This window comes from Sarcophilus harrisii, chromosome 6, assembly GCF_902635505.1.
Source record: "Sarcophilus harrisii chromosome 6, mSarHar1.11, whole genome shotgun sequence".
NCBI lineage: Eukaryota > Metazoa > Chordata > Mammalia > Dasyuromorphia > Dasyuridae > Sarcophilus > Sarcophilus harrisii.
Genome location: NC_045431.1, coordinates 170,747,526 through 170,891,704, shown reverse-complemented (window position 1 = coordinate 170,891,704; position 144,179 = coordinate 170,747,526). Strand labels below are relative to the sequence as shown.

The 144,179-nt window shown below is 36.2% G+C and overlaps 1 protein-coding gene and 2 pseudogenes across 1 annotated transcript; 1 reads left to right on the top strand and 2 right to left on the bottom strand.

The window, feature by feature from the left end:
* The first annotated feature begins 47,300 nt into the window (after window positions 1-47,300).
* Window positions 47,301-49,001, top strand: LOC100918416 (annotated as a pseudogene).
* A 1,842-nt stretch (window positions 49,002-50,843) lies between these two features.
* On the bottom strand, window positions 50,844-103,358 carry ANXA5 (annexin A5). Its single transcript, XM_012553040.3, has 13 exons — window positions 103,131-103,358; window positions 102,404-102,443; window positions 78,848-78,932; window positions 78,008-78,102; window positions 76,646-76,759; window positions 72,052-72,142; window positions 68,680-68,759; window positions 67,539-67,595; window positions 59,472-59,565; window positions 57,194-57,289; window positions 54,902-54,960; window positions 51,828-51,950; window positions 50,844-51,258 (listed from the first exon to the last, which is right to left on the bottom strand). Exons 2-13 carry the CDS (start codon window positions 102,404-102,406, stop codon window positions 51,196-51,198), a joined length of 960 nt encoding a protein of 319 aa, XP_012408494.1. The 5' UTR covers window positions 102,407-102,443; window positions 103,131-103,358; the 3' UTR covers window positions 50,844-51,195.
* Window positions 103,359-105,709: 2,351 nt separating this feature from the next.
* LOC100917891 lies at window positions 105,710-107,807 on the bottom strand (annotated as a pseudogene).
* Between the last annotated feature and the right edge of the window lie 36,372 nt (window positions 107,808-144,179).

The window sequence follows — 144,179 nt, the reverse complement described above, 5'->3', positions numbered from 1 at the left end:
CACTGGTTGCCAATAGTCAAGAACTTCAAACAAAATGAGCCACTGCCCTGTTTTTAAAGACCTGGCATTTTTTTAGTTGTACAGTCAGTGAAAGAAAATTTCCCCACCCAGGTAGTTGGGGATAAGAAGCTTTTGTGTTAGGTGAATTCTGTGTTTGTGCATACAAACATCCTCTTAGACCTTTCTCTCGTTGAAATTTGCCAGCAACTAGACAGAGGTGCATTTTTTTAACAAAATTCTCATTTAAATCATTTTATGAAAAATATTTGAGACAAAATGTTTTATAACTGAAAAAAGAAGCCATTTGATATTAGTCTATTGAACTATGAATGCTTGAAGTGATACTGAGAGCAAGGAAATCAATTCAATGGAGAAAAAAAGAAGAGGATTTGTTTTTCCCACTACAAGCCTGATCAGAATGGGGCCTCTGAAAGGACATGCCTATGTTATTAATAATTTTCCAGAATGTATTTGCATATATAAATTCTCAGATCAAACCCTATATTTTCACTTTTGAATTTAAGAAACAACAAAACTTATTAGAAAAAAAAATCAACTTAAACTCACCAGGTTTTAAGAATTGGTACCACTTTTACCTGAGGGCAATTGCTGAAGTAGTTGAAGCTTCTAAGTATAACTAGTTTGCCCAACATTAGAAAAACCTAGAACAAAAGTACTTTAAGGATGCTAAGAATTGCAGTCCTTGGCACACATCATACTGCCGGGTCCCTTTCTAAGAGGTTCTACCCAATTTACTATGGGGGCTTTACATAAAGAAATCCATATTGATTTTTACTTTTTCTTACACAAAATGTTTTTTGGATACCAGGAAATAACACCTTTTACCAACTATTTCAATGTAGGGCTATCTCACTAAAATCTTATCATTTCCAGTGAAGTGGTATTCTCTTCATTGAAAGAAAAAAGTAAAATCTTGCCAGTGTTGCTTTTAGGAGATATTTTTAAATTCTATTTCCTATAATTGCAGTTGTTTATGCCCCATTCAGCTATCACATTCCATAGAATCATAGTTTTAGAGCTAAAAAGGTTCTTCAGGGTCATGGAGTCAAAATGGCAAAATAGAGGAAGCACCAATTAAGCTCTACCAAACTCCCCTCCAAACGGCTCTAAAATAATATATCAAATAGAATTCTGGAGCAGCAGAACCCACAAAAATTTAGATGAAACAATTTTCCAGGACAAAACAGTTTAGGAGGACTGCAGGAAAGGTCTGTCTCACATGGGTGATGATGGGTTTACTTCTCTCACACCAGGTCACACCTGTTCTTAAATCATGCTACCTTGCAGGCACTGAACACCATGGGTTGCTAGAGATAGTTCTGAAAACAACAGCAATAAACAAATGTGCTTCCTCTAGCCCAGGAATGAAGTCCAAGTTTAACATAAAGTTAAAAGTCAAGAAATAGGCTGAAAAATGGAAGAAAAAGAAAGAGAAGAAGAAAAAGGAGGAAGAGGAGGAGGAGGAAGAGGAAGAGGAGAAGGAGGAGGAGGAGGAGGAGGAGGAGGAGGAGGAGGAGGAGGAGGAGGAGGAGTGAAGCTGAGTGTACAAAGTTCAAACTATTGAACAAATTATATTAAACATATATGCCCCAACTGGTATAGCACCCAAATTCTTAAAGGAAAAATTAAGTGAGTTAAAAGAGGAAATACCAGTTTTGCTGGTATGGATATCCATGATATACCCACCATTGTGGGTAGTTAAGCAGAGAAAATCATTAATGAACATTTAAATAACAGAACACAGCAAAGTTCAAAATGTATCAAGCAATTGGGGTAATTATGCTGTTCTGTTCAATTTAATAAAACTAAAATTGTTCATAATTAAAATTTATATTTCCATATAAAAAGAAATCCAAATTAATAGAAGAGGAAATAGAATATTTAAATTACCCTAAGTTAGACAAAGAAATTAACAACCCATCAATAAGGTCCCTGAGAAAAAAATTCCTAGGACAAGCTGGATTCACAGATTAAGTTTACCTTAAACTTTTATATATAAGTAATTATATTATATAAATATAATTATGTAAATTATAATTATATTATATAAATTATATTAATATATAAATATATTTAATTGTATACATTAATTTATCTAAATATAACTTATTAAAATTCTATAATTTATATAAATCATATAATTATATAAATAAATATGAATGAATTATATAAATTATATATTTTATGTTATATAAATATATATAAATTATATGTAAATCATATAAATATATAAATTAGATTAAAATAAAATTTATATAAATTATTATATAAATAAAATGGAGAAATAGGAAAAGAAAGAACCCTGCCAAAATCCTTTTATGACTCAAACATAGTGCAAATACTTAAACCAGGAGGAGCAAAAATAGAGGGGGGAAGAGGAAGTAAAGACCAATTTCCCTAATGAATATTGATGCAAAAATTTTAAATAAAATACTATGATTAAAGCAATATATCACAAAAATTAAACACTTGCATAGATAGAATTTATACCAGAAATTCAAGATTGGTTCAATATTAAGAAAACTATCAGTAAAATTAACCATATCAGTAATAAAGTATCTCAATGGATGCAGAAAAAGCTTTTGACAAAAGAGAACATTCTTTCCTATTAAAAAAAAAACATTAAAAAGCATAGGAATAAATGGAGCTTTCTTAAAATGATAGGTCAATCATCTATCTAAAACCAACAGCAAGCATTATCTGCAATGGGTTTAATCTAGAAATTTTTTCAGTAAGATCAGAGGTGAAGCAAGGATGTTCATTATCACCATTATTATTCAATATTGTGCTATAAATTCTGGTTTTAGCAATACAAAAAGAAAAGGAAATTAAAGAAACTACAATAGGCAATAAGGGAAGAAAATTATTGCTCTTTGCAATCTTTGCAGATGACAGGACAATATATTTAAATAATCTAGAGAATCAACTTTAAAAATCAGTTGAAGTAATTAACAATTTCAGCTAAGTTGTAGGATGTTTAAAAAACACATAAATCATTACCATTTCTATATGCTACCAGCAAAACTCAACAGCAAGAGATAAAAAGAGAAATTTCATTTAACAGAATTGCAGACAATATTAAATATTTGGGAGTCTACTGGCCAAGATGAACCTAAGAACTATATGAACAAAACACTTTTCACACAAAAAAGTCAGTTCTAAACAAATGGAAAAATAGCAATTGTCATGGATAGACCAAGCAAATATAATAAAAATGACAATTTTTCCTAAATTCATTGACATATTAATCAAAATGAAAATGTCCTGTTGGTAAACTGATCTAATCATTCTGGAAAACAGTTTGGCACTATGCCCAATGGACTATAAAACTGTGCCTACCCTGTGACCTTCCTTTCCCTTTCTCTCTTCTTGTCCCTCTCCCTCTCTTTCATCTTAGTTTTCCACAGGACCCTCTAGTCCTGTAGTATCATGTCATGGTTTCAGATCCCCTCAAAAAGGAACTGAGTTTGGAGCTGCCAAAGAAGCAAATTTAATATTTGGAGGAATCCTAATTTATCCTTACCTAATTTAACTTAATTTAGGATTTGCCATATATTCTAAGGGTTTAGATTCTTTCCAGAAATGAAATTCATCTGGGACTGCTAAACAAATCTACCATGTATGAAAAATTATTATAACAGCAGACTGCAAAATCCAGGTCCTTTGCTTCCCCACTTCACTTCTTTAGTCCCTTATTACTGATCCTTTAAGCAGTGTGAATATGTGTATGGTCTTCTCTCTTCTGGCGGCAAAAGAGATTCCCATTTTCTTGATAGAAGACTGAAATCCTGCTAGAAGTCTACCCTAAAGCAAATGCTGAGCCTGGTTTTATAGTAGGATTTTGTAGAAAATTTCCCCTTTCTAAATAGTTTTTTATAGAATATTGTTCAGGAACTGAACAGTCAGGCCATGTAAACAATTGTAAGCTGACCTCTCCATGTGTTTATGACAAAAATAATCAGTCATTAAAGATTCTTAGCTGGGAATGAATCTTTCCTTCCCAACCCATCCCACATACACACATATTGATCCTGTAGATTCAGGATATCTCTGGGGAAAAAGTGGCAAAGGGAATAGGAAAATGATGAAAGCAGTCTATCAACCACCTATTTTACCAGCCAAAGGGATGGGTCCTCTCACCAAAGTATGAGCTAATAAGTTCATCTTGGAGGCAGCCAGAACCAGTCATTCTTTAGCAGAATCCTATGGGTTCATCCAAACCACCGAGTCTGAGACATCACTTTGGTCAATCCCCTCTACGAATTTCTCTCTGGTAGTCCCACTTCTCTCCCAAGGATTCTAGGGTCCCTCTTATCCCCATGAGTCTCTTGCAGAATCTCTGTCTCTAGCTCCAGGAACAATCACAGCTTCTTGTCATTAAAATTTACATAGAGCTTGGCAGTTGTCACTGTCTCTCCCTAGCTCATGATGCTCTCTGACTTCTGTAGCACACAATAAATAAGAGACACAATATAAGGGTTTTTTCCCATTAGTTCTAGCTCTTCTAATTTTGTCACTTTCTAAATGATCTCATCTTTCTTCTTAATGAGTAAGATAATGCATCATAGAATTAGGAGTCATGAGGAACATTAGATACTATTTAGCCCAAGCCTTAATTTTCCAGAAGAGAAAACTGAAAGTAGCAGAGCCAGGATTTGCCTCTAACCTTACTCCCTCCAATTCACATTCTTCCCCCAATATTTGTATTCTAGGTATCCTAAGTCTTCTGTGGCCTGAGCTTTAAACATGGTGTGACATCTGTTTTGGGATCTCCTGTCTTATGCATAAGTTGTCCATAAAAACTAATAATTTTGTTCTCAGTTTTTATAATATCATCTGTGGCCCAAAAAAGTCTTTAAAATTTTATCCTTAGGTGAGGTAGCTAAATGGTTCCGTATATAAAACACCAGCCTTGGAATCAGGATGACTAGAGTTCAAATCTGGCCTCAGACACTGGACACCTACTAGTCGTATAACCCCAGGCAAGTTACTTTACCCCAATATCCTTGCAAAAAAAAAAAAAAAGATTTTATCTTCAACAAAAATGTGGATACATGCAGACAACAGAACAGCAAGCTACACCTAGGAATAAAATAACCTTAATAAGCAGCACCTTCCTTTCCCCACCATAGAAAATGTTGTAAAGGTTTGTAGAAAGCAGTCCTCACAGCCATTCTACTAAAACTAGGAGGATAAGGCATGATATGCTTTCAAAGGATAATTTTCCACCAGCAATATAAGTAAAGATGGTAAAGCTGAGCAAGCTTCTACCCAATATCTGGTGACTCAACATTTATATTCTGATAACAGGCTTACAACAGCCACCTTCTCTTCCAGATTCTTTCAGAACTAAAATTACATGGAATGAAAGAATAGTTTTCAGATTCACATATTTCCTGAGTCCCTTCACAGTAGAAGAAACCCAAGTTTGAAAGCACTATTTCAAAAGATAAATTATCGCTGTAGTGTATACATTTCTACCCTAAACCATTATAATAGCTATAGAAATTCTAACTCAAAGTAAATATGGACACATTAGATGAAGTATCATACTCCAAAATAGCTTCCATACAAAACATAACAATTGAAGGAAAATAAGATGGAGGGTGTATGCCTTTAGAAGGATAGGAATTAAAATGTTTTCTTTTAAAACTAGTAGCCCCCAAATAACCAATAGGCTCTCCTGAGAGAGCTCTTTCTCTCTTCTGTTCCCTTGTCTCCAGTGGAAAGTTTCCCTGAGTAGGATTAAGGGAGAATACCCCAGTAATTTACTTAGAAAACCAATAAGAATTTGTCATGCATAGTTGGAAGTGGCTTTATTACTTCAGTGAGTCTGTGATCTCACTGACATCAGAGTTCCCCCTTATGACAAATATATATTATAATATGTTATATATTATGATTGATAACATTATGTTAAGGGGACCAGTTGTTAATAGGTCCAGATTCAGTACCTCAAGACAAACATGTGCATTCCAGATTCATTTTCTCCACCTTGCTGAGTGGAAGAACTTTAACCCTTCAATTCTTTTGGACAGAGAAATGATCAACAAGTGTTTAAAAATCATTCCTATCACAAACAAGTTCTTTGTAAGAATGTCATCCACTTGGGGGGGAAGTACCACTGTGAGAGAATGTGAAGCATCCACTAAGATGTGTTCAAAACCATGATGTTATTTATTCACAGGGCATGGAAATGGCAGCATTTGAATGTCGGATTTAACAATTACCATAGATGTAGTTAACAAAAGTGAAGATAAAGTGGTAGTCAGTCCAACTGAAGAAGAACTACTTAAATTAACGATCACTATAATATGAGCATATCTCAATGTGCTATTCCAAATATTAACCCGGCAGCTTCTTTAGTTCAGTATAGCCATCAGTGTGAATCAAATTCTAATCTTCAACTTCAGCATCATGAAACCATTCATGAAGTAGCTACTTAAGGTTCAATGAGGTCTTCAGAGAAAGTCATTTGTAAACAAAGGCAAAGAGAACTCAAAGTTTTCACAATTATAAAAATTTTCAAACTTTTAATTTGAACAAAAATTCAGTGGGAAAAGTTGTCTCTGAACTATCCAACTGTGCATACTCTTTGATCCAGCAATGTCTCTACTGGGCCTGTGTCCCAAAGAGATCATAAAAAGGCAAAAGGACCCAGATGTGCAAAAATGTTTGTGGCAGCCCTTTTTGTAGTGGCAAGGAACAGGAAATTGAGTGGATGCTCGTCAGTTGGGGAATGGCTGAGTAAGTTATGGTGTATGAATGTTATATAATATTATTGTTCTATCAAAAACGATCAGCAGGATAATTTTAGAGAGGCTAGAAAGACTTAGATGAATTGATGCTAAGTGAAGTGAGTAGAATCAAGGAAACATTGTACACAGCTTTAGTAAGATTATACAACAATCAATTCTGACAGACATGGTTCTTTTCTACAGTGAGATCCATTAGGGCCAGTTTCAATGTGATGAAGAAAGCCAATTACACCCAGAGAGAGGACTGTAGGGACTGAGTGTTGATCACAACATGATGTTTTCACTTTTTTGTTATTGTTTACTCGCATTTTATTTTCTTTCTCATTTTTTTCCTTTTTGGTCTGATTTTTCTTGTACATCATGATAATTGTGAAGTAAGTATAGAAGAATTGCACATATTTAACATATATTGGATTACTTGACATCTAAGGGAGGAGGTCGGGGAAAGGGAGGGAAAAAATTTGAAACACAAGATTTTGCAAGGGTGAATGTTGAAACTTATCTATGCAGCATGTTTTGAAAGTAAAAAGCTTTGAAAATGAGCAGAGCCAAGATGGCGGAGAAGACACACGCGACTTTCTAAGCTCTTCTCTTACCCTCTTTATCAATATTATATCGAGCCTCAAAAATAGTCTTGACTGCTACAATTCGTAAAGATAAGAAGTAGAACAACTCACCGGCCGAAGAAAATCTCAGTTCTCGCCAAAAAGGTTGGTTCCGGGGCCAGGGGGATCAAGCAGACAGGGAGAGAAATTAGGTCCGAGGAGAGTCTCAAACCCAGGGTGAAGGCACAGATCTCAGCACAAGCGCCGCAGCCCCAACCTGCAGTAATGGGGCTTCTCCCTGGGCAGTTGTGGATCCTGCACGGCAGGAGGACGCAGCCGGTTAGCCTCCAATCTGCACAGTGGGGAGCTCGGCTTGGAGCCAAGAGTTTTTCCAGGGCCGATTTGCATCAGGCAGAGACGCTTGGCAGAGTTTGGCTGTTCTGCTTCTGGTCTGCGCCAGCTGCTAATACCATAGTCCCAAAGAGGCTCCGCCCGGGCAGTGACACTTTCACCCCTTAGCTTCAGCCGAGGGCAATCGCTAATCCACCAGCCCTACTAAGCAGTTTGATAGCTCGGCCAGTGCTGAATCCACTCCTGTTGGGGGAAGGGAAAACCTCACTCAGAGCACTCCCATACCTCGGAGCTGGAAATCGGTTTAAATCTTTCCCTGCTCTGCAGAGGAAGCTGGTAACCCCTTGCCTAGGAGACCACCCTAAAGGCTTTAAAACATGAATAAAAAAGATGAAAAGAACGATCGACAGCTTCTATGCAGAAAAGAGCAGGTCAGCAAACCTGAAGAGACCCTCAAACAGCAAAATGCATCAGACTGTCCTCCTTACATAATGTCTCATAGAAGAGACCATTAAAAGTCTCAAAAGAGAGTTAGAAGATAAATGGGGAAAGGAAAGAGAAGCCTTACAAGAGAGCAACAATTTCCTGAAATACGAATTGAAAAATAAAGAATTCACTAGAAAGTAGGATTTGTGAATTGAAAAAGACAAAGAACACGCAAGAAAGTAGGATCGGAATTGAAAAGAAAATAATTCACTAAAAAAATTAGTGAAATGGAAAAATTCCACAGACCAAAACAATAATTCAAAAACTCAATTGGACATATACAGAAAGAAGTAAAAAGCAATGAAGAAAATAATTTTTAAAATTAGAACTGAATAAATTGAAACTAAGATTCATTGAGACAGCAAGAATCAGTCACAAAACCAAAAAAATGACAAACTGGAAAACCATGAATTATCTACTTGCAATGACAGACTTGGAAAATAGATCTAGGAGAGATAATCTAGGATTATTGGACTTTCCGAAAACTATGATGAAAAAAAAGAGCCTAGATACTATTTTACAAGAAATCATCAAAAGAACTGCCCAGATGTAATAGAATCAGAAGGTAAATAGGCATTGAAAGAATTCATCGAAACACCTTCTGAAAGAAACCCTAAAAAAAAACCCAAGGAATATTGTGGCAAAATTTCAGAACTATCAGATTAAGGAAAAATTTTACAAGCAGCCAAAAACCATTTAAATACGAGGTGCCACAAAGGATCACCCAAGATCTGCTGCCTCTACATTAAAGGAAAGAAGGCCTGAATATGATATTCGAAAGGCACAAGCACTTGGGATGCAGCCAAGAATAAACTACCCAGCTAAGTTGAGCATTTTCTTCCAGGGAAGAAGATGGAATTTAATGAAACAAGAATTCCATTTGTTTCTGAAGAAAAACCAGAACTAAACAAAAATTTGATCTCCAAGAATAGAACTCAAGAGATGCAGAAAAGGTAAAATAACTCTTGAGAATTGTATTTCTGTTGTGGATATACAAAAGAATACATGTAAAATTTGATTGTACTGATATAACATAAAAAGGGAAGTAGATATGGAAAGGGATGATGGCAAAAAGGTGGGAAGGAGGATAAAAAAGGAAACCACATCCCACAAAGAGGCTAAGGAAACTTATCATATCTGAGGGAATTTAGAGAGGGGAGGAACATTGTGGAATCTTACCTCATCAGAGTTGGCTCAAAGAAAAATAATTGACATTTGTTTTAGAGAAAATTCTCTCGCCTCATTAAAACGGGGGAGAGGAAAAGGGAAAAGAAAAAGAGTAATAAGGGAAGGAAGGGGGAAAGACTCAAAGGGGGGGAGGGAGGGATTATAAAGAGGATAAGTATCGTGATACAAGAGGGGTAATAAGTTTAAAAGGGGAAAGAGGGTTGGGGGAGGCAAGAATAAGTAAAGCACAATCTGGGGTTATTAGGATGGCAGGAAATACAGATTTAGTAATTCTAACCGTAAATGTGAATGGGATGAACTCCCCATAAAGAGGAGGCAGATAGCAGACTGGATCAAAAGTCAGAACCCTACAATATGTTATTTACAAGAAACACATTTAAAGCAGGGGGATACATATAGAGTAAAGGTAAAAGGTGAGCAAAATCTATTATGCTTCAGGTGAAGTCAAAAGAGGGTAGCCATCTTATCTCAGATCAGCAAAAGTAAAATTGATCTAATTAAAAGAGATAGAAGGAAACTACATCCTGCTAAAGGGCAGCATAAACAACGAAGCAATATCAATATTAAACATATATGCACCAAGTGGTATGGCAATCAGCTTCCTAAAGGAGAAGTTAAGAGAGTTGCAAGAAGAAATAGACAACAAAACTGTAATAGTAGGAGATCTCAACCTTGATCTCAGAATTAGACAAACCAAACCACAAAACAAATAAGAAAGAAATTAAAGAAGTAAATAGAATATTAGAAAAATTAGGTATGTTGGATCTTTGGAGAAAATTGAATGGAGATAGAAGGGAATATACTTTCTTCCTCAGCAGTTCATGGAACCTATTCAAAAATTGACCATATATTAGGACATAAAGACTGAATTAAATGCAAGAAAGCAGAAATAGTAAATGCTTTCTTTTCAGATCATGATGCAATAAAACTACATTCAACAAAAATTAGGGGAAATAGACCAAAAAGTAATTGGAAACTAAACAATCTCATCTTAAAGAATGATTGGTGAAGCAGCAAATTTAGATAATTAATAATTTCATAAGATAATGACAATGATGAGACATCATACCAAAATTTGTGGGATGCAGCCAAAGGGTAATAAGAGGGAATTTTATATCCTTAGAGGCTTATTGAATAAAACAGAGAAAGAAAAGATTAATGAATTGGGCTTGCAACTAAAAACTAAAAAGACCAAATTAAACCCCAATCAAATACTAAATTGAAATTTAAAATTGAAAGGAGAAATTAAAATATTGAAAGTAAAAAACTATTGAACTAATAATAAAACTAAGAGTTGGTTCTAGAAAGCCAAAAAATAGATAGCCTTTGGTAAATCTGATTAGAAAAAGGAGGGAGGAAATGAAATTAGTAGTCTTAAAATGAAAAGGAGAACTTCCACCAATGAAGAGGAAATTAGAGAAATAATAAGGAGTTATTTTGCTCAACTTTATGCCAATAAATTTGATAACCTAATGAAATGGATGACTACCCAAAATATAGACTTCCAGACTAACAGAGGAGGAAGTAAATTGTTTGAATAGTCCCATTTCAGAAAAAGAAATAGAACAGGCAATTAAACAACTCCCAAGAAAAAATCCCAGGACCAGATGGATTTAATGGGAATTTTACCAAACATTTAAAGAACAATTGGCCCAATGCTTATATAAATTATTTGATAAAATAGGGAATGAAGGAGTCCTACCAAATTCTTCTATGACACAGACATGGTACTGATACCAAACCAGGTAGGTGAAAAGAGAAAGAAAATTATGACCAATCTCCTAATGAAATTGATGCTAAAATCTTAAATAAGATATTAGCAAAAGACTACAGAAAATCATCTCCAAGATAATACACTATGATCAAGTAGGATTTATACCAGGAATGCAGGGCTGGTTCAATATTAGAAAACTATCAATAAATGGCCATGTTAATAACCAAATTAACAAAACCATATGATCATCTCAATAGATGCAGAAAAGCATTTGATAAAATCCAACATCCATTCCATTAAAACACTTGAGAGTATAGGAATAAATGGACTTTTCCTTAGAATAATCAGGCAGCATCTATTTAAAACCATCAGTAAGCATCATATGTAATGGAGACAAACTGCAACCATTCCTAATAAGATCTGAGGAAACAAGGTTGCCCACTATCACCGTTACTATTTATATTGTATTAGAAACACTAGCTATAGAATAAGAGCTGGAGAAAAGATTAAAGGAATAAGAATAGGCAATGAGGAAGCCAAATTATCACTCTTTGCCGATGACATGATGGTATACTTAGAGAACCCCAGAGATTCTCTAAAAAGTTATTAGAATAATCCACAACTTTAGCAAAGTTGCTGGTTATAAAATAAACCCACATAAGTCATCAGCATTCTTATATATCACTAACAAAATCCAACAGTCAGAGTTACAAAGAGAAATTCCATTTAAAGTAACTACTGATAATATAAAATATATAGAATCTATCTGCAAGGGAAAATCAGAAACTTTATGAGCAAAATTACAGACCACTTTTCACACAAATTAAGTCTGATCTCACCAATTGAAAAATATTAAATGCCTTGGATAGGGCGAGAAATATAATAAAAGATGACAATATTCCTAAACTAATCTATTTATTTAGCCATACCAATCAGACTCCCAAAAACTATTTTAATGACCTAGAAAATAACAAAAAGTTCATATGGAAAACAAAAGGTCAAGAATTTCAAGGGAATTAATGAAAAATCAAATGATGGTGGCTTAGCTGTACCAAAGATCTAAAATTATATTATAGAGCAGCAGTTACCAAAACTATTTGGTATTGGCTAAGGAATAGATTAGTTGGATCAGTGGAATAGATTAGGTTCAAGGGACAAAACAGTCAACAAATATAGCAACCTAGTCTTGAAAACCCAAAGTTCCCAGCTTTGGGATAAGAACTACTGTTTGATAAAATTGTTGGGAAAAATTGAAACTAATATGGCAGAAACTAGGCATTGATCCATACTTAACGCCGTACACCAAGATAAGTCAAAATGGGTTCATGACCTAGGTATAAAGAATGAAATTATTAATAAATTAGAGGAACATAGGATATTTACCTCAGACCTGTGGAAGGGGAAGGTCTTTATGACCAAAGCAGAACTAGAGATCCTTACTGATCACAAAATAGAAAATTTCGATTATACCAAACTGAAAAGTTTTTGTACAAACAAAACTAATGCAGAAAGTAAAAAGCTTTAATAAAAAAAGTAAAAAAGAGAAAAGCTGTCCCTGAAAATAGTGCCCAGTACAGAGAGAAATGAAGTGGGTAGCAGGAGAGTACATTATCTTGGGGGGAGGGAGAGCATGGGAAATCTCCTGGAATATAAATAAAAGGTTCAAGAATATTAGATGATGAAATCAAAATTCAGAAAATAGTTGATGACTTGTCAGAATCCAAGAAAAGAAACTTCAAAGTTGAAATCAAAAGCAAAGATGAAGAAGAAAGATGTATTTGAAGAGGGGGTTCCCTTAGAAGAAAGTTCTCCAACTATAATAATCACCAAGTATTTCCGATGGAGAGACTGACTCACCTCGTATATCATTACCATCCTCTATAAAGACCACCACATCTCCAAAGCATACAAAAAAATGATTCTTCTGGTCAGAATTATAGCTTATGAGAAAACACCAGTCAGTATGTCCTTGAATATTGATGAAAGTTAATTTAACTGGATTTCAGTCCTGTTAATTTTCACACTAAAACTTCATAATTTAAAATGGGTTTCATTTCAATTTTTTTAGAAGGGATTAACTGGGGGAAGGAGGTTGTTAACACTCTTGTTTTTTATATTGCTTAGTAGCTCTTTGGATTTAACAACACAATAAACAGGGACATTTTTAAAAGCTAGAATCCAATTTTATGTTTGCATGTCATTTTGTGAAAACAAAGTCATTATTTAAGAGAGCAGTGGTGCCAGATCTAAAACTATATTATAAAGCATCAGTCATCAAAACCATTTAGTACTAGCTAAGAAAGAGAGTAGTCGATCAGTGGAATAGGTTAGGTTCACAGAACAAAATAGTCAATGACTATAGTAATCTCATGTTTGACAAACCCAAAGACCCCAGCTTTTGAATTGGAAACTAGTATGGTAGAAACTAGGCTTTGGCCCATACCTAGCACCATATACCAACATAAAGTCAAAATGGGTTCATAATTTAGACATAAAGAGTAATATTATAAGCAAATATCTGTGGAGAAGAAAGGAATTTGTGGCCAAAGAAGAACTGGAATTTATTATTGAACAAAAAATAGATATTTTTGTTATATTAAGTTTAAAAGTTTTTGTACAAACAAAAATAATGCAGGCAAGATTATAAGGGAAGCAATAAACTGGGAAAACATTCAAAAGTTCTGATAAAGACCTCATTTCTAAAATATGTAGAGAACTGACTCAAATTTATAAGAATTCAAGCCATTTTCCAGTTAATAAATGGTCAACAGATATGAACAGGCAATTTTCAGATGAAGAAATTAAAACCATTCCTAATCATATGAAAAGTCTAAATCGTTATTGATCAGAGAAATGCAAATTAAGACAACTCTGAGGTACCACTACACACCTCTCAGATAGGCTAAGATAATTGGCTAAGATAAAATAATAAGAAAAGGTAATGACAAATGTTGGAGGGGGATGTGGGAAAACTGGGACACTAATACATTGTTGGTAAAATTGTGAACAGATCCAGCCATTCTGGAGACATTTAGAACTATGTCCAAAGGGCTATCAAATTGTGCCTACTTTTAATCCACCAGTGTTTCTACTGGGATTATAACCCAAAGAGATCTTAAAGGACAGAAAGGGACCCACATGTTCAAAAATGTTTGTGGGCAGCCCTTTTTGTAGAGCAAGAAAGTGGAAACTTGGTGGATGCCCATCAGTTGGAGAATGGCTGAATAAGCTATAGTATATGAATGTTATGGAATTTATTGTTCTATAAGAAATAACCAGCTGGATGATTTTAGAGGCCTGGAGAGACTTTCACAAACTTATGTTAAGTGAAATGAGCAGAACCAGGAGATCATTGTACACAGCAACAAAAAGACTATATGATGATCAATTCTGATGGACATGGCTCTTTTCAACCATGAAATGATTCAGGTCAGTTCCAATGATCTTGGGATGAAGAGAATCATCTGCACCCAGAGAGAGGACTGTGGGAACTGATTGTGCATCACAGCATAGCATTTTCACTCTTTTTGTTGTTGTTTGCTTGCATTTTGTTTTCTTTCCCCTTTTTTCTTTCTAATTTGATTTTTCTTCTGCAGCAAGATAATTGTATAAATATGCATGCATATATTGGATTTAACACATATTTTTACCATGTTTAGTATATAGGATTACTTGCCATCTAGGGGAAGGGATTGGGGAAGGTGGGGGAATATTGGACACAGGGTTTTGCAAGGGTTAATGGTGAACAATTACCCATTTGTATGTTTTGAAAATTAAAAAGCTTTAATTTAAAAAAAAGAGCTCCTTAATAAATAAATAAATAAGAGAGATCAGTGGTATGCTAAAATAGCATGAGTGCTCCCATAAGGAATAGAAATTGGCAAACTTTGATCTTCCAGTCTTTTTACCACTAACTTGTATTGAGACTTTGGGCATGTCAGTAAAAGGGGTTTTTTGTAATCTTTGTTTCCTAATCTGTCCAATATTTGAAAAGTACTTTGAGACCTTTACTTGAAAGGTACAATCATCATGGAAAAATATGACAGTAATATTCTAATTATAAAACACTTGTGATGCCAAGTAATACAATCTAGTATGTGGAACTTCTTTTAAAGGGATAAAATGATGGTTCTTGTGAGACTTATTTTTACTACAAATAATGAATATTTGCAACCCACCTAAAGACTCTTTAGAACTGTGTTTATGATTTACAGTGATTTGGAGTTAGTTTTAGTCAATATTTCTCCTCGAGTTTTATGAAACATGAAAACTAACTCAAGGGAAGGGAGGTACAAAAAGTACCTCTGTGGGAAAGCTCTTATTTTTTCTGTTTTGTTTATAAACTCATCTACAAATCTAATAAAGCTAAGAGACTTTTTAATGTATAACTGTTCTCCTTGTCCTTCCCACAAGTCTACCAAGTGTACAAACTATTTGACAATCTCCCTGTTTGATAATGACATAGAAAAACTGAAAAGCAATTGAGGGAGGGGAGTCTTAGAGTAGCATTTTATACCATATGTCATATAGGCTCCTTATAAATGATTAATACATAAAGATCACATAATTTTTTAAAAATAGAGAAAAATAAGTAGATATCTTTAATAACTGTACATAAGAAGGAGATCTTTTTAATAATTTTTTCTAATTATATGTAAAAACAATTTTTAACATTCATTTTTTTGAATTGCAAATTTCTTTCACTTCTCTCCCTTCTCTTTTCCTAAAATAGTAAGTAATTTTGTAAAGATTATATATGTGCAACCAGATAATATATTTCCATATAACATTTAGTCATGTTGTAAAAGAAAAAACAAACCAAAGGGAGAAAAAAAAAAATGAAAATAGTATGCTTTGATTTGCATTCAGACTCTATCAATTCTTTCTCTTGCTGTTTTCCATCAGAAGTCCTTTGGAATTCTTAGAGCATTACATTGTTAAGGAAAATTAAGTCATTCACAGTTGATCATCACACAATGTTGCTGTTACTGTGTACAGTGTTCTCCTGATTCTGGTCATTTCACTTTGTATCAATCCATAAAAATCTTTCAAGCTTTTTCTGAAATCTTCCTGATCATCATTTCTTATTGCACAATAGTATTCCATTACATTCATATACCACAGTTTATGCAATCATTCCCCAATTTGGGGGTATCAATAAAGGAAATTGTTAACTAAATAGGGGAGAAGGCAAATAAAAAATTGTGATTTTGATAAAATTCTGAAGATAAGAAATTGAAAAAATGCAAAACAAAATCAGTATAGTTAGGATAATAAAGGAAATGGTTAATTGGAAGAAAAGTCTGCATCAAATATCTCTGAAAAGTGGCTTATAATTAATACTGATAGGAAATTAATACAAGAATTATTCATTATTTATTATTTTTATTATATTATTAAATTTTATTTATTATTAAATATATATTAAATTATTATGATAATTTGTTATTGATTATTAATAAGATCCATTCTCTCAGTGAAAGTGGATAATCAATTCAATTCAATTTAATTCAAGTCAGTTACATATGCTTTTATTATCAAGAGTTTTCAAAAGAAATTTTCCAAATCACTAATAGTAAGAAAAATGCAGCCTAATTAGAAAAGATGAGCAAAGATGGAAATAGCTCATGTTGAGGGAGTTGTAAAAAAAGAAGTATACAAATACAATGTTAGTGGATCAACTTGACCCAACTAATCTGGAAAGCAATTTGGAACCACATGAAGAAAGTAATTAAGATGGAAGAGCCCATGGCTAGACATATCTCCCCAAGGAGGTCAAAGTTAAAATATAAGGTCTCAGAAAACCAAAATGATTATAGGAGCACTTTTTTATGGTAGGAATAAACTCAGGGGAAAAGTAGTTGGGGGAAATGTCTAAACAAAATACAGTATGTGAATGTAATTTTAATCTTACTTCATTGCATAAAACAATTCAGAGGTGTGAGGGATAATTTGTATGAATTGATACAAAGGAAATAAATAGAATCAAAAACATGTAAATAGAAAAATTAAAAGACAAAAACTGAATGCTCTGAAATTATAAAAACTAATATTGTCTAGAGAAGAATTTAAATATATTTTTTTTCATTGTAGAGATGGGGAATAATGTGTGTGAAATATAAACTCTCAAGCATGATCAATGTGATAATTTTGTCAACCTATTTTTTCTTTCTCCCTTTAAATTTTTGTTTGAAGGGAAATTTCAATAGGTTGGAGAGGAGTATACTTTGAAATTAACATATCCATATATGTGTATATTTATGTGTATGTATATGTATACATATTTGTAGATATACATCTTTGCTTCACTTACATTCATTCACATTACATTCCTCTTTTATAGAAATGAAAAACTCATTAAAATTGCCTTCCTAAAATTATCCCCAGATTGGTCTAGAAAATCCAAAGATGAGTCAAAGAAAATTAGTGCTAAAAATGAGAGAGGGGGAAAAATAACATCATTTCTTATTATTTCATTTGGAGGTCAAAGAAAGCAAGATGATTTTTTCACAACTTGTACTCATCTACTACAAGGAAATCATGTATTTTCAAGTTTTTATTTAAAAAAAGAAGATAATACCCAACTTTACCGTATGTTCCTTGTAGCACTATGAGCCATGACATACTGTCTCTGTGATTCATTAGTCATAGTGTCAAACTTTCAACTTGAGGTCCTAAATATGGCTCTCCACCCCTTCAAACTCTCCCAAACTGAAGCTTTGAGCTATTTTATTGCAGTGCCTCACCATGTGTCATTCTCCCTCCTTTTTTCAGGAATTGCGTATCTGATTCATTATCTCCCTTTCCATCCCAACACCTATCCTTAATCTAGGGGGATTTCAATAAAAACTGATATTCCTTTTCACTTCTTCAATCTCAGTCTCTACAACCTGCTCTATCATGCCATTTTACCACACATCCATACATTTACAACCCTGTGACAACACACAGCATTGTTCAACTTTCATAAATGAGAATTCTGAAGTTCCTTTATCCAACCATAATGTCCTGTTGTTCCATATCACCTTATGTTTCACTCCTAAACATATTCTTTATTCTCTACATGAACCTACCTACAATTCTCCGGACTCTCCCAAGTCAACACTCCATGATTTGATTTGACTTTCCCTCTTTCATAGCCTACAATTAAATTTATCAGTGGTATGTTGTCCTTTACCCTCAAATTCTTTTTCACTTGTCCTATCATCCTTCCCAACTTATCAAACTACACAAGCTTATTCCCAACCTCTATCTTGAACCCTATTCATGTGCTGGTACACAAACATGGAGAAAGAAGCATGCCTAAACTAACATCCACTACAAATTTGTGTTGTCTAATTCCAATGGGGCTTTCACTGCAGCAAGTAGTTCTTTGTACCCCCCCCCCAATTGACTCCCAATAGTGATTGTTCTAAACCTCTTCTTTATTCAAGCTTCCTACAATTCTTCCCCCACAATCTCAGCAAAAGACTTTATCTCGTATTTTTCTGAGAAAATAAAGGATATTTCCCATGAGCTCCTTCTTGATAACAACCCCTATTTTTTCTTCCTTATTACTCTCTAGTGAAGAGGTACTCTTTCTCTTAACCAAGGTACTCTTCTCCATTTGTATCCTATATCTGTCACCTTCCATTTTCTCTGGCAGATTGTCCCCAAAATATTTTTTCCTCTCTAAGTCTTCCAACTCACCTTCTTTACTGTCTCCTTCACTGCTGCCTAAAAATATACCCACAACTCCCCTAACCTTTAAAAAAACTCATTAGATTCTACTATTCCTACTATCATTCTATTTCCTTCATTCTCAATAAAATTTCTTTTCAAAAAAATCATCAACATTTGCTAGCTTCTTTTGTGACTCTGAGCAAGTCACATAACCCTATTTGACTTGGTTTCCTCATATAAAATGAGTTGGAAAAGCAATGACAAAACTACTGCAGTTATCTTTACCAAGAAAACCCCAAATGGGATAATGGAGCATTAGATATGACAGGACTACAATTACCACCATTCATTCTTTTATGCTCTCAGAAGGAAAAAAAAACAAGAGTTCTTAAATTTAACATGTTACAGAATGATTTTCCATAAACAAAATTCTGATAATAAAGTGACAAATGATCACAATAAAAAGAGGGAAATAGCTACAGAAATAAATGTGATAAATAAAATTCACTAGAAGAAAGCAGGATCCTAAGGAATAAAAAAAATGGTCCTCTGATAAAAGTTTGATACCCAAGATATACTGCAAATATATAAAAACAAGAGCCAGTTCCCAATAAATCAAAATCAGTTCCCAACTGATCAAAGGATATGAACAGGAAGCTCTCAAATTAAGAAAATTAACTATCAATAACCAGATGAAAAAATGTTTCATATCACTAATAATAAAGGCAATACAAATTAAAACATCCCTGGAGTTCCACCACAGTCAGTCAAAAGCACTTACTGAAAAGTGAATATATTCTAGGCACTGTTAAAAAATGATTTGGGATGGCTATTTGGGAGAAGAGGGAAGAATATTTAGGAATACTATAATAATATAAGAAGACATCAATACAAACATTTTTAAAGAGGAAAAAAAGTGGGAATGAATCAGGTTGTGAAAGGATTTAAATTCTAAGCAGAGAACTTTACATTTTATCCTGAAGTAATAAGAAAAGTGTGGAGGTGAGGGTTGGATAGGGGATTATCAGGTTAGATCTGTGCTTCAGAAAAACCAATTTGGTAACAGATTAGAAAATGGATGGACTGGGGAAATGCTTGAGACTAGGAACAAAATTGGAAGGCTATTGGGAAACAATTCAGTATTCCACTAAAAAATTCACTAAACTATGCATCCCCTTAACTCAACAGTATTACTGTTAGGTTTATACCCTAAAGAGGCAAAACATAAAAGGAAAGGACACATATGTATAAGAATGTTTATAAAAATAATTTTTTATTGTAGCAAAGAACAAGAAACTAAGAATATGATGATTCCTTGTGAAATGGTTGAACAAAAATGGTATGTAAACGCAGCAAAATATTATCATACTTAAGAAATGATGAAAAGAGTGGAAATAGAGAAAACTAGGGAGAATTATCTGAATTAATGCAAAGTGAAAGAGGAGAACACAGAGAACAAGTTCTATAACAACCTCAGTATTTTAATAAACAACTGTGAAAAACTTAAGAACACTGAGCAACATAATGATCAATCATAAATCCAGGAGATTGATAATGAATCAAATTTTCTACCTCTTGACTAAGATGTGATGGAACAAAAGTTCAGTGTAAGACATCCTTTGCAAACCAGCCAATAGTTAGATTTGTTTTACTTGATTATACTGACTTGTTACAGTTTAAATGCACATCTCATCAGTTGGGGAATGGCTGAATAAGTTATGGTATATGAATATTATTGTTCTATAAATGAGGAACAAGTTGATTTCAGAAAATTCTGTGAAGAATCGCATGGATTGATGCTGAGTGAAGTGAGCAGAATCAGCAGGATGTTGTACATAGTAAAAACAAGATTATGTGATGATTAACTATGATGGACTTGGCTCTTTTCAACCATGAAAGGATTCAAGGCAATTCCAATAGACTTGTTATAGAGAGAGCCATCTGCATCCACAGAGAGAATATGGAGATTGAATGTGGATCAAAGAATAGTATTTCCACCTTTTCATTGTTGTGGTGGTGATGGTTTGTTTGCTTTGGGGTTTTTTTTTTGTCTCATAGTTTTTTCCTTTTGATCTGATTTTTCTTGCACAACATAACAAATATGGAAATATGTTTAAAAGGATTGCATATGTTTAACCTATATCAGATTGCTTGCTGCCTTGGGAGCGGGGAGAGAAGTGAGTGAGAGAGAAAAATTTGGAACATGAAGTTTTACAAAAATGAATGTTGAAAACTCTTTTACATGTATTTGGAAAAATAAAATACTATTGGGGAAAAACACAAGGAAAGTTCATTCAGTTTTCTTTCTTTGGGAGAAAAAAGGATAATATATGGGGAAAATTGGGATCTAATCACAGTGACACTACATAAAAAGTGGGGAAAGAAAAGATAACAAATCATTAAAATACACAAAAGAGAGCAAAAAAAAAGTTCAGAAGGGAACAAAGACATGTAGGGAAATGTTGGCATCATCATGATAATGTTGAATTATACAAAAGAAAAACAAAAAAATAATATGTACTAACAACTTCTGGTTATCTCAGTTTCCTCATCTGTAAAATAAAAGAATTGGATTTGAAGACTTCTAATTTCCCATCCAGCTCTAAATCTGTGATCGCAAAGAATGAGTTTTGAAGGAGTAAGATTTTCCCTTAGAATAATGCTGTAATGTTAACAGGTTACACAGAGACCTCAGGAAGACTAGACCCAAATTTTATTTCCCCCTTCCCTAGGAAAATGAATAAACTTCAAAATGAGAAAAGCAATACAATATAGTTAATGTGAAATTGAAGTCCAGGATATATGAGGAGATAATAAGAGAGCATTAAGATGCTTTCAAATGGACTCAGGTCCACAGGTCAAGAGAAATTTTACAAGTCTATTGTCAAAAGTATCTGATAAATTATTTCCGTGGGAAATGTGTTCAGAGGGGCAAATGTCTCAAGAGAGAAAAACACCAATTTAGTCTGAAGTCAATACCCAGGAAAAAATTTGAGTAGGTTAATTGCAAGTAGTTATGCAAGGAGCAAGTACCATCAAAATGCAGCCAAGCACAATCAAGCTAAGAATGATCCATAACAAATTAACTCTGTTTCAATTTTTGAAGATAATATCAGAATAATCTTGTGCTGCTGTATGTTTCATTAGTGACAAGATGAGTCATCTCAGAACACAATTAAATTTGAAATAAATGTTCTAAATTTTAGTTGTCTAAGGGTGTCCGAGAGATCCAAAGCAGGAACTGGTTCTGACCAAATAAAATAACCATAACTATCCCTCCAACTAGACAGTTAAGTCTGCAGAGCCCCTCTCCCTTGACAATAAATTAGTCAGCCAAAAAGAATTTATAATAATAATAATAATAATAACTAGCATTTATAAGCACTTTTTTAAGATTTGCAAGGCATTTTGCATATGTTAACTCATTTGATCCTTATAATAATCCTGTGAGGTAAGTGCTATTATTATCCTCATTTTACAGATGAGGAAACTGAGGCACAGAAGAATGACGTGTCTTGGCCAGGGTTATATCACTGATAAGTGGCAAAGACAAGATTCTAATATTGATTCCAAAATCTGATTGCAAATCCTGTCCTTGATCCTTTGTACTACCTACCTACTAAATATAAGTAAGTATTCTTCCTGTCAGGCTCTATACTAAGCATTGGGAGGAGACATCATGCAAACTATATTCTTACAAGTTATATATAGTACAGTGAAAATGGAAAGCAATTTCAGAGGAAAGGGATTAGCTTCTGGAGGACCATAGAAGTCCTTTTACAGAACCTTGAAGGAAGCTTAGGAAACCAGGAGACAGAAGGAAAAAGGGAGATTATTACAGGTAAGGAGGAAAGACAGTGCAAAGATGCACTGTAGTATTAGAGAAATGGAGAGCAGGCAAATGGAGTGCATGGATGAAAGGAGATCTATCCAATGAAAGATGACCAAAAGGTAGGAAGAGGACAAATTCTAAAAGGCATCAGAAAAGCCAAAGTGAAACTTATATTTTGATCTAAGTAGCAAAAAGGAGCCACTAGAGCTTACTATATTTGTACTAAGAGGAATTTGTGACATGATCAGAGCCATTCTCATTACTCTCCTCATCTGTTAAATTCTCTAATTCTATCCATTTTCTAAATCTTAACTCAAATGCTACCTTCTCCAGACAATCTTCCCTGATCATCCCAGTTAATAACAACTGAACTCTCCTGCTCAGACCTCCATCAGGACTCGATTTTGTTACTCTCTGATACATTTACATAAAAGGGAGAATAGTAGGGATTGGAAACCTGTAATTTCATTGGTATACTGAGCCCCCAAATGAGGAAATTCCTGCTTCCATAGAGATCAGCATCTTCTCTTCAATGTGTAGTTTTAAAAATCAATATAGAGCATTTCCCTGGGGTTCCACAGCCAGGGTATGCCAGAGGTGAGATCTGAACTCATTCTTTATAAGCCTTCCAATGCCAGTTCTATTCATTACACCAGCATCATTCATCATGAACGATGTAATTTTTATTTTATTTTAAATTTAAATTAATATTAATTAATTTAATTTAATTTAATTTCTTTTTAGTTTAAATTAATATTTTTAATTTAATTTACTTCCTTTTTATTTTATTTTATTATTTTTTAATTTTATTTTACTTAATTTAATTTTTAATTTATTTTTTATTTTGCTGTAATTTAATTTTAATTTAATAATTTAATTAAATAATAACAAACATTTCCATAATAGAGTACTAAAAAAGATGATTGTACATGAAACTGCAAACCTGCCATGGACAACTGGCTATTCTTTTCAAATATACAACAAAATTATCATGTAAATTTTTTTCTTCCTTCCCCTTACCCACAGAAGGCTACCTTTAAACACAAATAAATGTATGTATATATGTATGTGAAATTATTCTATTAATTAGTTCTTTTTCTGGATGCAGATAGTAACTTTTTCATATGTCTTTACAGCTAATTCAGGTATTTATAATATGAAATGATTTATTTTCTCAAAGTCATTGTTAAAACAAATGCTGAACTATGTAATTTTGTATATAATTGACTAAACTTTAGTTTTCATATACATATATAAGCATATAAGTCTCCTGAGGGCATAAATCATGTCTTATCTAAACTTTGTATATCCCTCCCTTCAAAGTTTAGCACATTAGTTGGCACACAATGAATTATTTAAATATTTATCATTTTCTTCAGATTCAGGATCTGAAGAAAAACTCTAGTCTCACTATTCAAAACAATTATATGAATGAAATTAAATTTAATATATCATTTAGGTCAATGTTAGGAATTAGACACAAAGCAAACCCAACTGCTTTTATTCCTTTATATTGTTGTTTTTTCCTTTCATTAAATGCCAAATCTACATTCCCAACTGCCTTCAGAACGTTCTCTCCCCCAACCCTACTCACAATGTAATATTTGTTGTTGCCTTATTCTCCTAACAGTCTGAAAGTCATCATCTATATTTTACATCTCTCTCAGAGTCCAAAACAGTACTCTGTTCACAACCAGTGCTTAGTATGTCGGTTATTGATTAATTCAGTATTTGGCGGACTAAATTTTGAAAAAGGAAAGAATGAAATGTTCCCTGCTTATGTAAATAAAACTTTGATTCTGAAGGTTTGAAGTAAATTCTGCAAACCACTTTTTAAAAGGATTGTAGAACACTACTTGCCCTGGGATTCACCTTGCACTGCCCTTCCCCCTCTCCCCCAAAAAAATTAGTAAGATCTCCATTTTTATAAATCTGGAAAAATCAGAGAGGTTATTCTGTGTCAAACTGGTTTGAAGACAGTAATTGAATCACAGAATGTCAGAGCTAAAACGCATATTAGAGATCTAGTTCAATGCCTTCATTCAAAAAGAAGCGAAAACTGAGGAGCAGAGAGAAGGGAATTTTCCAAGGTCAGAAACTTAGACTAGAATGTGAAAAATTCAATAAAACAGAGACCTAAAGGAATGGAGAGAAATAACACAACTTCGTCAACAAAAGTATTGAGGTGACTGAGGGAACATTAGATTTCATATGGGATCCTAAGCATTGGAAGGGCAAGAGATATTAAACATAATCAAAGAAAAATAACAAGAAGAAAAAAATTATAATTTGAGAAGAATAGGAACATGGAGGATTAAAGATCTGAAGACAAAGATTAAAGAAGAAAAAGTAGGGCAGCTACTTAGTATAGTAGATGGAGCATCAACCTTGAAGTCAGGAGGACCTGAGTTCAAATCTGACCTCAGACACTTAACACTTCCTATCTGTGTGACCCTGGGCAAATCACTTAACTCCAGTTGCCACAGCACAGAATAGAAGAAAAAGAAAAAGTAGGACAATTGACAAGACAAGGACCAGAAGTAATGACATCACCTCCTACAATTTCTAAAATTACGAACTCTTTGAAGAAACTGTAGTTTATATATGTCTAGTTCTTAAGGTCAAAATAAGTAAAAGAAGCTAAATTATGTTTGCAGTTATGAAATTTGGTTTAAAAACTTGACTGCATCTCCATTTCTAATGGCATTTTGTCTATTAAATTATTCCAATTTTTATATTATTTTACAGATAAAGGAACTAAGCCCAAAAGATGAAAAGATTAGCCTAAAGTCACGTCAGTATATGGAAAAGGATTGTATTTGGATACAAAGTCTTCTATCTTTAAAGTTTATATACTTCAAAGCTTTAAGAATAGCTATCTAATCTGATTTTTCTTGTGCAGCATGACAGTTATGGAAATATGTATAGAAGAACTGCATATGTTTAACATATATTGCCGTCTAAGGGAAGGGGTGAAGGGAAGGGAGGGAGAAAAAAATTGGAACACAAGGTCTTGAAAGGGTGAATGTTGAAAACTGTCTATGCAAATGTTTTGAAAATAAAAAGCTTTTTTTTAAAAACTATCTAAGAACAGTGCTATTTTCTCTGTGTTCTACCTTGAGTCTTTACCTCTACTATTCATATGACCTATAATATGCCCTGACAATTCCAGTCTTCTCCTTGAAGATTTATCTTCTCGGACACTTTTCTTTTTTTTTCTTTTATTTTAATTTGTGGAATAAGAATTTCTACAACATATTTTTTAAATAATTGCACATGAACTTCAAATCTGTTATGTATAACTCACTATTCCTTTTAAATATATCATGAAGTTATCATGTAAATGTCTTTTTTTTAACCTCCCCATCCTACAATTGGTCATTAGGCACAAATCCATGTGTGTGAATATATATAACATATATACATCTATATATATGTAAAATCATTCTATATATTTTTCTATTTATCATTTCTTTCACTGGGTACATGACATTTTTTCAGACTAATTCCATCTGACTCTAGCTCTTTCATTCTCTACTGTAGTCTCCATCTCCAACCTGCCATACTCAATTAATTGCTAAGTTCTATTAATTCTACCTCCAGAATACAATTCATATTTATCCCATTCTTTCATTTATACAACCACTACTCTAGTTCAGATTTTCATCATATCTATCTTTGTGTAACCTTGAATGTGACTTGCATAAACCTTGCCTCACATGACACCTGCTACTCATATTTGGAATACTATAAGAGCTGTCAAATTCATTTTTCTACTTTCAGCTTCTCCCTATACCAATCTATTCACTACAAACTCCACCTCTAAGAAAAAAATTTCTAAATTCTAGCCATCATGTCCCAGTTAAAAAATGTTCAGTGAACATACCTCTCATATTGGCTAAGATGACAGGAAAAGATAATGATGAATGTTGGAGGGGATATGGGAAAACTGGGACACTGACACATTGTTGGTGGAGTTGTGAAGGGATCCAGCCATTCTGGAGAGCTATTTGGAACTATGCCCAAAGAGTTATCAAACTATGCATACTCTTTGATCCAGCAGTGTTACTACTGGGCTTATACCCCAAAGAGATCTTAAAGGAGGGAAAGGAACCTGTATGTGCAAAAATGTTTGTGGCAGCCCTTTTTGTAGTGGCAAGAAACTGGAAACTGAGTAGATGCCCATCAGTTGGAGAATGGCTGAATAAGTTATGTTATATGAATGTTATGGAATATTATTGTTTTGTAAGAAATGACCAACAGGTTGATTTCAGAAAGGTTTGGAGAGACTTATATATTAACTGATGCTAAATGAAATGAGCAAAACCAGGAAATCATTGTACATGGCAACAATAAGACTATACAACGATCAATTCTGATGGACATGTCTCTCTTCAACAATGAGATGATTCAAATCAGTTCCAATTATTCAGTGATGAAGAGAGTCATCTACACCCAGAGAGAGGCCTGTGGGAACTGAAGTTGCTCTACAACATAGCATTTTCACTCTTTTTGTTGTTGTTTGCTTGTATTTTGTTTTTTTCCTTCTTGATCCGTTTTTACTTGTGCAGCAAAATAACTGTATAACTATATATATATATATATATATATATTGAATTTAACATATATTTTATCATATTTAACATGTATTGGACTACTAGCCATCTAGGGGAGAAGGGGGAAAGAGGGGAATATTTGGAACAGAAGGTTTTGCAAGGGTCAGTGTTGAAAAATTACCCATGCATATGTTTTGTAAATGAAAAGCTTAATAAAAAAAAACGAAAGAATAATTTTCAGTGACTCTAGTATAAAATTTAAATTTGTTCTTTAAAATCTTGATTCTTGATTCAACTAATGATGACATTTCTCACCAATCCCAGTAATATATTCTGTGTTCTAATTTAAAAGCTTCCATGCCTTTACACAATGCTTCATATCTGAAATTTACTCCCCCCTCCATTCTTCCTCATTCTTCCTAGTATTCTTTCCAAACTTATCTTATGTCCAAATCCTATGGGAAATCTTTTCTGATCCCATTAGTTGTGAATATTTGTTTCCTTCTCAAATTATTATATATATACTTATCCTTTTATATAGTTTCCCCTCAGTAAAATGTTAAAAATGTCTTTATTAACAACCATGTGGAAGATACTCCAACTCACTAATAGTGACAGTAATGAAGCTCAAAACAACTCTAAAGTTGGTAAAGCAAAAATAAATAGATAGATAAATGAATGAATATATGAATGAATGAAAAATAGAATTCTCAATTCTGTTGGCTTTTGTTTGTTTTTCAGTCATATCTGATTCTTCATGATCCTATTTGGGGTTTTTTTGACAAAGATACCAGAGTGGTTTACCATTTCCTTCTCCAGCTGATTTACAGATGAGAAACTGAGGCAACCAGGGCTAAGTGAGTTATCTAGGAACACTAGACCTGGCATTCTATCCACCTAACTGCCTTAGTTCTGTAGAGTCTGTTAAAAGACAATACATTAATATGCATAACAGTGGAATTATGACTTGGCCCAGCCAATCTGGGAAGCAACTTAAAATTATGTTCAGAAAGTTACTAAAATATCCATGTCCTTTGCTCCAGATATCCTACTTCTGGGCTTCTATTGCAAGGGGACAAGGACAGAAAATTTACACCAAAATCTTCATAGCAGCATTTTTAGTGGTAGCATAAAAAGGAAAATTAAAGCAATGTCCATCAGTTTGGTGGTCTATTAGTTTTAGAAGATTGAGAGAAATATGGGAAGACAATGTATATGGGGAGGAGAACCAAGAAAACTCAGACACAGTAACTATCAAAATGGAAATGGAAAGCATAGATCACAATGAACAGACATATCTATAAAGAAAAGGTAAAAAAAAAATTCAACTCCCTCCCTCCTTTTCATAGATAGGAGACTATTGAATATTTTCTCAGACTTGACTTTAACCTGTTTTTAAATCTTTATTATAAGGGATGGTTTTTTTTCCTAGGGAAGAAAGGAGGAAAGGTTATATTCAGAAATAAAGATGATATAAAAATAAAAGATACCAATAAAAATATATCAAGAAAGAATATAAGCTTCTTGAAGGCAAGAACTTTTTTTTTCATTTTTTTCTTTGCATCCAATCCCTAATAGAGTGCATTGCACTTAGTAGGTGCTTAATAGATATTCATTGAATTTGGTCCTGATTGATTTTATTCTTCCAACTTCTCTTATATAATTGGCAGTATAGCATATTGGAAATTTTACTGGATTCAAATAAGTCCAGTTCTCAGTTCTGTCCATACTAGCTATTTGATCTTATACAAATTTAAACTTCTCAAGGATTCAAGAACTCACCTTTCAAAGTGAAAAATATTAGCCTATCTTACTCAGCTGCTATAAAGATCCAATAAAATAATGTATGTGAGTGATGTCCAACCCACTGACATTCATGAGTCAATTAGTGAGTTTATATAGAGGTTTCTTTACAGGCATAGTTGAATTTCATCCAAAGAGGAATTCTATTCAAATCTTTTCCAACTCTATGATCCAATAACACAAACACGCAGCTTTCAGTCTAAGGAAGTTTTGATCATCAGATTTTGTTGAGACATTTCTGTGGATGTAACAAAGGCCGGTAACAGGGAGATGAAAAACAAGTTGTCTTTCCTCATTTCAGTTGACTATACAGGAGATTTAGGTTTTGTTTCTAAAAATGTGGTGATTCAATGCTGAAAAGACTTGGCTTTTTAGTATTATATGGTAAACCCTGAATAATCCTTTAGTCATACCCCAGTCCAGGAAAAGCTTGGGAGGTTGAGTTGTTATGTCAGTTAAAAGAAGGAAATTTCAGGTTTAATCACTTTACCTGAGCTCTCTCTTGGGTCAAGTAGAGAACCCCATTTCTTAACCCCTTGTGAGGAAGTGAAGGGATGAGCTAAGTTCTTCTCTTCCTATTCCTAATTGCCATTCCCATGTAGAACATGAACTCAACTAGGGGAGATTATCATATTTGGATTCAGAACTGGACACCTCTGTTTCCTGAGTAGATAATTAAACATATATAATATGTGGGAAAACTGGGACATTGATTCATTGTTGGTGGAGTTGTGAACGAATCCAACCATTTTGGAGAGTAGTTTGGAACTATGCTCAAAAAGTTATCAAACTGTGCATACCCTTTGATCCAGCAGTGTTACTACTGGGATTATATCCCAAAGAGATTATAAAGAAGGAAAGGGACCTGTATGTGCACGGAATGTTTGTGGCAGCCCTTTTGTAGTGGCTAGAAACTGGAAACTGAATGGATGTCCATCAGTTGGAGAATGGCTGAATAAATTGTGGTATATGAAAATTATGGAATATTACTGTTCTGTAAGAAATGACCAACAGGATGATTTCAGAAAGGCCTGGAGAGACTTACACGAACTGATGCTGAGTGAAATGAGCAGGACCAGGAGATCATTATATACTTCAACAACAATACTAGATGATGACCAGTTCTGATGGATCAGGCCATCCTCAGCAACGAGATCAACCAAATCATTTCTAATGGAGCAGTAATGAACTGAACTAGCTATACCCAGAAAAGAACTCTGGGAGATGACTAAAAACCATTACATTGAATTCCCAATCCCTATATTTATGCACACCTGCATTTTTGATTTCCTTCACAAGCTAATTGTACAATAATTCAGAGTCTGATTCTTTTTGTACAGCAAAATAATGTTTTGGTCATGTATACTTATTATGTATCTAAGTTATATTTTAATATATTTAACATCTACTGGTCATCCTGCCATCTAGGGAGGGGTGGGGGTAAGAGGTGAAAAATTGGAACAAGAGGTTTGGCAATTGTTAATGCTGTAAAGTTACCCATGTATATATCCTGTAAATAAAAGGCTATTAAATAAAAAAATAAAATAAAATAAAATAACAATTTAAAAAAATAAATAAATAAATAAACATATATAATAGGTAGATGTGTATAGTCTTGGAAGCTACTCTTAAAATTATAAAAATGCAGAAGTCCTGGATCCCACTGAGTCAGAATTGAGCAATGGCCTTCAAATGTGTCCCTAACAAACTACACCAGCCCCAAGCAGAGAACTGACCCAAATTCAGTCATTTTATCCACAGATTTCCTGGAAATTGTACACACAGTTAGAGCTAAGTTAAAATGCAAAATACTGAAAAATGCTTTATGTTCAAATGAGATTTAAGTATCAGCCTCCTAGCATATTATAACTGTAGTTATAAGCTATTACTGAAATCCTATTTAAAGTTTGTTCTGATCAAATAGTCACTTGTGAGTGTTCTGTGTTTAATATTCCTGTTGTGTATAGGAATAGATTACCTTGTCCATACCTGATTTGTACTGTACATTGCATAGAATATATTCCTTTTAACGTCTTTTTGGAAAAATTCATAAGTGTGAGCTATAATCTAAGCTATAAATAAATTTATCCCCAGGTTGCCAGGGCATGAATTTAATCATCTGAAAAATATGAGGGAAAGATGCTTAACTCTTCTCATTACAGTCCAGACTATAGCCAGTCCACATAAGATGCCTGGGTACAGAACAAAGCGTGCTGTAGTATTGTAGAATTGGAGAGCAGTAGGGTGACTGATAGCAGTTCTTCAGGGTTTGACAATTACTTTTTAAAAGGGAGGAAGGAGAATTTATAGCCTTCTGACTTATACTGATTTTTGTCATTTAAGCTTCATCACATTGTACTCAGACTATAATAAACGTATTTATGATTGATGCTATAAAGCTGAAGGTTTCTGATCCAAATAAATCTGTCCTTTCAATTCATCAGCAACAAACTGACAGAACTCCTACTCGGAAAGCTGAGTCTGAGACTGAGACACTATAGTTAGCCTAGTCTGTACACCCACAGAGAACACCTCAAGCTTTTGGTAGGAGTGCCAGTCTAGGGAGACAGTGGTGTAGAACTCAGCACAATAGCCACTGAGGGAATAGCCCAAACTGGATTGAGTGTTTCAAAGGAATATTAAAGTTAACAGATCATAAGAGGAGAAATATATAGAAGGCAGATAGGACATATGTAAATAATTGAGCCATTATGAAGTAATCAATAGTTTAGAAGGTATCTACCTATTATGTTACCAAATCTAGTTTGCAGCTCTCCTATTTATTACTTATATAACCTTGTAGAAGTTATCTTAGGGTTCAATGTCTTCTGCTGAACAAATAACCAGAAACTTAGAGCTCAATGAGAGATGTACAACAGGATTCTGGTAAATATTTAATAACAGGCTCTCCTCCCCATAAAAAAGTATATCCAGGACATATTTTCCAGTTGATATGCATTCTAATATTTTCTCTATCACTTTCTTAAGTCTCAACAATCAACAGAGCAATCAATCTCTGATTTGTGATATTTGAATTTATAAATATTATATAATTATATGTCATTTTATTTATATATATAAGATTATATAAATATAAGTGCTCTCACTGAAAATTTAGCAAAATAGGGGAGGGCAGCTAGATGGCACAGTGGATAGAGCATCAACCCTGGAGTCAAGAGGACCTGAGTTCAGATCCAGACTCAGACACTTGACACTTAGTAGTTCTGTGACCCTCAGAGAATCACTTAATCCCAATTGTCCGGAAAAATGAAACAACAGCAACAACAACAACAAAAAAAACTGGCTTTACTGAGCCATTTAGAGCTGGCTCTAGCATACTTCTACATAGGTTATTTATACCAATCCCCTTATTTTACCATTTCTATTCTGACCCAGAACCCCAAGCTGCTGTTTGCCAGTCACCTTCAAGTCATATTCTTTCAGACATAATATAAACTTTGACTCCATACCCACTTTCCCCTTCTAACTCTGGGAACAATAATTATAGTGATATTACAATTCCTGCAAAGGACATGTCAATTAGTTGAATTATGACTCTACTCACCATTACTGTAATTCCTGTAAATTAAAGATCTTCCCTTGTATTCCATGTATAGGATGTCCTCCTAGCATAAGAGTCCCTTTTTGAAGATACGATTTTTGAAATCAGGGACTGCTTCAACTTTTCTATTTGTATCCTCTCACTTAACATGGTTCTTATACATAGTAATGGCTTCATGAGCATCTTTTGATTCATTTGTAAGGAAACAAAGGCCCAGAGAAGCTAAGCATTTTTTTTTTTCAAATCACAAAGATAAGTAGAACTCAAATATTAAATCAGGTCCTCTAACCCTGAATCCAGTCCTCTTTGGACTAGATTATCTTTAACCCTATAAAATATCATTACTATCCCATTTACAGATGAGCACACTGAGCATCAGAAAAGTTAAGGGACTTGCTCAGAGTCACATGGCTAGTAAATGCCAGAGGCTAGGTATTCAGATCTACCAGGTTTCCTAAATACAGGTCTGTCACCATTTCTATTATTTTTCTTAAATCAACAATTGCTTTAGCTCTTTTCCAGTTAAGTTAAAGAAGAAATGTGTGGGCAGTGTATTCCTGAATAGCATGAGATAAGAGAGAAAAATAGTTTTGATTTTTTAAAAAATCTCTGTTTTTGGAGAAGATTAGAATTTAAATTACTTTGGGGTTGAAGAACCAGGAGAAAAGAGTAGGGCTGAGAGATAGGGAGAGGAAGAAAAAAGGGGGAAAAAGCACTTGGCTAGAGAACAAAAATCTGAGTTTGGATGCCAATCACTTGGTCAATTCATAAACTCTGGATCTCTAATTGCTAAATGAATATAAAGATGAAGGGTTGGACTCTATAATCCCACATGGCCCCAGTCCAAATCTATGATCCTGTAACCAGATTAAAGCTGAAAAAGATCCTGAAACATCTCAAAGCTAGGTAAGAGTTAGTTGTTGTTTTAAAAAGTAGGCTTGACATGATGAATATGGAAATATTTTAGAAGAATTGCACATGCTTAACCTATATTGGATTGTTTGCTAAGGAAGGGTTTGGGAAAGGGGCAGGAAAGGAGAAAAATTTGGACACAAGCTTTTGTAAAGGTGAATGTTGAAAATTATCTTTACATATATTTGGAGAAATAAAAGACTATTTTTTAAAAATAAATAAATAAATAATAAGTCCGTTTGAATGATGACTGAGACCACTTTTAGCCAAGAGCACCATCCTCTGGTTAAAAGAAAGAATACAGCCTAGGAGTTTCAGTCAGATTTTTCTTTTTACCTAGGCTCCCGAAATTAAGAGCACATTAGAGATCAACTAGTTCAAATTTTGACAGAGCAGGACATTGAAGCTCAGACTAGTGAAGCAAATTACCATAGTAAGCAACACAACAACTATCAGAGTGGCGGTAGAGTCCAGATCCATTTATAGGATGTCTTCCCCTTTTTGAATATATGATTTTTGAAATCAGGGACTGCTTCAACTTTTCTATTTGTATCCTGCCATCCTCCTGAGAAGTAACCCCCTGAGGAGAGGCTACCTGGCCACTGCTTCTTCAGCAGTCACAGCTACTAAAGACCCAGAAAGGAAAGTTTTTGCCAACAAAGTCCTTGGCCCTCTCAAATGGTTCAGTAGCTGGTATGATTTTCATCAGTGGAAATGACACAAAAAAAGATGTATTATCATCTGTTGGGTTGCTGCCCTAAGGACCAGGAAACTTTTCCTTATGATTTGCAGTTGAAAATATTGTTCTTTGCTTTATTTGAATATGACCTCCATGGGAGCAGGGACTGTCTGACTTTTCTATTTGTTTCATCAGGGCTTAATGCAGTGCTTTGCACGTAGCAAATGCATTTATTTGGCATTCATTAATTCCTATTTTGCAAGTCCAGGTCCTGAATGGCAGCTAAATGCCATGACAGCTAAAAAGGTACTATCAACAAATGCCCACCTTGGCTGACTTATATAGACTTTGGTCATGAAAGTTAAAATGTAAGTACATTATCAAGAGTTTTCTTTCATATGAAAATATAATTTCCTTTTAAATTAGAGGGAAAATATTTATATGGTGCTATAAGTTTTATGAACAGCTAGGTGGATCTATATTGAATAAAGCACTGGGACTGATATTAGGAAGACTCATCTACCAGAGTTCAAAACTAGCCTCAGATACTAGCTGTGTGACACTGGGCAAGTCACTTCACCACCCTGTTTACCTCGGTTCTCTCATTTGTAAAATGAGGTAGAGAAACAAATGACTAACCACTCTAGTATCCCTGCCAAGTAAACCTTAAATAAGGTCACAAAGAATGGGACAAACTGAAACCACTGAATAATAACAATTATATAGACAAAATATTTATGAAATGCTTACTTACTTTGTGCTAGGTATTGTGCTAATAGTAGGAATTCTTTTTTAAAAACAAGGCCTTTTATAAAGAGTGATACTATAAGCAAATTAGAAGAACAAAGGACAGTTTACCTCTCAGATCTGTGGAAAAGGAAGGAATTTGTGGCCAAAGAACTAGAATACATTATGGAATACAAAATGGATAATTTTGATATATTAAGTTAAAAGGTTTTTGTACAAACAAAACCAATGCAGACAAGATTAGAAGGAAAGTAGTAAAATGGGGGGAAATTTTTATATCCAAGGGTTCTGATAATTGCCTCATTTCTAAAAAATATACAGAATTGACTCAAATTTATAAGAATACAAGCCATTCCAGCCCTTTTTGTAGTGGCTAGAAACTGGAAACTGAATGGATGCCCATCAATTGGAGAATGGCTGAATAAATTGTGGTATATGAATATTATGGAATATTACTGTTCTGTAAGAAATGACCAACAGGATGATTTCAGAAAGGCCTGGAGAGACTTACACGAACTGATGCTGAGTGAAATGAGCAGGACCAGGAGATCATTATATACTTCAACAACAATACTATATGATGACTAGTTCTGATGGACCTGGCCATCCTCAGCAACGAGATCAACCAAATCATTTCCAATGGAGCAGTAATGAACTGAACCAGCTACGCCCAGAGAGAACTGGGAGATGACTAAAAACCATTACATTGAATTCCCAATCCCTATATTTATGCACACCTGCATTTTTTATTTCCTTCACAAGCTAATTGTACAATATTTCAGAGTCTGATTCTTTTTATACGGCAAAATAACGTTTTGGTCATGTATACTTATTGTGTATCTAATTTATATTTTAATGTATTTAACATCTACTGGTCATCCTGCCATCTGGGGGAGGGGGTGGGGGGTAAGAGGTGAAAAATTGGAACAAGAGGTTTGGTAATTGTTAACGCTGTAAAGTTACCCATGCATATAACCTGTAAATAAAAGGCTATTAAATAAATTTAAAAAAAAAAGAATAAAAGCCATTCCCCAATTGATAAATGGTCAAAGAATATGAACAGATAATTTTCAAGTGAAGAAATTAAAATCATTTCTAGCCATATGAAAAAAATGCTCTAAATTGTGATTGATCAGAAAAATGCAAATTAAGACAACTCTTAAGTACCACTCCACATGTTTCAGATTGACAGAAAAAGATAATAATAAATAATGGAGGTGGTGGGGGAAAACTGGGACATTAATACATTGTTGGTAGAATTGTGAGCTGATCCAACCATTCTGGAGAGCAATTTGGAACTATGCCCAAAGGGCTATCAAATTGTGCATACTCTTTGATCCAGCAGTGTCTCTACAGGGCTTGTATCCCAAAAAGATCATTAAAAAGGGAAATGGACCCACATGTACAAAAATGTTTGTGGCAGCCCTTTTTGTAGTAGAAAGAAATTGGAAACTGAATGGATGTCCATCAGTTGGAGAATGGCTAAATAAATTATTGTATATGAATATTATGGAATATTATTGTTCGGTAAGAAATGACCAGCAGGATGATTTCAGAAAGGCTTGGAGAGACTTACATGAACTGATGCTCAGTGAAGTGAGTAGAATCAAGAGAACACTGTATACAGCAACAAGAAGATTATGCAATGATCAATTCTGATGAACATGGCTCTTTTCAACAGGAAGGTGATTCAGGTCAGTCTTGTGATGGAGAGAGCCATTTGCAAAGTGAAGTCTGTGGGGACTGAGTGAAAATTACAACATGGTATTTTCACTTTTTTGTTGTTGTTTATTTGCATTTTTGTTTTCTTTCTTATTTTTTTCTTTTTTATCTGATTTTTCTTGTGCAGCATGAAAATTGTGGAAATATGTATAGAAGAAATGTACATGTTTAAGATATATTTGATTGCTTGCCATACTAGGGGAGAGGTAAAAGGAAGGAAAGGAGAAAAAAATTGGAAAACAAAATTTTGCAAGGGTGAATGTTGAAGTTTATCTATGCATATGTTTTGAAAATTAAAAAAAGCTTTATAAAAAAATAATGAAAAGAACAACCAAAAAAAAAAAAAAAAAACCAAGGTTCTTATCAAATCTGAAATTATGAATTAAGGACATGAAGGAATTAAGGGTTTAAATAACTTGACCAAATTCACACAACTAATAAGAATCTAAAATAGGATTTGAACCACAAAGCTAGCCCTCTATTTTCTTCTTCAACCAACACAGCTTACAATTCATCAATGATTTCTCATCCTATACATCAGCTTTTCCATGAATTTACAAAGTGTGTACTCAACATGCCAGAAAATTTCCTTTAGGTTTAGAGCCTCGTTATATTTCTATAATTAATTTCTAGAACTGTGGCAATGAGAGGATCCAATTCAGTTCCAAATTGATCAGTGATGAACAGAACCAGCTACACCCAGCGAAAGAACACTGGGTGTGAAGTTTTTGCATTTTTTGTTGTTCCCAGGTTATTTTTATCATCTTTCTAAATCCGATTTTTCTTGTGTAACAAGAGAACTGTATAACTATGTATACATATATTATATTTAAGATATATTTTAACATGTTTAGCATGTATGAGACTGCCTGCCATCTAGGGGAGGGGGTGGAAGGAAAGAAGGGAAAAGTTGGAACAGAAATGATTGGAAGGATCAATGTTGAAAATTTGTCCATGTATATGTTCTGTCAATAAAAAGCTATAATAATAAAAAATAATAATAATTTCTAGAACTGAAATCTCCCTAACATTTGTCTATAACAAACTATTTTTGTATGACCACCAGGGGGAGCTTGCGAGCGCATTTTGGGCTCGCCAATCATGATCCACAGCTTTAGGACCTTGGTCACCTTGTTGTGTTGCTATGTAGTGTCTCTATGGTAACCACACATCTGTGGATGTTCTGCTCAGTCCTCCCTTCTAGGAGCTAAGTTTTTCCTTCAGATCATAACCACAAAGGAAGTGGCAAGGTGGTGTGGGGTTCCCCAACCCTCAGTTTGTAGTCTCTCTCAGGAGTGTCTCTCTTGTTCTTGGCACTTCTGTCAGAGAATAGCATTGCCCCCCTCCTCCCCTTTGTAGCCCTCAGTCTGTGTGGCTCCAGCTTTGATCCCATCCCCCCAAAAATTCTGAGCACTTTGTTATTAAAAAAGTGAAAATTCCTCCTCCCTTTCCTTCTCTCTATGTGCTTACCATAAAGACATCAAACTTCATGAAACAGCTGGTCAGAGAATTTTGTCACTCTATAAGAAGCTTAGAAATAAAAAGAGTGCTTAGGTAAGAAAACAGTTACCAACCAGAATGATAGTCCAGGACCCTAGAAGGGACCATAACAGCAGTTTCCCCATCTTATCCACTTCCCCTCCTCCACATTCTTTGAAGATGGAGAAGGGGATGATGATGTTGTCACTTAGGTTTCTTGAGTCCCACCGGTCCTAAGTCCATCACATTTACCTGCTCATGATCTTGCTAAATTCTATTCTTTCTGTCAATCCATTACAGTTCCTTGGTCCCAATCAATCAACAAGTATTTTTAAGCATCTACTTTGTGTAGAGTTGTTTTGGGGGGTTGGGAGGGTGGTATCCTGAATTTTCAAAATCACAAAATATCTCTGGAAGAATGCTTCCCCAAACTCATCACACAAATAAGGTCTTTCCAAGTGATGCTTTTTAATTTTTAAAATTAAATTATTTTTTTAAATCATCATTGTGATGCTCAATAAAATTTGAATGATAATTGCCACTTTCCTATATCTTAGAAATTTTTCTGACATCACCAATCCAGCTTTCTCTCAATGTGGAATCTTGAACATCTCTTGGCTGTTTTTCTTATAAAATGTTGTCCATAATAATGTATCTCTTTGGAATGGATTCCTTTATTTTAGATCTGGTTTCTCTATATGGATAGAGCCTTCTTGCTCCAACATCCATGGTATTTTCCTTTGCTCCTAGTGAAATATCACATTTTTTGGAAGATGGAAGCCCCAAAGAGTTCCTAGAATCCTTCTGAGAAGGATCCAGATGCTTCTCTTCCTATGAGTGAAATCCACAGTGAAAACATCACTGAATAGCACTGATTCCTGATGGGGTTTGGATATGAAGAAAACAACGTCATTTCTTCCTGTTCAATATGCCCTTTTTGTGAAACAGAACTCTCCAGAAGGCAGATCTATCAATCCCCTAGTCAAGGCTGAAGGCTGAGGTTTAACACTGCTTCCAGAGAAAGCATCTCAGTTCAAAATCACAAACCAGCTATCTGTAATGTGAACCCCAGGTCCCCTCCCTGCCCCATGATCTCGGAATTGTGCCATGTTATTTTATACCCAACTGTACCCCAAAGATAGTTTAGTACAGGACACTGGAAAGGTATTCAAACAGCAAAATGCAGAACCTTCCCAAGTCACTAAAGATGATTTGGGATTTAATACCATGGCCTTATCCAATCACACTCCAATAAATCTGCTAAGGACAACAAAAATTAAAACTAGAGGGAGAGCATAAGGATGGGACTCCATTGGTTGCTCCATGCCATTTTAAAGTACAGTGGTATCTCTACACTCACCTCTTTTGAAACTCATCAAATTCATTAATTTGACACATTTCAAAAAGAAAAAAATAATGTTTTATAGTATTTTCACCTTTTTGTTTGCTTGCTTTTTCTTTCTCTTTTTCAAATTTTTTGATCTAATTTTTCTTATACAACATGACAAATATAAAAATACATTTAAAAGGATTGGACATGTTTAACCAAGAAAAGAAAAGAAAATGCTTCAGCACGTGATGCTTGCTTTCATCCTATTTGGTTGAGCATATTGCCCAGTCTGCCATGGTTACTATTGCCCTCAGCCATGGACAGCTCCTCCCCAGCAATGGCTGCAATGCTCCAAACTGTCAAGTTGGAGCCTGTGGTCCTGAGAGTGTGTGGCTTGACAGGTAAGTTGTGGGGCAGTTCCTGCAGGATGATGTATTTGCACCATATGGTTACCCAACTCCCAAAACAGCAGCTAGTGTGCTCAGCAAGAGGAGAAGCAGCAGGAGCAGCAGTGGTGGTGAAAGCAACTGCTTCAGAACCTTGGTAGAAGCAGAGGCAGCAGCAGCAGCAGCAGCAGATGACCTGGGACTTCTAGCCCAAGATCCCTGGGCAGCAGAAAGTATGAGATCATAGCTTTCTTCTCCACATCCAGGTCCTTCATACATACTCCAAGAGGAAGCTTGGAGAAGGGTGGGGAGGAAAGGGTATAAAGTTTGTGGTTCCTCTCAGAAATTGAGTTGGGTCAAGAAGGGAGAAGCCCAGATGGACTGGGCTGGGCTGGTTTGTTTCTCCACTGCTGGAAACCCCACTCACCCTTTTGGGGAACTGAGTAGGGAGGGATGGTATAGGCTGCAGACTGGAGAAGCACTCCTTATGGGAACAATTCATTTGTACTCATCGTTTTTGCCTCTCCTCGTGCCCTCTAGAACTAATTAATGAGTACCAAGGTACCACTGTAATTACCTGTGGTAAGTATAAACACTTCTTGATTGACTCATTCAGTCAGAACCGAGTATGAACAAGGTCTGTATATCTCTTAGAATAAATTCAAACCATTCACTCAGTGGCTTGTATAGAAAGGAAGAGCTATCTCAGAACTAGAGAGATTCTCTGTGCCTGGAAGTAAAGAGGAAGGAATAGAGTCATTCAGAGCTGAGCTGAACCAGTAGCAAAGCAAGGGTAACAAAGGAGAGAACTACATGGACCTTAGGGTCCAGGATACTCTCCTTGAATTAAAATGAACTAATCTTTGCAACAGGGTATCATGTAAATGCAAAGCATATAGGAGTCATTGAAATTTATTGAGTCAGATCAAAAGGTTTGCATATCAATAATTTAGTGACTTCTGGGGATATAATTCCAAAATACTTTCCATAACAGTTGGGTTAACTTCACAGCTCCACCAGCAGTTTTAACTGTACCTGTTTTCCCATAGCCCTTTCAACAATGTTTTTTGGTCATCTTGTCAATTTGATGAGTGTCATAATGAATTTCAGAATTGCCTTAATTTGTTTTTCTCTATGTTTACTGATTTTAGGTATCTTTTAACTTCTTCTGATAAGTTAGATTCTTTCTTTGAGAACTGCTTCCTATCCTTTATCTATTAAAGAATGGTTCATATCCTCATATATTTGAATAAAGTTTTTGCTATATATCTTGCTAGGAGACCTTTCTCAGAAATTTACTGCAAAGATCCCCTCCCAACTGATAGTTTTTCTTCTAATTTTATTTGAATTAATTTGTTTACAAAAAGCCTCTTCAATTTTATGTGATCAAAATTGGGATTTTTAATCTTCTTCTGTAATTCTATCTGCTGTTTAATCATGAACTCTTTCTCTTTTTACAGTTGTGATTTTTATTAGGATGAAACTTTTTACATGGAAGTTATACATTCATTTGGAATGTATCCATGTATATGGTATGAGATGTTAGTATAAAGATAATTTCTGCCAGACTGTTTTCCATGTGAGTCCTTATCCAAATTCTTGAGGTCTCTCAAGTATATAGTCGATAGAGGACTAAGCTTGGAATCAAGAAGACTTGAGTTCAAATGCAGTCTCTGACACTTACTGTGGAATTCTGGGCAAGTCATTTACCCTCCATGTGTCTTAGTTTTCTCAATTGTAAAATGAGGATATTAATACCAACTATCTCATAGTAATTTGGTGAGAACCAAATGAGATAATATATGTACTGCTTAGTACAGTATCTGACACATAATAAGTATTTAATATATACTTGTTCTCTTCCCTTTCATTAGTGTCTTTGGTTTACTGAATCCCAAATTATGGTGTTTTTTTCTGTATAATACATACCTAGTATTTTCTGCTGATAGAATTCTTTACTCTTCTGTCTGTACAGTCATTTGGATAATGTATTCTTTACAGTACAGCATGAGATCTGGCATATGTTAATTAGGCCCCTTCATTTCCAACCGACCCCCTTTTTTTATTATTCACCCTGAAATTTTTAATATTTTGTTCCTCCAGATAAATCGTATCATCATTTTTCTAGTTCCATAAAATGATTGGTATGGCACTGAATATGTAAATCAACTTGGGCAATAGTGTGTCATGGTCCAATTATAACAACTTGCATCTCTCCAGTTACTCAGGCCCATTTTTATTTTAAATGTTTTGTAGTTACATGTGTACAATTCCCACATGTTCTTTCCTGAGTAGACTCTAAAATTTTGTATGTATTATTTAGTTATTCTGAGTAGCTTTTCAATTGCTATTTCTGCCTGTTGATACTGTATCAAAAGGCTAACAATTTACTAGATTTACTTTATATCTTGTTATTTTGTTGAAATTATTGTTTTAATTATTTTTAGTTGACAATCTTGGATTCTTTAAGTAGGAAAAAAAGAGGAGGGAAAGAATGAAAGGTGCCCAAGCAGAGCCTCAGATCTCAAACTACATGACAAAGCACTCATCATCAAAATAATTTAGTACTGGTTAAAGAGTAAGATCAAATCATTTACAAACAACCAAATCACTTAGATTTTAAAAAGACCATAAGATCAGAAGCCACCAAAATGTCTTGATGACTTGAGGATAGAGCTCAGGCAGAGCTTTCTCCAAAAAGTCCAATGGGATCAATTGACTCTAAAAGGGAAAAGTTTGGCGACTTCTACAGTCTTTTGCCCTAAGAAACTTCCCCTTTCAAATTTTTCTCCATCCTGACAAACATTACTGATTCTCAAGAAAGGACTTAGTTTTTAACCACAGGCTAGCAATATACTTTAGACATCAAATCTGACAATAATATCTAAATTGCTTTAAGGACTTATTTAATTTGGATACTAATCAAGCTTCCAAGGGATTATTTTAATTGTTGTTCATTTGTGTCCAACTCTTCATGACCCTGTGGACTAGATTGTCCATGCAGTTTTCTTGGCAAAGATACTGGAGTGGTTTGCCATTTTCTCTTTCAGGATATTTTATAGAGTTAAACAAAGATAATCAAAACTAATTATTTGTAAGGAAACAACTGAGAATATCCTGAGAAATGATGAAAGAAAAGTAGGTACAGTTGGAGAATAGCCCTTCCAAAGTTTGAATTATATTATAAAGCAGAACTCTTTTATACTGGTTAAAAAGTAGAAAAGCAGATCAATGTAACAAACCAGGAAGGATCAAAAAGAATTTAATTCAAAAACAGTGTTCAATAAATCTGAAAATATAAAGTACCAAGGAAAGAACTCAAATTATCTGACAAGAATTTCTGGGGGAAGTAGGAAAGCAATCTGGAAGAAATTAGAGTTAGGAAAAAAGCTCATATTATATATATCAATGAACTCAAAATGAATTGAGACCTGAATAGGAAAAATCAGATCATTAAAAAAATGAGAAGAGAACCAGATCAGGTGCCTTTCATCTTTCTGCACAAAGCTTTTCCTGATCTTTCAACTCCAGACTCTTCTATCTTGACTCCTCTGTATATATTTGTATTTATTTATTTGGTATTTATGCTAGATACATTTTATACGTACGGATGGTCTTCAGCTATGTAGATATATAGACACAGATACATACATATAACAAGCATTTGTTAAGCACTTATTTGTTCCAGGCCCTATATTTAGTTCTGAAAATAAAAATACGATAACAAAAAATTAATAATCAACGAGTATAAATTCTCATGTAAGCTAACATAAAAAGGTAACACATAAAAGAGAGCTAGAAAGCTGGAAGAAAATGGAAATGGTTGCCCATAGAGGTGGCAAACCTGCTGGGGAGGAGGAGGAGGAGAAATCTCAAGAGTGAGAAATAGGAATATAACAGTTTAGTGAACATTACCTAGACATTTCATGAAATGATGGCCAGGGACTCATCAGTGAGAAAAGAGGACAAAAGAACAGTCATCTACAGGACAAAAAGGCTTCTGGGAAGGGAAGAAAAGTCAAGAAAGTTAAGAAGAGTAAAACTGACATTAAAATTAACATGGCTTGGGCATCTCATAAAATGGCAGTAAAAGACAGGAAAATAAAGAATGCTTCAACAACTCAGTGTAGGACTCTGAGTTAATGTTGCAATTTTATGTTAATATTGGGATAAATGTTGCAATTTTTAATTTTGAAAATTAGAATAAGACCCTTTGATTACCTTAGAAATTAGGTTTATTCATAGTGCTTTCTCCAAAGTCACTATTGACTTCTCAATTGCTAAATTTGATGATTTTCTATCATTCTATGCCTTCTCAACCTCCCAGTTGCACTTGACACTGTTTATCATCCTCTCCCCTCTAAGATACTTGCTGCTCTCTAAGTTTCATGGCATTAGTCTCTCCTGATTCCCTCCCACCTGTCTAACCATTCTCAGTTTCCTTTACTGGTTCATCAAACCACAACATGCATCTAACTTTAGGTGTTCCCCATGGTTCTGTCCTCTACTTTCTTCTCTTCTCTTCATGCTGTCTCTCTTAGAAACCTACTAGGTCCCCCGGATTTAGTTTATCACCTTTCTGCAGGTTAGTTTCACATCTATGTATCTAATTCCATTCTCTGCCCCAAACTTGTCAGTTATCACCAATTATCTATGGGACATTTCAAATATATCGAAGACATCTTAAAATTCAGCCTGTCTAAAACTGACTCTTTACCCCTAAATTCTCCCTTTCCCCAAACTTACCTGTTTCTGTGGAAGCCATCATGTCCTTCCAGTGTCTTGAATTCATATCAGTATTATTCCAAGTTCTTCACTCATCCTCATTCCATGTATCTAGACAATTATCACATCTCACCATTTCTACCCCACAATATCTCTTATATCCAAACCCTTCTAATTATTCACACATTACTTCCCACATAGATGATAAAGCTTCCAAATTCCAAATTCTTTGTCTCCAGGGATGTTGTTATTGTTCAGTCATTTCAATCATGTTCAATTCTTCATGACCTCATCATGAAGTATCACCTACCTGAACTCATATCTGGTAAGAACAAATGCAAATGGACAAGTTAGGTCCAGATTAGAAGAGGAGGGAAACATAAGGCTGTATTGCCTTCAGGACATTGTCAAATTCCTTTGACAACCCATATCTTTCTCTAGAAAGAAAAGCATTTGTGTTTAATAACCAACGTTCTACCATTATTGCTATATGAATGAGGCTTAGAATACTATAGTCACTGCAGAAATAAAAAATAATTATCACACAGAGTGAAAAGGAGCATGGTGAGTGTAAACAGGTTGCAGCATGTAAGGCACTTCAGAAAATAACAGATTAAAGGATGCTATCTTCTAAAGCCAGCATTTTCCCCCCATAGTGCAAACTGTTTCTGGCTTGGTAATTAGGTTATTTTTTGAGAAACATACAGATAAAATGACTTAGCTAGATTAACTGTCAGGAGATCTGAATTTGGGCTCCTAGACAAATCTTCTTTCTCAGATGCCAAACAAATCACTGGAACTGGTGAGTTAAATGATTAAAATTTCCTCAATTCTTCAAAAATTAAAAAAATAAATAATCATCAAGCAATTGCATGATAGGAAGAGGAGATGAATTGGTCCTGTGGCCAGGATGAGGCATGAACAGCATCCTCCACTAGTACTCTCAGAATATTATGAGAAAGTGAGGAAGACTTCCAGGATAATGGGTGGGCTTCTTATGGGAAACTTAATTGAAGAATGTGGTCTAGAATGCACTCGTGGGGGGAGCACAAATAGACTGCTATCTGCATTGTTGGAGGGATCTTCCAAAACAATGAAATCACGGATTTCTTTGGCAATTTTGATATTATGTTTCCTATTGTGAGGGATGACACACTGAGATTTCTTTATATCTTGATTCAGTTATATAGTATATTAATTTGCTCTTATCTGCAAATGTGACAATCCTGCTTTAGGACTTCTTATATTATTGTTAAAGAACTGTACCAGGAATAAAATAAATTTTTAATTGTTCTGCATTCTATTTCTGACCTTCCTCCAAACTTTAAAGATTTCTCATGTTATTGTTAAAGAATTATGCCAGACTTTTGTATTCATTCTTTTCTCCCTATCAGAAGGCTTTACTGGGATTCATTCAGAGTGTCTGGTTTGTGTTTGCAATGATCCATCTTGTGATGTGTAGAAAAACATATTTGTTTCTTGAAATTTCGTAACTCCAAGTGTTATCATTCCTCCGGGGAATGCAGGTGACTTTGGATCATAGACTCACAGCTCTAGACATGGAAAGGAACTCAGAATCATCCCTTTATTTTGAAGATGAGGAAACTGAGGCTTAAGTGACCTGGCACAAGATCACACAAAGTAGTTTTAGAGTTGAGATTTGCACCCAAGGTTCTCCTGTATCATGTCACTACTTATTAAATATATATATATATATATATGTATATGCCCACATATTTGTCTACATAAATTATGCATATGATATTCACACACATCTATACATAACAGCATCCATAACTGAAGTCTTTCCCCTCATGTTAGGATATTTGTCTATCAAAAAGTTTATTCCCCATTTCCTACCCTAAAGAATCGGAATCAGCATTCATAGCTAGAATCCCAAAGAGGTAAGCCAGAAGTATTTCCATCAGAAGGGCTTTGGCCCTCATCTGAGAGAAGAAACAAAATTATCCTCTTGACAATGATCAAGCAATTTAGAGGCAGAACTCAACTCTCCCAAAAGACTCATGTCCATATTAATTGGCTGTATTTTCTATACCTCTGGACAACTGTGTTGCACAGTGGTTACTTATGCAAAGTCCAAAGCCAGGAAAACTCACCTTTGTGAGTTCAAATCTGGCCCCAGACTAATGTACTAGATGTGTGACCTGTTTGCCTCTGTTTCCTCATCTGTAAAATAAGCTGGAGAAGGAAATGGCAGATCACTACAAGATTTTGGCCAAGAAAACACCAAATGGAATTGTGAGAAGTCGGATACAACTGAACAAGAACAATAAATTCTATATACCTGTGTGATTTTAATCATTTCTTACTTTTTCACTCCTAAAATGTGATAGTAAGATTTTTTTCAATTTCATTTCCACAGATAAATGTCAAGTTATTACTAAATGGCCCCATGTGACACTGAGACCTTTCATGTCCCCTGTTATAAATCACTCTCCTGAAATAGATTGAGAAACATTTGAATCCAATATTCTTATCTCTCTCAAACAATTTCACACTTACAGCTCCCAAAGTATCTAGCAGGGAGCAGAGGAAGCAAATAATCTAACATCCCACCCATTCTCATACTGAAACCCCTGGAAAAGAAATAGCATCCCTAAGCTATGTCAGAAATGAGACTTTGCCTGCAAAAAGCAAAAAAACATGAGGAGCCATCACATCCCCACTCCAGTCTTGACAGAGGTGAATGCCCACAGTACCCCATCTCCATCCTTCCTGGTTGGTTATACAGGATATTCTTTCATAAATCTCTCGTGGATGCATGTTTTCTATATGGGTTTTTTCACTATTATAGATGCTCACCTATAACATGATCACCCATTTGCAGAAGACTTTACCACCAAATATAAGAGCTGAAATAAAGAGACGATCTGATCTAGTCACCTTATTTCAAAACTCTTCATGATTTCCCAGGGATCTCATTGCAATGAATAGCCCCAATTTATTGACCTAAGTTTCATTTGTTTTTAAAAATTTCAGTTGTGTATCTCCCTATTTGTCTCAGAACAGTTCCCCTTATCCCTGGGTTTCTCATAGTCAAGTACTGAATAGCATTATTAGGTTTCCCTTTCCACCATTAACAAAAACCTTTTATTATTGCTAGACAGTTGAATGGAACAGTAAATAGAGTGCTAGTTCTGAAGAAGAACTGGATTCAAATCCAGCTTCAGACATTTATAGTTTTGTGAGTTTGGGCAAGATTTAACATCAATCTGCCTCAGTTTCCTCAATTATAACATTGAATTGACAATAGCATTTACCTTCCAGGGCTATTATTAAAATTGATGAGACAATATTCACAAAGTATCTGTACCTGAAACATAAAAGGTGCTTAATAAATACTTCTTTCCTTTTGTCTCATTTTCCCATATAACTTAAAAACCTGTACTAAAAAATCTTTATTATAAAGGAAGTTATCAAAACATGGAAGAAAATGGGCTAAGATGTGGTTCTGGGGAAGTCCTGTGTTTTCAGAGGCCCTCCCAACCTGGACATAGGACATAGCATTCACGTTGGCTTCTGCCTCTGACTTCCTTTGTGTCAAGCACAGAGCAAAATTCTCTTAGTTCTTCCTGCTACCCAGGCACAGCCCCAGCTCTCAGGGGGAAATGAGCTTGTTTGGAACCTCAGGTTTTGGAAACAGTGGGACAAGCAAGCCAATGAAGGATATTGAAGTTACAGCTTCTTCTGATAACGGTATTGGATGTCTTTATTTTAGCCTGCCTATATTGCCAAGGAACTTTTATTACAGAAAGCTGGGTCAATGATATTCGATGTTGGGAAGTTCATGATAATGGCCAAACTATTCCAAAAATTCAGCAGACGCACAGAGCTCATATTTGATGTCTGTTAAAGTTTAATGGGAATAAAATATTTATGACATCTTGTGATAAAACTGCCAAAATGTGGGACCTCAACAGCAACGAGGCTATACAGATTGCACAGTATGATGCCGCTTTGAAAACTGTGCATTGGATCAAAGCACCGACTATAGTTGTGCAATGGCAGGAAGTTGGAATAAAATGTCAAAGTTTTGGGACACATGGTTGTCTAGTCCTGTGATGACACTGCAGCTACCTGAAAGATATTATTGTGTTGACATGGTCTATCCCATGACGCTATAGTTATAGTTGAGAGAGGACCAATAGTTTGTCAATTAGAAAATCAGCCTTCTGAATTCAGGAGAATAGAATCTCCTCTTAAATATCAACATCACTGTGTTGCCATTTTTAAAGACAAACAGAAGAAGCCTACTGGTTTTGCTCTGGGAAGTATTAAAAGAAGAGTTGCTATTTATTACATTAATCCACCAAATCCTGCCAAAGATAACTTCACCTTTAAATGTCATTGTTCTAAAGGAAGTAATATTTCAGCTTCTCAAGATATCTATGCTGTGAATGGGCTAGCATTTCATCCTGTTCATGGAACTCTTGCAATCACAGAATCTGATAGTAGATCCCAACAGACTTGGGACAGAAAATGCCATCTGCATCCAGAAAAAGAATTATGGAATGTAAATTGAATGTTCACTTCTTTTTTCTCTTGTTTTTTTTTTCTCGCCCATGGTTTTTCCCTTTTGCTCTGATTTTTCTCCCCCAACTTGGTTCATAAAGCCATGCGTATTAAAAATTAAATAAACTAAGTGGAAGAAAAAAAGTCTTGTGTACCTAATGAACTTTTAATCCTTGAAATTTCTTATTATTTGGGGCTAGTATATGATCTAAAGACCTACTAAGAATAAAAGCCTGTTACCTTTATATTGTAAAATATATTTGCCTATGCAAAGCTAAACATTAAGTAAAATTCTTCTTATAATTCACTAATTCAATTTTGTTTGAGAATTGTTTTCCAAAAATGAAACTAGCAGATAGAAAGGAGGGAAGCCTGTTGAAAAATTGTTTCAACACTGATGTTAAGTAAAGTAAGTAGAACCAAGAGAACATTGTACACAGCAAAAACAAGATTATATGATCAGTGGTGATGGACTTGGTTTTTCAACAATGAGGTGATTCAGGCCAATTACAATAGACTTATGATGAAGAGAGCCATCTGCATAAAGAGAATGGGTTATGGGGACTGAATGTAGATCACAATATAGTATTTTCATCTTTGCTATTGTTGTTATTGTTTACTTGCTTGTTCTTTTCTCTCATTTTTTTTCCTTTTTGATCTGATTTTTCTTGTGCAAAATGATAAATGTGGAAATATGTTTAGAATAACTGCACATGTTTAACCTATAATGAATTACTTGCTGTTCTAGGGAAGGGGGAATGGGGAGGAAGAGTGAAAAATTTGGAACACAGGGTTTTGCAAGGATGAATGTTGAAAACTATCTTTACATGTACTTTGAAAAATAAAAGTTATCTTAAAAATTTTCATTATGAATTATTCCTATGCTTGGGAATTCTATTGATCTTTTGATCTGATTGATCAGTTAATAAAATATTCCATAGTGAGGGTTTTTTAAGGAAATACTTAGTACTAGTCTCAATTAATTTTCATTGTCATTTCAAGTCATTGGCTTTAAAAAAAGAAAGTGAAACAAGATGTAGATTTTAAGGGAACACTGAAATCTGAATGAGGTGTAGGAAGAATTTTTATACATTCTTTCACTATCTCCTATTTCCATAAGGAAGTACAGGAAAGGAGTAGGAAGGGAGGAAGAAATGCCACCAAGTATAAAAGGGAAGCATGAAAGACAGAAAACAGGAAGTTAGCAAGTAATGGAAAAGAGAAGCATAATGAATAGAGGGATCCATGGATTTAGGATTAAGGAAGATCTAAGTAACAACCCCACTTCTGACATTTGACGTATGACCACTGGAAAATGATGTTATTTTATTGAGACTTTATTTCCTTTTCTATAAAATGAAGATAATGCTCTTAATACTTCCCTCATATGGTTATTGTAAAAGTGCTTTGCAAATTATCCAGTATGTCCTTGGGGAAGCCACTTCAATTTCCTCAGCCTCAGTTTCTTCATTTGTTAAAATGAGTAGACTGGACTTAATAGCCTCTGAAGTCACTTTTCCAGCTTTAGAACTATAGTTCTTTGAAGTGCTATATAGCCCATTAACTTGTTTAAGCTATTCCCACTGGAGAGTGAAAAAGCCAACATACATACACATTCTGCTAAGCAGTAATGGGTTTTTAGACAGGAAATGTTTGTTTTCCCTTGTACTTCTAAATGAGTCTTCCATCATGCTGCAGATTCCTTTCAGAAGCAAAAGAACTTGATTACTCACCTATCCAGGAGTTTCTAAATATTAAGGTGAAATTTTCATTAAGGTAACATGATTACTGATAGGATATAAATGAAGGATTTTTTTCATTTAAGAAAAAAAAAAAGCAGAAGCCAGTACAATTTATTTTTACACAAATTTCCTTTTTAATCATACCATAATATGATAATAGTATCCCGGAGCCAGGCTCTAAACTTATTCCCTAAAGAGGAGTTAGTTAGAGGTGGTTTTTGCCCTTGAATAGTGCTCTGTGAACCCATAGCTCATGAAGTAGGGAAACCTCCATGTAGTGATCAGAAGGAAGCCCAGTAATCACTTCTGCAATATTGTTCCACTTAGGAGTTATTCATTAGCATGCTAGTATGAATAAGGCAATACAGTAAGCAATAACATACTAAAATGAGGCTAAATGGGAGGCTAACTGGAAGGCACCGGGAGGCAGGCACAGAGAAAGCTTTCTGCTGAGAGGCCGGATCAGTCATCTTCTCCACCACAGAGGAGTAAGAGGGCTCTCTTATAATCCCCAGAAGTGTCATCCTGCAACCCAAAACCACATCATGAGACATATGAGTCACAAGAAGAAAGGAACCACACATACTAAAAAAAAAGTGGTAGAAGAAAGGTCAATCGTCTGATTATTTTTCCCCTGGACAATCTATTCATGACTCTCAGGTTAGGAAAATGACATTGGGTGTTTCCTCACCAAATGAGTTATTTTTAACTTTCTGACTTTACCCCTATGTGACTAAGGCAGGATTCAAATACAGATCTCTTGATCGCAGGTCCAGGGCTCTATCCCATTTTGTCACACAGCTCTCAACTTCTTAGACAAATATTTAAATATTCTAGAATTCTAAACTTTATACAAGCTTGAGGCTAAAGGCAAAAGAATGCCTTCTTCAACTAAGTTTATCCACACAACTTTGAGTGTTTGTGATAAACTTTCTATTATTTTGAAAACAAAATTTGAAGGAAGAAATCATAGTAATGTAGCAAGTGAATTAAACAGGGCCTTAAAGGTCATCTACTTCAATCCATTAACATTTATAAATCAGGAAAGCAGGAACCCAGAGAGAAGGGACTTGAAGGTCACAGGATTCCATTACCTTAATCATGGAATAAAGGGAAGTTGAAAAGTTCTTTCTAAATTCTTTTCTGATGTTGTATAGGTCTTTTTCACTCCTGGATACTATGACTCTTATGAGAGTGTGGTCATCAGTGCCAGCTCCCTTAAAAAAAAAAAGAAAAAGAAAGAAAAAGAAAAAGACATTACATACAGATCAAAAGATGGACAGGTTTTATGTATTCAAGATATAGAAGGGATGGAAATAAAACACTGGAAAGAATCCTTAAAGTCCTAGTATTCAAAACTTTAAAATAATATACAAATCATAAAGAAAAATACAGCTAAAATAATTTTTTATTTCTTGATAGCATTTTTATGTGATGGGAAAAGATACATTAAATTCAATCACAAAGCATTCTATATCTGGAGAGGGAAGGTTGTGACCTGTTACTAGGAAAAGTGGGACAATGGTCACCTGTTCTTTCCATCTTTTACTCCCAGCTGATTCCTGGTGATGAATAGATCAGAGGAACAGAATGGAGAGAATCTGAAAACTGTTTCCTATCATAATCTCAGGCAGATCATTTAAGAAGAAAAGTACTGAGAATACTGAATACAGCCAGGGTAAAGGTACTAAGAACTAAGAATTAAAATAGGTTTATGACTGTAAGTGAGTTGAGAGTTGAAATGTGTATATAGCATAGGATAAAATAGTTCAAAGAATAAATGTGATTTTAGTCTAGTCATCTGCTACTTTCTGGCTGAGGAGATATGCAGTTCACAATTGCTGGGTGACAGAACTCCAGCACTCCTCTGTAGAGGAAAAACTTACTACTAACCACAACATACTCCAGGGAATGCTGGATTAATACCTCAGTAGCTGAAGACCAGCTATTATTAAGTGCCAGGTAGAGAGCAACAAAAAAGTGATGTCCAATGAGGAAAAGGTCTAATAGACAGCAATATGATATCAGCAGTTCTGGAGCAAAGGTAAAAGTTGCCTCTCTACACATATTATTAAGTCACACGTTTTCCTGTGTGTTTATTTCTCAATGAAGATGGCTTGACCATTTGTGTTGCCCACAAAAGTATGATCCACATGTGATCCTATGAATTTTCATTCTTCCCACTAAAGGTTTTCTTATCGGAGTTCTTATGGTAGCCTGAGCTCCAGGTTCTAGTTGGGGATGGGAGGGATTGAGATGGGGGGTAGGGGGAAGAGAGGAGGTTGTCATTGGAGGGGAGGAGGAAGGAAAATCAAAGAACATTTCTTATTATGCTATTTCATTAAATGTTTTTGCTTTCAACTGTCTCCTCAGGATAACTGTAGGGGTCATCAAATCCAACACCTCACTTTACAAATAAGGAAACTAAAGTAGAGTGAAGTTAAAGATTTCTTCCCTATGGTCACACTGCTAGTATAAATCTATAGCAGTATTTGAATCCAGGTATTCTAAATCCAGCACCCTATCCCCTACACCATGCTAATAAGAGCTTATGAACTGTGATTTGAAGAGATGCTTATCTATAAAGTACTAAGAACCAGGGTTGCCTTCAGGGAATCTAAAAGTGAAGTGGAAGGTGGGAGAAGGATAGGCACTACATAGAATTAAACTAATATATATTATATATTACATAATACATAATTATATGATATGTAATATAATACATATAATATATAATAACACCTTCTCAAAGGTGTAGAACAAAGTAGAACCTTCTCAAAATAGGTAATGGCATTTTTAAAAAAACTACCCCCCAAAATTAGTAATCTATGTCTAATCATTGAATATATCAGTATATAGATCATTGATATCTACTTTGCTTCCAAATTATTATTCTAGCTTGCTTTGAGATTTTAAATCTCAAAGAAAATGTTCTCAATGTGGGCATCATATACAAGAATTGTGGGTTTGAGGTCAGGAGACCTGGATTTTATGTCCAAGCTCCCCCACTTAAAAGTTCTATCATCTGCATTGTTGGTGGAGTTGTGAACGAATCCAACCATTTTGGAGAGTAGTTTGGAACTATGCTCAAAAAGTTATCAAACTGTGCATACCCTTTGATCCAGCAGTGTTACTACTGGGATTATATCCCAAAGAGATTATAAAGAAGGGAAAGGGACCTGTATGTGCACGAATGTTTGTGGCAGCCCTTTTTGTAGTGGCTAGAAACTGGAAACTGAATGGATGTCCATCAGTTGGAGAATGGCTGAATAAATTGTGGTATATGAAAATTATGGAATATTACTGTTCTGTAAGAAATGACCAACAGGATGATTTCAGAAAGGCCTGGAGAGACTTACACGAACTGATGCTAAGTGAAATGAGCAGGACCAGGAGATCATTATATACTTCAACAACAATACTAGATGATGACCAGTCCTGATGGATCAGGCCATCCTCAGCAACGAGATCAACCAAATCATTTCTAATGGAGCAGTAATGAACTGAACTAGCTATACCCAGAAAAAGAACTCTGGGAGATGACTAAAAACCATTACATTTGAATTCCCAATCCCTATATTTATGCACACCTGCATTTTTGATTTCCTTCACAAGCTAATTGTACAATATTTCAGAGTCTGATTCTTTTTGTACAGCAAAATAACGTTTTGGTCATGTATACTTATTGTGTATCTAATTTATATTTTAATATATTTAACATCTACTGGTCATCCTGCCATCTAGGGGAGGGGGTGGGGGGGTAAGAGGTGAAAAATTGGAACAAGAGGTTTGGCAATTGTTAATGCTGTAAAGTTACCCATGTATATATCCTGTAAATTAAAGGCTATTAAATAAATAAAAAAATAAAAATAAAAAAAAATAAAAATAAATAAAAAAAAAAAAAAAAAGAATCCCTGGACTAGATAATCTCTGAGATTTTACTCAATTCAGTCCTGTGGTTTGACTTTTTATAACAGTGAAAATCATTATTATAATTATTAATAAAAATCTTTAATATGATTAATAATAAAATTATTAACAAAAAAAAAAACAAAAAACAAAAAAAAAAGTTCTATCATCTTAAGTAAGTTACTCCCTAATAAGCTGAATAGAAATGGAGACTGAGATTGTAATTAGAAAGAAAAATAAATCTTGGAAGATTACCTACCTTCATGGCATAGTAGAGTGTCTCAGCAAGGTAGGCAGGTACGCTTCGGATAGACTTTACTGACAAAATAAATAAAATGAGTGAGGTGCTATTGAATCTAATTTTATTAATTCAATTAAATAATTAATAGCTTATTAATTTGATTCATTAATAACTTAATTCTTAAGTTGTTACACAACAAAGGTCTGTGTCCAGAGGTTCCCTATTACCTCCAGGATCAAATATAGAATCCTCTATTTGCCACAACCTCATACCTTTTTCCTTTTCCAGTCATCTTCCATATTATTCCCCTATGACGTAGCAACACTAACCAGCTGGTTATTCCTTGGATATACTTCATCTGGCATCTCCATGCTTATGTACTGCCTGTCCCCTCAGGCCTGGGAGGCTTTTCCTCCTCAATTCATTTGTTAAGTTATTTTTTCAATCATGTAAAATTCTCCATGACCTCATTTGGGGTTTTCTTGGCAAAGATAATGAAGTGGTTTGCCATTTTCTTCTCCAACTGATTTGTCTGATTAGGAAACTAAAGCCAATAGGATCATGTGACTTGCTGTCCGAGTCCAGATTGGAATTCCAAAAGATGAGTCTTCCTGATTTCAGACCCATCCCTATCCACTGCACCTCCTAGCTGTCCCTCCTTATTTCTGCCACCTCTTAGTTTCCCTGGCTTTCTTCCTTCAAGCTCAAACACCACCTTGTTTTCAGGAGGCCTTTCTTGGTCATCCCAGCTGCTGGAGCATTCACCTGGAAGCTACCTTCCATCTGCTCTTCCTAAATCTTAAAAATACTTAGATTTTACTTGTCTCTCCCTCTTGAGGCTTCCCCTTTCTCCATATCCTCAGTGCCTTTCATATAGTAAGTACTTAATAAGTGCTTGCTGATGGTTCAATTGATTGATTCTCCTAAAGTTCCCTGAAACTTTGGGTCTTGGCAGTGAACTTACAAAATTCCTGGGAATCCTCTCTTGGAAGTCATGGCTTGGTCTTGGCTCATGACTAAATGGAGTCAGGATCTCTCACTGGCACTCACTATGAATTCTCGAACCTAACTAAAAGAGCTTGCAGAGTAGGAAAGCCAGGGAGACACTTCAGATCTCCTCAACATTTCCTTTGCACCACACTTCAATGGGAAAGGCAGCCTAGAGATTCTGCAATTCTGAATAATAGAATGAATCTCAGATTGAAAGGAAAGAGGATAGTACTGAAAACCAAAGGTAATCAAGAAAGGACTCTTATGGGGGGAGTTACTGAACAGAGCCTTAAAGGATAATCACATAGCTGATCTATTTGGAGATCAGACATTAAGTCCAACCCTATCATTTCACAGCTGAGGAAATTGAGGCTGAAAAAATAGTGAGTTGCCCATTAATAAATGCCTGAGACGGAATTTAAACAATATCTTCCTGACTCCAAATCCAAAGCTCTATCTACTATGTCCCACTGAAAAGATGGAGATGAAGATAGAGCCCATTCCTGGAATTTTGTACTGTGGAGAGTGATGAGGCAGAGATATGCTGGAGCTATTAAGAACCAATTGTTAAATTTTTCAGATTGAGCATTTACACCTCAGAAATCAGAAAGAGTATATGATTTGTTGTTTTATTGATTGTCTAGACTTAAGAAAGTGACAGAGACAAGGTTAATAATTCAAATTAAACTTTAAAATGCTATGCATTTTTTCCCTAAAGAGCCAGTTAATAAAATTTACCAGCACAGTGCTGGGCAGCTAGAGCACAGTAGATAGGGCAATGGGTTGGAATCAGGAAGATTCATCTCCATGAGTTTAAATCCAGCCTCACACACTTACTACCTATGTGACCCTAGGCAAGTCACCTGTCCATGCTTGTCTCAGTTTCCTTATTTATAAAATGAACTAGAAAAGGAAATGGCAAACCACGCCAATATCTTTGTCAAGAAAACCCCAAATGGGATTACAAAGGGAAAGATGTGACTGAAATGACTAAACAACAACATATCCCTGGTTATGAAGCATATGAAAAGGTCACTAAATGAAGGAAGAAAGAAAATTTCCAGTTGATCCAAAAAAGGACCAACAGAGCAAGATGGTTGCTCACCTCTAAGCTAAATCTTGAATGAGAGTTTAAGTGTTAACTAAATTCCTGATCATGTTACCCACAGCTATTCATTTCTCTGAATAAAATAACAAGTGATTTTCTTCCACAATACCCTTGTTGTCAGTGCCTGACACACAGCAAGTGCTTAATAAAACTTATTGATTGATATAAAAATATTGCATGTCAACCACCAGAAATACTGTAAGATTACCTACCAAGAGCAAGGAGCAGCTGTTCCAGGTGACCCGATGTTTCCCGGTCAATGGTTTCTTCAATTTGAAATCCTGATATCGTCATATATTTATCAAACACTGAAAAACAATGGAAGTTTTTGTTTTACTGAGGTAAATATTAGAGGCTGTCATTTATATGGTGCTCTAAGATTTACAAAGTGATCTCCATAAATTATCTAAAAAACAAATGGGATGAGAAATTGTCCAAATTCCCTGTTGGAGACTTTTAGTTCCAAGTAACTCCTGGATCCTCTCTCTTTTTCGAGGGGAATTTTCCATAAAGACTGTGAGAGACACAATGTGATCCATACCAATCTATATATATTTTTAATGATCCTCACAGCAACAACTTCAAAAGAAATCTTGACAAGAGAAACTCTTAACAATACCTCTACAGTAGGGCAGCCAGGTGGTGCAGTGAATAGAGCCCCAGCCCTGAAGTCAGGAGGACCTGAGTTCAAATCTGACCTCAGACACTTAAAACTTCCTAGCTGTGTGACCCTAGGCAAGCCACTTAACTTCAATTACCTTAGCAAAAAAAAAAATAAAAAATAAAAAACAATACCTCTACAGATAAGAAGTTCAATTTCAACTCACTAACCTAACCTTAAGACCATGCAAAAAAAAAAATTTCTAATTATACCAAAACAGATTTAGATAGTAGATAGATATAGATAAATAATGGATTGATGAATGACATATAAAGAGATAGTTATAAAGATGATATAGATAGATTGATAGATGATATAGATAGATAAATAGATGATAGATGGTAAAATGATAGATGGCAGGATGTTAGATGATAGATATTGATAGATGATAGATTAATAAATAACAGCAAGAGACAAATAAATATATAGACAGGACAGGATGTATGAATTGACAGACAAATAGGAGATAGATGATCTAGAGAAATAGAAATGATAGATGATAAGATAATAAATGGCAGATTGATAGATGATAGATAATAGAATGATAATGACATACTGATGAATAGATACAGATGGTATCTATAGATACCTATAGATGATAGGTTGATAAATGATAGCAAGAGACAAACAGACAGATGGAGGGATGGACGATTTGACAGACAGACAGAAAATAGATAAGGAATTTCAAAAAATTGCATCTACTATTTGTCAAATATGTTGAGTAAAGAGCACTTAAGTACCTTATTCATCATCTTAGTTGCTGTGAATAATCCTGCAATCTTACACTTAAAGCTGTTCTGATGCAACACATAATAGACATAGAGGTCATAGGAAACCCAAAAGCTTTCTATCCATCCATTTCCTCATTTTGCAGATGAGAAAACAAGAGGCTCAAAGAAAGAGACAAAATGACTTAAGATCATAGTTATCAAACATTTAGATTTGGAAAGGACCTTAGAGGCTAGCAGTCCAATATCCTAATTTTACAAATAAGGAAACTGAGATACACAGAAGTTAAGTGAATTACTTAGCGTCACATAGCTATGTGTCTGAGGCAGGATTTGAAGCTAGATTCTCTTGATTCCAAGTCTAGCATTCTATCCACTATACCATTTTGTTGTTAACATGGTGAGAGTTGTTTAATTTCTGGATGCCAATTTTCTCACCTGTAAAATGGGGATACCCACCCTTCGATGCTCATAAAGGAGTTGTGAGAATCTTTGAAAGTCATAAATTTTACCAGTATTATTAAGACCCTTTTATAGATGAAGTAGCTGATGTTCAAAGACAGGTTAAATGATTTTTGTCTACATCACAGGGCTAATAAATGTCAGGCCTGGCAATTCAACCTAGAGAGGATGAGTTATAGCATGAAAAAAGGGATGAATGTGGGATCAGAGATGCTACTCACAACTTGAATGGCCTAAGCAAAGTTGCTTCCCATCTGTGGGACTCAGTTTCCTCATCCATAAAACAAAGGGGGGTTGGACTCCATGGACTCTGAAGTCATTTCCATCTCTAAATCTATGATCTTTGTGGACGTGTGACCTTCAGATTCCAAGCCAGGACCTTGTCCATTGCCCACCTTCACCCTAATCCATCCCAACCAATCTCCATTTTTCCCCACCCTGTGCATTTCCATAATATAAGAGACACAATAAAAAGGAATAATTTGAAAATCTAAAAAGAAATTTTTATTTTAGGTTACTTTAGCAAACTCAGAAATACAGTGATATTGAGTCAATTCTTTAAAATATTCCACCTGTATATTGGGTCAATCCCTTTGGAAATTGTGAAAAGTCTTTAGCCTTCAACCTTTCTTGACTTACCCTTTCTTAAGTGAGGCACACTACGTGTTCCCAGAATGGTGATGAATTTTTCTTCATCTGTCCCCCATTTCAGTTCCCCAGCTTGGAAGAGGTCCTATGACAATTTCAACAAACAAAAAGCCCATTATTTCAGTCCTCATATATTTAGGGTCTTTTAGAACTTGGCTGCTTTAAAGATTTACAAATTATATTTATATCAATTCATCTTTGCTTCATTATGCCATAAGAAATTACAAAAAAGGATTATTTCAGAGAAACCCGGGAAGATCTGTAATGAACTGATGTAGAGTAAAGTAAAAAGAAATCAAATACAATAACAACAAAATTCTAAAGACAAGCACCTTGGAAAGAATTAAAAATTCTGCTCAATGCAATAACTAACCATGAGTCTAAAGGAATAAAAATAAAGCAGGCTACCTACCTCCTGACAAAGGGATGAAGGACTTCAGATAAAAACATACAATTTTGGACATTGCCACTATGGGGTTTAGTTTTGCTTATTATGCATATTTATGAGGCAGCTAGGTGTCACAGTGAATAGAATGGCCTGGAGCCAGGAAGACCTGAGTTCAAATCTGGCCTCAGCCACTTACCATGTGACCCTAGGCAAGTCACTTCACCTCAGGTTGCCTCCATTTCCTCATCTGCAAAATGGGGATAATAATAGCACCTACCTCCCAAGGGTTGCTGTGAGGATCAAATGAAACAATAATTATAAAGAGCTTAACAAAGTGGCATATAGTAGGTATTATATAAATGTTAGCTATTATTATAAGAGTTTAATTTTATTGGTGGAAGAGAAGAGTAGATGCAGGAGACTTCAAAAAAGAAAAGAACTGGAACAGTTCTAATGGAGAATGGGATAGTAAACTGATTTGAGAGGAACAGAAAGATTGCCTTGCTGCAGTGAGGACCTAGTACAGATTGCATACTATAAAATTGCAGGAGATCTAGTTATAATAACTGCTTGTCTTTCTTCAGCTCTATTCAGATACTCAACAATTAGAGGCAATTGGTGGGAGTAGTCCAATGCTGAGGTCTGACAAGGGAATAGCAAGACCAAAGAGGGATAAATGATATGGGAGCAGCCAACCATGAAGAGTTGAACAGTTAATGAGATAGCAGAAATTGGGGAGGAAGGAAAGTCAAAGCACAGCAGAGTCATCAAGTCACTAAACATTTTTTAAGTGACTACTGTGCTAAGTGAGAGAATACAAAGGCAAATGATGGTTCTTGTTCTCTGGGAGCTCACAATCTAACGAGAGAGACAACATGCAAGCAACTGAGTAAAATAAACTAGAGATGGGATGAGTTAGAAATGATCAACACAGAAAAGGCACTAGAATGGGGAAAGGCTTCCTACTCCTGGAATTTCACAGGGACTTGAAGGAAGCCAGAAGGAGGGAAAGAACATCACATATGGGGGGGAGCCAGAGAAAACATCTGGAAGTGGGAAACAAAGTATCTCAATCATTAAATGATTGTGGGGTGAAAGTACTGGAATTACAAAGGATGATTTGGTTTAGAAGGTATAATGTACAGGGAAAGAAAGAATGATAACAAGATCAAATAAGGGAATTTGAGAGGTTTTTGTTTTGTTTGGGGTTTTGTTTTTTTTTAACATGAAAGTAGTTTCTATTGCATCCTAAGTGTAATAGGAGACACTGAAACTTTTTTGAGCAGAATAGTGAGTGACATATTGGACTGGCATTTCAGGAAAATCATTTTGGCAGCTGTGTGGTAAATGGGTGGGAAAAGGAAGAGATCTGAGGTAGACAAACCAAGAAGGAGGTTTTTGTAATCATTCATGTGAGAGGTTATTAGGTTCTGAGATGGGAAAAATCAGAAGCAGTTACATGATGTGGTGGATAGAACACCTGACATGAAGTCAAGAAAAATCTGAATTCAAATCCCCCCTCAGATACTTATTAGGGGGTGATCTTAGGCAAGTCATTCCAATTCTGCTTGCCTCAATTTCCTCATCTGTAAAATGAGGATGTGGGCTTTATAGTCCTTGAGGTCACTTCCAGTTACAAATTTATAATGCTGGGGCAACTAAGTCATACAGAAGAGAGAGTGCTTGGTTTGGAGTCACAAGCACTTGATTTCAAATCTGGCCTCAGGCACTTAACCCTGACTGCCTCAAAAAAAAAATTTATGGTGATATAACCAAACTGAACTATGAATATTAGGACGTGTCAATTTAACATCTGTGAATGAAAAAGTCCTTGAAATCCAGACCTCTCCCACTTGCAAAGAGTTGGTCTTCTGAAATCCCAGACTCTCATTGTATCATTCTCAGTTCCCTAAAGACCCTTGAAAGGGAGTAAAGTCATTTCCTGAAATTCCATGTAAAGACTAGCTCCAGCCCTGGAGGCAGGAGGACCTGAGTTCAAATTTCACCTCAGACACTTGATATAATAGTTATGTAATCCTAAGCAAGTCACTTATCCCCAATTGCCTCACCCACAGCAAAAAAAAAAAAAAAAAAAAAAAAAAACAGTCCCAATACCAACTATGACATCTTGATTTCCTTCTCCTTCCCCTCAGCCAATAGCAGCCTTAAAGATATTTCCTATGTAATTGTATTATTTTATATTGTAATATAACATAATTGTAATATATTATAATTGTAATGTAATAATATTGTAACATAATATAATGATAATATAAAATAATGCCCTTCCACCTACCACCATCACTAAGCCCAAGTAGAATGGAAGCCCTGTGAAGACAGGGGTATTATGCTTTCTGTCTTTATATCCTTGTCTTGGTATGTAGCAAATGCTTACGAAATATTTGTTGATTAGAATTAAAATGAATTCCCAATAAGAGCTTCATTTTCTAAGTTCAGGGCAATAATTCCATTCCAACTCAGGGGAGGCAACTTATTCCCCTCGTAGACAGTGAGAGTCTCCACCCTGCTCAGCCAAGTCCTTTTTAAAAATCAGGACTTTATAACAAGGCCACAGAATTGTGGTAACTGTGTAAAATAAGCTAGAAATGGGATAAGTTAGAGATGATCAACATAGAAAAGGCACTAGAATTGAGAAAGGCTTCCTATTCTGGTAGTTTAACAGGGACTTGAAGGAAGGAGGGAGAGCCCTCATGTGTGAGGGAGAGCCGGAGGAAACATCTGGAGGTGGGAAATAAAGTGTCTCAATCACAGAATGACTGCGGGGTGAAAATACTAGAGTTACTGAGGATGATTTGGTTTAGAAGGTATAAGGCACAGGGAAATAAGGAATGATACACAAGATCAGATAAGTCACTAGAGTACAGGCCTAGAGTCAGGAAGAGATGAGTTCAAAGTCAGCCTTAAACTTTTACTAACTGTGCGACCCTAAGCAAGTCATTTAACTCTGTCTGCCTCAGTTTCTTCATCTGTAAAAGGAGTTGGAGAAACATCTTTGTCAAGAATCCCAAATGAGTTCACAAAGAGTCAGTCATGACTGAAAAGATTAAACAACAACAAAATTCAAGTATTTGATCATTTAGTAGAAATCTCTTTCCTCTATCCTTTCGATAAAGGCAATCAAACATTCACATGAATTCAGATCCAAGACAAGTCCAAGCAAATCAACAGCATACATTACTTCATGTTCAGCCGATAAGAGCTTAGCACAGTGCCAAATGTTTTCTATTATTATACTTAATAATAGAAAGTTCCTCAGGATCAAATGGCCAAGGTGGACCCTGAATTCCCATCCATTCATTTCATCATGCTCCGTGAGAAAGTATTCTGAAACAACGGATGGCTTAGAGTCAAGAAGACTTGAGTTCAAATCCAACTTCAACCACCTACTAGTTGGATGACCCTCAGCATCCCTCAGTGACCCTCAGTCACTTAACTCCTGCTTTAGTTTCCTCAAATATAAAATGAGGATCATAATAAACATCTGAGTCCCAGGATTGTTGTGAAGGTCAAATAAGATATTTGCAAAGCACTCAATGCAGTGCCTGGGACGTGGGGGTGCTTAATAAATTCTTGTTTCCTTTCTTCCTTCCTCTGTCCAATCTCACTCCATAAATAGCCAGAATTCTAGTAAATGAAATAGGAGCACTTAAGAACAAGGGGGTAGTGAATCTTTCAGCCATTGATTCCCACTGCCATCTCTACCAAGGGCAGGTAGGTGGTGCCATTATGCTAGAATACTGGATAGAATACTGGATCTGGAGTTATTAACTCCATTTGCCTCAATTTCCTCATCTATAAAATGAGCTGGAGAAGAAAATGGCAAATCATTTTAGTATATTTGCCAAGAAAATCCCAAATGGGGTCAACCAAGAGTTGGACACAACTGAAATGACTAAACAACCCCTCTTTCCCAATTGATATAATTACAAAAACCAGGTAATAGACATATGTAAATAGAATATTGGACTAAATATAAAGACTCTGTGCTCTGGGTACCCCTACAGCTATCCAAAACCAGAAAGGATTGTATCATGGAATGACAGTCTTCAAACAGGACAAGATGGGTAAGGATTGAACTAGATACCTGAGGTCTTTTCCAACTGTAAGTTTGACTATTTAGTTTCATTACAAAAATGAAGTTTCTGAATATTATTCAGCTATTTTCAGTCACGTCTGAATCCCTCATTTTATGGATGAAGAAACTTAGTCTTAATGACTTGTCTTTGGTCACATCATTAATGTCAGGTTCTTTGATTCCAAAGCTATTATTGATCTTTTCCTCATATTGTACTGCTCCCTTAGAAAACATGAGTAATTGGAAGAAAGTGGAAGGATGACTGAAATAATGAATGTGAAGGAAAGTACACTGAGAAAGGGAAAGCCCTATAATAAAGTGTATCCTGTGACAACCAAGCCCAAGTCTAAGCTTACTCAGACCAGATTCAGTCTTGGGTGTGTTCTCCAAATTGCTCTTTGGCTCATGCCCCAGGCCCAGATTCTCCAGGGGGAGTCTGTCTGGAAGGCAAATTTCAGCTCTGCTCTTCCACCCCAGCACAGGATTCTTGTTCCGCCTTGGGCCCAACTCCTGCAGGGCCCAGGAATTCTAGGAATGCCTCTTCCCTTCAGGAGGCTGGGTTCAGGAATTCCTCTGCTGGGTGGTTCTGGCTACAATCACTCTTTTCTTCCTCACTTGGTCCCAGCCACGGCCTCAAGATGGTGACTATTTCTGGTGCCTAGAGCCTGCCTGCTGGGGCCAAGGAGATAAGCAAGGCCCTCTTCTTCCCTAACCCCGGGCCAAGTACCTAAATCCTCCCTGACTAGAGCCCTTCTCATAGCTGCCAGCTCAGATCTGCAACACTTCTTGCTTATCTGTAATTGTTCTGGCCAGCTGTCCAGGGCTCGGCCCAGCTGGATCAGTGTGCTCTATTGTTTAGTAACAACAATCAAACCTGGGTTGTTGTTTTTTTAAAACCATGTCAACCCATAACATTAACCTACTAGTGCAGCCCTGTGCCTCCTCTGGAAGCAGCAAATCTAAATCTATAACCTCCCTGGGATCTTTACTGCCTGTGTGACTTCCCCTGTAAACAAATGGAGTCCACTGTGTGTGGAAGTGTTCCCTTTCCCCCACTAGCTCCTGGAATTCCCAGCTTCCTCCAAAACTCAGTTCAGGTGTGCTACCTCCTCCTATAACTCCTCCCCACCCCTCATTAGACTCGTCTCATAGACAATGTCTCATTCTCTTTCTTTTGCTTTTTTTGCTTTTATATATACTTATAAAATATATGTGCATATATTTTATACTTTTTAATCTATTTACATGTTGTATTCTCCCACAAGACTGTAGGCTCACTGAGGGCAGCCCCTCCTCTGATTTTGTTTTTGTATCTTTGGTCCCTAGAACACTACAGACACATTGTAAATGTCAATTGAGTTAAGCAAATATAAGATCCTTTCTGGCTCTCTTTTGACCTCTTGAGGTAAAAAAAACTATACAAATCTATGTTTCTAAATCAGGGACTCTTCATCTGAGTTCCATGAACTTTAAAAAAAATTTATAATTATATTCCAATCTAATTACTTTCCTCTGAAATCCTATTTTATGAATTTAAAAATATCATTCTGAAAAGTTTTTCCAGATTGTAGAAGGGGTCCATGGTACAAAAACTCTGATCTCTGAAAATTTGATTATTGAGACCTCAAACCTACTGGGTTACCTAGGAGCTTGCTGGCTCCCTTCCTCCCTGGTTAGCTCTCACTCTCCCAGTCTTAGCTGAAGAAACTCTGGCAAGATTTCAAAAGTAACTGCCAAAGAAAGCGGTTGTAGACATGTCCTTGCCAGTTGATTAAGGCACACATTACCCCCAGTGGGGCCCACGATAGAAAAGGCAGACTGGATTTTCAAGTGTAATTTGAGATGAAAATTGCCCATTACTGCAACATGAGATTCCTGGGTATAGAATATGGCATTTTCAGTCTGTCTTCATCGCTTTGACTTTAGGTGAGTATCTGATAAGTCTCATTTAAAGCAATGATGGAATTTCTAGTCTTGAAAATTCCCTAACCTCATCCTGACCTTGCCCAGGCTCTCACTGAGGGACAGATTGTATAGAACAGATGCTGCACCTTTGAACACCTTCAATGGCTCATTCAAACACTTTCAGGGAACTTCATCCAATGAAGTGTTTACTTTTCGAGCCAAAGGGAGTGATTGGTAGCTTAAAACAAGGAATGCATTTATTTAGGAGGTGCCAACGAGGCAACTGGAATGTTCTCACTGATAGGAGTCCCAAGATTCTTTCAGTGAACATAAATCTCAAAGGCATAAAAGGTTCTTTTATGAGTTTGAAAAAAAAGGAAAAAAAAACTTTCCCTGTATCTGCTAAAAAGGAGGAGCATTTTACTCATCTGGCAATTTGAGAGAACTGATAGGATTAGAGCTTTAGCATTGGGGGAAGGGAGTAAACTGAGGTCTAGGGAAAAAGAATTTAAGACCCTAGATCTAGAGCTGAAAAAGACCTCAGAGACTTACCCCTCTTATCTTACAGATGAGGAAATTTTCCAGAGAAAAGTGATTTAGCATCACTTTAGTTTTAGGGCTGAAAGGGACCATAGAGACTATCTAGTTTATCCCTCAATTTTTTTTTAAAAGAATCAGCAAGAAAACCTTGGACACTTACTGCTATATGACCCGGGCAAGTCATTTAAATGCTATTTGCCTCAGTTTCCTCATCTGTAAAATGGAATTCTATATAACAGCCCTATCTCCTAAAATTGTTGTAAGGAGAAAATAATTGTAAAGTACTTAGCATACTGCATGGTACATAATAAATCTTATGCAATGTTAATTATTATTGGAATTCTAGCACAGTAGCTGACACATAATAAGCACTTATTAAATCAATCTTTATTTTCTTCCTTCCCTCCCTCCTTCTTTCTTTTTTTCCTCATTCCTTCCATCTTCTTCCTTCTTTCCTTCCATCTTCTTCCTTCTTTCCTTCCCTTGTTCCCTCTTTCTCTGCTTCCTTCTATCCTTCTTTTCTAATTTTTATCCTTCCTTCTACGGCTCAGTTTGCTTATTTGTAAAATGACCCAGTGACTTCAAGCAGCCCTAAATCCCTGATCCTATAAAACCTAAATCTATGAGTCAACAATCCATAAACTGATCTGCTGCCTTCTCAATAGGCAAGCTGTACATGTTGACAAAGTCTCATAGCTTCTCTCTATGACACTCCCGTTTTATTTAATTTTCCCTGTGGAGTAAATTAGATGTTTTGTTGTCACAGGTCTATGGTCTAACTTCTAAGTGGCCTGTTATTAAAACTATTTTTGTAGTCTGATATTTTACACATTGGGTCCCTTATTAAGCTTCTGCTTCAAACAGTAAACAAGTGGCCAGTCAAGCAGTACAGTGGAGAGAACAGCAGGTCTGGAGTCAAGAAGATCTGAGTTCAAATCCAGTCACAGACCCTTATTGTATTACCCTGGACAAGTTATTTAACCTATCTATCTCAGTTCTTCATCTATAAAACAGGGGTAGACTGAAGAAATAAATGGCAAACCATTCCAATATTCTTGCCAAGAAAAGAGTCAGACATGACTGAACAACAACAAAGTGACCAGTCTTCAAAGAGCCAGTCTTCACCTACCTTGGCATCCTGTTCCACTAGATCTTCATTGAATCCATTATCAGCATCTCGATTAGCCTACAACAGATCCAAGAAACCATAATGTTAAATCACAGTACCAGTTAGAATACCAGCTGCCCTCCTAAACTGAGATCTCCCTGGAAGGAAAACAGAATACATGTTGGAGAAAGAAGAAAAAGATAATCAGGTAGAAAAAGTTAATCACTAACTTAGTCAGCGAAACACCCAGATTCATCTAAGGCCAATTTGGGAGAAGGAAAAATGTATGGTTTGTAAAGATGACCGTGAAGGTCATATGAAGGTCAGAATTCAGGTCCATATGAAGAGAATTAAAATTCACACACACCATCTCACAGCCCTGTATAAAACCAGCCTGACAAGAGAGATCCTAACTACATGGGACCTGAATTTGAATGTCTGCTTTGCCCTGCAGTGGGCTGATGTCTAAATTTCTCTGGGCCTTTGTTTGTTCATGTGCAATGAATGACTAGATGGCCTGAGGTCCTATTCATCTCTATGTCTACAACCCTTTATATGTTATAGACAAAGAGACCTGGGAACTTCCCTATGAGTCTTTGTGGGCTGGCCATTTGAACATCACCATGGATCCCAGGTACAAACACATGTCACCTGTAGTTCTGCTGAAGGCTGTCCATGATTTTGCTAGTAGGGATACTTCATCTTCAGAACCACATCATACCCTCACTCTATCCCTTGGTCGGTCTACATGAGATGCCATGGCCCAGTACATCCCTAACTAACTTGACTAACATTAAAGCTACACTTAGCTAGTCCCCAAAAGAGAAAGACACAGTTTGTCACTGGACCAATAATACTCTTTCTACCATGGTAGGACCTTCCAAGCCTTGGTCTTCCATGACATGACCTTAAACACTTAAGTACTCCTTCATGTCATGATAAGGCATCAGGGGAAAGCATTCAATATAAAAGATGGCCACAACTGAATATCTGATCAAACATCTAGTCACTGGTTAAACTGATGATAATCCCAAGTACAGAAAATGAGGCAAGACTTCAGAAAGACACATTTTTAAGTTACTCTCCATAATAGATTGAAATCAGCATTGCTATTTATCCAACGCTTCTTACTTCCCCCCTCCATCTCTTGCCAAAACATTACCTGCAGAAGAACTACCAGCATTCTCTGGTAGTATCCAGAAGTATCCCCAATGACATCATCCTCCAGACTGGAGCCATACTCTGCAATAAAACAAACCCACATGATTTATCAATGTCAAACAGCTAGAGCATCTCCACTCTGGAGGAGACCAAGGTGGCATGGGGACCACAGAACATGTCACAGAAGGACTGGCTGAAGACCTGGAGGCATTGAGACTGAGGAAAAGAAGACTTAAGCAAGATGGAATTGTCTTAAAATATTTAAAGAGGATATTTTTGCCCACATGCATTTTTTATTTCCCTCACAAGCTAATTGTACAATATTTCAGAGTTTGACAATTGGTCATGAATACTTATTGTGTATCTACTTTATATTTTAATATATTTAACATCTACTGATCATCCTGCCATCTGGGGGAGGGGGTGGGGGGTAAGAGGTGAAAAATTGGAACAAGAGGTTTGGCAATTGTTAATGCTGTAAAGTTACCCATGCATATAACCTGTAAATAAAAGGCTATTAAATTTAAATATATATATATATATATATATTTAAAGAGGAAGAAATATACTTAGGATCACACAACTAGAAATGGAAAAGACTATAGTGGAGATCAAGTCACATTCCTCATTTTTCAATGTTGAAAACTAAAGCTCAAAGAAATAATTTGCCCATTCTCACATAGCTAGGAAGTGTCTGAGGCAAGATCTGAATTCAGACCTTTCCAACTACAATTCCTATCGTCTAGTCACTACTACTTAGACTCCAGAGAGTAGAACTAAGATCAATGGACAGAAACTGGACAGAGTGATGACTTAAGGCTGGCTCTGAGGCTGTGAAACTAAAAGACTATAATGATAGTGGTATCCTGGACAGAAAAAGGGGAAATAAGAAAGAGGGGAGAATTTAGGAAGTGAGAAAATGAATTCTATCTGAAACACGTTGAATCTGAGAAGCCTAAGGGATATCTAGTTCAAGATTTCCAACAAGTAGTTGGAGCAGTTAGAGACAGAACTGGACCTCAGGAGAAAACCTAGAACTAGATAGATACAGAAGTGGAACTGCAGCAGACAGAACACTGGGTTTGGAACCAGGAAGATTCATCGTCATGAGCTCACATGTAGTCTCAGACATCTACTACTACTAATTATGACCTAAGCATGTCACTTAATTCTTTTTGCCTCAATTTCCTCATCTGTAAAACGACCAGGAGAAGAAAATAGCAAACAATTCCAGTATCTCTGCCAAGAAAATTCCAATTGAGGTCAAAACATCAGACACAACTGAAACAATTGAATAACATATAGATATATATTTATATGTACACATATCTATGTGTGTGTATATATATATATAAATACAAAAACATACATAAATATATACATACATGTGTGCATGAATATATGTATATGGATGTTATATATACATGTGTGACTAGAAATTTATGTATATCTCTCTATCTCTATTTTAAACAACTTTTCTGGAGAGTTTTTATTTTCATTAGGGTGGAAGATCTATGTTTTCTTTCACAACTTGACTTTTATGGAAATGTTTTGCATAATTTCACATATGGTTTCTTAATCATGGGTAGGGATAAGGGAAAGAATCTAGAACTCAAAAATCTTAAAAACAAATGTAAAAAAATGTTTTGAATGTAACGGGAAAAATACTATGTCAGCAGCAGAGATATCAGGAAGGAAAAGATTTGATAATAATTGAGAGATACTTATAACAGCTTTGAAAGATTAAAAACTCTGATCAATACAATGAGCCATCATGATTCTAAAAGATTCTAAAAGATGGAAGATAAAGAATTCTACTCATCCCCTGATAAAATGTACCAAAAGTGTAGAAAAAGACAAAAGATTTCTGGACATAATCAACTGAAGAATTCATTTTACTTGAAGGCATATTTGTTCTAAGGGTTTTGTTTTCTTTCTTTTCTAATAGAGAGGATGATAAAATAAATACTTGTTAATCTAAAAAAAAAAAAAAAAAGATACCCTTGGTTACTTTGGAGAGAGTGTTTTCAACTAAGTGATAAAGTCTCAAAAAGTTGAAGAACAACAGAAGAGGAGGCCAAAAGTATTCAGGCCCTCTGGGGTCAATGAGTCTAATGTTTTTTCCCCAAGATTGACCTATAGCAGGATTGTCCCATAGTAGGAAACACTGATGGACTTCAGCAGGGTGAACAAGCGCCTCTTTATCATGAGAGACTTCTGAAGTTGGATCATATAGATGGCTTGACAATTGAGTTCTCTAGAACCAGGGCTCTTAACTTAAGATCCATGAAATATTTATTTAAAAAAAAAAAATAGCTTGGCTGTATTATTCCAAGATACTTGGTTTCTTTTGCTAATGTTATGTATTTTATTTTATACATCTAAGAATATTATTATGAAAAGTGGTCCATAGGCTGATCAAGGGATCCCTGACACTCACAAGAAAAGGTTAGAACCTCTAAATCTAAAACATGGCTGATTTTAGAAACCAAAGCGGTATCTCCAGAACAGACTCCTAAAAGCCTCCAGAGAGAATGAGTCCCTCAGTCCTTGAAGGCCCACTCTGGTGGGGGACTCACTACTTAATCACTGTCCTCCCTAATATGGAGAACCCAAAACTGAACACAATGAGATCTAACCAGGGCCACCCTAGGCCTTAATTTAACAGTTCTTAATCATATTAAGTTTTTTTTTTTTTTTTTAAGCCTACAAATAGGGGTCAAAAATGAATAGAGCACTATACCTGGAGTCAGGAAAATCTTTATTCAAATCCAGCCTCAGACACTCCTGGTCAGGCCATTTATACTCCATCTGCCTCAATCTCCTTAACTGGAAAATGTGGATAATACTTTGGAAAATGTGAATAATACTAGCACCTCTGTCCCCAAGACTGTTGTGAAGCTCAAGTGAAATAAGACTTATAAAGGGTTTAGTGCAATGCCTGGAACACAGTAGGCATTTAATATTTATTCCCTTTACCCTTACTATTGACTTATCATTTTCTTATACTATAAATCCCAGAATCTTTTCAGGTAAAAAAAGGTCTTCTTTCATGTATTTATGAATAATAAAGCACAAGTTGATTTTTTGAACCCAAGTCTAAGACTTTACATTTATCACTACTGAATTTCTTATTACAATTTCCCCAAAGTTCAGGGTACTTTGGGATACTAACTTTATCATCTAATATGTTAGCTATTGTTCCCAGATGTAACTCTGATGAACATGCCCATCTATACTGTACTGTTTTCCAAGTCATTTCATTATTGAAGATAGGAAATGAAATCCCTTGATTTGGTGTAGCCAATGGCTTTTCTTCAGAAAATGGGATGGATAGTAGTGACCATCAGGAAAAACTGGTTTCAACAATTACCTTCTTCATAAGCTTGTTTTATGCTCATTAATTCTTTGGGGGTTCTGGATGCCAGAATTTCGGTCAACACTTTTTCATTTGTCCCAGCTCCCTGAAAGGAAAAAAAAAAAAAAAAAAAAAGGAAATCAAAGAGCAAATCAACCCAAGTCAACAAAAGAAAATAACAAATTAGTCACATCTTAGAACAGATCAAGTCAAATATTATGTTATGGAATCTAGGAGAAAGGGGCATTTAATGAGGAAAAGGATAGAGAAGAGAACAAGTACTTATTGAGTCAAGCATTGTGCTAAATACTTTACATTATTATCTCATTTAATACTCACAAAACCTGTGGAAGGTAGGGGCTATTGTTATTCTTATTTTTAAAGTTGAAAACAGAGGACAAAGGGTAACTGACTTTTTCAAGATCTTATAGCTAGTATCTGATACAACATTTGAACAATTACTAGCTCTATGACTCTTAACCCTGTTTGCTTCAATTTTCTCATCCATAAAAGGAACTGGAGAAGGAAATGACAAGCCATTCCAGTATCTTTGACAAGAAAATCCCAAAAGGGGAAACAACTGGAAAAAATGTGTCTTAACTTCTTAACCTCAGCATTTTATCCAACGTTCCATCCATCTGCTTACTGACAGAAACAAAACTAGACAGGATATTATTTCAATCCCTTCATTTTACAAATAAGAAACTAAATCTCAGAGAAGGTTACACTTTCTAATCTAAAGCAAAACCACATGAGATCCTAAGCCTCCTGAATCCTAGGCCAAAGTTCTGTCCTTCACAGCTACAACGTCTCCTTTTCTTTTACACAAATGTCTCCATTTAGATTTCCTGATTTTGTAGTCAGAACATGAAATTAGCTACTTAAGAGATTAAATTCTAACTAGATATCAATATGCCTACAGATTATACACAGCCATGACTGTCTCCCATTTTGATTCAGCTTAATCCACAAACTCTTATTTTGTGCAAAGTGTCATATGTGACACTAAGAACTTCCATTCTACTATAAGGGGAGAGAGAGTGAGGACCTGGAATCAGCAAGACCTGAGTTCAAATTTGAGGGAAGTCACTTAACTTCTCTGCCTCAGTTTCCTCAACTGCAAAGTAGAGATGATAATAGCAACTATCTCCCAGAATTGTTGTCAGAGTAAAATGAGATAATAATTGTAAAGTCCTTTGCAAATCTTAAAGTACTATATAAATGCTAATTATTATTATTCCTGATCATACTTTATCACATAGATAAAGACTTTAGAGCAATAATTGATATTCACAAATGAATAAGGTAAATCAAATAAATGTTTAAAAAATTATCTTTACATGTAATTGAAAAATAAAACACTATTAAGAAAATAAAATAAAAGGTCTTGCTGGACTGTTTTTTAAATAAATAAAAAGTACCACACAACCAATTTCCTTCAACTGAAGCTCCTCATACTGTAGACTAAAAGCCACTAATATCCCTGTTACTTATATAGCTCTGACCCACTCTGAGATAGGGTTTAGATGGTTAACATTTGAGTGAAGAAAGAGACACCCTTTAGGATGTCTAAAGAGACAGCACTTTAGGAAAACTGATAATTTACTAGATCAGGAGGATTCTGAAGACTAAGATACAAGAATTCCTGTTGGAAAAATCCTTCAGGGTAATATTTAGTTGAGGAGAAGAATGATTCCTTCTGGGGGATAAAGGCTTCAGATGAAGACAATGGATAAAGACAGTCTACTTCAAAGTAGTTAAATGTTAAAAGTTTAAAAGTTAAATATGGATTAGATCTTTGCCCTTAAGAAGAGAAAATCATATCATTGGGAACAAATGTAAAAAGTTCTTCAGACAAACACTGAAACCAAGAGATAAGGAAAGAAAATTTGCTTTGAAGATTTGTCAACAGATATCAGGGAAGAAGAGACAGGTGAGAAAATAAAAGAAGTTCAATGAGTTACAGAATAGTAAAAAAAATAAAAAATACAATAAATGAAAAGGCATTAAAATGACTGGGCAGAGGTTAAAGAATGATTACAAAGGGACTAAGAATTCCTTCAAAAACTATGGGCAGAGATTGTCCCTTAGCAGGAACCACTGATGGACTTCAGCAGAGTGAACAAACTCTTCTTTATTATGAGAGACTTCTGAAGTTGGATCATATAGATGGCTTTAGAGCTGAATTCTCTAGAACCAGGGCTCTTAACTTAGGGTCCATGAACATATTTGTTAAAAAAAAAAAATTAGCTTGGCTATATTATTTCAAGATATTTGGTTTCTTTTGCTAATGTTATGTGTTTTATTTTATACATCTGAGAATCTGAGAACATTATTCTGAAAAGGGGTCCATAGGCTGATCAAGGGGTCTAGGATATTCACAAGAAAAGGTTACAACCTTTAAGTATAAAACCTGGCTGATCTTAGAACACAAAGCAGTGTCTCCAGAACAGACTCTTAAAAACCTCCAAGAAGAATGAGTCCCTCAGTCCTTGAAGGTTCACACTGGTGGGAGAGCTCCTGGGCACTGTTCTCTGATGGCTCCTGACAATAGGCACAAGGAGAGAGCTAAGAAGAACCTGGGTGTGTCAAAGTTGACTTAAGTAAATAAGTCAAAGACTTGAGATGATGCCATAGTCTGGGAAACTTCTGAGCTGTCCATTTAGAAATATGGGCACCCCATTCACAAGGGGGAAAGAAGACTGTGTCACCAGCTCAAATTCCCAGGGTATTCAGAAGGCAGGAAGCAAGCTAAGTTTGCCAGAAATCTAGGCAAGAATGGACAGGGAGGTCCTAGGAGACAGAGGTGATCCATGACAATGATTGGAAACTGGTTGAACTCAGATTAGGTGGTTTAAAATTTGGTCAGCCAACTATGACTAATATGAAAATAATGTTTTACATGATACTACGTGTATAAAGTATATCAAACTGCCTACCATCTTCAGAAGAGGGGAAGGGAAAGAAAAAAATTTGAAACTGAAAATCTTTTTTAAAAAATGCTAAAAATTTTCTTAATCTAATGGGGGAAAATAAAATACTATTTAAAATACGATTTACATATCATATTATAAACTATATCAAACTGCCTACCATCTTGAAAAAAGGGGAGGGGAAGGAAAAAAATGAAACTCAAAATCTTATAAAAACAAATGCTAAAAATTTTCTTGAATGTAACCTGGGGGGAAAAAAAATACTATTTACATAATATATGTACAAACCATATTAAATTGCTTACTATCTTCAAAAATAAAGAGGGGAAGGAAAAAATTGAAACTCAAAATCTTACAAAAACTAATATTCAAAATTTTCTTGAGGGGCAGCTAGATGGCACATTGGATAGAGCACCAGCCCTGAAGTCAAGAGGATCTAAGTTCAAATCTGGCCTCAGACACTTAACATTTCCTGGCTGTGTGACCTTAGGCAAGTCACTTAACCCCAATTGCCTCAACAACAAAAAATTTCTTGAATCTAGCCAGGGGTAAAAATAAAATAAATAAAATTTGGTCAGCCAGCATAAGTGTTTCAGTTGTTTCTATCTGAGAAAGGATCCATCTACAAGGTCATGAGCCTCCCAGAATGAAAAAGGGACATTTACAGAGTACTTTTCTCATTTGATTTTCAGAATAGCACAGTAAAGTAGGCAACATAATTATTCCCATTTTTTTATTTTTTATTATTTATTTAAAACTTAAATGAAAAATAAGAAAAAATAGAAAAAGAAAGAATTTTATTCCCATTTTACAGATGAGGTTGCTATCTTATACTCAGAAGAAGCTGGGGAAGAGAGGAAAATACCAGGACAAAAATTCCCCCATCCTGGTAATTCTGCCTCATTTCCCTTCTTGAACTAAAAATGGGAAGTGTTTCTTCCCAGGACCTATCCCAGAGTCATGCAGATAACAGCTATCTAATAAATGTTTGTTGATTTTAACTGCATTATCAGAGTTCTCTTAGCTTTATTCATCAATAATTAGTATATTTTTTATTATCCTATTAATGAATAGGATTAAAGAGATAGAGTTTATGATTTTATTGGCAGAGGAAATTCCCAGATGAGGAAACTCCCATGATAAAATAACTTCCAATACAGGCTGGCACCTTTGGTACCCTTTATTGACTTTGAGAATAGCCTGGAAAATTGAGAAATGAGTGAAGTGACTGGCCCAGAGTCCCACAGCCAATACAACTAAGACATGTTTCCTGGTCTCTATCCACTAAATTACCCTTTCTTTCTCCTACAATGATAACTTCTCAAGCTAGCATCCAAATGCGGCAAATAATTAAAAGCTCTGATAGGATGACAGATTCAAGAAGAACCTAAAGGATATTATTAAATTAGGCAGAAATCAAAATTTAAGTATTTTGCCTAAAAATGACATGTCGATTTTCTTCCTTCTCTTCTTCTCTCTTCTCCTTGCTCTAGCTCACTATGAGCTTCCAAGCAGCCTCACTAAAGCAATTCAGAGCTATTTGTAAAAGCAGAACTAAAGAATGTGGTAAGGCAGTTTTACTTTTACTGCTGAACAAACACTGGCTCTTCAAGGAAATCTACTATTGATTGCTTTTAAGAATGGATTTTTTTTTCTTCTTTTTCTTCCTCCCTTACCTTCAGAGCATGCTTCAGTTCATAGGCATCATAAAGCCTGGCAGGCTTCATAAGAGCCACGATGAGCTTCTCAAATTTCCCTGTCAGTTCTGATTTCAAGTCATCCAGAAGATCCTGCCGAAAAGAAAATACAGATAGATTGACCCGGAAAAGAGTGTTATAAATGAGTCCCCTCTCCCATACACAAGTTGTCTCTTAACAAATAATAGATACTCAAAAAAATCAAAGATTTAGTGGTAGAAGAATACTTTCAAGGTTACTGCATCCAATCCCCTCATTTTACAGATTTGGAAACTGAGAAGAGGTTTGGTGACTTGCCTAGGGTCACAAGCTATTAAGTGTCAGGGGAATAATTTGAACTTGGGTCCAAGTCCAGGTCTTTTAATCACTATTTCATTCACTTCTAAATGAAGTTAAGTGAATATAATTTTTAAAAGATCTAAAGAAAAGGGATATGTGGCAATCAATTTTCAACATTCAGCATTTACTAAGTGGTAACTGTATGCTAAATTGGCACTGAGGATTTGAAGGAAAAATGAAAATAATCCCTGCTCTCAAGAAGTTTACATTCTAAAGGAGAAGACAACATATATAAGTTACATATGGAGTAGATGGAATGGAACATTAGATGGAAAGGGCTCTCACAACAGACATCAGGAAGTTAAAGAATTCTCAGAGGTGAGAAGGAAGGCATCCCAGGAATTTGGGATAGTTAATGCAACAATGGCTAGATTGGAGATGGAGAGTATGTGTGTTTGTGTGTGTGTGTGTGTGTGTGTGTGTGTGTGTGTATGTGTGTGTATGTGTGTATGTATGCACACATACATACACAAGGAATGGCTCAATGATCATTATGAGTAGATCAAAGAATGGGTAGAAGAGAATAATATGTAATAAGTGAAATTTAAAGAATAGATAGGGTCCAACTGTGAAGCAATTTATATTTAACCCTAGAGATAATAATAGTGAGTTGACAGGGAGTTTATGGAATAGGGGAATAGCATTGTCACTCCTGTGTTATAAGAATAATATATATTTATATGTTACTTATAAAATAACATATTTATAAAGAACTTTAAGGCTTGCAAAATAATGGCAGGTACTATTATAATCACCATTTTATAAATGAAGAAACTGGCACTGATAAAGATTAAGTGGCCTGCCCAGGTCACCCACCTACTAAGCGTCTGAGGGCAGATTTGAACTCAGGAAGATGAGTCTCCCCAACACCAAGCCCAGCTCTCTATGCACTATGACATCACCTAGATGCCCAAAATTAATTTAGATGGGCCTGTTTCCAACATGCTTCATGTATCCTGGTCCTGTCATATTCTATTCTGTCATTTAACAATGGACACTTACCCTTCCAAATAAAGTTTTAAATGCCACTGCGATTTCTTGGCGCTGGGCATTGCTCCGGGCTGTGAGGAGAGTCAGAATGCTTTCTTCATCAGTACCTGTAATTAATTCATAAACAATCTCAGTTCTTTTCCTGAATATCCCCATTCTTCTAGGCCCCATTGTGACCCAGGGGTTCCCTAAAAAAGCCACATCGCTCTACAGGATTACCTTTCCCTCATTTTCCCACTCTCCACTCTCTCCAGTTAGCAGTCACAGCTTCTATTCTTACTACATTTCTTGATGGGTTCAAAAAGATCATTGGCATTTTTTAAACAATACTTTTTTGGGGGATTTGGATCCCATGGTGTCCCATCACAGAGTGTGACTGTAGTCACAGTCTGGGTTTTCTAAACCAGTGGCTGGCAAGCTCTGGCAGGTTTGAGAATGCTGGGAAGCCTTCGAGGCTTAGTAATATCCTATGTTCCTGTCATGGCTGGCTGAAGGGATTTGGAGGGCCAGGACTGGAAGGGACTTGAGAGGTTAACTAATCCTACTTCCTCATTTCATAGATGAGGAAAGAGAGACCCAGGAATATTAATTAATTTTTCAAAGATCACATAGGCCTAAATAATAGACCTATGATTAGAACTCAGGTCCTTTGACAACTGAGTTGAAGATTTTTCTACCATACCATGGTGCTTAAGGTAGCTTAATTAGAGGGAAGGCAGGAGGAAAGTTTTTTAAACTAACCTCTCTGTGAAGTCAAAATGTTTCAGTGACAAAAACCATCTTTTCTAAGACATTATTGCCAAGAACACTATTGTATAAAGAAAATTGTAAAAATGCTGAAGATTTTCTTACCAAGTCCCTTCATTGCTTTCCGAAGTATTTCAGCATCAGCCCGGTCATCAAAGCCAGGGAAGGCAGTAACTGTGCCTCTGGTTGCCTAAGGAGACAAAAAGGATGGACTATCTATATAGATTCCTGATGGAATTTGTACAAACAACATCATGAAACATGTCAGTGCTTCAAACAGCAAGCATTTATTAATCTGCTATGTACCAGACATGACATAGTAGACAGAGACAACCTCAAAAGCAACAAGATCTATATTCATGTTTTAACTCTGAAACATATAGGTTTTATTATCTCTCCTCAATCTGTCTTCCAGATCAGTAACAGAGGCTGAGAAAGAAAATAGCGAATAAAAATTAGACAAAAGGAAATTCACAAATAGTAATTATAACTCTGAATGTGAATAGGATGTTTATAGCAGCTCTCTTTGTGGTGAATAGGATGTTTATAGCAGCTCTCTTTGTGGTGGCAAAGAACTAGAAATTGCAGGGATCCCCATCAATTGGGTAATATCTGAACAAGTTTTGGTCTAAGATTGTGATGGAATACTACTGTGCTATAAGAAAAACATGGAAAGACTTGCATGAAATAACAGAGAGCAAAATGAGCAAAGAACATTGCCTATAGGAATAGCAATATTTTAAGAATAATTTTGAGTGACTGAGTCATTTTGACTATTATAAATACCCAAATTAAAAATAAAGGACACATGAAGAAAGAAGCTCTCTACATGTACAGAAAGAACTGATAGAAGTATAGAATAATTTTATGTAAATGTATGTATGTATGTATGTAGATATATGGGTATATCTATGAGTATATATAGATGGGCATAAAGACAGAGAGAAAGAGAGTCATATACATACATATATATATTAATATATATACACACATATACATCTATTTGTATCTAATGGTAGCCATTTCTAGGGCAAGGGGAGAAAAAAAGAAATTTACATGATAACTTTGTTGTTTATTTGGAGGGAAGAGCAAGTTGTAATGGCAGATTTGTAGTTTCATGTACAATCATCTTTCTATTGTACTGTGTAATGGAAATGCTTATTTTACTTCATAAATTTGAAAATAAAATAATTTTTTATAAGGAAAATAAATCAGCTAGCTGGCACGGTGGATAGAGCATTGACCCTAGAGTCAGGAGGATCTGAGTAAAAATCCAGCCTCAGACACTTAACACCTACTAGCTAAGTAACCTGAGCAAGTCATTTAACCCCAACTTGCCTTACAAAAATAATAATAAAGTAAGCAAAGCTAGAACATGGAGTTCAAAGTAAATATCTAAAGCTATAAATTACAGGAAAGATGCCTATTTGCACTGAGAGAGGGAGTTTCCTTATTTTCGTGTTGCCTATTCTAATGAAATCACAGGTTCTATCCCTATCCCTCTCTCTAACCCAGAGATATGCTAAAACTTCTGAAAGCCAATTATTGCTTTTTTTAGTGTGAGCATTTAGAGCTCAGAAACAAAGCTACAAATTAGGATTTTAAAAAAGCTCTACTCAAAATGAACCTACATTGTAATAAGAAAAATAAGTCACATATTAATATCTGCAAAATAAAAAGGAGTTGGCATGGGAGTACTAGCAGTTGAGGAGAATGAAGAACTGGTTTCATGAAGAAGGTAGTATCAGTTTGGCTAAATTACAGAATGAATGAGGGGAAGGAAGTACATAAACTGGAAAAATGGGTTGGAGATATATCATAAAGAACTTTAAAAGCTAAACAAAGGAATTTGTGCTTATATCATATTTTTATAGAAATTTCTGTGGTCTCTATGGTTTAACATGAATTCCACCAGGAGGTAAAAGGATGTCTATCTCCCATTACTTTAAGCCAGTTAGTCAAGATGGATGGGTAGTGGGTAGGTTGAAATGCCTAAATGCATTAGGTTCACAGGTGCATGACCATTTCTGGATTGTTCAAGTACTCCAGATTAAGTCTTCATTCTTGGGCATCCTATTCACTAGCGGAGCTCAGTTTTCTGTTTGGAAGACAGAGATATTGTCTTTGATAGGATGAATTATCCTTGTGGTCATGTCCTAAATCTGTCTTTTCTTCCAATGACTGAAACTCTTCCTATTTGGTGTTGACCAACACATTACACTTGAAGCAAAAGAAAACCAGCAACAAAGAATCATTACTTTCACTTCTAAATAAGTTTCTACCATGACTCCACTATTCAAAAATGGACATACTCCTGTTTACTTTTTTAAAATCAATTTCCTATTTCCTTTGGCAATGCTTAGCTGACCCAATATAATCTAAAACGCACATATCAGGTCCTCAAAAACTTATAATCACAAAGTGCTTTAGGGTTTTGCAATGCCCCATTAAACTGGTGTTGCTTCTAAAGACATGTTTTTGTTGGGCAGTTGTGTCCCCCCTCTTTGTGACTAGATTTGGGTTTTTCTTGGCAAAGATGCTGGAATGATGGGCCATTTTCTTCTCTAACTCATTTTACAGATGAGAAACTGAGGCAAACAGGATCAAATGACACTCAACTAGTAAGTGTCGGAGGCCAGATCTGAACTTATGAAGATGTTTCCAAGGGAAATGCTCCACTTTGCCACTGTAGCTATCTACAAGGATGGGCAATATCAAACTACCACAAGGGTAACCAGGTGTGTTACTTTGTGTCTATTTTGATTCTGTTTCATATTCTATGATTCAATACAATCTGTGCCTTCTCCAGCATCTCTCAACTCTCTTGCTGAATAAAGTATTCATGATTTTTAGGTGTGAGGCTTTTGTGTAGATTAACAGCTTTTATTTCTTGATTCTGAGCCATATTTTCCAACATATTTCCTGCCATTTTCCTCTATGCCCAAATTTGCATAAAATTCAGAGTATTCTAGTCTGTGTTCATTTAATTTGAATGATCTTAGAGGTTTTCCTACTTCTTCATTGAGATCAAGAGATAACACAGTAAGGGTTTATTTAATGCTTTTTCTTTGCAATAGATAGTAGTATACAGGCTGTATGTAATTATCTTCATGATGGTCTTTCTGGAAATGCTGAGCCTAAGTTCTTTGTTACAAAATGGCTCAGTAGCCCACATCAACATGTGTCCTGATATTCTTGCAGGGACAATGAAATAAACATGGCCCATCTTTGTCTCTCCAACAAGATCCCATGAGCCATTTGTCCATTTTGCTGTAATTGCTTAGGTCATGTGATTTCATTTGGAATAAATGTATCAATAATAATGTGGTTCAGTTCCTCCTAGAGTAAGTCATAGGATTATAGGATATTAGTTTAGAACTAGAAGGAACCTTAGGTCATCTAGTCTACTCATCCCAGTTTCATAAATAAAAGAACTGGGGTATGGAGAGATTAAGATCATAGCTTTTTGAACTTTGCCATACACATTCTACCTACCTTCCTACACAGATGGTGTCCTTCTCCCAATTTCCTAGGTCCCCTTTCTATTCTATGTGTTTTTTCTGACCAGAATGCAATAAGCTTCTTGAGGGTAGGCACTGTATTGTTTGATTATATCTCCAGCCTGGTACATAATAAATGCTTAATCGATGCGATAGCTATCAAAATGACTCTACAGAAAAAAAAAAAAAGATTTTTGGAAAAGACTCTGATCTAACACAGTGGAATTTATGAGTCCAAAAGAATAAAGATGAAATATATAATTCCATCTCTCAACAAAGAAGTGCTGACCTTCAGATGCAGAAAGAGGCATAAATTTTCAAACACAGTTAATGGGGAAATGTATTTTGTCCTACTTCTGAACATGTATTGAAATTTTATTTGGAGGGTTTGAAGTTTTGGGTTGCTTTTTTGGGGGGAGGGAGGGAAGAAGGTCATCAACTGAGGAGAAGATAAAAAATAGGAGAGACTGATTTTTTTTAAATGCTTGATACTTGAAAAATAAAATTTTAAAAAGCTAGAAAAATGTATTCCAAAGCAAGAATGATTAAAAGCTATATGGTTCCAGAAAAAAGAACAGAGAAATTAGACAAGGAAAGCAGAGAACTCAGAAATAGAACCATATATATATATATATATATATATATATATATATATATATATGACTATTCTTTGATAAATTCAAATTTGATAAATCAATAAGACTATCAAATAGATAATTTATCAATATATTACTTTAATAAGTTCTTAAAATAAGCTAGACACTGTGCTGAGAAAACAGGTAGAAAAAATGCTTAAGAAACTAATAAATGAGGAAGTCTTTAAGAGGGATTCCTTCAGAAGGAGAGTGAAAATGAATCATCTCTCCAACTACCAAGTTTTCTCTGCTTCATAGGACAACTTCCTATCAACTCTGAAGACACCATAGAAACCAAACTCCATGAAACAAAGTGAAAATCACCCGGCCAGTGAGTCAGCACCATAAATTACCCTCCAAAGGGACTCTCTACTCTAGCCAAATCAGAGTGGGGCGTGCTCTAAATACCCCACAGCCAAAGAGAAACAAGGAAATTATAACTAGCATGCTTACTTTCCAGAGCTGAAGAAATATTTTCCTTACAAGCTATGTTAGCAGAATCACATTCAAAATCAACTCAGGGCCATAGTAACATCTGGAGACCAGATGTGACTCACAAATATGAGTCAGAGGATGAAAGAACTTTATAGGAGTGATTCTCCTCCAAAGTCCTTTTCTTTCCAGCAAAAAGCAGTTCTCTTATTTTTTCAAGAAACTCAATTTTTCTCAACTCAAAACAGATTCTTCTGAGATTTAAATTTTATTTCATTTATATTCATTCCATTCTACTTGGTTATCTCTACTTTTTATGCCCAAACTCAAAACTTTTCAATGATTCCCTATAGTTTCTAGGACAACCCAAAAGCTGGGCATTTAATATCATTCATAATGTGTATTCTTCCCTACCTTTCTAATCTTATTTCATCTTATTGTCTTCTCACTTACCTTATATTCTAGTTAAAGTAACATGTTAAAGTTTTCTGTACACAACTAACCCCTCCACTAACCAAGTGCAAATGGTGCTCTCTGTCTGAAATGCGCACCTTTCTCACCTGACCTTTATGAAGCTTGGACGACAACTCCTCTAAGAGTTATTTTACCATCCCTGGTTATTAGCACCCTCTCTCTCCAGAAATTACTTTGAAGATCCTATAAGATTTAATTCCTTGAGGGCAAAGACTGTCTAATGTTTATCTTTTATGGCAAGTGCCTACTCCAAAGATGGCTTTCAGTAAGTAGTTGTTGAATTTAATTCAGCTAATACTCAATAACTTTCTTTTCCTTCAGCATTAATATTTTCTAAAGAGTTCTATTTGCTTCCTTGGGAAAAAAAAACTTTTGCAGAGATATACAATTCATCCTTTAATTATCACCTTGGAAAAAAAGATTCACCCCAGTTCTATGCTTTTCTGGAAGGGAAGAAAGTTCTTCTACAAAAGTACACAGTAGAGATCAGAATTTTTAAAACCACAAATTCACAGTGGAAAAAGAAAGTATATACTGATGAAATCATACCCCCACTAATGGGGCAGCCCTAGGCAGGCTGGTCAGTTCCACTTAGATGAAAGCAATCCCAGCTGGCAAACCATACCAGGAATTACTGGAAAGGAGACTATTTCCTTCTCAAACTCCTAGGGACTTTATTTTCATAATCAATGACTTTTCTAAATGAAGTGGAAAGCCATTTGTCTTGGACAAAATTTCAGGTCAGTTTTCTCTAATCTATTCACCCAAAGTACAAAGCAAAGGGTGTGTGTTAGGGATAAAGTTCACTGAAGAGTGAGGGGTTGGTGGGGGAGAGGGAAATATTTAAGAAAAAGATAGACGAGAAAAACAAAAGGATAGTATCCCCATTTTGCAAAGCAAGAAACCAGAGCTCAGAGAACTATTGGATTACACAGGATTATATAATACTATTCCATAAGCATTTATTGTACAGCTTTGCCTATTGAGTCTAAAATATTTATTTTAAAGTATCATATTTCCAATTCAATTCAACAAACATTTGTTAAGCCTTCGCTATACTGTGTACAGACAGCCGGGTGGCCTAGTAAATAGAGCCCTGGGTTTGGAATCAGTAGTCTCATCTTTCAGACTTCAAATCCAGCGTTGGACATTCACTATCTGCATGACCCTGGGCAAGTCATTTAACCCTGTTTGCCTCAGTTTTCTCATCTATAAAATAAGCTGGAGAAGGAAATGGCAAACCACTCTGGTATCTTTGCAAAGAAAATCTCAAATGGAGTCATGAAGAATTGAGTGCAAATGGAAAGTGACCAACCAACAACAAAGCTCCCTCATACAAAAATGAAATCATCCCTATCCTACAGGATCTCCCATTGTTCTCACATAGACAGATAAGTTAATGCAAAGTATTTGGAAAGAAATAGGGTGGAGTAGGTTATAAAGTACTAGGCCTGGAGTCAGGAAGACTCAAGTGTGAATCTTGTCTGATACTTACAACTGTGTGAACCATTACAAATCCATCAACCTATCTAGCTTAGTTTTCATCTATAAAATGGAGATCATCATCCTTGTGTTATTATAAGAATAATATGGTATACAATTTCTGAAGCACTTTGCACACCTCCAAGTATTATATACATGCTAGTTATTATTCCTAATGGTTATTGTAATTACAAATTATTATAATTATATATTATAGAATAATTATAATTATAAATATATTTTATCATAATTATATCTGTATAATTATAAGCGTATTTTATAATTATTATTATAAATATACTATATAATAATTCTAATTAGAGATATACTTTATAAAAATAAAGCAATCTCAACAGGGAAGACTAGGAAAGACCTTAAGGATAGGCAGGACCTTAACAGGAGGGTAGCCAAGGATTCTGTGCTACAGAAACAAAAAGTAAGAATATTCTAGGAGAGGAAAATCAAGCACAAAACAACTTACCTAGGACAGACACTGTGGAAAGGCGAATAATATCAAACAAAATTGAAAAGCTTAAAGGCTTAGAGTAGAGAGCTCTTTAAAAACCAGACTGATGATTTTCTATTTTAGCCTAGAAACAATAAAGAGCTACTAAAGATTCTGATTAAGAGAATAACATGGGCAGATGTGTGCTTTATAAATCAATCTAGCAGAGGATAGATTTGAAAAGAGAGGTGCTAGAAACAGGGTGATAAATTAAGAGGTCATTGCTGTTGCTATTCCATGATCCCATTTGGGATTTTCTTAGCAAAGATATTGGAATGATTTGCCATTTCCTTCTCCAGTGAAAAGGTCATTGCAACAGAGGTTATGTTGCATGAGGTTATGTGGGCCTTAATAAGGACAGAGATGTAAGAGTAGAGAGAAGGGGACAAATGAGAAAGAACGGAAGATGTTATATATTCGGTATTAATTGTTATGTTCCAAGAAGGCATGGTATATCTAACAGGTAGTTAATAAATGTCTACTCTAGGATTTTTCTCACTCTGCTGTCAGTTCTAGGAGGATTATTTCTGCTTTGCTTATAACTGGAAAATCTATATACTTGTATAGTCAAAGCCCTCTATCTTTTGCCTTCCTTGATATCACTTAGCAACCATGTCTAATATACAGTAAGTTCTTAATAAACGTTTGTTGCCTGACTATCTGAGTGGTTGTATACAATCTTCCTCTTGTTAAGAGGAAGCACTTCTGGACATAGGCTTTAAATAAGAGCTCCTTTGGCCATAAATAATTAACCATCTTGAGGTCAAACTAAGAATGAATCCCTCTGGATTTATTGAAGGTAATCCTTCAGGACCACAAAGCCTTTACAATTTAGTCAAGTCAACAAGCATTAATTAGGTACCTATTACAAACCCAGCAAAGTGCTAAGTAATTGGATAAAAAAAAAAAATGTGAAAAACAATTCCTAACCTCAAGGAGTTCACAGTCTAATAGAAGCAGAACGTCTAGCCTATAGCAATAGCCTTCAAGAGACAACACGGAGTAGTGAGTGAGGCATTGGGGTTTAGAGTCAGGAAGACTGGGTTTCAAATTCTGGCTCAGTTTACCCACTAGCCCTACAACCTCAGTGTGCACTTAACCTCAGATTTAGATAAAGACTCTGAATGCATCCTTTTCCCTTTTTCCCCTAGAACAATCTAAATGAAAGCTTTCTAGAAGCAGAGAGTTGGATTTGCTGGCCTTTGGAAATCCTAAAATCACAAGTTTTTGAGATGCAGGTGAGGGGGGTTTTGTTGAACTATAGGTTAGACTATAGGCTCTATAGGCAACTATAGGTTGGACTAGAAGGCTTCTAAGGTCCTTTTTACATTCTAAAGTTTTGTGATAATTACATAATAGAGTACTACATAGAATACTACACTTCAATTCTGAAGAGTTGAATTCAAATTCAATCTTAGATACTTCCTAGCTATGTGACTCAAGCAAGTCATGAATTTTGTTTGCTTCATTTCATCTATAAAACAGGATTTTTAAAAAAGCACCCACCTCCCAAGATTTTGTTCCGAATTTCTCTCCCTCTCGCTTACTCCCCCCATCCCAAAGTAGCAAGCACTGTGACATAGATTATTTATGTGCAATTCTTTTAAATATTTCTATATTTATCATATTATGCAAGAAAAATGAGACCAAAAAGGGGAAAAACCATGAGAAAGAAACCCCCCCAAAAAAAAATTGAAAATACTATGTTTGATCCACATTAAGACTCCATAGTTCTCTCTCTGGATACAGATGGTATTTTCCATCCCAAATCTAGTTAGTCAACTCTCAATGGCTAGAACTTCAAAGAAAGTGTCACCCAGCCTCGTGTCTTCATCTGGGAATGCCCTATAACAATGAAATCCCATATCTAGTCCTGATCTTTTTTTCTCAATCCACCATGAAGTAGAAAGCATAGATTCATCACTGGAATCCCCAAATGGAATTCTCTAGCATGGGAGAGAGCAGGGAAAGGTCACTGAGCATTCCAGATGGTTGCTTTTTTTATTTTTTAGAAAAAAAAGCAGCTGGAAACAGGTAAGGCTCTAATACTCAAGTCAGCACATGATTCAATTTTGTTTTGCAAACCTCTAATACACTTACTATGTAACACAGTGTACTACAGCCATCCCTGTGAGGTGCAATAATTTCATGGAGGACAGAAACTATTTCTTATCTACATTTTGTATCTTCCCCAGCCTTGAGCTCAATGTTCAGCACATGTCATTTAAGTAGTGTCCAATTCTTTGTAACTCCTTTTGGAGTTTTCTTGACAAAGATAGTGGGTGGTTTTCTATTTCTTTGTCTAGGCTCATTTTACATATGAGGAAACTGAGGTAAACAAGGTTAAATGACTTGTCCAAGGTCACAGAGATATCTGGATTTCAACTCAAGTTCTCCTGACTCTTCTCGTTTTGCTTTTTTCTTTTGTTGTTTGTCTATGGCTCCCAGAATCCTTGACCCCAATCTTATTAATAATAATGATAACAAAGACAGCTATTATTTACATACCATTTAAAAGTTTTCCAAAAGTCTTACATATATCTCACTTTATCTTCACAACAATGCTGGTAAGTAGACATTATTAATATTGTTACTCCCATTTTATAAATGAGGAAATTGAGGCAGAGGTTTGGCAACCTGATGAGCCAGTAAGTGTCAGAATTTGAAAGCTGGCCTTGACTCCAGGACCAGCATTTGACCTCCATAGTCCCCACAAGGGGAAAAGAGCACATTAAAAACTCATTATTTTCTCTAAGAGTGGCTAACAGTGACTCAGTATGAAATATTTTAAACCATCATTAATGCTCAAGAAAACCCACTGAAGTTGCATCTTCCTACCATCAAGAATAAGGTAACTCCAGGCAGATATAGGGAAAAAATAGAAAATGAAATTATATATGCTTTTAGTAATTTCATCAGTATTCTGTAGTGAAGCCTGGCAGACGACATCAGCACATTCCTCTGGCCCCTTCCTTCTCTCTCACACCAATTGCTAAATTGGGCCAAGGATGAAATGTCAGTTGCTCAAGAAGTCTCAATAAGGCAGCATGGTACTATGAAAAGCACACTGACTCTAGACTCAGAGAATCTGAATTAAACTGCCTGCCTATGTGAGTGTCTTTGAACAATTCACTTGACTCATTGGGCCTCAGTTTCCCTATCTGTAAAACAAAGGAGTTGAACCAGATGATCCGTGAGGTCTCTTTCAGCTCTAGGTCAGTGAACCTAAGGTATTAGACCACGGTTGTTCTAGGTCAGTGACACCAGTCTTTCCACACCAGGGTGTCAACAAACTCTCAAATGCATTGATTTCCTTTATTAGCAGTGAACAGGTATCAAGCAAAGTCTTGTTTTCTTTTGAATCTAAATATATATTTGTGAGGTAAAACTTGTAATTCTCTCTTCTAAGAAATCAGACAAATAGATATGGCCTGGGGTCAAGAGTCCTCACACTCACTGCCTTACTTGCTCCAGACTCATTCTTTATTTATATTCAGTCTTAGCTTGGACCATCTCCCTGACTCAAAAGCTTCCTTCCCCCCTTTTCTCTGCCCCAGCCAAATATATTTTTTCTTTTATCTCCCTCTTTCCAGACTCTGCTCTAGAATAGTAACTAACAAATCAACATGACTAGAGCCCTCCATTTGGAATCAGGGAAACCTGGTTTAAAGCCTGTCTAGGATGCTAGTGATATGAACATGGACAAGTCATTGTATCTCTGTTTCCTCATCTGCAAAATGAAAATAATACACAAAGGGTTTCTGTGTGGCTCAAAAGAAAACTTACTTATTGGCTTTGCAAATTTTAACATTAGAAGGACCAGTAGCATCAATTGATTCAAAAATATTATAATTTTACTTTGAAATGAAAATTTTCATCCTACTAACATACTATTCAATATTCCTTGCCTAGTGGCCAAAACAAAATGTATTGTGTCAATTGGCACATCTTGGACCTTCCAGGTACTCTTTAAGGCCATGTAAATAGCAGCAGTTATTACAGTACTTAGAACAGTAGCTTTCATTCATTAGGGTACCAATTAAAAGTCTCTTACAAGCATGAATGAGAAGAGCTTGCATTTGCAAAAAGCTCTCACATTTACAAGCTTTATAAATACGACTTTATGTAATCCCCATAATCCAATGAGGACTATGAGTATTCTTATTCCCATTTTATAGATGAGAAGGCTGAGGCAGAGAACCTTCAAGAACTTGACGATGGGCAATGTCAATGTTACTAATAAAGAATTGTTTGGAGTTTGTACCTCCCTGGTTTACACCTCCCTTGAAGTCGCCTTTTTCCATGGTTAGATCTGACATTGAATCTTGCATAACCTTAGTATACTCATGTAAGCCATTGAATCTTGCATAACCTTAGTATGCTCATATGAGCCACCTCTCTGGGGAAAAAGCCTGTAAGAGTGAATATTCTACTGAGTCAAATGACTTTTCTGTAATCCACGAAGACCAGCCTTTGCAGGGTCTTATAACTACACTCACTAGAGCTTTTTAATGTGAGGGTGGAACTGAGACTTGCTATAGAAAAGTGTCTGTTACAAAGTTGGCTTCTTTCCTTGTCAAATTTCATTAAGGAGGCTCTCAGAACTGGCAGACAGGGACCATTTTCATAAAGATTTTTTGGGATAGGGACTGGATGTATAACTTCACTGGCATCAGAAGAGCAAGGGAAAAGAAGGAAAGGGGAAAAGATGAGAAGAAACAGCAAGGGAAGGAACAAGGGAAGGAACAAGGGAAGGAGATAGGATAAGAGGGAAAGTAATAAGAATAAGGGGAGGGAAAAATATAGGAACGAAGAGAAAAGGGGAAGAGAAACAGAAAAGAAAGGAGAAAAAGAAAAAGAAAGGAAAGGGGGAAAGGAGAAAAGGGGAGAGAAGAGACCAGCTACCTTCCATGTCACATTGGCTCTCAAAGATTTTATAAAGAATAATAAGTAGGTGTTTGGATTTATAATTGTGTATATCTTGTCTTCTGCCTTTCTGTCTAGTAATAATATTATCCATGATTCTTTTCACTTGACATCTTTAAAACCTAGTTCATTCTATGCATAGAAAATCTGGTTAAGAAAAACTCTGTTTTTGAGTTTCAGTGTCCCCTTTAATATGAGGCTTCATTGCCATCCCATAATGGGAAGCAAATCATGTGTGTAATTTTTATTTGCAAAGCACCTGAAGACTGCGTCATTTTCACAGAAATGATTTAATTTCAGTTTACCAAATGCATGACATCCTCCATAATCCATCAGCTTCTCAAAATCAACATATACAAATAAGGTATCAAATTTGCCTCCAAATGCTTCTCTCATATTTCCTGCCCTCCCTTTTTTTCTTTGACAGGGCCAATTGGAGTTAAGTGACTCTCCCAGAGTCACACAGCTAGGAAGTATTAAAGGCCACATTTGAACTCAGGTCCTCCCGACTTCAGGGCTGGTGCTCTACCCACTGCACCACCTAGCTGCCCATCTATTTTTACTTAAAAACACTCCCAATCTCCTAGTCATCCAGGTAGAAAAGTTCAGGGTTAGCTCTGACTCTGGCAGACCTCCCTATACCCAATCAATTGCCTAGTCTCTTTGAATCTACTTCCACAATATCTCACATCTACCCCCTCTCCCTACCCACATTACCATCATACCCATTCTTACTTTCACCTTTCACCCAGATTACTACTGAACCTCCACATTACCAATCTCTCCCTCTCCATTCCCTGATGGAACACATATTATTACAAATAATCTTCCTAAGTAAGGCACAGGTCAATCATTCTACTCTCCCAATTCAATACCATTCTTTGGGCTCTATTGCCATTAAAATTAAAAAGTCCACACCTTAGCCTCATCCTCTATCATTTGATTCCAGTTACTTTTGCAATCTTATTTTACTTTTATATCCTTTAAACTCTAGTTATTTCAACTAGATTAGCCCTCAGGAACAATTCACCTGTAGAAATTTCTCTCCTTCCATTATTAAAGGATTCTGGGATCTGGACTGAGCCAGGGGTATCTCTAAAGGAAACTAATGCCCTTTGCCCTGGCTAAAGCAGGCTTAGGAAAAACTGGTACCATCTACATTTGGCAAGTAGGGGACAACAAGCTGAATGAGAGAGGAGCCCGTGATAATGACCACTTCCAACTGAACAGAAGGTTACACAAGTCTGTATAGAAGGGAAATCATCAGATAACAAATTGGCCCCACACACACTATACCCCAAGTCCCATTTTGAAATGTTCAGAAGCACTTTGAAAGTATCCTAGCCTGAAGACTGACTAATCTGAAATAGAAACCAGTCTTTTATTAACTACTGATTCTGAAACTAAATAGTTTTTTCCTCAATCAAAATCAGTCCCTAAAGAACTTCTCCCTTGATGCAAATAGAAAGAGACCAGTGATAGAAAAAGGGGTCCTGCATGGAGCTGCCTCTGCCAAATTAATTCTAATTTGGTTAATGATCCACCTAAAAGAGGAAGAAGTACTTTTAATTGCTTCACATTATGGAAATATCTTTGGGTCATCTTTGGTCAGTTACATTCCTTGAAGCAAGTGGTCAAAGAAGGATTAACATGTTTTTAATTAAAATAGGCTGAAAGTAACTATTATTCTGTTTGATAAAACTAAATGGTTAACTGAACTCCTGAACTCTCTGAAATACTGATCATAAAATATTCCTCTTTCAAAAACTCAATCAGTTGGGACTTCAAAATGACTTATATGGTTTTTAAATATGGCCAATATAGTTGTTACAAAGTTGTCATTTTTCTTTCTCCCTGAAGAGGGAAGTGGAAGAGAGAAATGAAGTGGGAGGCGGGGGTAAGAAACACATAAGGAAATTTAATTTTTTAAAAGAACTCATTTGCATAAAGAGATGTCCAAAAGTATGAGGGGCAGCTAGATGGTACCATTAAAGGAATTAGGAAGAACTGAGTTCAAACCCAGCCTCAGACACTTAACATTTACGGCTAGTAAAAAAAGTGACCCTGGGCAAGTCACTTAACCCCAAATTACCTTTCAAAAAAAAAAAAAAAAAAAAGTATGGTAAGACTATGAGTTTGGACATTACTTCCTAAAGCAAAACAATGCTTGAATTTGGAACAAAAAATTAATAAAAAATTATTTCTGGTAGATATGTGCTTACAGAATTTTTTTCCCTTTGAAACTGATATACTGAAAGCAAAGGAAGAAACAGCAAAACCAGTTCAATTGGACATTAAAAATTCATTCCTTCTTTCATCGAACATACATTTTTTTCAGTTACTTACTACATTTCAGATATTATGCTCAAACTTCTTGTGGGATACAGAGCTGTACAAACAGCAATTTTGATCTCAGGAAGCTTGTAATAAAGTAGTGAAAGTTTAACAGACGTTATCTTGAATTGTAGGTATTAGGGTCTGTTTCTTTACTTTAAAGATACATAGCATAGACAGAGAAGGAGGGGAACATGGAGATATCACTGGATTTATAGTCAGGAACCAAAGGTTCAAAACCTACCTCAAGATGCTTACTAGGACTTCATTGCTCTACTTACCTCAGAGGACCATCATTAGGGTCTGTTTCTTTACTTTAAAGATACATAGCATAGACAGAGAAGGAGGGGAACATGGAGATATCACTAGATTTATAGTCAGGAACCAAAGGTTCAAAACCTACCTCAAGATGCTTACTAGGACTTCATTGCTCTACTTACCTCAGAGGACCATCATGAAGGAAGCAGCATGAAAACATGAAAGTTTTAAGTTTTGGTTCTTATACATTTTTGTGTTGTGGACCTTTGGGCGGTCTAGAAGAGCTAATGAATCGCTTCTCATTATCATGTTGTCATATGCATAAAATAAAATACATAGATATACATATATATATATATATATATATATATATATATAATGTTGAAATCCAGTTATCAAAATATGAAAAGCTCCAAATGCATAAGACTCAGGTTAAGAAGCTCTCCAAAGATATAAGTAAGATATATACAAATGAAGCAGAGATACGTACAATTGAGATTTCATATGATTTAGAGAGGAATCTTGGAAGTCATCCAATTAGTTCATTTTACAAGTGAAAAAAGAAGCTAAATTCAAGGGGTGGGAGCCAACTTTCTGAGGTCTTGCAGAAAGTAAAGGAAACATATGGAATTTATAATTGGGTCTCTATGGATCCCAAGCCAACCCTTTCTCTTCCAGGCTCAATAATTAATAAAGGAAAAGAATAGGATCAGAGGCTCAGAGAAAGAAGGGACCTTAGAAGTCCTCTACCCCAAAGCTTTTCATTGAACAGATGAGGAATCTGAAACTTAAAGGACATCTAATGATTTCCCCATGATCACCCAGCAGAATTTGAACACAGTCTTCTAACTCAAGTCAACAGCTTTCTCCTGCACACGCCAGAGGACTGCACAACACCCCAGCTAAAGGAATAGCTAGATTTTCATGGACAGTGAAGAAGGAACTCTAGCTACAAACTCTGCTTAATTCCCAGTAAAAAAAACTTGGCTCAGCTACAAGTCTGGCTTTGGGTGGAGCAGTAGTGAATTAGCGGAAAAAGCTTATTGGAAGAGATAGTGGACAATTTGGATGCAAAGGAGCCTGGGAACCACTGAGTGTAAGCATAAATAGCCCCACATACTCAAGGCAGGCTCCCCTCTGGAAGCAAGAATTTACAAAATAATTTACAAATAAAAGGTGAAAAAATAAGCCCAATATCTTAAAAGTTGTTTTAATTATATCAAAAGATCCAAAAGTAAAAAGTGTCATATCCCAAGGTCCATTCCTCAACCCAGCAGTCCCAGTATCTATTCAGGCAAGCTGTTTTTTTTTTGTTTTGTTTTGTTTTTTGTTTGTTTTTTTTTTAAAGGAAAACCTGCTATCACTAGGGGGACCACTCCCACCCCCATCCTTCCTTGTTGTTCATCTGCTCAAAGGTTGGATGAGATGGGAACAAACAATGCATGTTTGTGACATGGAAGATCATTAAGCCCTCTAAGGTCTTCAGGACCTGACCATCTTCCCAACTCTATACAAGAAAGCTCTCATCACAGTTATCAGACTTTCTGTTACAATGCAAGCACCCCAGGGCAATGCCTGATCCTGGGAACTGCTACATAGAGGTTTCCCATCTTTCCTACAGATGAACTTTCTTGAAATGTTCTCTTCCCCAGTTTAGGAGTATGAGGTCTTTGAGATCAGGGCAATTTCAATTTTTTGTTTGCATCTTCACTGCTTACTTAGCACAGTGATTGACAAAAAAAATAAGGATAAATAAGCACAAATTCTTATTCACTCAACAGCATCCTCTAGTCAAAAGAAGATATCTCTGCCCATTAACCTTAAAGATACCAAAGTATCTTTATTTTAAAAGTCCCTTGGCACATGTCATAATTGCTACTCATTGAATATTAATTAAGTACCTATTATGTTTAGGTCTGCATGATGTGGTAGAGAGAGAATAAGTCTAATAGTCAAAAAGACACGGGTTCAAATTTCACCTCTGACATACTATCTGGAAAAAGTCACTTAACTAAAACTGTTTCAGGTAACTCTAGGACTGAAAGTTGAAAAGAAAATACCTATCTGCATTGGTAGAGAGAGTTTCTCTTCTGGGACTTTCTAATTACCAACTTAAAAACTCAAGTTCAATCCCTATCCCTAACCCTAAGGACCTCAGAAATTACTTGCTCTATCTCTCTTCCCTTGGCAGATGAAAAAATTGAGACTAAGAATTAGTCAAGTTGTCAAGGATCACAATCAGTTAATAAATTAGCCAGGGTAGCAGCTATAGTGTCCCAGCTTGATAGTGTGTTCAGTAGGATCCTGGAACTTCATCTAGGCCCTAAAAGATGGGTTCAATTTTTAGCAGGCAGAGGGAAGGATAGAGGCAAGAAAAAAATGAATGGACAAAAAGTAAGGTTTGTGTGGGGAAGCAGAGTTGGGAGGAAAGGGGGAGTGCAGCCATAAGCCAGCCTGATTCAGTTAAAGTGCTATGGAGAAACAGTAAGTTAAATTGACTAAATAGTGTAGACTTTGCCACAAAGGGCTTTGGACATTGGCTAGAGGAATTTGACCTTGATGTGGTGGTCTGCACATTATGTTACTGAGCTGAACAGTGAGGTGAGAAATCTGGCAGAAGGGCATAGAAGGGTTCAAAATGAGAGAAGTAAAGATAATGAGACAACTGAAAGCTAGATAGGATCTCCAAGATCATCATGTTCAACCCCCATCACTTTAGAAACCAAGAAACTGAGGCCCACAGAGATTAAATGACTTGCTCAGAGTCACATTAGTAAACTACTATGATAATCCAAATAAGGGGGCATGAGAGAGCCTGGCCTAGAGTAGTAAGGGAGAGGCAGAAATGATCCAGGTCAAAAGAAGAAATTGTAGGCAACCATGAGTCCTGAGGATTAATGAGGAAGAAAGATGTCATCTCCAATAAAAGAAGAGACTAATTAATGATGACAAATGAGACCCAAATCTGGGGCATGATCAATGTGGACATTTGCTTTGCTCAACTATGTTTACCATTTTTCCCCCAGTAGGAGTGGGAGGGAAAGGAAATAAATGTATGTTACCTTAATATATCAATAAACATATATATGTATATATACATATTTTTTAAATGAAAAAATGATAGGACTTGGTAACATGGTACATGGATGAAATGACAGAAAGGACAGCACAGAACATGACACCAGTGTTTTAAGCCTATGAATAAGCTCATATAAAGGATGTCTATGTTAGAAATAGAGAAAGATGAAAAAAATCTAAAATCAAAAGATATTTTGAAAATATAAGAATTCAAATCATAGTATCTTACAGTAGAAAAGTGCCTTATTAATCATCTAATCCAAAATGGCTTCATTTCCCAGGGCAATTAATAGAAGTTTGATGACTTACTAAATGACTTGAATAAGGTCTCCCAGTTAACTAGTCAGAATCAAAACTAGAGTTAAGGATACCTCACTCCCAGTTAATAAAGGAAAATCTCTTTCTCCATCATCCCCTTGTCATTTTACCTTCATCCAATCTTAATTTTGTCTATGTTTTAGAATTATAAAGTGAACTGATATTTAAAAGAATTGGTAGTAAAACCTTAAAAGTAAATCCTCCACAACAGAAACATAAAAATGCAAAAACATCTATATACAAAAGTGCACTGTGAAATTTTTTTTTTATTTTTTGTCTTTTTTTTAAGTAATCCTCATTTTTTAAATCTAATTTCTACTTGCTATTTGAATTAATGTATTATCTTATTAATATGGGTACTCCTGACTGAGATATATATTGCAACCTATACACTCCCCAACATTCTGTGCTGCTACCATCTTTGTCTTTCCTTTAAAGTATGTCTCTATCACAATGTAATTAAATTCTTAAGAAAGGCTATAGACACAATTTGTATCAATACAAGGATCACTCTTCATTCAGAAGGAGTAACAGTGAAACCCTCTTTCCTATTCTTTGTGGAAAAATGAAATACACTGTTAGGAAATGGTCAACATGCTGATTTCTTTTGCACAATTCTGCTTCTTTCTTCCCAAGGAAAGATTCCATGGGGAAAGGAATTATTATTCAGAATTGACAGTGATTTAAAGCTGTAATAAAACTGGGAGGGGGGAAGTAGTAATTTTTTTTAAATTTATGGCCAACACTTGCACATGGGATAGTTGATTCATTCTTTTTTTATGGACCATGAGCCAAAAAATGATATGAACAAATTCATTTCATAAATATAAAGCTACTTACCAATTTAAGCAACACAAACTTAGTTGTTAATTTAACTATTTTTATGGAATTCTTAGAATTCTAGAATTTCTGAATTGGAAGGACATCTCTGAATTACACATTCATCTTCTTCTTAAACAGAGGCTACTCTGTTCATTAACTCTAATTTATTTTGGACAGACAAGTTGTTTAAATAATGTCTCCCACCATTAGACTGCAAGCTCTTTGAGAAAGAAGAGGGGCTAGCATGGGGTTTGGGTTTTTTGTTTGTTTAGTTGGTTGGTGAGTTTTGGTTTTTAGGTTATTTTGCCCTTTTTTTTTTTCCATCTCAGTACTTACCATAGTGTCTGACATAGAGTAGGTACTGATCAATGTTTGTTCACTTGACTTAATATTTTCTAAACATCAGTAGGAAATATTCTAATTTTAGATTCTTAATAAGGCAAAACAATTAGAATATTTAAACATAATTTTAAAGTGACTGACAAATCTATCTCTGCTTCTGACTTGTGATATTTACTAGCTGTGTGACCCTAAGCAAGTCACAACTCCAGTTACTTCACACATAAAAATAAATCTATAAATGTACAAGCAAACACATAAATAAATAAGTGAATGAATGAATGAGCAAATAGATAAATAAATAAATAAGGTGTATGACACAAGTCCTTAACCTAGATTGGTAATGAGATCATAGATTTTTGCAAAATACCAATCTTTGAAGCTATTTGGTCTACCTCTCACATTTTATAGATGAGGAAAGAAAGATATACATATTACATGTGTGCATATATATGTACATGCATGTAGTATGGGAAATCTATATCACATGTGTATATATATATATATGGTATATGTATGTGTGTATTATGTTTATATATCATTCATGTTTATTGTACATGTATATATATACTGCATGAGTATATGTAGTATTGTTAAAAGAGGATTTTTTAAGAGCTCAAAATGGTTAACAATTGATAAAGCTCTATTTTCTTTTATATTTGGCACTTGTTTGATAGTTTTTGCAGAACCTACAAGAGGGACAGATTAAAGCAAAAAATCCCAATATCTCCCTTCCTCCTTATCACTTAAAAAAAACTTTAAAAAAAGACTTAATAGCGCAAAGTAGTGGATCCCTTTCTCTTTAACTTAGGTAATAAAACACTTAGAAGCTTAATATATGCTTTGATTGCTGAGTTACTTATTGGCATTAATAAACAAGGACTCTGGAAATTCTTAAAACAAAGTACATTATAAAAGTATATATATATATATATATATATATATATGATGTATATATGTGTCTGTACATTAAGTGTGTGCATATAGGTAATATGTTTACACATGAATATTTTCTGTGAATATATAGAACATGTTTATATTGAATGTGCATGAATTAAGTTGTGTGTTTATATATGGTGTTTATAATATATAGTGTGCATACAGGGTGAGAATATATATAGTATATGTAAAAAGAAATAGATAGATATAGATATTGTGCTTATATAGCTCATATATAGTATGTATACAGTGTGAACATATATGTAGCATATATATAATGGGAATTATATAGACATTATGCTTATATAGTTCATACTATATACAGTGTAAGAATATCTATATATACATATGTGTGTTACATATCTGTAGATGGAAACAGCTGAGTGGTACAGAGGATAGAGCACTGGACTTGGAGTCAAGAGGTCCTGAGTTCAAATCTAATCTCAGATGCTTACTAGCTGTGTGACCCAGGATAAATCACTTAACCCTGTTCGACTCAGTTTCCTCATCTGTGAGAATGAATAAAAGAAAATAGCAAATCACTCCAGTATCCCCACCAAGAAAATCCCAAATGGGGTCATAAAGAGTCAGACAAAAATGAACACCAAAAGTATATTTGTGTGGGTGTATAGTATGTAGATATGTATCTAGTGGATATATGTTGTGGGAATATATATATACAAATGTGTGTATGTACCTACTATATGTACATAGCATGTATGAATGTGCATATATATTGACTGTACATTTGTGAGTATATGGCTATAGAACCCAGGTATCAGGTTCCATGAACAAAGAGGCTGCCAAAGAAATCAGCAGGCTGCTGCAACACTGTTGCTCCCATGGGCCTACAATAGGAAAGGCTCCTGAGGGATGCAGAGACAATATTATCACATGAGGTGGCTACAGAAACTACTGTGAAGTTAGAAAAAAACAATGTAATGAAATGATACTCTTTGAGTCTAAAGGTGAATGAGAAAAACCTTCCTAAGGGGGCTCTACTTCCCTTTGTCTTGAGCAACTGGGAGAGCAGATAGATCCATCACACTGATGATCTTCCCAGGTGTGGTCAGTTCAAGTCTATTTCTAATACTGTTCTCTCTCCTCAGGCAAGAAACTGAAAAGCACAAGTTTTCTAATGAACCCTAAGGGTCCTTTCAAATCTAACAGCCTCATTTTGCAGATGAGGAAACTGAGGCCAAAGGAACAGTGACTTGAAGACAATACTATTACCATCCTTTTTGAAGAACAGGAAAGCTCCTAGAGGACAGGAATTATTTCATTTTATCTTTGTTCTGCCAGCATCTACCCACAACTTAATCTATCCTAAGTATTAATAAAGGTTTTTGGCAATAATTGTATTGAGATACTCAGAGTTATTTCCCATGAAACTGGACAATCTGTCCTTTTTTAAAGTTATGCAGGATCAGTTGCCAGGTTGGGAATAAAGAACCAAAAATTAAAGGCAATTGATTGAAAATTATTTGAACTATCCAATGAAAAATAAGATGTGAAAGGTTTTACATAGTGGGGAATTATTCTTCATGAGCAGTCAGCCAATTATCATGCATGTTATCACCCCCAGCAGATATCTCCAGAAAAAGTAGCTTATCTCCCTCAAGGAGGACTGCCAAGGTAATTTCACAGAGATCCTTCAGTGGAAAAGGCAAAGAAAAATCCAGTTTCCACTCAGTATTAGAAGAACTGATTCACCTTTTGTGTGCATCTGAAGTGGGAATACATAAACAAGAATAATGAAAGCATTATGAATACTCTGTGGGACACTTTCATGTGGATCTTTTATCTGGCCATACAACATCAAAGAATTATCATGAAACTGATGTACACTGAACCTTTTTTTTTCTCAGTTAACCAAAAATGAATTGTTTTAAAATTACAACATATCAAAATAAACTTTCATGAGATGGGATATGGTTGGAACCCTTACAAATCCCATTTTACAAATTTTAAAAAATCCTCCCTCCTGCACTTGAACTTTTTTTTTTAAATGGGGAATGTGCTATACTGAGAAAAGCATTAGCTACAGAATCAGAAGTGGCAACTGGACTTAAGATTTCAATGATATAAAGAACTCCCAGATAAAAAGGCTCCCCTTACAATATAGGTCAGCCTTTTTCAATAATTTATAGTCTTAAAAAGGTACTTAACATTGAAAGGTTATGTGATTCACCAAGACATTGTGTGTCTAAGGGAGGACCTCAATTTCTTTGGCTTCAAGGACAGCTTTCTATTCACTACTCTCTATCATAATGCTACCAAATCAAAGGAAATGAGTTCAAATCTTAGTTTAGTCATTTAGTATGTATGTAATTTGGAGCAAGTGACTACTCCTGAATAGCCCCCAATTTCCTCATCAGTAAAATGAGAAGGCTGGATTTAGGAAGGAAGATAACATGTATACACATGTATAAAAATGTAACACTAACAGGGTGAGATTTTTAAATAGTAATTCAACAATATTCTAAGACAATTCTAAAATTCTGTTGTCAATCTTGGTTATCACCCTCAGGGTGATAAAGAAAAAGTCAGAACTCGTCTCACCAGTTTCCACTAAGTGAAGCAATCCAAAAAAAATCTATAAAATACACAACTTAGAAGTAAATGGGAATTGTTTCCTCCCCTCCAGTGAGGATGCAACAGAAACCCTTCCTCCAGTGGAAAAAGTCAGTCTCCGCCCACTATATTGAAATAGAAGAAACTTGTCTAAAAATTAAAGGAAGCTGAGAGGAAAATATCAGCTCACATGACCACAATGAGCTGTACTGACTCTAGTTCCAAAGTGAGTTGTTTGTGGAATGGCTCATTTTTACACACAGAAAAGGAAAAGGAAGGGAGTGTTGGGGGAGCAGGGGAACCACCCAAATCACTGCCTAAGGGCCCTAACTGTACTTCCACTCAACCAAAGTAAGGAAGGAAATTAAAAAAAGAAAAGAAAAAAGGAGAGTAGTGAGAGGTCACCAAGCCAAAAGAATCCAAAAAAGAGATTGTACTAAACTAGTTTAAAGTTTCATTCACCCTCTTTTTAAACAATTCACATCTTATAGAAGAAAGAAAGCTCTACATGGATAGTCAGAAGACATGTGTTTAAATTCCAGCTCCATGGGAGCCCAGGTAGGGCAGTTAATGTCTCCAGTTTCTTTCTCTTTAAAATGAGGGAGTGAGATGAAATTATTATTAAGACCTCTTCTTGCTTTAAATCTAAGATTATTAAAGAGATGGGCAGAGCCTGGGATTTAATAAATACAGGGAACTCCCTGGATGAGGAAACTCCCTCTGTCAATGAAAATTGGCACCTTCTCTGCAATTTAAGTCTCAGTGAAAGCTGCCCAGGGACTGAGAAGTGGGGACCTGTATAGGATCACACAAGCCAGGTGGTCTTTCTGGCTCCAAGACCAATTCTCTAACCACAAAGCCATACTGTCTGCTCTTAAAACGATAATAAATTTAGCTACCTAAACTAAATACTATAACAATATAGTAATAACTAAAACAATCATAAACATTTACTCTAATTCAATAAAATTAAATAGAAGATTGGGAAAGTAAAACTCTAATTCAATAACATTAAATAGAAGATTGGGAAAGTAAAGGGCATTACCATGATGGTTTCTGAGATGTAAAGAAAAGATGAACAGGACCTACAATAGAAGAGAATAATGAGACAGATTAGTAGTATCTTTCTTAAAGACCCAATCACCCAACTTTCCCACTCCCAAGGAGAGGTGACCCTGAAGAGTTCAAAAGTACCGGGATTAATACACATCAAAAGAAATAAGATAGAGCTGCCTTCATCCCTACATCTCCCCCATAGGACAGGTCGGGTTGGGGAGTGGCATCTGTAACTAAAGACTCAAACCAGGCACAGGGATGGGACTGGAGGGAAGACAAAGTAGTGCCCCACCCCTGCTCCCCGCCCAAAGGATGCAAGCATGGGGAGAAATCTGGGGATCACCTAGTCATAGGATTCAGAAGGGAAGCTGCATAAAGGTCACCTAGACCGCCTGCGCCCCTCGATTTTACAAGGAAGAAATCGGGGTCCAGAGAAGTGAACTGATTTGTTCAGTTACTCTGGTGTGGCAAAGGTAAAATTTGAATCCCGATCCATAGTTCTTCCCACTGGGTCATCACAATGCTTTTTTTTTTTTTCGGTAAACACGAAACTCCAAGTTCAGGAGGAGAAGGGATTCGCTCAAAGTTAGCAGGTGGCAAAGTTGAGATTTGAACCCTAAGACTCGTGGGCGCCCAGTTAGTGTTCTCTGCGTCTCTCAATCCCCGGGGAGAACCTGGCCCGACTGGGGGCTCACTCTCTCTCCGAAAAGACTTACCTTTAGTGTCTCGTTCTCAGACGTGTCCGGAGGCTGACGGAGCTGCGCTGGCTAACGCTGGGGTGAGTTGGGCTAAGTTGGGCTGAGTTGGGCTGCGCTGGGCTACTCTGGACCTGGACGGGCGGCGGGCCGGGATGCAGCAGCAGCAGCAGCCGGAGGAAGGACACGAGAGGAGAGACGTGGCGCAGCAAAGGCGGATCCAGACTTCACTCCGTAGCCTCAACCCCGAGGCCAGCCCCACCCAGGCCTTCGGCCCCGCCCCCATCTCTGCTCCGGCCCCCCGCCCGGCCCGGTCCCACCCCCGCGGGCCGGCCCGCCCCGGCCCGCCCAGGCGCCTGCGCTTGCTCTGGGGCTGAATGTGTAGGGCCCTCCTTACTCCGTACTCTGTGTCACGTGTACTCCGTACACTGTTCCCTCTTCTCTGTCTAGACACTTTCCCCCAATCCCCCATCCCACCCCCACCCCCGCCGCCGAAAATCCGAATTCTGGCCACTGACCCAGCTCCAAGGTCATGGCAGGGGGACAGGGACGCCCTTGACCGCCACGGGTGTAGAGAGAAGGAAATTTCCCGGAAGCCTTTCTTTGCAAAAAAAAAAAAAAAAAAAAGTCATTGAAAAGAGCTCGCACAGGACTCTAGAGTTATATCGAGTTTGCAAACATACTCGTAGGGAACGTGGTGTACTGTGCTAGCTAGAACACTGAGCCCGAAATCAAAAATCTGTTTTTCCTAGCTAGGCAATTGCCCTTCTGGGCCTCAGTTTCCTGGTCTGTGGAATGAGAGGAACAGCTGGGTGAGATGTTGTCTTGGGTTCTTTGTAGATCCCAATCTGAGATTCTACACCTAAATTTAGACTCTAAAGCCGCTTAATACTATCTTTTAACACTTCCACCCATCCATTTATTACTCTATGGTTAAGGCCGGAGGGACCAAAATAAAAGGGGGCAGGGATGGGAATGCCTTGCTATAAACCAGCCTGTGGCTGTCCAAAAGTGGAATTTGCTTAGGAGGAGGTGGCTTTCTCCCCGGAGGCTTCTTAGCAGAAGCTGGGGGGGAATCAATCACTTTTGGAATACATGAGAAGACTATGTTCCGGACATAGTTTGGTCTAGGTGGCCTCTGAGGACTCTTGACACAATAAGGATCTGTTTCCCTCTGTGATTCTCCTACAGTGAGCTTGGTGACTATCTGCTTCAATCCTTTATTTGATATCAATCCTTGATATTTGATGAGGAAAGTCCAGGGATATGAAATTGCTCTTGCTCAACCAAAACACTATTAAGCGCTTACTCTATGCCAGGTGTTATACTATTCAAACAGGAGTTAAATGGCATTGACTTTCCCTGGATAGCCTGGAAAATCTTTTTGCCATCCATGATTGCAGGAATATTCAAAGTTCTAATCAACTGTTTAAATGGATAAGGAATTTCGATTTCATTCATGAATGACAGAATCCTAACCTTAAAGATCACTTTTTGCATTTTTTTCTGATTTTAAAACCTTTGTTTTTAGTATGGTACAATCTATGTGGTGCCAGAATTGTTTGCACAAACGACTCAAGTAAAAGTTCAAAATAAAAAAGAGCTCAAGGATCATTTAATACTTTTGGACTTTTCACAGAGATCGTTCTCCCCCATTTGTCAGCACAGTCTATTGGTCACTCCAATCATAATAATTGGTGGGGTTCCATAAGAGAAAAGTGGGGGCTGTGGAAGCAGCTGCCCAAGACATTTTATTGGGAATACTCAACTTTTACAAGAATTCCCTTAGCACCCCACAAATGGTGAGAGGAGGAGGAGGAGGAAGAGCAAGTGCTATTCCTCCCTTATTAAATCCACAGTAGGGTCTTCCTTCCCTATCACAGTAGGGTCTAGGCTAGAGGGAGGCCTAAGGCAAAGATTATATAGGACAGCTATACCAGGTCCTATCAGGTGGTAGAAGTACCTGGATACCAGTAAATTGTCCCTCCTCACTGCCCCCAGCCCTGTAACCCTACCACAGGTACTCTGACCCCCTTCACTAGTAACCCAACAATTAGAAGGGGATTCTTTCAAGTTATTGTACACTGGATAATAAACCATGTATACTGGTTACAAGGAAGTTACAATGAAATGAGCTCTATTAATATGTGCTTTCTTGAGCATTGTTGATTTGGATCCAAGGATTGGAACAGAGTGTCCTAGAGCCACAGGGGCATATAGCATATCCTCCAAGCAGTGACACTATAGGCAGTCCCTGTTTTCTTCTGCAAGCTAACAGTGTCTACAATGCAAGGCCATTGCCAAAAATGCTGGACATCTTTACCAGCACATTTAAAGAAACAGAAAATCATGAAACAATAGAGTCAGACCCACCACTGCTTGCTCCTGGGTGGGAGGGGGGGGGGAGAATAAGCTTCCCACCTGATGAAAGAAGGAGTAAAGGATGATGAGACACTTCTCAAGAGATCTAATTTGCTTCTCAATTTCATGTCAGAGATTCCTAACAAAATTGTCAAGGAGATAGGAATAAATGTCACTCAATTCCTTGGTTGCAGGTATATAGGGTGAAGCACAGGGGAGAAATCCCATCCAGATGCTCTCTTCATATAAATAATGCAGGAACTCCCATACTTCAAGTGGCTCCAAGGTTCACAGGTCTAGTTTGTCTTCTGGTCAAAATAAGCATAAAACTTGTGGCTAGAGAATAGTCCATGAGTCCCAACTCAATAGATGAAATTTTGGACTATATGATTGACCAAAGTTCTCCTAAGAAATGGAAAGCCAAGGCAAACCTGTTGATTTCTACCAGCATTTCTTCCTTATTTTAGGACTTCTCTTCTATTTAGGGTTTTCAGAACCATTTTGGAAGGCAGCCAAATAATTAGAAATAAGAGGAAACTCTTGTTTCTTGGTAGGACACTTCAGGATGTGGGCTTTGAAAAGGGGGTATTTTTCATGAGTGTAGTCATACATCCAGTTACAGAAGTGATTCCTGATGTCAAAGCCTCTATAATTGTAACTTCTGTATTCAAAGTCAGTGAATATCAGCTTGTTTTTCCCAATTCTCCCTGCCTTTCAGCAAGAGATGTTCCATTCTTGAGTCATTATGTCAAAATATCAGTGGAAATGTAGTTAATTTCATCAAAAGCCTTAGATTTTCCATTTCTAAAGGCAGATTATAATTTCAGGAGTTTGTTTGATTTTTTAAAATCTGGATTCTCTGGTAAATTTAATTGATTTAAATATTTCTTCAGGGTTTCAAAAAGCCGTTTGTATTCTTTATTGAAGGGTATCTTTATACCATGAAACGTGACCATTTTCTCAGTTATTTCTGCAAATACCTGGCAAGCTTAACTCTTTAGTGTTCAATAGGCAGCTGAGGATGAACTGCTCCAGGTTTAAAGCTTTGGGCCATAGGAACCTCTCATTAAGAATGTCAAATATCTAACATCTACTGGTCATCCTGCCATTTAGGGGAGGGGGTGGGGGGGGTAAGAGGTGAAAAATTGGAACAAGAGGTTTGGCAATTGTTAATGCTGTAAAGTTACCCATGTATATATCCTGTAAATTAAAGGCTATTAAATAAAAAAAAAAAAAAAAGAATGTCAAATATCAAGAAACTGGAAACTGAGTAGATGCTCATCAGTTGGAGAATGGCTGAATAAATTATGGTTATATGAATGTTATGGAGTATTATTGTTGTACAAGAAATGATCAAGAGGATGAATTTAGAGAGGCCTAGAGAGAGTTACATGAATTGTTTCAAAGTGAAATGAGCAGAACTAGGAGATCATTGTACACAGCAACATCAATATTATACATGATCAATTTTATTGAATGTGACTTTCTCACAATGAGATGATTGATGCCATTTCCAATGATCTTGTGATGAAGAGAGCCATCTATACCCAGAGAGAGAACTGGGGGAACTGAGGGTGGACCATAACATAACATTCTCACTCTTTTTGACGTTGTTCTCTTGCATTTTGTTTACTTACTCATTTTCTTTCTTTTGTTGATCTGATTTTTTTGTGCAACAAGAGAATTGTATATGTTTATACATATTGGATTTAACATACATTTTCACACCTATAACATATATTGGATTGCTTGCCATCTAGGGGAGGGGGTGGGGAGAAGGAGGGGGAAATCTGAAACACAAGGCTATGCAAGAGTCAATGTTGAAAAATTATCCATGCATGTGTTTTGAAAATAAAAACCTTAAAAAAAAAATGAAATGATGTAGAAAGTGTTAATAATACTGACTAAAATTAAAAGTGTGTTATGTATTTATGGAAAGCCAATTATTAAACATTTATCAGTATATTACTTTAAAAAGAGAGAGAGAATGGCCAATATAACACTTTCTAGCATCAGGGACTGATATTTTGGCACATATTTTCTTCTTGTTCTTATCGGGCTCCTTGGTTACAGGCCCCTATCTGTAGAAAGGTGCCATCCAAGCTCAGAAGCACTTTCAGGGACTCGTGCAAGACAGACTGGACACTGTCAAGTACTGAGCACAGGAAAAGTATCTTCCTGAGAGGGCCTCAGACTACGCAATTGTGGATCTGCCTCGGACAGCGCCCTCCAGGCTCCGAACAAGAATTCCTAGCACCGGAGATAGGCCTAGCGATGGGTACGGACCTCGGTGTCCTCCTCCGGCTCGGGGATGGCATGAGTAACTGCGATTAACATCAGTCTCCCCTTCCCTCGCCTCTATCGAGGTCCGCTGCCTCCGGATCGTGCTGCTGCGTGAGGCCCCCTGGGGCGAGTGGGCGCCTCCTCCACCTCCCATCTTCTTCCACTGCCACTCAGCAACTGCCTTAACAGAACTTGATCTTCATGCAGCCGAGGGGACCTGCCTAGATAAGCCTGGACTGGGTCGGGGGCGCGGATTCGGGACACTGCACAATGGATTGTGGCGCAGTCTGGCTGCCCTGCTTGGATGGGACGGCTCCTCAGCCGCAGCCTTGGCTCCAGCTGGGCGGCCGACTGGGTGACGGCGGAGCGGGGAGGGGAAATAAGAAGGGATGGAAGAGAGGGGGAAAGGAGGGGGATACTGGGGGCAGAATCGTCAGCTGAGGCTAGAGCCGGGTCCGAGACTGAAAGCTCGACTGAGAGAACGTGACTTGCATAAGATCATACAGGGAGTAACACAACTAGGATTCCAACTCTCAAAGTTCTCTCTAGTTGGTGGAATATATGGGATGGTTTTGAACCACTAATTTTCCCAGTGTCCCTTCGCCCACACGCAGAACACAGATCAACAAATCAGCATCCTACTTCCTATACCATGTTGGTGCTGAGTTTATAAATAAAGTGAATGGGAGACCTTAAGCCAGAAGAGTGAATGGGTCAGATCTAATTCTGCAATCTCAGAATTTAAAGGAAACAGGATTTAAAGGAACAAAGGAACAGATATCTAGCTTTTGAAAATCTCGTAATAATAAAACATAAAATATTCCAGAGAGAAAAAAATTGAAGTTTAATAGAGCATTTCACCAAATGTTACTACAGAAATAATGTTTTTCAAAGACGCTTTCTTCCTAGAAAACCAAGGTCTAAACGAGGACATGAGCAAAATCAGGAAAGGCTTCATTTGCTTAACAAAGTAACAAGCCCTTTTAAATTTCAGAATTCCTCTTTCAATATGGTTCTCTGAGACTGAATTAAAGACATTTTTACTTCTAGTTTAGTTATCATAAGCAATTTTCTATTACATGAACTGATCAGATCTTTGAAAGGTATTTAACTCCTAAGACAATTCCAAAGGATACCTGATGGAACATGCTATCCATATCCAGAGAAAGAACTGATGGATTCTGCAAATTAAAGCATACTATTTCCATTTTTTTTCTCATTTTTCCCTTTTTTGGATTGTTTTTTTCTTTCACATGACTAATATGGAAATGTGATTCATATTTTAAGCAATATTAATTGCTTGCCATTTTAGCAAAGGGGGAGTAGAGGGAGAAAAATTAGGAACTCAACATCTTATAAAAATGAATGCTAAAAATTATCTTTAGGTATAATTAGGAAATATAAAATACTTATTAAAAATTTAAAAAGAGAGAGCGAGAAAAGAATATAACTAACACTTTTAGACCAGGACACTGCACATTTACATCATTATAATGCTTCTGTATATTATTTTCCTGGTTCTACTTATTTTACTTTCTATAGTTTTATAGAAATCTTTTCCCATGCTCTCAGCATTCTTCATATTTATCTTTTCTTACAACATAGCATTCATGTACCACAATTTGTTTAGCTATTCCCCAAATGATGGACATTTAGTTTTTTTTTTTTTTCTAGCTCTTTACTACCACAAAAAAAGTACTACCCCAACACAAAAAGCTGGGGCCTTTCTTTCTATCTTTGACCTCCTTGGGACTTTGTCCAGTAGTGAAAACTCTGGGTCAAAGACATGGATCTTAGTCGCTTTCTGGGCATTATTCCAAATTTCATTACAGAATGGAAATGAGATTTTTTTTAAAAAATAGGAACAGAGGAAAAATTCCAATATTGTGATGTCATTTGAAAGGAAAATCAGATTTTATATGCAAACCTTTGGCTCATTGAAGATTTGTCAAATCAAGAAGCATTTATTAACCATATATTATTCCAGCAACAATGCTAAGCACACAAAAATGAGACCATACCATAAAATATTTTAAACCCGTGATCTAAAAGACATGAAAAAGGGAAGAGAAATCTCTAAGAAGAAAATCTTACTTCTTATTCTTAGTATGTTGTTGGGCTTTTTTTTTCCCAGAAAAAAAAAATCCTAGAATTAAAATTTAGCAAAATAAAAATTACTATATGCTCCAACTGCTAGCCTATTAGTAAGTTAGGAGTTTGCTCTGTTGCAAAGGAAGCCATTTCCATGTTCTTTTCTTAGTGAGTGGAATTCTAAAAAGAAGTTTAATGCTTGCCAGTCGTGCCAGAGCCAAGGATGCCTTTTGGAATTAGCCCAGTTCCTTCAGAGTTCAGATGATTTTACAATAGCTGACTTGCAAAGAATAACATGGTGCCAGCAAAGAATCAAAATTTTACTTCAGAGTTATCACACTAAGGACTATATTCTTCCTTTTGCCCCAGTTTTATTTCAATGTAAATTAGTTAATTTATGGCATAAAGTACAAAAATATTACCTAAACATCAAGGACCACATTCTGTAAAAGCTACTGTAGTTTGCTATTTGTTTTGAAGTACTCTTGGATCTCAAAGATGAAAGGTCCTTATCAGTATCATCCATTGATATCAACTTTCAGAACTAAAAGGAATTTCAGAGGCCAACTAGTCTTAGTGATATTTGAATATCTATCTTCTCTACAAGTAGTCATTCTACCTGTACTTGAAAACTTCTACTGAGGGGGAAATTTAGGACCTTTTGATGCAGCCTATTTTACTTTGTTTTTCTTGACATAAGATCTAAAGCTGTTGTTTTTTTTTCTGCAGCTGCTGCCTATTCCTCTTATTTTTACCTCTTGAGGCAAAGCAAAATAAGTAGATTTTCTGTTGCATAAAACAGCCCTTTAGATCCTTAGAGGTAACTAACACATCAGTCTATCAAGATGTTATTATTATGTGCCAGATATTTGAGTTCCTTCTAAGTCTTCTCCAAATGTAATGTTCTTACTTCCATCAGCCAATGCTTTTGTTGTGACATAAACCTGAGGTCATTCACCAGCCTCTTTACCCTCTTCCTGATGTTTATCTAGTTTGTCAATATGCTTGGTAAACTATGGCCCCAGAACTGACTGGGGAAGTCATCTGACCAGAGAAAAGTAGATTGTGGTTTTTATTTCCCTTATTTTAAACACTTTGCTTCTCTTAATACAGTTATATATAATAAACATATTATATGCTAAATATAATGAAAATGGTCTCTTTCTTCTCTCTCTCCTCTTTTTTCCCCTCTTCTTTTCCCTCTTTTTCCCTCTCCCTCTCCCTCCTTCTCTTTTCCCTCTTTTTCTCTCCCTCTTTCTGTCTCCCTTTGTGACTCTGTGGGTTTCTCTCTGTCTCTCTGTGTATCTTTCTGTCTCTGTCTCTTTCTATCTATCTTTTCTCCTCTCTCTCTCTCTCTCTCTCTCTCTCTCTCTCTCTCTCTCTCTCTCCCTTTTTCTCATCTGCTAGGATAAATAATTGGTTCACATTGATGTTACAATCCACAAAATTTCAGGGTTATTTTTTGAGTTATTGTGTACTTTTTCAGAGTCTTTGAATCTAAAAATATAGGGGATAGGATCACAATATCATGGGATGGTTGATTTAGAACTGAAAGCAACTTTAGAGACCATCAAATACAATTCCCAAAATTTTAAGTTGGGAAACTAAGGCACAGAGAGATTAGGGGATTTGCCTAGGTGTTTCTAGTCTTTCTGATTATCTACACTGAGAATAAATACTTGTTTATTGTGGGACACATTTGTCCACAGATTCATCTAAAAGCTGAGAAAACATTTGGAATATATCTTAAAATCCTCTTGTGTTCAAGGAAACCTTGGGGCAGTAGGGGAAGGAGAATCAGTTTTATGATCCAGTCCTATAGTTCTAGTAGTATAAAGAACTCTCCTGGAAAGAATTGATGAAGTCTGAATGCAATTTGAAGATATTTATTCTTTACTTTATTTTTCTTGGTTTTCTTTATATCTGTTTTTTCTTTTACAACATGACTTACACGAAAATGTGTTTTGCACAGCCACACATGTTACTTATGTCAAATTATTTGCCTTTCCAATGGGGGAGGAGAAGAAGGAGAGGGAGAGTTTAGATTTTTTAAATTATATTTTTGTTTTATTTTATTATTTATTTGGTTATTTATTATTTGTTGATTTCTCATGGAGTTTGTTTTAATATTTCTTTTTGATTGTTTTCTTTTTTGGTTATACATGCATATTAATTTTAATACACATTTTTTCTTTTTTTTAATAATAGCTTTTTATTTTTAAAATATATGCAAAGAGAGATCATTACATACTTCAACAAGGAAACTGTATGAGGATGTATTCTGATGGAAGTGGATTTCTTCGACAAAGAGAAGATCTAACTCAGTTTCAATTGATGAAGGATGGACAGAAGCAGCTACACCCAAAGAAAGAACACTGGGAAATGAATGTAAACTATTGGCATTTTTGTTTTTCTTCCCAGGTTATTTTTACTTTCTGAATCCAATTCTTCCTGTGCAACAAGAGAACTGTTCGGTTCTGCACACATATATTGTATCTAGGATATACTGTGCCATATTTAACATATATAGGACTGCTTGCCATCTGGGGGAGAGGATGGAGGGAGGGAGGAGAAAAATCGGAACAGAAGTGAGTGCAAGGGATAATGTTGTAAAAAAATTACCCAGGCATAGGTTTTGTCAATAAAAAGTTATAATTAATATATATATATATATATTCAAAGATAGTTTTCAAAATTCACCCTTGCAAAATCTTGTGTTTCTAATTTTTTCCCTCTCCCTTTCCCCCATCCCTTCCCCCAGACAGCAAGTAATCCAATATATGTCAAACATGTGCCATTCTTCTATACCTATTTCCACATTTATCATTCTGCACATGGAAAATCAGATAAAAAAAGAAAAAAATGAGAAAAAGAAAGAAATAGAGGGAGGGAGGGAGGGAGGGAGGAAGGAAGAAAAAGGCAACTATAGAGAGAAAGAAAGAAAGAGAGAGAGAGAAAGAAAGAAAGAAAGAGAGGAAGAGAGGGAGGGAGGGAGGAAGGAAGGAAGGAAGGAAGGAAGGAAGGAAGGAAGGAAGGAAGGAAGGAAGGAAGGAAGGAAGGAAAGAAAGAAGGAAAGCAAACATCAACAAAAAAAGGTGAAAATTCTATCTTGTGATCCACCTTCAATCCCCATAGTCATCTTTCTGGAAGCAGACAGCTCTCTCTATCACAATTCTATTGGAATTAGCCTGAATCAGCATTGTTGAAAAGAACCACCTCCATCAGAGTTGATCATCACATAATCTTGTTGTTTCTGTGTACAGTGTTCTCTTGGTACTACTCACTTCACTTAGCATCAATTCATGTAAGTCTTTCCTGACTTTTCTGAAATCATCCTATTTATTGTTTCTTATAGAACAATGATATTCCATAACATTCATATACCACAGCTTATTTGGCCATTCCCCAACTGATGGGCATTCATTCAGGAGAACTCAATATTTGAAAAAAAAATTAAATTGTTTTTATTTGTAATTGGGAAAAATATTTTTTTAAAAATAATGAACTCTCCTAGTGGAGAAATTCCCTGTGCTGATATAGATTGACAGCTCTTCTTTAACATATAGTCTTAGAGAAATGTCTTGTCCTGGAGATTATAGGATCACAAAGAAATAGACATATACTGGAAGTGGTGACCCTGGGCAAGCCACCTAATCTCTTAATGTTCTAGCCAGGTCTCTAAGACTCCAAGCTGCAAAGAAAGTGCCACTTTGAATTGATAGAATAAGTTCCCAGAATTCTTTTTTATCACTGACATCTCAGGTCCAATTCCCTACTCCTTCAAATGATAGCTTTAGAATTAGAAAGGATCTTAGAGGTCTTCTCACCCACTCCCCTCATTTTACAGATGTTTCAAAGACAAACTTGAACCTTCCTCTTCCTGACTCTAAGTCCATCCCTGCAGCCACTATACACACTGCCACTCTGTTTTGCATTATTATTGTTGTTGTTTGTCCTTCAATGACCAACAACGCCACAAGTTATATCTTGACTTGCACATAACTGGATTTAAGTAAGACAGAGTTGCACAAAGTCATCAGCCTCACTCTCTCTCCTGAGTCATTGATGTCCTCCCACTGGACAATGGCTTGGGATTCAGAGGATGGTTTTGGCATCTTCATGTGTGACAAAGCTCCAAGCTCCAGAGTAACTATTCTAGCTGCCTTCTTGGCCATTGAAACAAATTGTTCTCCTCTCATTGTTTTTCTGGAAGAAGTCTTCACATGCTTAGGATAGACATCCCTCTACCTCATTGATGGGCAGATCACTTACTTTCCATGTGATTTAAATTATCCCATCTACCAATACATTTTGTTGGGATCTAGCTACCATGCATGGTACAATTTCTTGGAATCAGAGATGAGAATTGGGTGAATCAGATGGATGATATCTTTGGTGCTTTGGTGCTGCTTTGGACAGTTCTAAAAACACTGCTTTGCTTGATAAATGTGGATTGAACATAATAGTAATGTTGAATGATTTTTCCTTTTGCAAATTATCATCTAAGGAGTTCAGCTATTTTCATTCCCCCCCTTTTATATAAATTTCTAATGATTCATTCAACAATATTTATTAAACACTGGTTACATCCAGTCTCTGTGCTAAGACTGTGCTGAAGTGCCACAGTGTCTGATCTCAAGAAGTTTACTACATCAGACTAAACCATCTCTACCAATCCACATATGAAGCTAAGTACCACAAGTACAGGGACTGAACTTGTGGTTTTCATTAGTGAGGAAGGTCCCTCTACCAGTGAAAATTGGCCCCTCTTCTACAAGTTAGTCTTCATTGCCTAAGCTTCTCTGAGAATAGAAGTGACTTGCACAGGCCCATTCAGTGAGTATGTGTCAAACACTGGACTTAAGTTCAAGTCTTCTGATGTTCAAAGTCAATTTTCTATCTACTACAACCTGGAAACTAAAACATTCAATTAAAAAAATTGCCTCCTTGAGAAAATTTGCTTTTATCCAAAAGTCATCTACCTGCTCATCTCCCCCCTCCCTTCCCTGTTCTCCCATTTAAAGTAAAGATAGAAGAGGAAGCCAATAGACAGTTATCAAGCTCTCTTCCCATCGAAACCTGGCCCAATTTAATCACCTCCCATGGAGATGAATCAATAAGGCTGGCCTTAGGCGGTGCCCTCTGGGAGCCAAATTCCACTGGGGCTGATTGTGCTCAAGGCCCTTCTCATGACTCATAGCCCAGAAATCCCAAGGGGAGAAAATTTTTTTTTACTATAAAGAAGGTACGAGGGAAGAAACACATGAACCCAGATATGTATGTGTGTGAGCTTGCAGTCATCTCCCAGCTATGTGAGAGTGAAGGGATTGCATTGCTTCAGGGATGATAATGCATCTTATGTCTATATATAATGAAGAATTGGGAAGATCAAGTGAAGTTCTCACTTGGGATGAAAAATGGAAGAAAATGAGCCACTAATGAGAGCTTTGTCTAGTTTGGGGACCTAGGGGACAGAAGCCTGGATCACACCTTCACATGGAAAAGATGGACAGGGAGCAGCACTGAGTCAGAAGGGGATTTTTGCACCTAGGAAGCACAAAACACAGTCAGTCAATAAACATTTATTAATCACCTACTATGTAGCAGGTACACTAAATCACTAAACTAAAACACTAAATTACACTAAATGCTGACCAAGGTGGATAAAGTGTTTGACTTGGAGTCAGGAGAAAGTAGGTTCATGTGATCTTGTGATCACTGGCAAATTATTTGACCTCTCTGACTTTCAATTTCTCTAAGTGTAAAAAATGAGGGGGCTGGACTAATCAGTCCAATTATTACTAACTAGAGGATAAGCTCTGTTGTGTTTATGTGGCCCAAGAGATTAAAAAAACTTCTATCAAGCTCTAATCCTTGGCCTCTTAAGGTAAGTCCCAGTTGTTTCTCTCTAGTTATGTTTCAAATACAGGTTATTTAGGTTACTAACATTTCAGAGGGCAGTTAACCCAATCTCTAACTCAAAGGTTTTTGACCTGGAATTATTGAATTTGTTGTTTTCTTTTTTGTTTTTTTAAATATTTTGGTAACTGAATCTTAATTTTTTTTTAAAACTCATAAACATTACAATATCACTACAGTTCCCATCAGAATTTTTCTTCTGAATAAATAGGTAATCATAATGATACATAAGTAACATGAACTTAAATTCATATATGCAACATAATCTATGTTTTTACAAATTAATAGCATAAATATAGATTCATCAAACATATATGTGTATATATGCATATATTATATATAATATATATGTACATATATATCATTAATATATAATACAGAAAATAAATAAAAGTAAAAATTTCAATAAGCCTGTAAAAGGAAAATAGTTACTCACTTATCAGGTTAAAAACCTGATCTAAATCTAAAATAATAAAATATAAAATCTAAATAATTGTATCCTGCTAAATAGGGGTGGGGGAAGAGAAAAAGAGAGAGACAGAGACAGAGAGACAGAGAGAAACAGAAAGAGAGAACTGTTATCCTTCATTTATATTCATTTTGTAAATTGTCTCACAGCAGTAACATGCTAAATACATACACAGAGAGAGACATATATATAGTCCACTTGACTGAATCCTGTATTATTAGTTTTTCTTATGAGATTGCCTCACCTCTTCATTATTTCCAATGTGGATAATATAGTCATTTTCAAAATTCATAACCATAAATGTCAAATCTTATCTAAGTCAGATAGTATAACACTATTTGATGTTTTGTAATATTACCAGCTCTGACTAAGAAAGCTGAGTATCTGTTTTCAAAATCAATCAGTCAACATTTATTAACTGCCTACTATGTGTCAGGTACAATGCTTAGCACAGAGATGTCTGTAAGGAAAGCAATAAAGTTCTTGAAGTGGATAATTATCATGTCTGGTCGAAGTTTCTTTTCTAAACTTACAGTGGTCAGATTGTTTGGAGTTTTGATGATCCTCTGACACTTTGACTTTCACTGATCTATTTAGGATAGCATCATGATTTTTGTTGTTCAGTCATTTTGAGTTGTATCCAACTCTCTATGATCCCCATTTGAAATTTTGTTGGCAGAGATTCTGGAGTGGTTTGCCATTTTCTTCTCCAGCTCATTTCATAGGTGAGACAACTGAGGCAAACAGAGTTAAATGATTTGTCCAGAGTCACACAGCTAATAAGTGTCTGAGATCAGATTTGAACTTGGGAAGATGAGTATTCCTGATTCCAGGATCAGCACTCTATCCACTGGGCCAGCTAGCTGCCCCAAAATTATTATAGCCTTATTCCTATGCTGATAGCTGTATCTAAGGACATGGAGGTATCATTTTTTTCAGTGTCCCATATATTGCCACACTCCCCCTTAATAAAACTATTCAAATAAAAAGCAAGATCTTCCAGCTTAAGGTCATGTTTAATTCTATTCTTCACTAAATCACTAATGCTGAGAAAGTAAATCTAGGTCCACTATAGTCAGCCCATGTACCACCCATCCAATATCCACCATTACAATCAGTAGCAACAAACTCATTTCCCTACTCCCCCAGACCCTATTTTATAATGAAAATACAGAGCATTGATTTTGAGTCTTTTCAAAAGATATAACTATTTCTTGCCTTTCTTTTTAGTTGTCCTATCAAGAGGATGAGGGTACTTTTAGAGACCACACTATTCTTAAAATAAAAATAGGATAAGATTCTAAACTGCAAAGAAGGCACCAGCTTGGGCTAATTGAATAAGTTCACAGAACTGTTTTCACAACTGACACCCTAGGTCCAATCCCTACCCCTACAGGTCATAGCTTTAGAGTAGAAAGGACCTTGGAGGTCTTCTCATATTATTTGAAATAGGAATATAATATGAAAATAGGGTAAGATAAAAGTATCCATTGTGGCTAATTTCTTCCAGGGTGCAGATCATAGCATTATTTGGAACCCCAAAGAAATTCTGAAATAAAGGCAAATGTTCTTCTCTGACATGATGGAAATATTTTGATTTTAAACCTGGAATTTTGAGAGAATTACCCTCTCTTGTTGGCCATCAATAAATAAGATCAAACATTCTGTCTCATTGAAATGTAGTACTGCCCTTGTGGCAATCTCATTCACACTGTTCAGGACATGAGAAAAAGTCTGAAGTGTCAATCACTGTGGCTTAATCACCTGTGTTTGCTCAGACATTCATTTTCCCATGATACAGTTCATATCTCAAACTTGCCCTCATCACAGCAAGGACCACCAGTTCCAGAGTTCAATTAAAAACCTATTGGTACTAAAAAGAAATTACTTTGCTTCAGTCCTGCACTGATGTATATGTTCAAAGGAAACAAATCCTTAGAACAGTCTTATTACCCCCAATAGTATCTCTGTGTGACACTAGTTTCCTTAATCATACAAGGCAGCCCATTTTAGTGCCAATGAGATGTAACCCTGAGCCAAATGCACTTGTTAGATCCAGCAGATATCTCAATGTCTAGCAGTAATGACAAACTTCTCACAAAAACTTGTGCCCACAGCAACCATTAATTGGCATAAAGGTCTTTGGCACCTGCTGATATATTCATTCCTAGTACTGCAGCTCCCTAATCATTTTGCTAAAACAGGTGTAGACTTTAGCCTTAGATGTAAGTTTCTAATTGGAAAGCATATTCTTTTCATCTTTGTTGTAGATTAAATTGGTATTAAGGAAGAAGGACATGGAATAAACATTTACTAAGCACTTACTATATGCTAGGCCTGTGCTAAGTGCTTTACAAATATTGTCTCATTTGATCTTCCCAACAACCCTGGGAGACAGATGCTGTTTTTATCTGTAGTTTCCAGTTCAGGAAATGATAAAATGAGAACAAGGATACCATATTTTGTTTCTCCTCTGTGTCTCGTAATGGACAAGGAAGCAATGTGCGGCCACTATCAAATTTCCCAGGAACATCAATTCAACCTCTCCAAGACTGCCTTCTAAGGATGTAGAGGAATGAGGATATCCATGAGCTGCCCTGATAAAGTTACAAAGTATTAAAATATTAAAGTCTGACCTCCCAGTCAAGATTTACTTGAAAGCACATAAGATTTGATGAGAAAATGTCTTCTATTTATAAATCATCCTATAATTAAATTATATTAATTATGATAAATGATAATTAGCAATCCCAGAAGCAGGAGGGTTGGGGTAGACATTTAGATCAAAATTTCCATCAATCAACAAATCTTATATTAAGCATTTTCAGTGCTCCAGGTACTTTGCTAAGTGCTACTAAGTAAATAAAGGCAAAAACTTAATTTCCAACAGGAAGAAAATTGGCAAATAACAGTGCACCTACAAAATATATTGGTCGCTGTCCTTCATACTCAAAAAGGACCAAATGATATTGCTATGTTGGGATCAATGTATAATGTGCTTCATTGTAGCTAATTAGAGCAATACTAACCTGGAAGGCATGACCACATAGCAGACACAAATAGTCCATATGAACATTTGGGGTGGAGTTGTCCCTAAATTTGTTCCTTTCACATTTCTTTTGAGCTACTCCAATTCTGCTTTGCTCACAGAGCATAGTTCCTTCTTTGATGAAGATCTACCATACTGGGCTGTCCTCTGTCAACATCTCTCATGGCTCACAATCAATTCCAAAGATCTTCAGAGAGATCTGGAGAGTGTCCTACAAAATATATATAGTGTCAATAGAAAGTAATCTCAGAGGAAAGGCACTGGGGTAGAGTAGGAATGGAGGGAGAGGAGGAGAGACCCAGAAAGATCTCTTTCACAAAGTAAGATTTAAGCAGGCAGTAAAAAAAATTAATAAAGTAGATAGATTGTCCTGTTCTAGGAATACCGAGAACATGGAATAAGTGAGAAGAAGACTAGAAATATAGAAAGCAGCCAGATTACAAAAGGCTTTAAATACCAAGCTAAGAATTTTTTATTTGCTCCTAAATATAATAGAGAGAACTTGAGTTAACTAAGAAGGATGGGAGGGATTTTGTGGTCAGATCTGTGATTTAGGAATATTACTGGCAGCTGAGTGGAAGGGGGATTAGAATGGGGAGAGATTTGAGGAAGAGACAGTTGGAAGGCTATTGCAGTAGCCTTGGCATAAGGTCTTGAGAACCTGAGTACCAGAATCCTGGTAGTTATATGAGTGGGAAGAAGAGTGCTTATAGAACAGATTTGACAATGTAGGTGAGTGCATGTAAGGAATCAAGGATGACCCTGAGATTGGGAGACTAGGTAATATGGGAAAAGGAAGGGTTTTTTAGGGGAAAGATGGTTTCTGGTTTGGATATATTATATTTGAAATGTCTAATGGCCATCCAGTTCAAAGTGTCCAAAAGGTGTCTGGTAATGTGTTACTGGAGCCCAAGATTAAGATTAGGGCTGGGTATAAAATCTGCAAAGCAAATGAGAACTGGGAATTGAGGTCACCAAGTGAGATAATATAGAAAGAAAAAAGAAGGTCCAGAAGTCCCAGAGACTTAGGGGACATTCACAATTAGATGAAGATTCAGCAAAAGATAATTAGAAAAAATGGTCAGACAAGAAGGAGAAGAACCAGACAGACACAATGTTTTATAAAGGAGCATTTAATGAAAAGAGACTGTCCAAAAGAGGGTAAGCAACAGTATTAAAGAGTATAGAAAGGTCAAGAAAAATGAGGATTAAGCCATTATTCAGGCATTTTTCAATTGAGTCCTAGATTTTGTGACCATAATTCGGGGTTTTCTTGGCAGATACTAGAGTGGTTTGCTGTTTCCTTTCCTAGTTCATTTGACAGATGAGGAAACTGAGGCAAAAAGGGTTAAGTGACTTGCCATGGGTCACACAGTTGGTAAGTGTCTGAATCAGATCTGACCTCAGAAACATTGAGTCTTCCTGCACTCTATTGCTCGAGTTAAGCCATTAGATCGGACAATTAAAAAGACAAAATAATAATAAAAAAAATAACTTTGAAGAGAGCAGTTTCAGTGTATTACTAAAGATTACAGGTTTAGAAGTGAGAGGAAAGAAGGTAATGACACCAAACATAAAAATGTCTTCTTAGGGAGTTTGTTTAAATGAGAAGGAGAAAAGAGATATAGGATAATAGCTGGGGGGATAGTAAAATCAAGGGTAAATTGATTTTTGTTATTGTTGTCTTTTGGATAGGTGAAACATGACTGATTTTATAGGCATCAGAGAGTCAGTCTAAAAGGAAAGGGGGGATATTAGAGAGAGATAATAGAGATGATAAATGAAGCAATCTGCGGGAAAATACAGAAGGAGCTGAATGAAGGCTCTTCAAGAAGGTAGTACAGGTGATTTCTATTCAGGAACTGTCAGATTGTCTCCGAAGTCCTTTCCAGAAATGATGCTATAGTTCTGTGGCTAAGTACAGGACATTCAATAACACACACTTAAACATGAGCACGTTAGGCTGTTAAGTTTGGAAGCTGGAAAAAACCTTTGAGATCTATCTCACTGAGACTACTCACTTTACAGATTAGAAACCTCAGAAGCCAAAAAACCTCAAAAAAGCTTTTGAGTGCTCAATCTAAAATCCTAATCCAAGACTTCTAGATTCTAGATTACTATGATTTAATGTTTGACTCCAGGCCAATTAAATTATCCCTTACTAAGTCTTGCTCCAATATCTCTATGAGGCATAGAGGTGGTTCCAGACTCTCAAAGTTAAAAGGAAAGTAGTTTCAGGTCCTGTAAATCTAAAAGAGGAATTTGTGAGCCAAATGATTGACTTTTTGTGAAGTGAGTGAAGAAGGACCCAATGAAACTCAGAGAGACCCATGGCCAGAGTAGCAAAAGTATCTTTTGGACACAACCACTCTTTTTTTAAAATTTATTCTATTTTTAATTTATGGAATTAAATAAGCATTTCTGTAACAAATTATAATTTTAAAAATTTGACTGTACATGAAACTGCAAATCTCTTATGTACAATTTGCTATTCCTTTAAAATTTATAACAAAATTATGTATATTTCCTTTTTTTTCTTCCCTCCCACTCCCCTGTCCCCACACTAGCAATGGTTACCATTAGACACAAAATAAACACCTTTGAACACAGCCACTCTCAAAGACAGCCTGGAAAAAATGCTGTAAAGGTAGGAGGTATACAATCCACACTGGTCAAGCTGCAGGGCCCATGGACCATGCAAGCAGGGCTCCCACACCAGAAGTGCTTGGAGTACATGAGTAAATGAAATGGAATGTTTCCCTATTATAAGAATCAAGGAATATGGACCAAAAGAAAATAAGAGCACTGAGCTTTCACTTCAATAGCCGGGAGCATCCATACTTAAGGACTGCTTGATATCTCTAAATCCTTCTATATCAAAGCTTCTTAAACCTTTTCTATTTGCAACCTTTTTTTGATCAACATTTTTATTCAATCCCGGGGTATATAAGTATATAAAATATCTATACAAATCAAACACTTACTGACAGTAAATCATAATTTCATGACTTACAGTCCATTACAAGACCCCATATGGGGCTGTGAACCACAGTTTAAGAAGCTGGACTCAACACAACAACATTATACACAATAACAGCAAGATTAAGTGATAATCGACTATGATAGACTTGGCTTTTCTCAGCAATATAGTGATCAAGGACAATCCCAATAGACTTGGGATGGAAAATGCCATCACATTCAGAGAGAGAATTATGGAGACCGACTATGGATTGAAGCATAGTATTTTCACCTTTTTCTTTCTCATGGTTTTTTTTTTCCTTTTGGTCTCATTTTTTCTTGCACAACATGACAAATAAGGAAATATGTTTAAAAGGATTATACTTTTATAGCCTATATTAGATTACTTACTGTCTTAGGAAGGGGGGAGGTAAAAGCAGAAGGGGGGAAAATTAGAACTCAAATCTTACAAAAATGAATCCTGAAGACTATATTTATATGTATTTGGAAAAATAAAATGCTATTGGGAAAAAATTTTAAATTAAAAACATTTAAAACGTGGTTCTATGGAACTTTTGCTTGGCCACATCCTAATTCTAACTTCTTCCACTTTATATCTTTTAGCTAAGAGCAGTCTGTATATTTCTCTCTTTTTCCATCTCCTGCAGCTTGATTTGACAGATGTTCAATTCCTCCTTTCCTCATCGTTCCTCCCTACATAAATACATTTCTCATTCCATGGCACACACGTCTCTTGCCCAAAGACACAAATATTTTTTCCACATATAGCCCTCAGAACTTTGAATTAATAAGAAACCAGAAACAGTTTTACCATGTACAATGCTAGTTTTATTCATTAGCCTAGACCAAGAGAAGACGCTGGCCTAGCTAAAGAGTAAACACATTTCTCCAACCCAAATTTCTCCCTTACCTAACAGCTACACAGATTGAAAATTTACCCTCTGGGTACTGGGGAATAATGATGACTCTCTTAAAAAAAAACCACCGTAGAAAGAAAAGAGTGTTATAGAAGCATGTTTTAATACAAAAAAAGAACAGAAGGGAGGTAAGAAAAAGAAACTGACAAGCATGGCAGCTTCAAAACTAATCTGTTGAATTTATTTTGTGCTTTTTTAAAAACAAGTTGTATGTCATAGAGACTTGTAGTTTGATATACAAGACTATTTTTCTGTTCTTTGTATGAACTATATACACAGTTGTTGATTGATTTTTGTCAAGTTCAGAATAACAGAAATAAAAAGAATAATGATATCTTGAGATTAGTTTCTTTGGGTTCCCTTTTCAAGCTTCTCTTTTTAGATAATTATATACCCAAGGAAAAGTAACAAATTAAGAGACAGTAATTATTTATCATATTTTAAACCATTATGTAAATTGGTATACTAGTTCCCTTTCCTAGACAGTTGAAATCAGAGCAGTAAAGGAATAGTAGTACTTTACTTTTTTTTAAAACTAAGTGAGAAACATCAAATAGAATAAATATTTTCACATACATTTGTAGATTAAGATTAGACATGAGATTATAAATCCCTAGTATATACAACTTCCTTTTTTTAAGTACACAACAAACTCCACAAATCACTTTTAAAGCTGTCCTATTTGTCTATGATTCCTTCTGTCCTTATTTCTATCCTCTTCTATGTCTTTTTGAAAAAAAGTTCTTTCCAAGATCCTCTTTTTGTTTCTTTTTTCCCTTTTTTTGAGCCAATACTGTCTCTACTTCTTCCATCCCTCTTCCCAAATAAAAAAGTAAAACAAAATCTTTATAACAAATATAGTCAAGCAAAACAAATTCTCACATTGTCCATGTCCAAAAATGTACACAGTCTATGACTTCTTTATCAGTAAGTGTGGATAGCATGCTTCATCAAAGACCCTCTGAAATCATGGATAGTCATTGCATTCATCATCATTGTTGTAACTCTTTTCCTAGTTCTGCACCTTTTATTCTGCATCAGTTCATACAAGTCCTCTCCAGTTTCTCTGATCATTTCCTTTCATCATTTCTTCTGATATAGACATACTGAATAGTAAAGGCTGAAAAGTAGAGACAAAGGGAGGATAGGAAATAGAGGAAAAAGATTATTTTAAAGCAGAAGGCTCTGTCTAGAGAGTGTTGAAAGGAGGGAAGTGTCGAAATGGAAAGCATACAGGGCATTTTGAGGATAAGAAATCTAAAGACACACACAGAAAAGGAAGTGGGAGAGATATTAAAAAAAAGTTTCATCCATAAATAATTCTGCCTCAGTGTTCATTTAGGATGCTAGAATCAATGTTAGTATTATAAAATACCTTAAAGGTCATCCAATCTGTTTTACAGATGAGAAGAAGGGACTAAGAAAAATGAGATTTATGCAAGTCCTGTTGCTGATGGGCTGATTGATTTTAATTAGAAATTTGTTTCCTGACATCTAGGGCCATGTCCCATATCCTACACCACAACTGTAACATTCATCTACACTTGCCCTACCACCAAAATTCTTGTCTTGATGCCTAATGTCTACTGGTGTGGAGAGCTCTTCTTTCCCTTGTAATTGAACTAAGAGTCAGAGGAGGGGGCCTGAACTCTGACTCTGCATATTACCACCGACTTCATCTGTAAAATGATCTTGGAACAGATGACCTCAAAGGTTCCTTCCCTTTAGATTCTATGATCCTAGGAAAGCACACCAGACTGTAAAGGCTATAAATACTGGTTTAATGATGATGGTCTGTAATTTGAGGACAATTTAGAGAGGATCATTATCAGCCTGGCTGTAAAGTAATAAATACCACAATGTTGGTTAAGTCTAAAAGGGGCCATAATTTGAGTCAGTGTAGGGAATAGCCACGCCAAAGAAATCACAGGGCACCAAAGCTAAAAAGCTACTAGTCCTTTCCTTTGTCTAGAGTGTTTCACTCTAGACAAAAGGCACCAACTGTCAAACGGCATCTACTACAAGGAAGGAGAGAAATAGGAATTCGTTAGGTACTGATTATGGACTAGACACCATGATAAGTACTTTACAATATTATCTCTTTTAAGACTCTAACAAACCCATTTCAATTGACGAAACAGAGATTAAGTGGCTTGCCCAAAGTCACACAATTAATAAGCTTCTGAGGCCATATTTGAACCCAGGACTTCCTGACTCCAGGTCTCTAGGTACTGTACTACCAACTGCCTCATATTCTGGGTTTCAGTACTAGTGATTTGCTATTACATGCTGAACAGGCCATCTGATGGCAGTGGACTTCAGCTTTCTAGCCATTTTTATATTTTTGCCATCTTTCTAGATTCCAGAGAAATTCTAGCAATAAGATTAAAGTTAATTTTATTTGACATTTTTGGTAGCTAATATGAACAAAAGCTAATTAAATTTGAAATGTTTTTGGAAGAAATCCATGGAGTTATTAGCCTTAATTGTTCCCCTAATTAGGTAGAGTAAATCCTAACTTATTCCACCTGCTAGCCCAAGGGGGCAATGGTAAGTAGTGAAAGAATTCTGACATCTTATCTTAGTTAAACACTTGTAGATTATTAACATAAAAGGATGTACAGCTTTCTGGGCTGGAAGGAGGTACTGAAAGATAATAATAGGTCGAAGTTTGATTTTTCAGACATCTGCGCGACTATTTCCTATAAAACAATTAATCATGCTCTTGAGGAAAAACAAAAAGGAACACAGTATCTGATGTAAAATTTTAATACAGGTCTTCCTGAATTCCAGGCTATTCACTAAGCTGTCTAGCTGCTCTATTCAGTCTATACTGAAACTCTCTCTAGACACAGAAAGGGGGACTTCACACTCATGGGATCATAGGATTTGAGAGCTGAAAGAGACTTCAAAGATCATTCTTTTATTCATTCAACTATCATTTAATAATCACCTATTTTATGAGCCAGAAATTGTAATAAGTACAGGGGAAGAAATACAAAACTAAAATTATCTCAACCCTCAAAAAGCTTACATACGTTTGGAGCAAAACAACAATTCACACATAAATAAATACAAAGCTGTTTTGACTGGGTCATGGAGAGCATTAAGGAAAAACTGAGTATAGCCCTCTCTCCTGGTTCTCCTCCTACTTCTCTGAATTCTTCTCTATCACCTTTGCTGAATCTTCCTCCAGAATGTCTTCTAATTATAAGTGATCCTTAGGGTTCTATCCTGGACCCTCTTCCTTTGTTGATGATTTTATCAGTTACTGTGAATTTCATTATCATTTCTATGCTGCTATTCATAAATCTCCTTATCCTGTGCCAATCTCTCTGTTGGCCTCTAATCATGCATTTCCAACTGCCATTCAAACATCAAGATTTGGATTTCCAGCAAACATCTTAAACTTAGTGTGACCAAAACAGAACTCTTCATCTTTCTCTCTTAACCCTCATCTATTCCTACCTTCTCTGTTATTACAGAGGGTATCACCATCCTCTCAGATCCACAGTTAATAATTAATAATTAGTCTAATTAATAATAATAATCAGTCTAATTAATAATGAGAGAACTACAAATGGAACCAACTGTGAGGTTTCACATTCCACTCATCTTGCTAATAACAATGACAATAAAGAAAAATGACAATTGCTAAAGGAACCTTCCCAGTCCCCTATAACCCAAAGAGATCTCAGAAGAAATAAAAAGAATAAACATATATAAAAATATTTTAGTAGAGGCAACAAAGTGGAAACTAAGAAAGGAGGGGAGAGTGCCCATCCATTGAAAATGAATGTACAAATTATTGTACATAAATATAATGAAATATCATTGCACCAACTCTGCCTGTAAACCTGAAAGTTTTGCCTCTGATCATCCAATAGAAAACTTAATTGCCCAATACATTTTTTTAAATGTACTATTATGGAAAAGAGACTCAGTGAAGAAAAAGAAAAGAGAAGCTAGAATTAGCACATTTGAAACATGATTTGGAATCAGAGAAGTATAAAGTTAAGAATTAATAGTATTAGAAAGAGAAAAATTGAATCAATTTTGTGACTTGTAACAATCAGTACAGAGTTAGAATCTGGAAAAAAGGACTAAAAGACATTAGCACAATGTAGTCTTGAAGCTAAAATGCAATATAATAATAAATAGATGCTATTGATGGTAGAAAAAACAATAAAAGTTTAAAAAGGTGAATTAGGGGAAATTGGTTTTAAACTGATTAATTTATATTAGCTGATAAATTGATTAACAGTAATCTGGGCTCCAACTTGACTTGGGTCAAACCAAAGAATTTTGACCTCCCAACATTATCCTGGGTGGTCCACTCCCTCTACCCACTCTCTCTCTTAGTGACCTCATTTAATTGAATTGAATTGTGACCTCATTGAATTGAATAACCCATTGAGTAATGGGGTTAATGATTATCTTTATCAGAGTGATTCCAGATCTCTATTTCTAGCCCTGGGGTCTCTCTGTTGAGTTCCTTCTTCTCTGACATCCCTAGGGGCCTACTAGATGTTTCAAATTCGGTGACTTACTGGCTTCCCCAACTCATCACATGTGAATCTGGATTCATCATCTTTCCCTTCTCCCTAACTCACCCAACTTCACAACTTCCCTGTTTGTGGGAGATTGGGGGGGATAGCATGAGGAGGTACATCCTTTTAATCACACATTCCAGGAGTTGCTGTCATCTTCCAGTCCTCATTTTTGCTTACCTCTCATAAATACTCAGTTGACAAATCTTGTCTTTTCCACCTTCACATTGATTCTCACGTCCCTTTCTCTCCACTCACATTCTAATTCAGACCCTCATCCATTCTTGCCAACAGCCTTCTAATCAGTTTACCTTTCTCTGTTCTCTTCCCTTTCCAATCCAGGTTTCGTTCAACTGCTAAACTGATTTTTTTAAAGGACAAATCTGATCATGATACTCCCCTACTCAATAAACTACAGTGATTCCCTATTACCTCCAGGATCAAATAGACTCTTTTATTTATCAATTTAAACCTTACAACTTTGTCCCCATTTACCTTTACATCATTTCCTCACATTACTCCCCTCTCTTCATGTGCAGACAAGCCAAACTGCCCTTCTTCTTGTTTCTCATCTAAAAGTCCTCATATTGCCTGCTTCCATACTTTTGGAATCCCCTCCTTCTTCACTTCTAACTTCAGAATCCCTAGGATATTTCAAGGCTCAATTCACATACTACCTTCTACATAAGGCCTTTTTTGATGCTCTATTTCTAGCGCCAACCCTGCCTCCCAAATCCCTTTGTATCTATTTTGTCTATTTCGATTCTGGACCAGACCAAGTGATTTCTTTTTTCTATTTTGACTTTCTATTCTGGACCAGTAATTTAGGCTTTAGATTAAAAGACAAAGTACAATAAAACAATTTTATTTGTGATAAGATTTTAAAGATATAATTCATAATTAAATACTCTCTCCCATTTCTGTGTTCACTCCAGCAAATGGCTACATTTAATGAGGAAGGCATCCCAGCAGGCCAATGAGAATTTTTCTTAAGACTCCTGAACATCAAATTAATTCCCCATAGGTTGGCCTTTTATGTCTGAGAAGTGGTAAAGAGAAGATCATGAGCCCTATTTTCAAGGTCTGTATTCATTTTGAATATCAAGGTCAAACAGTTTTTACCCTTTACTCCAACAGAAGATTTCTATTCTTTCTGATATCCTCTTAAAACCTTTGCCTTTTAGTTTGGCCAGAAATCAAGGAAATAATTCAATCCTCAGTACCCCAGAGACAACCAAACCTAAGAGTGGCCTTTCTATTCCCTAAACTTAGGAATCTATATAAAAGAGGTACCTTCTCTGTTGTGTTCTCTGGCTAGACTGTAATCTCCTTGAGAGTAAGAAATGTTTGTACTCTTGTCTTTGTATGCCCTGATATAGTGCCTGATATATTGCACCCACATAATATATCTGTTAAATAATGGGTTGATGGAGCATTTTTGCTCAGACACTATATCCATGTGTCTGATCCTACTCATAGAATTTAAGTTCCATGATCAATCAATCAAAAAACATTTATTTACCACCTACACAATATTCCAGGAACTATGCTAGTCACTAGAGATGCAAAAGGCAGCCCCTGCCTTCAAGGAGCTAACAATCTAATGGCAGAGACAACAAGAAAACAAGTATAGACAAAGTATAGACTTATATTTAGGATAGAAGTGACCCAAACTTCAGCACCTAGTATAGAACTCTACTACAAGGAAGTCTTTAGTAAATGTAATTTAATTCAACAAATATTTATTCAGCATCATTTATGTCTAGACAAGATACTGGAGATTCAAAGACAAATGATACAATTGCTACCCTCAAAAGCTTATAATAGGGATGAGTAAAAAACTATAGTCCATGATAGGAAGTGATAGGAACAAAAGGGAGATCCTGGCAAAGTGCTTTAGGAAAATTTCAGAAGAGAGGAAATACTCCTATGTAGGAGAGATAATAAGGTTTTCAAGGATGTGAGTTTAGTCTTGAAGGGATAATATGGATTCTGTAAGGCAGAAGTGAGAAGGGTGTGCTTTGGAGAGCTGGGATGACCTATACAAATACATGGAGGTGATAGACTACATCATATTCATAGTTCAATTAGGTTAGAATGTAGAGCAAATTTCACAGGACTCACAAATTAGATATCTGAAGGGACTGGGCTCCTGAGGGCCTTCCTCAAGAGGTCATCAATCAAAACCACACAAAATAAATATGGAAAGATTGACCTTAAAATAACCACAACCTAACTGAAGCTGGATTCTCAGAGCCTTCTCTAACCATTCACATATAAATGTTTCACAAGTTTCAGGGAGAATATCTCAAAAGGATGGGCTGGTGTTTACTTGTACACCAGCACTGGATGAAGTCAGAATTTGGTTCTAAAAGCTCATCCTCCTTGACACAGGTATAAGGGGGTATAAGGGAAATGCTCCTCTCTGTCGTATGGCTTCAGCTATTTCTTTCACCTCTGCACCTATCATCAATACATGATGTCCAATAACATGGGTTATTTTGAAACTAGAATGAGTCCAATAAGTATTTGTTGAATGATAATGAATGAATGTGAATGTGAACTGCCTTGTGGAATAGGTGAAATTTGGACTAAGCCTTGAAAAAAAGGTAGATTTAAACAGAAGAAGAGAATGGGAAAATTCAAAACTATACAAAAGCTTGATATCAATGATCCAGTGAGATATTTGTAAATCACTTTGCATAGTGCCTGGTACAGGTGCTTAATAAATGATTGTTCACTTCCATCAGTAATGATTATAAAGTGCTGAGGGGCAATGAAACCAACTTGGTTAGTGTTGGTGAATAGCTAAAGAAAATATCAGTACAGGGGATTCAGATTATGGAGAGCCTCGAATGCCAGGCTGAGTAATTTGGACTTTATTCTACAAGTAATGGAAATTGTTTCAGCTGAAGGTTGGCATAATGAAATAGATGTTTACTAAGGAAAACACCCGACCGACATGTGCAATGAAGATTGAAGTGAAAAAAGAAACTGGAGATCAGCAATTCAGAAAGGTAACTATGCATGTAGTGATGGGAAACCAGGAAAACAGCAATGTATAAGGAGGGGAAAGAACAGAAACAAGGAACATGTCCAAGGAAGAATAGACAGGACTTGGTGAATGACTAATTACAGAATCAGAAAATATCAGGACTCAAAGACAACATTTTACAAGTAAAGTTCAAAGAGAAGTAACTTGCTCAAAGTCACCCAGTTATTGACTTAAAGTCCAAATTATTCAGCCTGGTATTCAAGGCTCTCCAACTGATATTTTCTTCATTTACTCAGCAACACTAACCAACCTAGTTTCATTTCCCCCTCACCACTTTACACTCATTCCTGATAAAGGTGAATAATTATTTATTAAGTACCTACTTTGTACCAGGCACTATGCTAAGCGATTTACAAATAATTTGTTTGATCACTGATGCCAAGCTTTTGAACAATTCAAACATATCCACCTGCCAGTGCTTAGAAAAGTGACATCATTTGATCCCTTACCCTTCACAAAGCAAATATATCACCTGAGGCCATCAGCACAGCCCTCATTTCCTAATTTGCTAATCACCTTCCAAGGATTCACAGACAGATTCACCTCCAATGCTATTTCCACGTCATAGTTCTATGTTCAATGTGTGTATAGCCAGGTATCTCTGAGCATTATTTGTATAAGATGGAAAAACTCACCTAATCTACTACAAGGGATATATACTCACTCATCCTGACCTGTATGGATTTTCATAGCTTTGTCTAGTTTTTTGTTGTTGTTTTGGGGGTTTTTTCCTGAGGCAACTGGGGTTAAGTGACTTGCCCAGAGTCACACAGCTAGAAAGTATTAAGCATCTGAAGTCAGATTTAAACTCAGATCTTTCTGATTTCAGGGCCAGCGTTCTATCACACTCCACCATCTAACTAACCCTTTGTCTGGTTATTTCCACCAACACAGGATGATTTCTTTATCGGGTACATTGAGAAAACAATGGTGTAATCCAAGGGTCAAGTCTGGGCTTTTGAATAAGACTTTTCTCATTGGTGGAAAGAATGAACAATATGACTGAATGAAGGGGGAAGTCAACATGAACTTGGAGAAGAGATAGTCTTCTCAGAATAACTAGCCTGAATGAACTTCTTCCCTTTGTGTTCACCAAAGGATGCTCTTGGAAATAATCTCTCCTCTCCTATATTCTCCTCAACTTCCTCCCTCATACAAGCACACAGCATTGAATAATCTTTCTCTCTACCAAAGAAGTGAATCTTATGCAAATACTCAGGCTTGATGTTACAATGGGGAAGTCAACATGACCACAATATTCAACTGTCTCTCCTCCTACATGGAGCAATCAACTATTATTTTTAACTTCAAAAGAAGACCAAGATCCAACTTTGGGAGATTTAAAAAAAAAATTTAATCATTATTAATAAGATTCTTTCCTTTTTTAGCTCTTGAATCCTCCAGGGAAAATTACTGCTCTCCCCTACAATTCAAAAAGTCCTTACTTTCTAACCATTCACTTTGGTCTGTAATCTGTACCATCCCTGCCCTCCTCATTGGTTTTCCCTTCACAACAATGAAGCACACCAATCAGACTCAGTAATGATCCTGAATAAGCTGGCATTCATACTAATTAAAATAGAAACATAACTTTAAAGAACTTTTTGGATTTGACATTTCCCTTTTAGACAGTGAAGGAGAAAAAGGGAAAAGGAGAGGAGACACAAAGCATGTCCTCATTTTTCATCAGATCCTCAGAGAGAAAAGTTGCATAAGCCTTAGTTTGCTCTAGCTACACCCTTCCTGGGGTGGTGGCAGCAATAGCAACTACTTAAACGTCAACCATTCCTGTTCCTCTCCTTCTCTCCAATCTGCCTCTGTTGAATCTCCATATCAGACTCATTTTCACACTCCCACAGTGAGCCTCTTCCATCACCCTTCCCCATGGTTCCATAGTAATGATAGGAAATAATGATGTTTCTTTAGAACTACATATCCCAGGGGCCCATGTAACTAAGCTTAGATGACATTCTGTCCTCAGAGAACTAGTATCTCAATATATATGCATCATGGAAAGCAGGGAGAGGAGAGAAAAAAAAGGGAGAAGGAAATAGGAGAGATGATGAAGGAACGATAATGAAAGAGTGAAAAGCAAAGACAGATATAGGGGAGAAGAGGGAAAAAGAAAAAGGAAGACACAAAGATGGAGAGAAGAGAGTAAGAGAAAAAGAAAGGGAAGGAGAGAAAGGAAGAGCATGTTCTGGCCTCTGTGACCATGCCCCACTTTGTGACCATACCCCTCTGTGACCTCTGTGACCATATTTTGTCAGCATAGTAAGTAGGTTGCATCACAAAATAAGATTGCAAAGGGGAACCTGGAAGTCATGTACAAACTATCCTAAAGATCAAAGAAGCATAATTTACAAATTGTTATCATGAATTAACTAAAATTCACATCCTGGTAAAATGTACCAAATTAGACGAAACTATTTAAGCACTGCTTGTCAAGGTTTCTGTCCTACAATATAAAAATTTCAGACAAATTCCAGATCTCCTCCATTTCAGACCAGCAGAACATCAAAAAGGTGATGACAATTTTGGGACTACGACTTTGAAGTTTTACCAATAACTTTGAGATGATATGGACATGTTAATGAATTCATTCCAAGGTGGCACAGATAAAAGAATTAATCTGTTCCCCCCAAAATAAAAATGAGACTCCAAATTCCTAGCCCTGTTCCATCCCCATCAGGTCCATGCTGCTGAGTGCTCCCAACTCTAATGTATGGTTACATAAGTGATTCTCTCTCTCTGTCTCTCTCTCTCTCTCTCTCCTTCTCTTTCTCTCTTTTTCTTTCTCTCTCTCTCTCCCTTTTTCTTCCCCAAGCTGCCTGCCTTTACCATCCCATTCCCTTTCCCCACACCACCATCCACTACTGTATTCCTTCCCACTTATTTGAAATTTGTGCCTTGTTGAACATGATTGCCACTCTGTTTCCCCCACTGCCAATCATGGTCTTTCCTACCCTAACAATAAGCCTTGGCTGTTCCTATTTCATAAATCAATGAAGAGTTCAGAGAAATAAAGGAAAAAGTGGAAAATGAAAGGGTGGGAGACAAAGAAAGAGAAAGAAGAAGATAAAGGAAAATGAGAGGAAAAGAAAGGAGTAGAAAAAGAGAGAAGATAGAGACTGACTCAATTTTTTTCAGTTTTTCACACTATTGTGACTCAACAAAGAAACTTCCATTTTCCTTTCTTTTTAAACATGCTAACTATAAACTGCACTCAACCTCCAAATGGCCACAGAACTATTTGTCTCTTGCGAATACAAGGGATATATTGGGTCTTGCATGACTATTAACAAGGTCTGGTACAAATTGAGATCTCTAGGAACAAACACTGAGGATTCTTTTTCCACCCAATAGCTCCATCTGGTGGTCATGAGTGTCTGATTTCCTTGCAAGACCTGGAAGCTTAGAATTAGACAATTTGGAAAAGTACTTTTAAATTGCCTAACCCAGTCTTTATTTCTTTAATGAATCAAATGGGGTCACAAATAGGGAACTCACTTGTCTAAGGTCACACTGTTTAGATGAACCCTGTGTCTAGAAGTGAAGTTTGCAGAAAGGGTCCTTATCCATGAGGGAACTTAGAGATGCTCCTTGTGCCTGTGTTAATGGGAATGCTAACAGTTCTGAATGGTATCAATTAGAGTGAGAGATGAGAAAGAAGGAAGGATGTGAGCAAGGGAAGGAGCAGCACAGAGCGGAAGCTTTTATCTATTATTAACACCTGGGGAAATAATGGAAAGGTTCCAAGGATATATTCCTGAGGCAGAGCTGTGACAAGGCTTCTGGAGCACAATTTCTTCCTACAGCAATTTTTCCTTAATCCTATTCCAAATCCCTGCCATCACTCTAGAGTCTCATTATTGTCTTTCCCTGCTGCCATGTTCTCCTGTTTCCCCCAGGCCACCTGGGATTTTCCATAAGGGGTTGATATCTTTTCCTTCCTTCCCCTACACCCATTTCCCAAAAGAAATTGATCTGCTCAAACATGGCAGCCAACATAGATCAGGCTCTCCGCCTTATTATCCTAGTATCACTCCACCAACAGAGGGTTATCATTACCCCCCACCAATTTGCCCAGGTTAGGTGGGAAAATTCCTAGTTCCTTTGATTCTTTCTTAGGGCTACAGTGTTTGGAGCAAACTGTGACTATGAGAGCAGATTAGGGAGGCTGAGTGGAAACCCTGAAGGGGCCAATCAGAGAAAGTTTCTGTTTCTCAGAAAGAGGTTTCAGGTGAGTGACCTCACCAATAAGGAAACCCCAACTGGGAAAGAGACCAAAAACTAATGAATTTAGAAAGATGCTTCGGCATGAGTTCAAACCTTTTCACATATTAGAAGGTTCCCACAGAGGAAAGGCCCCATTAAATTCTATGTATATGGGAAAAGTCCCAGACAAAAGCCAAACCTAATCAAGCAGCAGAAAGAGGAAGGATAATGGATGGGGGTGGGTAGGGTGGGGGGGAGGGGAGAAGGAAGTGCCTGTTTTTAATGCACATCTCTTATTCCAGAGCAGAACAGAAAGGTCCTGTTAATATGTGGAATAAAGTCAGAATGCAAATCTTATTTAAAATGAAAGAATTCACATTGGAAGGAGTCCTTAGAATGCAATCAACCAACCAACAAGAATTATTAAGTGCTTATTATATGACAAATAATGTGCTAATTAATTATTGAGGAGGGCCAATCTTTAACCAAAACACAGACTTGTCTCATCCCTTCCAGACCACCCACTCACAGCACTGACTGTCCCCAGGCTTCCTTCTGTTGAAACTAACTCCTCAAACCCAGCTCTCATTGATTTATATATGTCAGGATTGGCCTTTTTATGTCCCTTAAACCTCAGAGGGTGTCATGTAGGTCTCTCCTGTTCCACAGCAGGGACTTTGGAAATTATCCAATTCAACATTTTTATCTTACAGTGGAGTAAACTGAAGCTCAATGAGGGGAAGGGAGTTGGTCAATGCCAGAGATCAGGTCTTCTGATCGTGAAGAAACATTGAAACAGAGTCAATAACATGGCCATAGCCGCCATCAAGAATGAAAGGGAAAAGGGGCAGCTAGATGGTGCAGTGGATAGAACAGTGACCCTCAAGTCAGCCTGAGTTCAAAGCTAACCTCAGACACTTAACACTTACTAGCTGTGTAACCATGGGCAAGATATTTAACCCCAAATTGTCTCAGCAAAAATAAATAAATACACAAAGAAAGAAGGTGGCCCAGAGCCATCAAGATGAGAGATTTAGAGCTGGAAGCACTGAGTCCATACCCCTTTGTTAGGAAACTGAGATACAAAAAGATTAAGGGCTTTCCAGGGTTACACAGACAACTAAGTAGTTGAGGTAAGATTTGAATGCAGACCTATCTGGCTTCAAGTTCATCATATCATCTTTGATAGGATTGTAGTATTATTCAACGGTTCTGATAAAGGCCTCATTTCTAAAATATATAGAAAATTAACTCACATTTATAAGAATTCAAGCCATTCTCCAGTTGATAAATAGTCAAAGTATATGAACAATTTTCAGATGAAGTTGAAACCATTTCTAGTCATATGAAAAGGTGCTCTAAATGATTATTGATCAGAGAAATGCAAATTAAGACAACTCTGAGACACCACTACACACCTCTCAGATGGGCTAAAATGACAGGAAAAGATAATGCAGAATGTTGGAAGGGATGTGGGAAAACTGGGAAACTAATAAATTATTGGTGGAGTTGTGAATTGATCCAGCTATTCTGGAGAAGAATTTGGAACTATGATCAAAAAGTTATCAAACTGTGCATACCCTTTGATCCAGCAGTGTTTCTATATGACTTATATCCTAAAGAGATCTTAAAGGAGGGAAAGGGACTCATCTGAGCAAAAATGTTTGTGGCAGCCCTTTATGTGGTGTCAAGAAACTGGAAACTGAGAGGATACCCATCAATTGGAAAATGGCTGAATAAGTTATGTTATATGAACATTATGGAATATTATTGTTCTGTAAGAAATGATCAGCAGGATGCTTTTAGAGAGATCTGGAGAGACTTAAATGAACTGATGCTAAGTGAAATGAATAGAACCAGGAGATCATTATACAGAGCAAAAACAAGATTATAAGATGATCAATTCTGTTGGATGTGGCCCTTTTCAATAATGAGATGATTCAGGCCAGTTCCAATGATCTTGAGAGAGCCATTTACACCCAGAGAGCTCTGGGACTTGAGTGTAGATCACAACATAGCATTTTCACTCTTTTTTGTTGTTGTTTGCTTGCATTTTATTTTCTTTCTCATTTTTTTTTCCTTTTTGATCTGATTTTTCTTGTGCACCAAGATAATTGTACAAATATGTATGCCTATATTGGATTTACATGTTTTTTTTACCATGTTTAACATATATTGGACTACTTGCCATCTAAGGAAGAGAATAAGGGAAGGGGAGGAGGAATTGGAACACAAGGTTTTGTAAGGGTTAATGTAGAAGAATTATCCATGCATATGTTTTGAAAAATAAAAAGCTTTAATTAAAAAAAATATTGTAGTATGATACATTTAGAGCTCAAAGAGATCTTGCAGGTCATCTAGTGAAACCCTTCATTTTATAGAGAAGGAACTGAGACTCAGAGATAATAGATATCTTGCCCAAGCTCACACAGCTAATTATTTTTAGAAAGCCAGTTATTATAATTTTATCAGAAAGTCAATTGTTATGCATCTATCAGAAAGTCAATTGTTATACATCTATCAGAAAGCCAGTTGTTATACATTAATCCACATAATCTTAGAAAAAACAAAAACAGCAGGCAGAGATCCAAGGCCCAGGCACCTATGCTAGCTGCCATATTTGAGCAGATCAATTTCTCCTGGAAAACAAATGTAGGACAAGGAAGGAAAAGGTACCTCCCCCTCATGGGAAATCCCAGACAGCAACTTGCCACAAGTTCCAAAGAAAGGGAGAAAGAAAATGCTAGAGGGCAAATTCACTTTTTAAAATCCACTAAATGGGCTGTTTTTCCTGCTCTTATGTCCTGTTCTTTCTGCTAAGGTTGTGGCAGTTCCCCTGAGTCCTGCAGCTTTGGGGGGAGTTTTCAGTCTAAGGACTTGCCCCCTTTAGCTCTGGCACTCCCTCGATCCTTCCTCCTACTGCCCTCCTCACATACACTCCCAAGATTTGTAGCAACATTCCAAAATGCCAAGCTCTTCATTACCGAGCCACAATGGCCCCTGGAAGTCATCAGGAAGCCCTGCTTTTATTACCTATACTGCACTGGACACAGAAGCAACAAGGAGTTGTAAAACAATAACCACCAAGTTAGTAACATAGATTGTATAATAAAAACAAAAATATTTGTTAAGAAATAGCACTTGCCCCAGCCCCATAAATAAATTTTAAAAGAGGTCCACCACTTGGATGTGACAACTAGGATGCAGACAGAATTAATATGTACATGGCATAATGCTGTCCACAGCTGCAGAAAAGTGTTTACTAAAGTAACTCATGCATTCGTATGGAAAATAAGCACCTTCCAATGATTATGTACTTCATTTATCTGCAAGGGGGGATGTGAAGAATGATTATCACAATGATGATAATAGCAAGACCTGGATTCACAAAATATTGGCACCACTTTAAAAAAATACTTTCACCACTCTGCCCCGGGGTTCTGATTCAAAGTAGAATGCAGAATTATAGATGGGGAGCTGGAAGGGGACTTGGAGGACATCTAGCCCAAGGCCTTTTTAATTTTTACAGATGAGGAAACTAAGACCCAGAAAGAAGTGACTGGTCTAGGATCACAAAAGTAATAAAAGGTAGCTCCAAGATTCAAATCTGTATCTCCTGGCCACCAACCAACCCAATGCTCTTTTTAATGCCATACAACCTTCTCATCAGTTAAAGCAATGCACATAGTAAAAAATGATGAGAGTTGCAAATAAAACAATGTATTTAAAAGTCGATCTTAAAATGCCATGAGAAAAAAAAATTCAAAGGAAGGTCTCAAAGGACATGGGAATATTATACCTAAACATCCAAAAGCATTTTCCAAATGAATGTTTAATTCTTTGTAGTCCTAGGGTTATAACCAAATGACGGAGATCCATCCTTGATTGATTTCCAAGAAAGGATTGATTCACAGATGTCTCCCAGGTCTGTGCATCTATTCCAAATCTCTCTTGAACTTCAGTCCCAAACCCCATGGCCAACTGCCCATTCAACTTTTCTCATCCACCCTCTTAGAATCCTTGGCTTCCTTCAAGGATCAGCTCAAGGACCACCTCTTACAGAAAATCTTTTCTGATACCCCCATCTTGCTGGTGCCCTCTTCTTCTTCCATTAACTATTTGTACTCTGTACACTTTAAGCTAAACAACAACAACAACAACAAAAGGAATAAAACAAAAACAAACAAACAAACAAACAAAAACTTTGTATTTGTAGGACATGGCAAGTTCTTTTTTTGTACTCCCAGTATAATGCTGGAGAAACTGAGGCAAGATAGAGATTAGAGAGTTTTTAATATTTTATTTGAAAGGGAGAGATTTACTGGGACCAAATGGATCCATGGTTTGGTCCCAGAGCTGAATGAGACTATCGGCTCCAAGAATCCAGCATCCAGCAGTGAATGTGAGTTCTCAATGACATATATATGCATGTGGCTCCAAGCTACCAGGGATAGACCGAGACAGGAGTGGAGTCAGAGCACTGAGATCGGGAACAGACTATCAATCCTGTTCTCAAAGGGTGGGAGGAGGCACCAGACATTCTGATAAGTTGGGGTCACAAGAACAATAACAGGATGGGGGGAGGCCCAGGACTTTCTTATAAGTAGGGAAGGTCTGGGCTCATGATGTCTAAGACAGAAGGTTTTTTCCTTATCTGGATCATTATGATTAGGAGGGAGGGATAGTGTTGCAAGATTGAGCAGAATAATTAGGAACCGAGGCAGAACAATTCAGGGAAACTGAGGCAGGACAATAAAAGGGAACTGTGGCACAACTCCAGTACCTACTACAATAGGTGCTAAATCACTGGTTGTTGAATATAATGAAGTTTTGTAATGTGACAAATTCCCTAAAACATCTAACTACCAATTATGATCACATTCAGTACTGGGTACTTTATGAATAATATAATCAAGTAAAGTACCTAGAAAGGATAATGGGTATGATTTCATACAGATCTTGTCAACTCTGATCAGTACTGATGGGCAATTATGGAGAGCTGATGCAGAAAAACAATTTATCTTGAATGGTTTAATTCATATTTCCTAGACATCAGAATTATAATAAATCAGATATTAGCCCACATTTGACTCCTATTAGTATTCACATTGATTGCAAACTCCTCATTTCAAAAATCTTTGAATAAGAGGCAATCAAAAACATTAATATCTTGTCTAGATTCAAAGAGAATAAGCATGTTGAACCAACCAAGCCTTTATTTATTTCCTAATAAGTTAACAATGGGTAGATTGCATCTGGCATATTAATATAACTCCACATTGATATGAATATCAATATGTGCAGAATTTGATCCATCAAACATTTATTAAGCACCTTTGGTATGTTCAGGGTACTGTTCTATTTACTAGGGGTACAAATAAAACCAAAAGACAATGTCCTCTGCCCTCAGATAGCTTACAATCTAATGATAGGAGATACTATACAAACAACTATGTACAACGAATATATACATAGGATAAATCAGAGATAATCCCAGAAGTCAAGTACTAGCATTAAGAGGGAATGACAAAATATGAGAACAAGGTTAATTGAGGAAAAGCAACTAATAATGGGGGCAGCTAGGTGGCACGGTGAATAATAGAATGTCAGGCCTGAGGCAAGAAGTTTCTTGAATTCAAATCTGGCCTCAAACACTTACTAGCTCTGTGACCCTGAATGTCACTTAGCTTGTTTGCCTCAATTTTCTAATCTGTGAAATGAACTAGAGTATTTTTGCCAAGAAAACCCTAAATGGAAGTCACAAAGAATTGGACAAGACAGGAAATGAGGAAACAACAATAACACCAACAATTAATGAGGAAAGAAAAAGGACAGGAAGGGGGATGATATCTGAGCTTCTTTAGGGCTTAGGAAATCCATTTAGGGGTTTCCACAGAGCTAGGGAGCTCTGGATGAGGAACCCTCCACCCTTTGCAATTTATATTCTTGGAGGAATGCCAACTTTTTCCCCACAAGGCATAGAATCTGAGATCAATAAAATCTGGAATGAAACTCTGGTCTTGTCTCTATTTCAACAAATAGTGATAGAAGCTTATTTCCTCAATAAATGATCCATCTCCTCCAATTATCATATATATCGATGCTATATGGTACAGTGGATGGAGCCCTGGGTCTGGAGTCATGAATGTTGTTTTCAGTTGTTTCAGTCATGTCCAACTTTCCATAATCCCCTTTGGGATTTTCTGGATAAAGATACTGGAGTGATTTGCTGTCTCCTTCTCCAGCTCATTTTATAGATTAAGGAAACTGAGGCAAACAGGCTTAAGTGATTTATCCAGGTCACCCTTAGTAAGTGTCTGAGTTCAGATTTGAATCCAAGAATAAGAGTCTTGCTTGCTCTCCAGGCCATTATAACACCTAAATGCTCCAGACACTCATTAGTTTTGTGATCCAGGCAAATTATTTAACCTCTGTTCACCTCAATTTGCTCAAATGTGAAATGGAGATAATAATAGTACCCACCTCCCAGTGTTTTTGTGAGGATCAAATGATAGAATATTTGTAAAGTACTTTGTACAATGACTGGTACATAGTATGTGCTTCATAAATGATTTGTTCCCATTCCTCCTTCTTGTATACTCTTATTTGGGAACATGTTGCATGTATTCTCTTCAGAGTATCAGTTCCTTGAGGACAGAGGCAAAAAAAGCCTTTGTATGTTATGCACACACACACACACACACACACACACACACACACAATGCTTGTTGGTTGGATTGGATTCACATTTATCTCCATCGTTTCTATATTAGTGTAGCTAAGGCCCATCCGATGAATGGAATCTTCCCGTTCATGCTGTATTTTTCACCCTTCTAACTAATAGGTCAGCGTGGGATGCTCTATACCTCCCTTTCAGTGCTATATACTAAGGAAGAAAACCATGTTGGTTGATCCTTCTCTTCCCTTACTGGAAATTACATCCATCACTACTATATGTTTAAGGCAATTGAGTAATCTAAAGGTAAAATGATATGCTTGGGGGGGAAAGTTTCCCTTGGGGAAGGACACTTTAGTAGGGAACATTAACTCTAAAGAAGGAGGTAAAGCTGGTCACTTCATCAGCCATCATCTTGCTCTGTAAATGATCTTTCAGTAAGGGCAGTATTAGGGTTTTTTAAGAAATCACAGCCCTCAGGACACAAACCTGATAAGGGAAAGATTCCAATGCACACATTGCAGAAAGAGATTGAAGCCAAGGTAGGGATTAGAGTGGAGACTGAATAGGGCTTGATCAGGGAGAAGCTCTCCAGGGCTAATTGGTAGCTTCCCGTTTTAACTAATCTGCGTTATAACTAGGTGCTAAACTCAATTTTTTGTACATATCAGCTGAAGGAATAAGTTGCTTTCAGAAGTCCTCTGATTGTCGGTGTCCCTAGCCCTAGTTGCTTCCACTCTAGTTATAAATGAATGAATACAACTGAAAAAAAAATTTATTAAACGGTTACCATGTAATGAGTACAAGGATACAAATACAAATGCAAAGAGAATCCCTACCCTCAAAGAGGTTACATTCTAATGGGGAAAGACAACATTCAAAGAGGACTGTTACCAGAGAGAGAGCTTTGGTCCAGCATGAGAAGGACCATAGGGGAAGTAGAATGATTCATAGATTGGAGCAATGAGCCAGTCTGGCAGGATACAAAGGAAATATGAAGAAATCCCTGCCTTTGAGGAGATTACATTCTTCTCACAAAGGCTTAGTTTAATCAGATTGTTCCTTAATTTTGTCCTTCAACTTCATGCCATTAAATTCAACAAACATTTACTAAATATCTATTGAAAAATCATAATGCTAGCACTGGAGATATAAAGAGAGATAGATAGGTGGATGGATGGAATAAAACAAGAAAGAAGAAAGAAAGAAAGAAAGAAAGAAAGAGAGAGAGAGAAAGAGAGAGAAAGAAACAAAGAAAGAAAGGGAGGGAAGGAGAGAGGGAAGGAAGGAGGGAGGGAAAGAGGGAAAGGGAGGAATAGAGAGAGGGAGAGAGGGAGGATGGAGAGAGGAAGGAAAATGGATAGAAGGAAGATGGATCAGATAGGAAGCAAAAAAGACAGATGATAAATAGATGGATGGATAAATGGATGGATGGATGAATGGATGGATAGATTAGAAGAAAAAAGAAAGAGAGAAAGAAGGAAGAAAAAAGAAAGAGTATTTATTACACACTTACTATGTACTAAGTGCTTGGTATACAAAACCAAGAAAACAAGGTGATCGTTTCATCTACGAGAAACTTACATCCCAATAGGTAAAGACACAACATAAAATGGAGTTGGAAAGTTGGTGAGAGGGTACTCAAACTGTGCAAGACTGCTGAGCATCAAAATAAAGAAAATATCCCCTATCCTTGGGGGGTTTTATATTTTATAATTCAACAGGTACAGATATGAGTAAATATGGGGACTGAGAAAGATCTTCTGTAAGAGATGGCACCTGAACTGTGCTTTGAAGAAAGACAAGAGTTTTTATGAGGAAGGGCTAAATATGGAGGCATCATTTGGGCAGAGAAGATCTTTTATACAAAGTTATTAGATGGGAGATTGAATGCACAAAGAGACTAGCTGGTAACCCTATATCACTACAACCATAAAATACCTGAAAGAGATTTGATCCCCTAAAAGAAGACTGGAAATGTAGGTGAGAGCCAACCTGCAGCAGGCCTTAAACATTAAACTGAAGATTTCATATTTTATTGCAGAGACAACAAAAAACTATTGAAGATTGGGGGGGGGAGAAAGGGGGTCAAAACTATGCCTTAGAAATATCAATTTAGCAACCTGATGAAATTTAGAGGGAAGGGGAGCTTTATGTAAAGATATCAATCAATCAGAAAGCTATTGTTAGAGTCCGGGTGAGAGGCATTGAAAGCCTGAATGGGGTGTCTGTGGAGCAGAGAGAAGTGGTTGGATGTGAGTTATTTGGAGATAGGATCAATGAGACAAGCCAACTAATTAGTTATTGGGACAATGGTGAAGGAAGATCCAAGAACGACTCCTTTTGAACCTGATTGACCTTTAATAGTGGTACCCTCAACAAAATTATGGAAGGTTGAAGGAAACAAGTTGGGAGTGGGAGAGATAATTAGCTCAGAACATGTTGAATTGGAGATGCATCTGAAAAATATAGACAGAGTAAGTTGTCCAAAAGACATGTGGTA

Coding starts and splice junctions, on each gene's coding strand:
- ANXA5 (XM_012553040.3), bottom strand. Junction 76,760..78,007: donor TTAAAACTTTATTTGGAAGG/GTAAGTGTCCAT, acceptor TCTTTTCGGCAG/GATCTTCTGGATGACTTGAA. Junction 54,961..57,193: donor ACAGCTGCTCCTTGCTCTTG/GTAGGTAATCTT, acceptor TTATTTTGTCAG/TAAAGTCTATCCGAAGCGTA.